Genomic DNA, 139,820 nt, shown 5'->3' on the forward strand with positions numbered 1-139,820 from the left:
GCCGGGCAAAGCGTCAGAATTGGCACATCTAATGTGGTGTGCCAATTCTGAGACTGCTGCTGGCTGGTATTTTTAGGCTGGGAAGGGCCCAATAACCAAGGACCTTTCCAGCCTGATAATATCAATCCGCAGCTGTCTGCTTTACCTTTGCTGGTTAACAAAAATTGGGGGACAACCCCCACATAGTTTGTTTTTTCATTTATTTACTTAATACAAGTACAAATACCACCAAAATGAAACAATAGGTGCTTATCTAAAAATAAATCTTTATTAAATATTGGAAAAATAATTAAAAAAAAATCCTACACAGTATAGCAATGGAGGACCACAAATCACCAACATGTGAGTATCAAATTTATAGAGACATAGTAGTCAAAGTGTATATATGTATATATATATATACTTATAACATGGTTGTCAACAAACAAAAAATCCAAATAATTGCATGCAAATGTTGCACAATATAAATGTTAACCTATATAGTTGACCAAGGGGAAATGTAAGTGTTTGTAGAGACTACTAAAAAGATAGCTTCATAGACTCAAAAGCCCAAGTGGATGCACATATACAGTGGGTATGGAAAGTATTCAGACCCTTTTAAATTTTTCACTCTGTTTCATTGCAGCCATTTGGTAAATTCTAAAAAGTTAATTTTTTTTCTCATTAATGTACACTCTGCACCCCATCTTGACTGAAAAAAAACAATTGTAGAAATTTTTGCAAATTTAATAAAAATAAAAAACTGAAATATCACAGTCATAAGTATTCAGACCCTTTGCTCAGTATTGAGTAGAAGCACCCTTTTGAGCTAGTACAGCCATGAGTCTTCTTGGGAATGATGCAAAAAGTTTTTCACACCTGGATTTGGGGATCCTCTGCCATTCTTCCTTGCAGATCCTCTCTAGTTCCGTCAGGTTGGATGGTGAACAGGTCTCTCCAGAGACGCTCAATAGGGTTTAGGTCAGGGCTCTGGCTGGGCCAGTCAAGAATGGTCACAGAGTTGTTCTGAAGCCACTACATTGTTATTTTAGCTGTGTGCTTAGGGACAGTGTCTTGTTGGAAGGTGAACCTTCAGCCAAGTCTGAGGTCCAGAGCACTCTGGAAGAGGTTTTCATCCAGGATATATCTGTACTTGGCTGCATTCATGTTTCCTTCAATTGCAACCAGTCGTCCTGTCCCTGCATCTGAAAAACACCCCCATAGCATGATGCTGCCACCACCATGTTTCACTGTTGGGATTGTATTGGGCAGGTGATGAGAAGTGCCTGGTTTTCTCCACACATACCGCTTAGAATTATCACCAAAAAGTTCTATCTTTTTTCTCATAGTCTGGGAGTCCTTCATGTGTTTTTGAGCAAACTCTATGCGGGCTTTCATATGTCTTGCATTGAGGAGAGGCTTCCATCGGGCAACTCTGCCATAAACGCCCGACTGGTGGAGGGCTGCAGTGATAGTTGACTTTGTGGAACTTTCTCCTATCTCCCTACTGCATCTCTGGAGCTCAGCCACAGTGATCTTTGGGTTCTTCTTTACCTCTCAACAAGGCTCTTCTCCCACGATTGCTCAGTTTGGCTGGATGGCCAGGTCTAGGAAGACTTCTGGTGGTCCCAAACTTCCTCCATTTAAGGATTATGGAGGCCACTGTGCTCTTAGGAACCTTGAGTACTGCAGAAATTCTTTTGTATCGTTGGCCAGATCTGTGCCTTGCCACAATTCTGTCTCTGAGCTCCTTGGGCAGTTCCTTTGAGCTCATGATTCTCACTTGGTCTGACATGCACTGTGAGCTGTGAGGTCTTATATAGACAGGTTTGTGCCTTTCCAAATCAAGTCCTATCAGTTTAATTAAACACAGCTGGACTCCAATGAAGGAGTAGAACCATCTCAAGGAGGATCACAAGGAAATGGACAGCATGTGACTTAAATATGAGTGTCTGAGCAAAGGGTCTGAATACTTATGACCATGTGATATTTCAGTTTTTCTTTTTAATAAATTTGCAAAAATTTATACATTTCTGTTTTTTTTTCAGTCAAGATGGGGTGCAGAGTGTACTTTAATGAAAAAAAAATGAACTTTTTAGAATTTACCAAATGGCTGCAATGGAACAAAGAGTGACAAATTTAAAGGGGTCTGAATACTTTCCGTACCCACTGTATAGTATATAATATTAAGCTCTATAAGGAATCTCCTATATATAATGAAGCATCCAAAATGGAGAAGTAGCTACAAAGCAACTTAAAAGTGCTTCTAACTAAATTAGATCATCAAAAAGTTAATTTATTTCAGTTCTTCAATTCAAAAAGTGAAACTAATATATTATATAGAGTCATTTCAAACAGAGTGATCTACAGTACAGACCAAAAGTTTGGACACACCTTGTCATTTAAAGATTTTTCTGTATTTTCATGACTCTGAAAATTGTACATTCACACTGAAGGCATCAAAACTATGAATTAACACATGTGGAATTATATACTTAACAAAAAAGTGTGAAACAACTGAAAATATGTCTTATATTCTAGGTTCTTCAAAGTAGCCACCTTTTGCTTTGATGACTGCTTTGCACACTCTTGGCATTCTCTTGATGAGCTTCAAGAGGTAGTCACTGGAAATGGTCTTCCAACAATCTTGAAGGAGTTCCCAGAGATGCTTAGCACTTGTTGGCCCTTTTGCCTTCACTCTGCGGTCCAGCTCACCCCAAACCATCTCGATTGGGTTCAGGTCTGGTGACTGTGGAGGCCAGGTCATCTGGCGTAGCACCCCATCACTCTCCTTCTTGGTCAAATAGCCCTTACACAGCCTGGAGGTGTGTTTGGAGTCATTGTCCTGTTGAAAAATAAATGATGGTCCAACTAAACGCAAACCGGATGGAATAGCATGCCGCTGCAAGATGCTGTGGTAGCCATGCTGGTTCAGTATGCCTTCAATTTTGAATACATCCCCAACAGTGTCACCAGCAAAGCACCCCCACACCATCATACCTCCCCCTCCATGCTTCGCGGTGGGAACCAGGCATGTAGAGTCCATCCGTTCACCTTTTCTGCGTCGCACAAAGACACGGTGGTTGGAACCAAAGATCTCAAATTTGGACTCATCAAACCAAAGCACAGATTTCCACTGGTCTAATGTCCATTCCTTCTGTTCTTTAGCCCTAACAAGTCTCTTCTGCTTGTTGCCTGTCCTTAGCAGTGGTTTCCTAGCAGCTATTTTACCATGAAGGCCTGCAGCACAAAGTCTCCTCTTAACAGTTGTTGAAGAGATGTGTCTGCTGCTAGAACTCTGTGTGGCATTGACCTGGTCTCTAATCTGAGCTGCTGTTAACCTGTGATTTCTGAGGATGGTGACTCGGATAAACTTATCCTCAGAAGCAGAGGTGACTCTTGGTCTTCTTTTCCTGGGGCGGTCCTCATGTGAGCCAGTTTCTTTGTAGCGCTTGATGGTTTTTGCAACTGCACTTGGGGACACTTTTAAAGTTTTCCCAATTTTTCGCACTGACTGACCTTCATTTCTTAAAGTAATGATGGCCACTCGTTTTTCTGTACTTAGAATTTGTATTATGGCAAGAAAAAAGCAGCTAACAGTCTATTCAGTATGACTAATAGCTGTGTATCCACCAGACTTCTGCACAACACAACTGATGGTCCCAACCCCATTTATAAGGCAAGAAATCCCACTTATTAAACCTGACAGGGCACACCTGTGAAGTGAAAACCATTTCCAGTGACTACCTCTTGAAGCTCATCAAGAGAATGCCAATAGTGTGCAATAAAGTCCTCAAAGCAAAAGGTGGCTACTTTGAAGAACCTAGAATATAAGACATATTTTCAGTTGTTTCACACTTTTTTGTTAAGTATATAATTCCACATGTGTTAATTGATAGTTTTGATGCCTTCAGTGTGAATGTACAATTTTCATAATCATGAAAATACAGAAAAATCTTTAAATGAGAAGGTGTGTCCAAACTTTTGGTCTGTACTGTATTTCAACTGTTTATTTCTGTTAATGTTAATGATTATGGCTTACAGCCAAAGAAAACACAAAAGTCATTATCTCAGTAAATTAGAATAATTAACAAAAAACACCTGCAAAGGCTTCCTACGCTTTTAAAAAAAAGTCCCTTTGTTTCAGTAGGCTCCACAATCATGGGGGAAGACTGCTGACTTGACAGATCTCCAGAAGGCAGTCTTTGACACACTCCACAAGGAGGGTAAGCCACAAAAGTGATGTAGCCAAGCATATTAAGTTGAGTGGAAGGAAAAGGTGTGGTAGAAAAAGGTGCACAAGCAAATGGGATAACCTCAGCCTTGAAAGGATTATTACGAAAAGGCCATTCAAAAATCTGGGGGAGATTCACAAGGAGTGGACTGCTGCTGGAGTCATTGCTTCAAGAACCAACACACACAGATGTATCCAGGACATGGGCTACAAGTGTCGCATTCCTTGTGTCAAGCCACTCATGACCAATAGACAATGCCAGAAGCGTCTTACCTGGGCCAAGGATAAAAAGACCTGGACTGATGCTCAGTGGTCCAAGGTGTTGTTTTCAGATGAAAGTAAATTTTGCATTTAATTTGGAAATCAAGGTCCCAGAGTCTGGAGGAAGAGTGGAGAGGCCACAATCCAAGCTGCTTGAGATCTAGTGTGAAGTTTCCACAATCAGTGATGGTTTGGGGAGCCATGTCACGTGCTGGTGTAGGTCCACTGTGTTGTATCAGGACTAAAGTCAGCGCAGCCATCTACCAGGAAATTTTAGAGCACTTCATGCTTCCCTCTGCTGACAAGCTTTTTGGAAATGGAAATTTCATTCTCCAGCAGGACTTGGCACCTGTCCACACTGCCAAAAGTACCAAAACCTGTTTAAAAAACAACAGTATCACTGTGCTTGATTGGCCAGCAAACTCACCTGACCTTAACCCCATAGAGAATCTATAGGGTATTGTCAAGAGGAAGATGAGAGACACCAGACCCAACAATGCAGACAAGCTGAAGGCTGCTATCAAAGCAACCTGGGCTTCCATAACACCTCAGCAGTGCCACAGGCTGATCGCCTCCATTCCACGCCGCATTGATGCAGTAATTGATGCAAAAGGAGCCCTGACCAAGTATTGGATGCATTTACTGAACATACATTTCAGTAGGCCAACATTTTGGATTTTAAAAACATTTTTCAAGCTGTGGTTATAAAGTATTCTAATCAACTGAGATAATGACTTGTGTGTTTTCATTGGCTGTAAGCCATAATCATCAACATTAACAGAAATAAACACTTGAAATAGATCACTCTGTCAGTAATGACTCTATATAATATATGAGTTTCACTTTTTGGATTGAAGAACTGAAATAAATTAAATTTTGATGATATTCTAATTTAGTGAGAAGCACTAGTACATGTCCAAGTGAATAGATGTGGGATGTGGTTCTAAGTGCCCCAACGCACGTTTTGCCATTGTTTCATCAGGGGTTTACTGAGACTGGAGATAACAGGTGGATATATATAGATAAGTATGTACAGTTGAAACCAGAAGTGTACATACACTATATAAAAAGACACATCTGCATGTTTTTCTCAATATCTGACAAAATCAGAATAAAACTTTCCCGGTTTAGGTCAATTAGGATTACCATAATTTTTAATATTTGCCAAATGCCAGAATAATGAGAGAGAATGTTTTAAGGCATTTTTATTACTTACTGCAAAGTCAAATGTTTACATACACTAAGATTACTATGCCTTTAAACAATTCTGGACTTCCCATATAATGATGTCATGTGTTTGGAAGTTTTTTTGGCAACATTTGAGTTACTTAGAGACACACCTGTGGATGTATTTTAATGCACACCTGAAACACACTGCTTTTGTGTATCATCATGGGAAAGTCTAAAGAAATCAGCCAAGATATCAGGAAGAGAATTGTGGAGTTGCACAAGTCTGGCTCATCCTTGGATACAATTTCAAGATACCTGAAGGTGCCTCGTTCATCTGTTTAAACAATTATAAACAAGTACAAACAAGATGGGAATGTCCAGCCATCATACCGCTCAGAAAGGAGACGGGTTCGGTGTCCCTGAGATGAACGTGCTTTGGTCCGACATGTGCATATCAACCCAAGGACAAAAGCAAAAGACCCTGTGAAGATGATGGGGGAAGCTGGTAAGATTGTGTCAATATCCACAGTGAAAGGCCACGCTGCCAGGAAGAAGCCATTACTCCAAAAGAAACATAAAAAAGCCAGATTAATGTTTGCAAATACACACAGAAACAAAGACCTTAATTTTTGGAAACATGTCCTTTGGCCTGATGAAACTAAAATTGAACTTTTTGGGCATAATGACCATCGTTACGTTTGGAGGAAAAAGGGAGAACCTTGGAAGTCTAAGAACACCATCCCAACTGTGAAACACGGGGGTGGCAGCATCATGTTGTAGAGTTGTTTTGCTGCAGGAGGGACTGGTGCATTTCACAAAATAGATGGCGTCATGAGAAAAGAAGATCATGTGGCAATACTGAAGCAACACCTCAATACATCAGCCAGGAAGATAAAGCTTGGGGGAAATGGGTCTTCCAAATGGACAATGACCTGAAGCATACTGCCAAAATGGTAAAGTGGCTTAAGGATAACAAAGTCAATGTTTTGGAGTGGCCATCACAGAGCCCTGATCTGAATCCTATTGAAAATTTATGGGCAAAGCTGAAAAGGTAGGTGCGAGCAAGGCGACCTACAAACCTGGATCAGTTACACCAGTTTTGTCAGGAGGAACGGGCCCAAATTCCGACCAACTATTGTGAGAAGCTTGTGGAAGGATATCCCAAACGTTTGACCCAAGTCATTCAGTTTAAGGGCAATGGTACCAAATACTAATGAAATGTACGTAAACTTTTGACTTTGCATTAAGTAATAAAATGCCTTAAAACATTCTTTGTCATTATTCTGGCATTTTACAAATATTAAAAATGATGGCAGTCCTAATTGACCTAAAACGGGAAAGGTTTATTCTGATTTCATGTCAGATATTGAGAAAAACATGCATATGTGTCTTTTTATATAGTGTATGTAAACTTCTGGTTTCAACTGTATTTAGTTTGGCCAATCAGCATCATCCTGAGAATGCCCTTTAATGATGTCATTTGACAATAACCAATTGTGTTCTCTGTATGATATGTGGCATTGCTATCTACCAGTAAAATAGTATATAGGAGATTCTCATTGCTATACTCTGTAGGATTGTTTTTTTAATTTTTACAATATTTAATAAAGATTTATTTTTAGTGGCGATAAGCACCTATTGTTTAATTTTGGTGACATTTATAGTTCTGGTGTTGCCTTTGGTGATGAGGTCTTTGGATTACTCATGCTCCAGATGTTGGTAGTCATTAATGCTAGTACAGTAAACTACAAACACAAGGCACTAATTATATATCTCACGGATATCTATTTATCCATCTACCTCATATTTAAACCATCTCCATCTTTGCACATTTTTAACACTTTACATGTAATCTCTTTTCCAGTACATGGTGCACTCAGACGACACACACGTACACACATATGGCACACGTGCAGAGATACCACCGATATTGGTTTTTCCAGTACTATAAAAATCAGGACATGTGTAGGAGGCCTAATGGAAGGTCTAGAAACAAGTTCAGTTTTGTAGAGACACGCATTGTTCATCCCATTGGATAAAAGTGTTTATGATACAAGTTAATATTTGCAGGCAATTGATAGCACGGGCACAACCCATGTACCAAATCCAAATCTATGGCTTACTAATACTTCAATGCATTAGTAATCTCATAGCACATCATGGGGCAGGGGCAAGGTGAAGTCACTATATATTGGGATGCTCTGTGTAAATAGAACAGCAATGTCATAGACTTTTTATGAAAAGAAAATCATGGTGTTCATTGTAGGATTCAGTCAGTTTTTGTATAAAAGCAAAATAAATTCTCATAGGATCAGCTGTGCTGGCTGATGGATCTTTACACACTACCTGTGCTTTGTTAAAATCTATGGACACCTTGGAGGGCATAAACTTAAATGCATGTATTTTTGCTTAAAAATATTTACATTTGGGCTACATTAAAAAATGTAAACTTTTTGGATTTAACAGTCTATTTGTTACTGCACATTGGTGACTCCAAAATAAATGAAAGGCTTTTTTATTGATGGTTTATCCTTAGGATAGACAATAAATACCTGATTGGTGGGGGTGCGACAGCTAATTACCGTCACTAGTTGCAAGTTCTCGAGTGATGCCGGAACACAGTAGCTCTGTCATTTCAATAGTGGCCACGACCGGATACTGCAGATCCAACCCCTATTCAATAGAATAGGGTTTGGATCTGCAGTCCCCAGCTGCAGCCAATATAGTTTTAAGGGAGTTGCTGTGTTCTGGCAGCATTCGAGGAATTCCGGTAACCGCTTATCGATGGGGATTCAGGGTGTATCCTATAGATGGAGCCATCAATAAAGTAATAGTGGCCAACCTTTTTAACTGTGATTTATGATCATCTCAGAGTTTTTCTACATGTGTTCTATAGAGAAAACGTATGTACACTTCTAAAAGTTTTGCATTAGACTATAAAGTTGCATGGCTTTAGACGTAAGAGAAGAAAAATTGGCAATGGAAATGCAGCAAACCATTGTGGATAAATCCAGATTCCAGCCTGAATAAGAATTACAAAGTGTGTCTAAACTCAAACTACGCATAGAAGACACTTATTCTGCTAAAATGTTCTTCATAAATACTTTCTTGTGTGCTGCGACATGTACCACAAGTACTAATTTATATTTACAGGTTTAAGAAAAACTCAACCACACAGTTAAATAAAAGTTGGCATTTATATTGTGGAAATAGGTTTATTGTTAAAAGCCTGAAAATAAGAAAACTCCTCATTGTCCTTTTAAAATCTTGAATAACTGAAAACAGCAGCAGACCTTGTAACACGAGCAGCTCCCGCAGGACGCCTCTTCATCGGATACTTTGGTTAAGGTATTGCACAAACATATTTGCGAGCTGTGAGAAGTTCTCATTGGGATGAAGTTTGGTGTAACTGATGAACTGCTGACGAAGCCTCCGCAGCTCTGACATATTTAGGGTACGTGGCAGCTGAATGTGGGAGCATTAAGGAAAATCCTGCAGAATATTACAACCTTAGAGGTATATCATGGAAAAAAAGCTACAGAGAAAAGGGAAAGTCCAACAAAGTCAAAGTTCTCTGGAAACCAAGGATGTGTAGACTAGGTCTGGTGTACTGAAAGTGGGAGCAGATGAATCACATACTGCCATCAATGGGTCAATGATAATTATTTGCAGCAAATGCTAAAAGACTAAAAGAAACCTGTCAGAATAGTTAACCTCTCCCCACTCAAATCATTTATGTGACTGTGTAGCTTAGAGTAAATTCTATCTTCAGTGAATACAGATTCTCCCATAAGAGAGATGGGAGTTGACAGATGGTGCTCATAAAGTTCTATGGAGAGGGGAGGGGGCTAGAGGTAGACACACATTCAGCTGCAAGTTCTCCTAAAACAACAGTTATATAGTGTAATGGTCGTTTCAGGAGAACTTGCAGCAACTACCATCTCCAATCCTAGAAATGGGAAAATCTGTCTTCACTGAATACAGATTTTACAGAATGACTGATCAGATCTGGAAGAGAAAGCAGCAGATTTCTCTTATAAGATATATTATGAAGTGTCTTATTTTCTTCTTTACTATTGATTTATGAAAGAAAATGTAAAACGACGGTTACTCTGGAACATAACCAAAAAGTGGTAGTCACACAAAAAGCACAACTGATTTATTTTGTAATATTGATCCCTTTTTTGTTTACATACCCATCAATGTAAAAATCTGTTATAACAATGCAGTTTGCACTTTGGACACTAGATGTCAGCAAAACCAGGGGAGGAGTCCTGAGGAGATAATTTGCATATTCCCACTGCATTTTGGGGTAAGTGAAGAGTCTCCGCGAGCTCAAAGAACACTGGATTTTGGCTGTTGGAGCTGAAAAGAGGACATCGGTAAACCAGGGGAGGAGTCCTGAGGAGATAATTTGCATATTCCCACTGCATTTTGGGGTAAGTGAAGAGTCTCCGCGAGCTCAAAGAACACTGGATTTTGGCTGTTGGAGCTGAAAAGAGGACATCGGTAAACCAGGGGAGGAGTCCTGAGGAGATAATTTGCATATTCCCACTGCATTTTGGGGTAAGTGAAGAGTCTCCGCGAGCTCAAAGAACACTGGATTTTGGCTGTTGGAGCTGAAAAGAGGACATCGGTAAACCAGGGGAGGAGTCCTGAGGAGATAATTTGCATATTCCCACTGCATTTTGGGGTAAGTGAAGAGTCTCCGCGAGCTCAAAGAACACTGGATTTTGGCTGTTGGAGCTGAAAAGAGGACATCTTTTTTTTTTTTAAGCTTTTTTCACTGTTTTCAGAACATTAACAATAAGAACATGGAAGAGTCCAGGAGCCATTTGGTGAGCTGCATATCCTGCTACATGTTCACAGACTTGCCAGTGGAAAAGCCAGACTTCATATGCCAGAAATGCAAGCTTGTGTCCCTGTTGGAGGAAAAGTTGCGAAATCTAGAAGAGAGGTTAACTACCTTGAAAATTATTAAGGAAGGTGAAGAGTTCTTAGACAGAGCAGAATTATCTCTTCATGATTCAGAAAGAGAAGAAATTCGAACTGCACCTGACGAAACAGAGGAATGGAAGCATGTGACCCACAGAAGCAGGAGGATCGAGAGGCAGTCAGCACCCATACTGCTCAGGAACCAGTACCAGGCTCTCACGCAGGAGAACCATGAAGAAATACAGCAAAATAAGACTTTGCCAGCAATGAATAACCTTGTAAGCCCTCAGAATCCTCCTGGATGGAGAAAGAAGAATGTTGTGAAGAAAAAACGGAGAGTGATGGTCATGGGGGATTCCCTGTTAAGAGGAACAGAGGCCGCTATCTGCAGACCAGACATAACCTCAAGAGAAATGTGCTGTCTTCCAGGAGCAAAAATTAAAGATGTGTCTGACAGGATATCAAGACTCTTCAGACCTACAGATCACTACCCATTCCTGCTAATACATGTGGGGACAAATGACACCGCAAGAAAGGACCTGGAAACCATCTGCAGTGACTTTGAAGACTTAGGCAAGAAAGTGAAAGAATTGGGAGCGCAGGTGGTCTTCTCATCCATCCTCCCAGTGGATGGCCATGGAACAATGAGGTGGAATAAGATTCTACAGGTGAACAACTGGCTACGTCGATGGTGCCGTCAACAAGGATTTGGATTTCTGGATCACGGAATGAATTACCTATACGATGGACTACTTGCTAGAGATGGGGTGCACCTTACGAAGACTGGAAAACATGTATTTGGAAGTCGCCTTGCTACACTCATCAGAAGAGCTTTAAACTAGAACAATGTGGGAAGGGAAGCAAAAGGCCAGAAAAAGCCATACAGCTGACAAATACTATTGAGATCTCTGCTACTGGAAGTGGAAAAGAAGAACAAAGACAAAAAAATCTAAATAATAAAAATATGGGAGGAAGAGAAACCAATCACAAACTAAAATGTTTTTATACAAATGCACAAAGCATGGGCAACAAACAAGGAGAATTGGAACTACTAATGCAGGAAAAGGAATATGATGTCATTGGAATCACTGAAACTTGGTGGGACGATACACATGATTGGAATAAAAGGCTAAAAGGATACAACTTATTTGCAAGAAACACACTTGATAAACGAGGAGGAGGTGTCGCATTGTATGTTAGAAAAGCATATATCTGCACAGAGATTGAAGCTTCAGAGACTGGGAGTTCTGTGGAAACTGTTTGGGTAAGAATACAAGGAGAGAACAACGGAAAGGACACCATTGTAGGCATTTACTACAGGCCACCTGGGCAAGCTGAAGATATGGATGAACTCTTTATGTATCAAATGACCAAGTTCTCCAAAAAATATGACATAGTGGTCATGGGAGATTTCAACTATCCAGACATTTGTTGGGAATCTCTCTCAAGTAAAACTAACAGGTCAAGCAAATTCTTATCCTCTCTTGCTGACAACTTTATCTTCCAAAAGGTAGGGGAGAAAACAAGGGGATCTGCTACTTTGGATCTAATCCTTATAAACAGGGAGGAAATGGTTGAGGAGGTAAAGGTGGCTGGGACCCTAGGAGGCAGCGATCATGCTATTATAGAATTTTGGATAACTAGAGGAGGAAGACATGTGAAGACTCAAACTTCAAGGTTAGATTTTAGAAAGGCAGATTTTAAGAGACTCAGAAAGAGAATAGGAGGGATCCAATGGCTGGATGTCCTTAAGGACAAAAATGTCCAGGAAGGATGGGAAATTTTTAAAAATGAGATTCTCAAAGCACAATCGTTAACAATCCCGAAAAGTAGGAAGAATGGGAAGCATTTAAGGAAACCAGGATGGATGAACACAGAACTTAAACACATGCTAAAAAGAAAGAAAGAAATGTTTATTAAATGGAAAGAGGGAGGCATATCTAAAGAAGATTATAATGCAGTCTGCAGATCCTGAGGGGAACGTATCAGGTTAGCTAAAGCTGACAATGAATTAAGGCTTGCAAGAGATGTCAAAAGCAATAAAAAAGGATTTTGGGGGTATGTCAAAAGTAAAAGAAAAGTCAAAGATGCTATAGGATTTTTACAGGATGAAAATGGAGAAATGGTAAGAGGATGTTGAGAAGGCCGAACTTTTTAATTCCTATTTTGCATCTGTTTTCTCTCAGAAAGAAAATGTAACATCAACTGATCTTCACTGTCCTTTTAAAGGAATAGAGGAATCCAAGTTATCAGTAAACAGAAAGATTGTGAGGGAATATTTAGCTAACATAAATGAGTTCAAGTCTCCAGGTCCAGATGAATTACACCCCAGAGTACTGAAGGAGATCGTAGAAGAAATTTTAGAACCACTCTCCATAATCTTTGAAAATTCTTGGAGAACAGGAGAAGTCCCAGAAGACTGGAGAAGAGCAAATGTTGTTCCTATCTTCAAAAAGGGGAAGAAGGTGGACCCAGGGAACTATAGGCCGGTGAGTCTGACTTCTATACCAGGAAAGATCTTTGAACAAATTATTAAACAACATGTATGTAAGTACATGGATAAGAATGAAGTGATTAACCAGAGTCAGCATGGGTTTGTAACTAACAAGTCATGTCAGACTAACTTAATTTCCTTCTATGACAGAATCACTGACTGGGTGGATCAGGGAAATGCTGTAGATATAGTATATCTTGACTTCAGCAAAGCATTTGACAAAGTATCTCACATCATCCTTATTGAAAAAATGACCAAGTATGCAATGGACCAGGCAACTGTTAGGTGGATTCATAACTGGCTTAGTGATCGGACTCAAAGGGTGGTTGTAAATGGCTTCACATCCAGCTGGATGAATGTCTCAAGTGGGGTACCACAGGGCTCCGTCCTGGGACCTGTATTGTTCAACATCTTTATCAATGATTTAGATGAAGGAATTGAGGGTAAACTGATTAAATTTGCTGATGACACAAAGCTAGGAGGGATAGCTAATACTAGAGAAGAGAGAGAGAGGATTCAAAAAGACCTAAATAAACTGGAGCAGTGGGCAGCAACCAACAGAATGGTTTTTAACAGGGAAAAATGCAAAGTACTACATCTGGGCAATAAAAATGAAAAAAGCATATACAGAATGGGAGGAATAGAGCTAAGCAACAGTACATGTGAAAAAGACTTAGGTATACTAATAGATCATAGACTGAACATGAGTCAACAGTGTGATGCAGCAGCAAAAAAGGCAAATACAATTCTGGGATGTATTAACAGAAGCATACAGTCTAGATCACGTGAAGTCATTATCGGTCTTTACTCCTCTTTGGTCAGACCTCATCTGGAATACTGTGTACAGTTTTGGGCACCACATTTTAAAAAAGACATCGACAAACTGGAGCAAGTTCAGAGAAGAGCGACCAGAATGGTGACTGGTCTGCAAACCATGTCCTATGAGGAACGGTTGCAGGATTTGGGAATGTTTAGCTTGCAAAAAAGAAGACTGAGAGGAGACTTAATAGCTGTCTACAAATATGTCAAGGGCTGTCACATTGTAGAAGGATCATCTTTATTCTCATTTGCACAAGGAAAGACTAGAAGCAATGGGATGAAACTAAATGGGAGGAGACACAGATTAGATATTAGAAAAAACTTTTTGACAGTTAGGGTGATTAATGAGTGGAACAGGCTGCCACGAGAGGTGGTGAGTTCCCCTTCAATGGACGTCTTCAAACAGAGGCTGGACAGACATCTGTCTGAGATGATCTAGTGAATCCTGCTTTGAGCAGGGGGTTGGACCAGATGACCCAGGAGGCCCCTTCCAACTCTACCATTCTATGATTCTATGAAAAAAGTTTATTTGCTAAAAAGGGAAAATACATCCTAGTTCACAGCCTATCAGTGGTAGGCGGAAAGTTCATGACAAACAACTGGTGAATGAGGCAAGATAGCAGACAACTGTGCACACATTAGAGGACGGTGTATAATATCATTGATAATCTACAGTTTAAAGCCTCCATATACATTGGAAAATGTCAGTGGCTGATACTTGTGTTTGCCCTCAAGGTAAACCGCTGCCAGGAGTATGGCAGGGGGTCTCATAGAAGAAACTCTGAGCTGAGAATTTCTATGTATGGGAAAATCAGAAAAGATTGCTATTGGCCAAACCATTGTTCTTCTGACAGCTATATAATTTGTATGATTTACTATAAAGTTGGGCTTTAAACTTTTTCTACTCAGGCCTTAGCAGTCAATCCATGATAATATCGGGGCCTGATCAGCAAACAAATACTACTGCGCAGACCCTGCGTTACCTTCAGCAGTGCCAACAAAATAGTGCCACACAGCACATATGATACCCTCAGCAGCATCAAATCCTACAGTGCAGCACATTACCCCCAAGAAGCCACAAATACCACGGTGCAGCACATCACCCCCAAGAAGCCACAAATCCCACAGTGCAGCACATCACCCCCAAGAAGCCACAGATACCACAGTGCAACACACCACCCCCAAGAAGCCACAAATACCACAGTGCAGCACATCACCCCCAAGAAGCCACAAACACCACAGTGCAGCACATCACTCCCAAGAAGCCACAAATCCCACAGTGCAACACATCACCCCCAAGAAGCCACAAATCCCACAGTGCAACACATCGCCCCCAAGAAGCCACAAATCCCACAGTCCAACACATCACCCCCAAGAAGCGACAAATGACACAGTGCAACACATCACCCCCAAGAAGCCACAAATACCACAGTGCAGCACATCACCCCCAAGAAGCCACAAACACCACAGTGCAGCACATCACCCCCAAGAAGCCACAAATCCCACAGTGCAACACATCACCCCAAGAAGCCACAAATGACACAGTGCAACACATCACCCCCAAGAAGCCACAAATGACACAGTGCAACACATCACCCCCAAGAAGCCACAAATACCACAGTGCAGCACATCACCCCCAAGAAGCTACAAACACCACAGTGTAGCACATCACCCCCAAGAAGCCACAAATACCACGGTGCAGCACATTACACCCAAGAAGCCACAAATACCACAGTGCAGCACATCACCCCCAAGAAGCCACAAACACCACGGTGCAGCACATCACCCCCAAAAAGCCACAAATCCCACGGTGCAGCACATCACCCCCAAGAAGCCACAAATCCCACAGTGCAGCACATCACCCCCAAGAAGCCACAAACACCACGGTGCAGCACATTACCCCCAAGAAGCCACAAATACCACGGTGCAGCACATCACCCCCAAGAAGCCACAAATCCCACGGTGCAGCACATCACCCCCAAGAAGCCACAAATACCACAGTGCAGCACATCACCCCCAAGAAGCCACAAATACCACGGTGCAGCACATCACCCCCCAAGAAGCCACAAATACCACGGTGCAGCACATCACCCCCAAGAAGCCACAAATACCACGGTGCGGCACATCACCCCCAAGAAGCCACAAATACCACGGTGCGGCACATCACCCCCAAGAAGCCACAAATACCACGGCGCGGCACATCACCCCCAAGAAGCCACAAATACCACAGTGCAGCAAATCACCCCCAAGAAGCCACAAATGACACAGTGCAGCACATCACCCCCAAGAAGCCACAAATCCCACAGTGCAACACATCACCCCCACGAAGCCACAAATACCACAGTGCAGCACATCACCCCCACGAAGCCACAAATACCACAGTGCAGCACATCACCCCCAAGAAGCCACAAATACCACGGTGCAGCACATCACCCCCAAGAAGCCACAAATACCACGGTGCGGCACATCACCCCCAAGAAGCCACAAATACCACGGTGCAGCACATCACTCCCAAGAAGCCACAAATACCACGGTGCGGCACATCACCCCCCCAAGAAGCCACAAATACCACGGTGCAGCACATCACCCCCAAGAAGCCACAAATACCACAGTGCAGCACATCACCCCCAAGAAGCCACAAATACCACGGTGCAGCACATCACCCCCAAGAAGCCACAAATACCACAGTGCAGCACATTACACCCAAGAAGCCACAAATACCACAGTGCAGCACATCACCCCCAATAAGCCACAAACACCACGGTGCAGCACATCACCCCCAAGAAGCCACAAATACCACGGTGCAACACATCACCCCCAAGAAGCCACAAACACCACGGTGCAGCACATCACACCCAAGAAGCCACAAATACCACACAGCAGTGCAAAATATCGCCCTAGCAAGGCCAAACACTTCCCCAGCAACTCAACAGAGTGGCATGAAATACCTCCCAAGCACCACAAAACAGCACAGTGGAGCAGAAATACCTCCTTAGCAATGCAGAACACACAATACATTACCCAGATATACCAAATACCACAGTGCTGCAAAAAATACCTCTCTGAAATCGCTAAACATACACCACAGCTTAGCACCACTTCTGCATAGTTCCCTAACAGCTGCATTGTCCTTCCCACATCTTCCTCACTGACATTTTCCCGTCTCTACTGACAGCTGCACTATTCCCTCCCCCACTGACAACAACGTTGTTCCTTTTCTGACCTGTCCTTTACAGACAGCTACATTATCCCCCTTCCCATCTTTCACCCACTGACAGCAGCATCGCCCTTTCTACCTCTCCCTCACTGCTAGCAAAACTGTCACTCTTCCCACCCATTCCCTATTAGCGGCAGAAATGTCCTCTCTTCCCAGCCCACCCCCACTTAGCAGCAGCATTGTCCTCCTTTCCCCCATCCTCCAGTAGCAGCTGCAGCTTTAGCATTCCATCTATCTATGCCTTCCCCTCTGCATGATAAAATAAACACTAGTTGGCACTGCTCTGTAGTATAACATTGAGCTGAGTGCTATGCGATAAAACATCGGAGAGCACTCGGCCATGTTATACGAGCGAGCGAGCCCTAAAATTGAGATCTGGTTCACATCATGATATCTTCCCTCTTCACCAGAGTGTTTTTAGCTCCAGAAACTGCAGTGTGAACCTTGCTACAGTATGTAAAAGTCGCATACAAGTATTTTTATAAAGGATATTTTCTCCGTGGCTCCTGGCACCATGATGATATCTCCTGGAACACTGGTTTTCTGGGCACTTAGAACAGCCTGGGAAAACACATAAAAAGGTTACAATAAAAACAATGTGTATAAGGCCTCGCTCACACTGGAGTATGACACGGCTGAGTGCTATCTGATAGCACTTCACCCAATGTTGCTCTATGTGGCAGCTCAGATCAGAGACTATTTTCTCATGCCAATTCGGCATGAAAAAACAATCGCAGCATGCTGCGACTGCATCTGAGAGTCGGATCGCACTCACCAATACAAGTTAATAGGTGCGTGTGAAACATCGGACTGCACTCGGATGTCACCTGAGCGCAGTGCGATTACCACAGATGCTGGCAATGGAGGAGATGTAGAAGATACTTTCTCCATCTCCTCTGCACATGTGCTGCGATTCTCTCGCGCGAGTGGATCGTAACACAGAGCACTGACACTCGGCTCACGCTCGGAGCAGAGTTTGAGCAGAGTGTCATTTGCATAATCGAGAGAACATACGCCGGCCTAAAGGTAAGACTTGTACGCTTTTTCTTCCCTTACAAAATACTTTACTTTTGCATTGAAGCATTTTAAGACCCACAAACCTTTACATTTTACCATTTTAGCATCAGGAGGGCTTTTTTTCATGAAGATCAATGTGTTTTGTGACAGGGGAAAAAGGTAGCATACTGAAGATTTTTCTGGTGTTTTTCTTTACTGACATTGCAATAAAAAAAAAATACATAAGTTTAAAAATAATCAGAAAATTTTGGAATATTCACACTGGCCACTAGGCCTAACACTAAACTCATCCTTCCTCAGATCATGTGGGTCTTGCTGCAGAATTCTCATCCGTATTGGCAGCAGATTAAAAAAAAAAGGATAAATTCTCTAGCGATTTCTCGGGTACCAGCAGGGTACCCTATGCCAGTCCCATCTCATCACTACAGCCTCTGCTTGGCAGCAGCTGTCACACTGGATGCAATGTGATGAAAAACAGTGTGTAACCAGAGTAATCACCAGCAAGGGAGTCATTTCCCCCCAATTCTCTACTAGTGTATTTCACTAGCAGCTTATCCCACAATAATTTCCACAGTATTGTGTTTTTATTATAAATATATAAGCCATCCTAGTCGTGTCTATGCGGAAAGTCTAGAAAAAAAAACGCAATAAATATGCTGGAGAAATTGACATTCTATAAAATGGCAAAAACAAATCAATTTTCATCATGAAAATAAAAGCAAAAGTTTGGATGAGATTACCAAAATTTTTATCCACTTTGCTAATATTGTATTCAACTGCAGACAATCAGAAAATCTGCAAATCATCCATAAGGTCTGAGCAAACGCTCATTCTGAAACAATTATCCTGAATTGTGATCCTCGTTTAAATGAAAAAGCATATAGTAAAACAAAGCCATTTTCATCTTTGTGCACATACTTTCAGTAGTAGACGTCACTTACAGTCACAACATCTTGTGTCACCTTGTCCAACTCATGCAGAAAATTTGTGGAGGACAAAGGTTGCTGTTTGGAAAAAGAAAAAAAAGACAATGGTTGGTATAATGGAAAATCCTGTACAAATAGTAATCGCTGAAACAAAAAAACAAAAACCCAACAGATGATGGTTTACAAATTAGATCATCTCTTCCCAACCATTCCCTATTATATATATATACAGTACAGACCAAAAGTTTGGACACACCTTCTCATTTAAAGATTTTTCTGTATTTTCAGGACTATGAAAATTGTACATTCACACTGAAGGCATCAAAACTATGAATTAACACATGTGGAATTATATACTTTACAAAAAAGTGTGAAACAACTGAAAATATGTCTTATATTCTAGGTTCTTCAAAGTAGCCACCTTTTGCTTTGATGACTGCTTTGCACAGTCTTGGCATTCTCTTGATGAGCTTCAAGAGGTAGTCACTGGAAATAGTTTTCACTTCATAGGTGTGCCCTGTCAGGTTTAATAAGGTTTAATCCGCATCATGGGCACAGCACATGCGGATTTCCATTGGGGAACATTGCTTCCCTTCTACCATGCGTTTTTCATGCGTTTCCGCGGCGTTTACGCAACTGCAAAAACGCCGCGGAAACGCATGAAATACGCATCGTGTGAACACAGCCTAAGCCTTTAGTTGCACTGTCTAGAAATTACAGTTAGATAGCACTGAATGTTGATGAATGGTTGAATGTTATTGATCCTGGATTTATATATGTCGGAGCAACTATCAAATGACTGCTGATCACCTACATGAAAGATAACCAGTGATGACCGGTATTTTATGCATATAAAACATCACCTTTCTAGGCAGCACACCCCTGCTTAACAGGACAATGTGCTGCAGAAAACGATGATTTTTAAGCCGGCTAAAAATCATTTTGCTTGTTCATTGATGATTAGTGGCCTGTTTAGATGGACTGAAAGTCAGGAACAAGTGTTCCTAGCAATGCTTGTTCCCCCTCATCAGCCCATCTAAAACCACGGTAAGGTAGGCAATTGTCAATTACGCACCGTTTGTGTAGATTGGTTAGGCGGAGGAGCTTTCCTGTGAAAAATTGCATTACTGATCTGATCCAGTGGCAGCACATCATCCTTATGAACAGTAAAGACAGGACTGTCCCAGCGATTTCGAGAATCTGGAGCCTCAAACCTCTGTACCAAAGCATCAAACCTGTCATAAGAGAGATAGAAATATGGCTTCACCATTTAAACTATGACATTCGTTATTGACAGTGTGACTGATATGACAACGCAGGGCACAAACTAACAAATCAGGTTTTCCAAACCGAAAAATGTCATAAAACATAAGATGTGACTGATGCTTTATATGTGGTAAACATTTTAACAGCAAATGACTCAACAAGACAAAATAAATGAAACAAATATACATTTGCGAAAGAATGATCTATTATACAAGACGCTAGAGGGTACTAAGAACAAGCATGCGGAATCCAAATAAAGATGCTGGGAAAAAAATTAAGCTGGTGCCTAATACAAAAGCCTCAATGAGCAGACAAAATCAATTCTTGCACAATGCTAGGCTATAGTACATTTAATGAGTTTTCCTGTCATTATTTGGGACTTTGCACTTATTGGAAGGACAGTCCCATAGGGTGAAGTTAATTACATTCATTTCTATCTGGAAGAGTTGGAAGAGTTAGAAATATAATCAATCCCGCATTAAGTGAATGCCTCTTTGACTACACACAACGTCTGGTTAGGCATTTTAAGACTTAAGCCCCCGTCACACTAAGCGAGATCGCTGCTGAGTCACAAGTTTTGTGACGCAACAGCGACCTCAGCAGCGATCTCGCTACGTTAGACACGTAGCAGCGACCAGGCCCCTGCTGTGAGATCGCTGGTCGTGTCGAAATGTCCTGGACCATTTTTTGATCGTTGAGGTCCCGCTGGGTAGCATGCATCGGTGTGTTTGACACCTTCGTTGGCGACTCAGAACTGAGACACATAGGCGTTGCATCATTATACAGGTCGCTACGGGTCGCCATATTGTTGCTGCGTCGCTGGGAAGATCTGACTGTTTGACATCTCACCAGCGACCACATAGCGACACAGCAACAATCCCTGACAGGTCGTATCGTTGGCGGGATCGCTGTAGCGTCGCTAAATCTGACGGTACCTTTATTTGGGCCAGAAAGTAAAATATTAAAAAATAATAGGCTATATGTTGCCAATTCGAAATCTATTTGTTAACAAAAAAAAATAACCCAAGGCTCGTAATAATATAAACCGCTGACTAGTTCTCTGATCATGGAGTGGATGCTGTGTTTTCAGCCTTTTGTACTCAGTGCTGTCTGTAATCAAGCAGTTACCACGATTGGATTATATATTAACAAGGGGCAAAAGAAAGATAATTGTTTTCAGAACAAACTGTTTTAAATTGAAAATGACTTAATATTCAGTATGTCTCAAACTAATCCCTAAACATCTGAAAATCTTTCTTCCTCATCTGCAATTCAAAGAGTTCCGTGTAGAAATAAAAGAAGTACAAGAATTCCAGCAGTCGTTGATGGCAGCTTTGAACTAACCAATTCGGAAATCTGTACAACCCCCCTGAGAGAGGCTTATGATACCAAGCATTCTAAACCCACTTCTAATGAATTATTCTCTGTTTGTCTTCAAGGCTAAATTAGGATTTTTTTTTTCTTCTATCAGTTTTGAAAAACGAACAGAGAAATCAGTGCAATGCAAAGAATGGAGAAAGCTTTGAGCGTATTTGCAGTCAAAGTCTACGCGGTAAAAGGCAATCTCATCCCTACAGAATATTAATATTGGTCCTTCTTTAGGGCTCTGTTCATACACAGCTTTTTTCACGCAAAATTCCAATCAAAATCCCTGTAAAAACTGCCCATAAAAATGCCTTCTATTACGCTTAATCAGAAATAGAAACATAGAGTGTAAGAGTAGGAAGGGACCTCCAGGGTCATCGTGTCCAACCCCCTGCTCAATGCAGGATTCACTAAACCATCTCAGACAGATGTCTGTCCAGCCTCTGGTTGAAGACTTCCATTGAAGGAGAACTCACCACATATCGTGGCAGCCTGTTCCACTCATTGATCACCCTCACTGTCAAAAAGTTTTTTAGAACACCTAATCTGTATCTTCTCCCCCTCAGTTTCATTCCATTGCTTCTCGTGTTTCCATGTGCAAATGAGAATAATGATGACCCCTCTACACTGTAACATCCTTCAGATATTTGTAGACAGCTATTAAGTCTCCTCTTAGACTTTTTTGGAAGCTAAACATTCCCAGATCCTCTAACCGTTCCTCGTAGGACATACTTTGCAGTCCGCTCACCATCCTGGTAGCTCTTCTCTAAACTTGTTCCAGTTTCTTCATGTCTTTTTTAAAATGAGATGCCCAGAACTGAGCACAGTATTCCAGATGAGGTCTGACCAAAGAGGAGTAGAGGGGGATAATTACTTCATGTGATCTAGACTTTATGCTTCTCTTAATACATCCCAGAATGGTGTTTGCCTTTTTTGCCGATGTATCACACTGTTGACTCATGTGCAGTCTGTGATCTATTAGTACACTCAAGTATTTTTCACACGTGCTGTTGCTTAGTTATATTCCTCCCACTCTGTAAGTGTTGCCTTCCATATTTTTTCTATCATTTCAATGCCATTTATTGCAGAGGCTTTTGCTTGGAAATTGTCGGGTCATCGCACGCACTGAATGCTGCTAATCTGCACACGCACTGGCAGCACTTCAAACTATAAATCCACGGCAGAAATCAGAGGGTTAGCCTAAGATTTTGCTGCAAATACACATTGGATTATTCAAATGCGTGAACATATCCTAAAAGGAATGTTTTTACCATATTATTGCTTGCAAGGTTGATCAAGGTTCCTACTAGTTTGATGATAGAACTGTGAAAATTGGTCATACAGCCAAGGCTTCAATTACTTACACTGCTTGTGTATACTGATCGTCCTGCTGTCTGTCCTGGTTCCAGCCAGAGCTTGTGTCAGGAGAGGTTAGACAATGAATCTGCAGTAACACAAGAGTAATACTCTCAAACAGTATTTCATTATCATCCTTCATAGTTCCAAGATTGGGTCCTTAGTAGTGATGAGCGAGCATGCTCGTTACTCAAGATTTACGAGCATGCTCGGGTGTTATGCTTGAGTTGGGCTGTGTGTATGTTCTGCGACTGTTTGACAGCTTTAATACATGTGAGGAATGCCTGTTTCTTAGGCATTCCTCACATGTATTAAAGCTGTCAAACAGTCGCAAATCATGCACACAGTGTGACTAAAACATAACACCCGAGCACACTGAAGATACTCGGTGAGCACCTGAGCATGCTCGCCGAAAGGGTAACAGAACATACTCACTCATCACTAGTACTTAGGTTATTTTCTGATGATCGTCTTATCATTTAAATCAGGTTTTTGTGTCACATGTATTTAAAAAAAATGTCAGTTTTTTACCCCATATCTCGATATTTAGGAATGAAAACCAAAAACAAAAATTAGCAATCCTGCAATTTTCACACTGCCCAATTTTGCTATTGTAGACTCATACTTCCTGTCTTTTCAGGAAGAGTTTTCAGCAAAGATCCTTAGCAGAGGCAGGATAAGGCTATGTTCACACGTTGCATTTTTGCTGCTTTTTTATGCAAATTTTAAGCTGCGTTTTACAGTACCAGCAAAATCAATGAGGTTTTAGAAATCTCATGGAAAACTGTGCTTTTTGCAAACTGCAGCATGTCACTTCTTTCAGCGTTTCACCGCAAGTGTCTGGTTTTGCTGCGTTTTTAGTGCAAAAACCTAAGGAAGTTGCATCATCTTTTTTTGGGTGGGGGGGGGGTGGCCAAATTATCAGCATGCACAAGAAACAATAAAAACTCAGCAAAACCTGCTTTTTGTAAGCAGCTTCTTTACTGCCAAGAGAGCAGGTTTTGCCTGCAGAAACAAATGCAGCAAAAACGCAACGTGTGATCATAGCTTTGCAACGACAGCCAACATCTTTATACATAGCTGATAACACAGGCTCAACAATCACAAGAGGCGATGTTGCAGCTAACCCTTCACAATGACCATTGCACAGATCATTAGATGCCACAATACAAAAGATAGGGTCAGGGTCTGTACTTGTGGCTAATGTATGTGTTGCTTCTTGAAACAGCAGTATAATGGCCCTAAAGGCCAGTGTAAAAACTGCAAGAACTCTATTTTTTATTTTATAATACAGATTGTGATACGGAAAATAAATAATAAATCTGAAAAAGAAAAAACCAAAAAAAACATTTAACATGAAAACCTGAATTAAGCAATAGGTAATTTTCTGGAGGTTGTTTCTAAAAGGAAAGCTAAGAGTATAAGACACTCCTAATTAGGACCGAAATCTATACAAAGCCAAGGTGACATCGCAGGATACAGGTAGATAGAAGCCACAGGTGATAATAGGAATACCCATTATATTCACACTGCAAGATCATCATCGCCAATCAACAGGTCAGTCCTTTCACACACCACCAGGTACAGGCTTGTAGTGCAGTTTTCCGCCCTAAGTTTTCATTCATTGTTACTTCAATGGAAGTTTTTCAGACTACTGTTTTAGAGCCAGATGAACTGCAGGCAATAAGAGAACTAAAGTATATATGACCATTTTATCATTAAACCAAACTAAATTATTCATAAAATTTTATATAAAATTATATTGCTTCTAACATATCAATTTGGAATTATGTTTTTTGCATGTAACAGTGAAAGCTTGAATATCAATGAAACAAAACCTCTACAAATAATGGAAGGTTTAACTGCTAAAGCCCTTAAAGGACTTGAACAGCTAGAAAAACTATTTTTAGAAATGTATATAACGTATACACTACCGTTCAAAAGTTTGGGGTCATTTAGAAATTTCATTATTTTTGAAAGAAAGCACATTTTTTTTCAATGAAGCTAACATTAAATGAATCAGAAATACACTCTATACATTGTTAATGTGGTAAATGACTATTCTAGCTGCAAACATTTTGTTTTATTGCAATATCTACATAGGTGCATAGAGGCCCATTTCCAACAACCACCACTCCAGTGTTTTAATGGTACATTGTATTTGCTAACTGTGTAAGAAGGCTAATGGATGTTTAGAAAACCCTAGAAAACCATTGCACAAGTATCTTAGCCCAGTTGAAAATGGTTTGGCTGATTTGAGAAGCTATAAAATTGACCTTCCTTTGAGCTAGTTGAGAATCTGGAGCATTACAATTGTTTCTACTATGAAACTCTCAAAATGGCCAGAAAAAGAGAACTTTTATGTGAAACTCGACAGTCTATTCTTGTTCTTAGAAATGAAGGCTATTCTATGCGAGAAATTGCCAAGAAACTGAAGATTTCATACAACGGTGTGTACTACTCCCTTCAGAGGAGAGCACAAACAGGCTCTAACCAAAGTAGGAAGAGAAGTGGGAGGCCCCGCTGCACAACTGAGCAACAAGACAAGTACATTATAGTCTCTAGTTTGAGAAATCGACGCCTCACAGCTCCTCAACTGGCAACTTCATTGAATAGTACACGCAAAACGCCAGTGTCAACGTCTACAGTGAAGAGGCGACTCCGGGATGCTGGCCTTCAGGGCAAAGTGGCAAAGAAAAAGCCTTATTTGAGACTGGCTAATAAAAGGAAAACATTAATATGGGCAAAAGAACACAGACATTGGACAGAGGAAGATTGGAAAAAAGTTTTATGGACAGACAAATCGAAGTTTGAGGTGTTTGGATCACACAGAACATCATTTATTTCTGATACGCAGAACAACTGAAGAGATGGTGGAAGAGTGCCTGACGCCATCTGTCAAGCATCGTGGAGGTAATGTGATGCTCTGGGGTTGCTTTGGTGCTGGTAAAGTGGGAGATTTGTACAAGGTAAATTGGATTTTGAATAAGGAAGGCTATCACTCCATTTTGCAACGCCATGCCATACCCTGTGGACAGCGCTTGATTGGAGCCAATTTCATCCTACAACAGGACAATGACCCAAAGCACACCTCCAATTTCTGCATGAACTATTTAGGGAAGAAGCAGGCAGCTGGTATTCTGTCTGTAATGGAGTGGCCAGCGCAGTCACCAGATCTCAACCCCATTGAGCTGTTGTGGGAGCAGCTTGACCGTATGGTACACAAAAAGTGCCCATCAAGCCAATCCAACTTGTGGGAGGGGCTTCAGGAAGCATGGGGGGAAATTTCTCAAAATTACTGAAGCAAATTAACAGCTAGAATGCCAAAGGTCTGCAATGCTGTAATTGCTGCAAAGGGAGCATTCTTTGACGAAAACAAAGTTTGAAGGAGAAAATTATTCTTTCTAATAAAAATCATTATTTCTAACCTTGTCAATGTCTGGACTATATTTTCTAATCATTTTGCAACTCATTTGATAAATAAAAGTATGAGTTTTTTTTCATGGAAAACACAAAATTGTCTGGGTGACCCCAAACTTCTGAACGGTAGTGTATATACTTTCATTACCAAAGCTCCACCTATGTCCTGCCATCAGTGCCGGCACTGGTTTTCGGAATCTTCACTTCGACTCCGGTTCGATGTGTATGAAGGAAGTTTACTGACTGGATAATTTCAATAGGTAAGTGAACCTTCTTTGTGGTCACAACTGATGCACAGACAGAAAAGGGTGTTGCCTTACCTATAGAAATTAGCCACTCAGCCAGCATTCATGACATGCCTGTATAGAAAACGCTCACCTTTGAAACACCCAAGTTTAAGAGATCCAGGACGAGCACTGGTTATGAAAGTACAGTATATGAATTAGTTGTTTGCTTTTCTATTTTATACATATCTTAAAGATTATGCTTTCTAGCTGGACAATGCCTTTAAGAAAATAGGCTCAGTAAATACGGAGAAAAGTCAGATTAACAATTCAATGTGTTATGGCCCATGATTCACAGACTGGCAAAATAGACATACAGTACAGACCAAAAGTTTGGACACACCTTCTCATTTAAAGAATTTTCTGTATTTTCTTGACTATGAAAATTGTACATTCACAATGAAGGCATCAAAACTATGAATTAACACATGTGGAATTATATACTTAACAAAAAAGTGTGAAACAACTGAAAATATGTCTTATATTCTAGGTTGTTCAAAGTAGCCACCTTTTGCTTTGATGACTGCTTTGCACACTCTTGGCATTCTCTTGATGAGCTTCAAGAGGTAGGTACGGAAATGGTCTTCCAACAATCTTGAAGGAGTTCCCAGAGATGCTTAGCACTTGTTGGCCCTTTTGCCTTCACTCTGCGGTCCAGCTCACCCCAAACCATCTTGATTGGGTTCAGGTCTGGTGACTGTGGAGGCCAGGTCATCTGGCGTAGCACCCCATCACTCCCCTTCTTGGTCAAATAGCCCTTACACAGCCTGGAGGTGTGTTTGGGGTCATTGTCCTGTTGAAAAATAAATGATGGTCCAACTAAACGCAAACCGGATGGAATAGCATGCCGCTGCAAGACGCTGTGGTAGCCATGCTGGTTCAGTATGCCTTTAATTTTGAATAAATCCCCAACAGTGTCACCAGCAAAGCACCCCCACACCATCACACCTCCTCCTCCATGCTTCACGGTGGGAACCAGGCATGTAGAGTCCATCCGTTCACCCTTTCTGCGTTGCACGAAGACACGGTGGTTGGAACCAAAGATCTCAAATTTGGACTCATCAGACCAAAGCACAGATTTCCACTGGTCTTATGTCCATTCCTTGTGTTCTTTAGCCCAAACAAGTCTCTTCTGCTTGTTGCCTGTCCTTAGCAGTGGTTTCCTAGCAGCTATTTTACCATGAAGGCCTGCTACACAAAGTCTCCTCTTAGCAGTTGTTGAAGAGATGTGTCTGCTGCTAGAACTCTGTGTGGCATTGACCTGGTCTCTAATCTGAGCTGCTGTTAACCTGCGATTTCTGAGGCTGGTGACTCGAATAAACTTATCCTCAGAAGCAGAGGTGAATCTTGGTCTTCCTTTCCTGGGGCGGTCCTCATGTGAGCCAGTTTCTTTGTAGCGCTTGATGGTTTTTGCAACTGCACTTGGGGACACTTTCAAAGTTTTCCCAATTTTTCGGACTGACTGACCTTCATTTCTTAAAGTAATGATGGCCACTCGTTTTTCTTTACTTAGCTGCTTTTTTCTTGCCATAATACAAATTCTAATAGTCTATTCAGTAGGACTATCAGCTGTGTATCCACCTGACTTCTGCACAACACAACTGATGGTCCCAACCCCATTTATAAGGCAAGAAATCCCACTTATTAAACCTGACAGGACACACCTGTGAAGTGAAAACCATTTCCGGTGACTACCTCTTGAAGCTCATCAAGAGAATGCCAAGAGTGTGCAAAGCAGTCATCAAAGCAAAAGGTGGCTACTTTGAAGAGCCTAGAATATAAGACATATTTTCAGTTGTTTCAAATTTTTTTGTTAAGTATATAATTCCACATGTGTTAATTTATAGTTTTGATGCCTTCAGTGTGAATGTATAATTTTCATAGTCATGAAAATACAGAAAAATCTTTAAATGAGAAGGTGTGTCCAAACTTTTGGTCTTTACTGTATGAGGCTGTCAAGTTCAGGCCAGGAGACCTGCGGCCAGTATGTGCATCATGGTCTGTACTGGTACCGTATACATGGGTGTATGAATCCAACCTTACAGCTTCAGATTTTCATGCTTTTGATGAGAGGGAGAACAGAAGACAGGAGACATCTGCACAGCACTACAGTACAGTATACCTATGTAAGAGCAGATATCCCACCAAAAGCATAATCATTGAACAGTTGAGTCCATATCCGAGGAAACTGCCTAGTGTGCCCTTTCGTGTTAATAAATGTGTTATGTTCCCTCGGTTATGAATACCGAGGCTATAATTGTGCACTATCCTTTTTGAATCACTCTGTATTCCGCTCATGCACAAGGAAACATTAGCAGTATGTCTTACCAGGCAGTGTGGGGTCTGGACATGTTTTATTAGACAAAACAGCTCATACCTATATCCTGCAAAAAGAGAAGAAGTCAGTATGACACAAATTACAAAGTGAAAAAAGATCACACATTTCTAACTTTTTTCCCCATCCCATTTTATCCTATTTTGTCTCATGCTGCAAACCTTGTGTCCCAGGAGATCAGCCATCCTTCCAAACCACACACCTCCACATCAGTATCTGGTTAGCGGAGGAATACAAAGCCATGGACACTAGGCAAAGCCAGGCAGCAATTGTAGACATTAGGAGAAAAGTTAATTTCTATGATCCCTGTAGGATTTCTACAAGACTTTTTTTTCCCTTCAGGAACATGCAGAAATACCTATAGACTAACATATAGTTGGCATACTGATAGTACTCGTTTCTAAATTTAGTGCTTCGTAAGTAAGAACATCAGAAAGTTATATATGATATAATTTGCTAAGAGGTTTGATATGAAGTGCTAAAAAGTCAGTTTACAAGCTAAAGCTATGCATACAAGTATAGAACGCATTTAAAGGGAAACTGTCACCTGCTTCACGCTGCCCTAACCACGGGCAGCATGAATAAGAGCGTGGCTACACGACTGTAGCTATGTATATTTTTCACTTAAGCACTCAAAAAGAAAATATAGTTAGAAGGGTTCTTCTCCCAGCGCTGCTAGAGGTGACTGACAGGTCAAATAACATTTCAGAATAAACTGTCCGATGTGAGCAAATTAGGATTAACACTATCTGACTTGTACCCTGCATTTCACTAGGTTTTCCCTTCTGCAGACTGTATCTCTAATTTGTAATTCACTCTGAGCTGGTGGGAGAAGACTAGCTAAATATTGTCTTCCCATACACAGCACACAGAGGTATTGCTGTGCTTCATTCATTTTTTTAGCACACAGAGAGAAGCAGCAGGAGTTATGGAGGAAATTATACTGCAATTCTGAGCTGTGTTCAAATGTGAATCAAGCACTGATGTTAGGTAAAAGAATTATTAGAAAGTTCAGCACAATCTTCCTGTGTCTTCCTCTACCTGTTTCCTCTCCCTGCCACTCTCTATCCAACCCTCCTCCATACAGTATAATTGGCTGTGTCACATGAAGACACAGTGAGCAGCCAGTCCGTCTTGTCTGGAGCGAGCAAGATTTGAGCTGTTTTCAGAATAAGTTCAGGAAACATGTGCAGGAGGAAAAAGTGGAAAAGAAAGCAGATTTCACTGATATATAGCATTACACAATTTCTAATATTTGCATGTGCTATTGATTTATGCAAAGGATTGTTGAAAGTACTATTCCGTTTTTAACAGAAGAGGACTGACTTATCAACATGTTCGAAACCAATGTTTATTTTCCCATGTGGGATATATCCATTTACTATATTAGTATGCTATCCTGCGATATAAGACCATGTTCACAATACATGAAATTTATGTTACGGATTCAGTCACATTTGCAATGAATTTGTAAAAAAAAATAATAATTCCATGTGTTATCTGCAGATTTTATCATTGATCTGACTGCAGTTTTCACCCGATGTCTTACAAAGTATTGATATGGTGAAATCCAAAGTGAAGATCCGCACAGGAATGAGCATGCTGCGAATTTGAAAAGCTGAATCATGCTCTTACTTTCATGTGGATTTTTTCTGCAAAGTGTCAATGGAGTTTTTAGAACCTCATTTACTTGACTTGTACTGTAAATTGCTGCACATTAAAACCTTACCATTTGTCAAGTGACGTAAAATGTGAATAAGGGATGAGAAGGACTTAGGTTTATTTGCACTCTGTGCACATAGGGGTGTAGCCTCCCTTTTCTTTGAGCTTGACATTACATTCATGTGGTTCCCCATGGCTGAGTGTCCACAAGCCAGGTCCTTCTTAGCCCTTACTCACATTAGGTCACTTGACATATGGTAAGGTTTTAATACTAGAGGTTAGGACCGTTACATGGTGGGATGGCCGTTATGTTATACAAATCAAAATTATGTTAACTAAGTACATTGTATTATTTTCATGCACTATTGCCATTTATTTACTGCAGGGTATTTACTTATTTTGTTTTAATCTTGGGTTTTATATACAGTTGAAACCAGAAGTTTACATACACTATATAAAAAGACACATATGCATGTTTTTCTCAATATCGGACATGAAATCAGAATATGTCTCTCTCGTTTTAGGTCAATTGGGATTATATAAATCAGCCAAGAGGAAACTCTTAAATTATAACTTTTATTAAAATCTCTAAAATTATTTTGTACCTCCAATGTAAACTACTCATACACCCCTATTGTAGTCAAAACATCGCAGCAAACCCCTCATATAGTGAAATAGAGAGGGCCAACAATACTGGTTCGGTCCTGATCGATGTATCTATATAACAATCTTTGTCATAGACACAGAACATGAAATCAGGACACATTGGATAACCTCTTATATACCATGCTGGAAAAATACAGCAGTATTAATCCAGTCCTGGTCCATATATAACTTAAAAACATATATTACAATATATTTAAACAGAGAAGATCGGTGTGGAGGACCCCCCCCCTTTTCTCTTTGCATTTCTGCATTTTTGAAGGCGGTAACAGCACTCTCTACCACAAAGTTGGACGCCCACCATTGTGAGGTCCGCTATATTATGTTTTTAAACCACACAGCACTTTATAGCACAGTCACTTTTTTTGTAGTGCTCCCCAAAATACGAGTCACACTCCCCTGATGAATCCTCTATGAGGAGGAAGAAATGCGTCGGGAGGCATTATTTTGTGGGGTATTAGATACACTTGGGTACTGCCCTTGTTAGGACGGGAGCAAATATCAGGGGCACCACAGGGTAGATTTTACTCTCCGTAAAACAAACTAACTGAATTGGAGAAAAAAACCAGCAGGATGTCCACAGACAAGAGAACGGGTGAGATCCACACATATTGTTAAAGATTTTTATATCACTTTGTTTAAGTTATATATGGACCAGGACTGGATTAATCCTGCTGTTTTTTTCCAACATGGTATATAAGAGGTTATCCATTATGTCCTGATTTCATGTTTTGTGTCTTGTACAAAGATTGTTATATAGATAGATCGATCAGGACCGAACCAGTATTGTTGGCCCTCTCTATTTCACTTTATGAGGGGTTTGTTGCAATGTTTTGACTACAATAGGGGTGTGTGAGTAGTTTATATTGGACATTAGAGGTACAAAATAATTTTAGAGATTTAATAAAAGTTATAATTTAAGAGTTTCCTCTTGGCTGATTTATATTGTTAATACTGAGGTTATTTGCTGCCGTAAATTTAAGCAGATTGTAGCTACATAATTGTTTCAATTAGGATTACCATCATTTTTAAAATTTTCCAAACGCCAGAATAATGAGAGCGAGAAATGTTTAAGGCATTTTATTACTTGCTGTAAAAAGTTCACATTCATTTCATTAGTATCTGGTACCATTGCCCTTAAACTTAATGACTTGGGTCATACGTTTGGGATATCCTTCCACAAGCTTCTCACAATAGTTGGTTGGAATTTGGGCCCATTCCTCCTGACAAAACTGGTGTAACTGATCTAGGTTTGTAGGTCGCCTTGCTCGCACCTGCCTTTTCAGCTTTGCCCATAAATTTTCAATAGGACTGAGATCAGGGCTTTGTGATGGCCACTCCAAAACATTGACTTTGTTATCCTTAAGCCACTTTGTTACCATTTTGGCAGTATATTTTGGGTCATTGTCCGTTTGGAAGACCCATTTCCACCCAAGCTTTAACTTCCTGGCTGATGTCTTGAGATGTTGCTTCATTATTGCCACATAATCTTCTTTTCTCATGATGCCATCTATTTTGTGAAGTGTACCAGTCCCTCCTGCAACAAAACAACCCCACAACATGATGCTGCCACCCCCGTGTTTCACAGTTGGGATGGTGTTCTTAGGCTTCCAAGCTTCTCCCTTTTTCCTCCAAACGTAACGATGGTCATTATGCCCAAAAAGTTCAATTTTAGTTTAATCAGACCAAGGACATGTCTCCAAAAATTAAGGTCTTTGTTCCTGTGTGCATTTGCAAACATTAATCTGGCTTTTTTTAGGTTTCTTTTGGAGTAATGGCTTCTTCATGGAAAAGTGGCCTTCAACCTATGTTGATATAGTACTCGTTTCACTGTGGTAATTGACACAATCTTACCAGATTCCGCCATCATCTTCACAAGGTCTTTAGCTTTTGTCCTTGAGTTGATATGCACATGTCAGACCAAAGCACGTTCATCTCTGGAACACAGAACCCGTCTCCTTCCTGAGCGGTATGATGGCTGGACATTCTCATCTTGTTTGTCCTTGGGTATAATTGTTTGTACAGATGAACGAGGCACCTTCAGGTATCTTGAAATTGTACCCAAGGATGAGTCAGACTTGTGCAAGTCCACAATTCCCTTCCTGATATCTTGGCTGATTTCTTTAGACTTTCCCATGATGCTACACAAAAAAGCAGTGTGTTTTGGGTGTGCATTAAAATACATCTACATGTGTGTCTCTAACCCAGATGTTGCCAAAAAAGAAGAAGCAGCTTCCAAATACATGGCATCATCATATGGGCAGTCCAGAATTGTTTAAAGGTATAGTACTCTTAATGTATATAAACTTTTGACTTTGCAGCAAGTAATAAAAATGCCTTAAAACATTCTCCCTCTCTCTCTCATTATTCTGGCATTTGGCAAATATTAAAAATGATGGTAATCCTAATTGACCTAAAAGGGGAAAGGTTTATTCTGATTTCATTTCACATTGAGAACAATATGCATATGTGTCTTTTTATATAGTGTATGTATACTTCTGTTTTCAACAGTATTTATATTTGTACAAGCATCATTTATCCAGCAAGGAAACCTGTCTGGTTGAGGTACGCTTACTGTGTAGCCTATGCAGGTACAGCACTACATGAAAAGACACTAACATGAATAGACACTATATGAATAGACTTACTTACTACATCCTGATACAAGAGCAATAATGGACAGAGGTAAAACAGGCAATATACCTTAGGAAAAACATAGCACACAGAGGCGGTATTCCCAGCACAGGTCAAGGGTTTGACTCAAAAACAAATGCAATCGACATGCCCCATTAGGTCATATGGACATTAGAGGAGCATCCCCCATTAAGACCCCCTTCTCAGTGAGATAGAGAATTGCTCTTGCAAAGTTCCCACACCGACTGTCCCAGGCTCTTCGTGCATTACATGCTTGGACATTTAGGCTAGTTCTGCTGGGATCAACTTCTGGCTTAGTAAAAAGGGCTGTCTTTGTGGCACATCCACTTATATATTGAGTGTTTTCACTATCCATATGCTTTATTAACTTTACCCAGTTCTCTGTGACTTTAGAACTTCCATCTTTGTATTTTCCTTCATGTTACTTGCAGGTCATTCTGTCTCATTATGTACACGCGTGAGACATTCTGTGACTGTGCGTCAGTTCAGCACTAGACACTATAATTACTTCAATGTCTTATAGGAATCAATCACAGAGGCAGCTAGTGGCTGCATACATAATAAATGGTTTGGAAATTAAGTTGCAGATTGTGATTAAGCAGGACACTTGTCAGCCTGCCCCGACACATTGTGTTCAATTTCCACCAGTCCTCATGGATCTTAGTGCTGGAAATTAGACTAGTCTTTACTAGTGATGAGCGATTATGTTCTGTTAACCTATTCGGCGAGCATGCTCGGGTGCTCGCCGAGTATTATGTTTCAGTCACTCCGTGCTCATGGTCTGCGACTGTTTGACAGCTTTAATACATGTGAGGAATGCCTAAGAAACAGGCATTCCTCACATGTATTAAAGCTGTCAAACAGTCGCAAATCATGCGCACGGAGTGACAAACATAACACTCGAGGACCCTGAAGATACCCGGAAAACACCGGTGCATGCTCGTAAATCTCGAGTAACGAGCATGCTCGCTCATCACTACTCTTTACCATTTCCTTGTACTATTAGGGACGCTACATATAAACAATCACTGCACTTGATATACTGTATTTTTATCCACACTGATAGGTAAATACAATATAAACTGGAAGCACACTGAACACACTCTCAATATACATTTGTAATCTCAAACATCTAACAGGCCGACCTCCACATCTGCTCCCCTATTCTGTGTAGGATAGACAGCTGTATCAGGATTACAGCCAACTATAGCAATCACAACCACATTACTGGTTTGCAGAAATCTCACAAACCTCCCCTGAGAATCATCATGTATGACAGAGCAGCACTTTAATTATTTAGCTCTTGGCTTCAGGCAGGAATGGGAAACCAATGGGCTATGTATGATTTATACTGACATGTCGGTAGATGTATTGTTTTGACCTCATAGCCATTTTATGTAATGTCACAGATTTTTAACTCAACATGCAGTTAACTCCAATGTCCCAATAACCCATTTTACACTTTCATAGGTCCAAAAGCTGAAATGGGCATTAATTGCTTGGGCCAGATGAGACTAGTCAGCACGTGATCGCACCGACAATATCAGGGAATCGTGACAGCGTGCACAATGCACACCATCAAGGATCAGAAGTCTGCAGTCACATAGAATGTAGACTTTGCTCTCAAATCTGGACAACCCTTTTAATTCCTTACCGCCGAAGCCTGTTTTCATCTTTCTGACAAAGTCCCATTTTCAAATATGACAAGTGTAATAACTTTGGAATACTTCTTCTAATACCAGTGATTGAGAATGTTTTACCATGACACATCGTACTTCTTGATAGTGATACATTTAGGTCGATAAAATTTGTATTTATTTATGAAAACGTCAGGAATCTGGCAAAAATGTAGAAAAATTATCAATTTCAGACTTTTACATTTTTTTGCCCTAACATAGTCATGCCACATAATAGTTAATGGGGCTGTTAGTACTCGGACTACCCCATCTCAATTGCTATATTGTCCATGTAAAATAAAAACAGCCTATACTCCCCTCCAGTGCAGAGTCTCCGGGGATCGCGTGACACTGTCATGCCACATGAGCCCTACAGCCAATCAGAAGCTGCCCCCTTACTTCCGTCGGATGAAACTAACACTCGGAAGAAGTGACAGCTGCTGCTGCTCTCCAGCTTTCTGCGAATGTCAGTTGCGCCTGAAAGAAGTGAGGGAGAAGCGGCATCTGATTGGCTGCAGGGCTCACGTGGCATTACAACATCACGTTAGCCCCCGTGCCGACACCGTGAGATAATATAGGCTTTTTTTTTAATTTTACATGGGGCAATACAGCAATTGAGATGGGGTTGTCCGAGTGGTGGACAAACCCTTTTAATCTATTTTTTCTTAGAATTTTAGAAGGGTTATAAGGCAATTTTCTTTTTTTTTCTACTCATTTTTTAGATGTCAGAAAATCACCCAAAAGTGAGAACATTTTAAAAACGGCACCCCTCAAGCTATTTAAAATAGCATTCAGAAAGTTTGTTAGACCCTCATGCGCTTCACAGGCATTAATGCAATACTGAATGAAAAAATGAAAACTAACATTCTTTCGACTAGAATGAAGCTTTAGCCTCCAAGATTTCATTGTCACAAGCTGTAATGAGAAAGAACGTACTAAAAAAGGTGTCAAGCCATTTCTACTGAATGCGCCGATAAACCATATGTGGTTAGAATCTACTGTTTGGGCTCACGGCAAGACACAAGAGGAAAAGTGCGCTGGGATTGTTTGTGGACGCCAAGTGGCTCCTGGAGAAGGCTTCGATAGAATTTTACCTAAGAAAACTGCCGTGAATACAGAATGGCAAGTGCGCCCACTCTCTTGGATGAAAAGCAACACCACATATGAATGGTCTCAGAATGCTTTAATGTTGGCATGACACCGGACTCATGGCTCACCTTTTCTTCTATGGACAATTATTCTTCCAGATGTCCCAAACAGTCTGAAGGGGGCTTCATCAGAGAAAATAACTTAACACCATCCCTCTGTAGTCCAATTCCTCTACTTCCTGCAGAAAGTCAGTCTGTGCTTGATGTTTTTCTTGGAGAGGAGTGGCTTTTTTACTGCCCTCCTAGACACCAAGCCAACCTCCAAAAGCCTTTGACTCAATGTGTATATACATGTACTGACATCTTCTGGCTGCCATTCCTGAGCAAGCTCTGCACTTGTGTTGAACCGCTCTCCCGTAGCGGAATCATCTTTGGGAGATGATGCCAGCATTTGCTGGACTTTTTTGGGAAACCTTAAGCCTTCTCCACAGCAATTGAACCACTCTCTTTGAATGGAATTTTATGATTAAGCAAATTTTCATAGCAATTCATCTGATCAATCTTCATAATCTAGAGTTAATGGGGTTGTCCACTTTTGGGGACAATTTTTTTTCTTACTTAAATGCAAGAAATTGGGTCTCATTAAAAATTTTGCACTGTTAGCCTCCTATTGCCACCGTATTACTTTGTCCATTGCTGGCTGCAGAATGAGGTAAAGGGGTTGGCCACATTATCTTTGTTCTAGCAGACGTGTTGCAGACATGATTTTGTGGCACTATTATATGGATGTTAAAGGTTATCCTCCTTACAAACTGCACAGGTCTCCTGTCCATATAATGACTACTGGTGGAGGAGGAGCATGTGACCAGACCTGTCCATCCATCTCCTCCAATAGAAAAGCAGCTTTGCCTTGTGAGGATTTCAATTGGAGGATGCTGGTGGACAGATCTGGTCAGAAGACCCTCCACCAGCAGCCATTTTATGGACAGGAGAGCTGTGCAGGTAAACTGCCACAAACGGTGCTAGCAGCAATCGCGGCATATTCTGTAAATATACCACAAGTACATATGGTGGGAATATCCCTTTAAATAACAAGAAAATCGCAATATTCAGCAGTAACAATACTAAGCAGCATAAAGAAGGCTTCATTACATCATGGAGTGTTTTAATATGCAATGGCACCTTTACCATGTTAGTATATAAAAAAAAAAAAAAAAAAACTAGTAAGAGACTGCTAAATATCATGTGAACTTCACTGACCATGACACAAACCGCAGATGTTCCTACACGGCATCAAGATGGGGTGGACATGACAGAATATCCAAAGACTTATGTAATTATTAGGACATTACATTATCTTCATAGCAAGTCACTAGAACAAAGGTCATTTCTACATACTTCAGACAGAAGGTTTTATGGTAATTGGTTATTTAATAAGCTGGATTCATTATCTACTCTCACCAGTCTTGAATATGTAGTCACCATCTGCTGTCTGTCATTAGCTTTGGCTTGTCTCCATTTACTGATAGCAAATGCTGCTTAGACCAGTTTATTGTTTAGACTACAAAATATGGAAATTCCATAGATTACCAGGAAAAAGGGTCTGCGATCACTACAACAGGGCACTCGATATACAATTTAAGATCATTTTTACCCTATAGCACATGTCAAACTCGAGCCCGCAGGGTGATTATTTTTGGTCAACGACATCGACATTGCACCCGCAAGGCACTTTCAACAGTTGAAAGGAATGATGGAGGAGGCAGCTGTCAGTTGACGCTCCCTCCGCCATCATTCTTCCTGTGCATCTGACATCTCAGCACAGAGGGAGCAATGATGTCATTATTTTGTGACGTCATTGTGACTATTTTGGACACACCTTCTCATTTAAAGATTTTTCTGTATTTTCATGACTTTGAAAATTGTACATTCACACTGAAGGCATCAAAACTATGAATTACCACATGTGGAATTATATACTTAACAAAAAAAAGTGTGAAACTGAAAATATGTCTTATATTCTAGGTTCTTCAAAGTAGCCACCTTTTGCTTTGATGACTGCTTTGCACACTCTTGGCAGTGGCCTGTGAGCCAGCACTTATCACGCCCTCTCCATTCTCCACCCAAACTCCTCCCTCCTCCATGCCTCCTTTTACTCTGATTACATGCACCCCACTGTGTTTGTTATGCAAATGTCGGGACTTTTCAGGTGTCCATGCCAGTATTCTAAAGCCCCCGTCTCACATAGCGAGATCGCTGCTGTGTCATGGTTTTGGTGACGCAACAGCGACCTCACCAGCGATGTCGCTATGTGTGACACTTTGCAGCGATCAGGCCCCTGCTGTGAGGTCGCTGATCGCTGCAAAGTGTCCTGGACCATTTTTTGGTCGTTGCCCTCCCGCTGGTCAGCACACATCGCTGTGTGTGACCAGCGGGAGCAGCGATCAGGCTGGTAACCATGATAAACATCGGGTTACTAGGGGCACACGCGCACCTAGTAACCCGTTGTTTATCATGGTTACGAACCTGCTAAAGTGAGCGGTAACCTCCCGCTCACCGTAGCAGAGTGGTAACCATGATAAACAACGGGTTACTAGGTGCGCGTGTGCCCTTAGTAACCCGATGTTTATCATGGTTACCAGCCTGCTCCTGCTTCAGCAGGCTGGTAACCAGGAGCAGGACATCGTGGAAAGATTCTTTCCACGATGTCGCTGCTCCCCTGATCGTTGGTGAGCCTGCCTGTTTGACAGCTCACCAGCGACCACATAGCGACGCAGCAACGATCCCTGACAGGTCGTATCGTTGTCGGGATCGTTGCAGCGTCGCTAAGTGTGACGGGGCCTTTAAGCAACAGCCTTTCACAGAGATTAGATTACATAACCCCTTTGCTTTTGAAATGCAGATCCCAGTACTTCAGTAGCAAACGTGTTGGCCCCTGCTCTACTGCTGAATTACACTTTCTGCCGAGCTTGCCTGAGGCAGACTAACTGTGTCTTCAGGAGGCATGCTCAGGCAGGCTGTCATTCAAACTTATCCTTAGCTCCTAACCATGAGCTTCAGTGTTTGGTTACAGGAGCAGATAATCGCTTAAACAACTTAAGGCCCCGTCACACTTAGCGACGCTGCAACGATCCCGACAACGATACGACCTGTCAGGGATCGTTGCAGCATCGCTATGTGGTCGCTGGTGAGCTGTCAAACAGGCAGGCTCACCAACGATCAGGGGAGCAGCGACATCGTGGAAAGAATCTTTCCACGATGTCCTGCTCCTGGTTACCAGCCTGCTGAAGCAGGAGCAGGCTGGTAACCATGATAAACATCGGGTTACTAGGGGCACACGCGCACCTAGTAACCCGCTGTTTATCATGGTTACCACTCTGCTACGGTGAGCGGTTACCGCTCACTTTAGCAGGCTCGTAACCATGATAAACAACAGGTTACTAGGTGCGCGTGTGCCCCTAGTAACCCAATGTTTACCATGGTTACCAGCCTGATCGCTGCTCCCACTGGTCACACACAGCGAAGTGTGCTGACCAGCGGGAGGGCAACGACCAAAAAATGGTCCAGGACACTTTGCAGCGATCAGCGACCTCACAGCAGGGGCCTGATCGTTGCAAAGTGTCACACATAGCGACATCGCTGGTGAGGTCGCTGTTGCGTCACCAAAACCTTGACACAGCAGCGATCTCGCTAGCGATCTCGCTATGTGAGACGGGGGCTTAAGCGAGATAGCTAGCGAGATCGCTGCTGAGTCACAAGTTTTGTGAGGCAACAGCGACCTCAGTAGCGATCTCGCTACGTTTGACACTTAGCAGCGACCAGGCCCCTGTTGTGAGATCGCTGGTCGTGTCGGAATGGTCTGGAAACTTCTTTGATCGTTGAGGCCCCGCTGGGTAGCATGCATCGGTGTGTTTGACACCTTACCAACGACCTTGTTGACGACTCAGACACAGAAACACATAGGCGTGCATCGTTATACAGATCGTTACGGGTCGCCGCATCGTTGCTGCGTCGTTGGGAAGATCTGACTGTTTGACATCTCACCAGCGACCACATAGCGACGCAGCAACGATCCCTGACAGGTCGTATCGTTGTCGGGATCGCTGTAGCGTCGCTTAGTGTGACGGGGCCTTAACAATGCGATTGTATCTCACGACCAGTAAACAACTTCAGACAAGTGTTTATATAGGACGAGAATGGTGAATTAAATGATTGAATAGCCATTGTTACATTAAACATGGTGCACAGTATTCATACAGATATTCTGAAGTGTACGCTTGTTTAACATTCAAATGAGTGATTCTATTTATATTGAATACATGTAAATACTTTTATGCCCAAAAATGACAAAAGTATTCTCGGAGTGATACCTTTAATGGCTAACCAGATACCACAATATAACTTTGTAATGTACATCACAATATTGAATATACAAATTCATGAAGTATTGTGCAAACAATTTCAATGATACTATAAATAGAATATTTAATCAAATTAACATAACAAAAAATTGGGGGGGGGGGGAGGGGGTTTAACTACGAACATGTACTCGTACCAATGCTACAACTGCTACTGAGCTATTGCCTTGGAACACAGTCAGCCCTATTTAGGACTTGAATTTCCATTCGGTGACGTCGCTGAACAAATGAACAACCTCCATTTACATTACAAAATTTTTGAAAATTGAGCAAGAATTTTTTCATTTGCCTAAACATGATAAATGAGCGTTTTTGGACTCATGGTTCAGTCGTCCTAACCACTCATTACATGATTATCATGAACAATGGGTCATTACCGTTAGAATCTGACAAATTATCAGCTAAGGTAAATGGGCATTAGGTCTGGTGACAAGAGAGAACCTCGCAGGTATCTGTACTGCATAGATACACATTCTGTGTGCTGCACAAATGAGAAGAGATTTGGGGACGATGTTTCATCTTTCTAGCGTCAACTGGTTTAATCACTCACAGGATTTTATTTGCTGAAGCAGTCTCAACTCTTTGGGACACATTTATTCAGACCGGCATTTTGGCGTCGCAATAAATTTATTAAAAGACCCATATCACATAATAAATTAGGGCGCATTTATAGACAGTCCTAAAGTCAGAAAATTAAATTTACACCTTCTATGCGCAGATGCAGATTGGTGCAAAAGCTTGAAAAATTTTCTGGTTTAAAGCTGAATAAATCTGTCTATAAGATTCTGCGACTCTACTCCCTGGTGCAACACACCTGCTCACCTTTTGGCAACCATTGTGCAAAAATTAAAAATTTTGATCAGTTTGCAACTTTTAGCAAGGTTTGTGCAATTGGCATTTTTTAAAGACTTTCACCTGACAATGTCTGTGGTATACACAAAACAGTGCCCCGTACTTTAATATACATACTTTAGAGACTTGTATCAATAAATACTCCTTAGCATTAATTTACAAAATATGACATAATGGACTCTATTGGAAACATGCTATCAAAATCCACACTTGTATATATTTAGTATATTACTGAATCTTAGGAATGTTATTCTGCATACTTAAGCGTGCTGCCGAAACACTGCTCTGCTGCACTGACTAATGCAAACAGCAGCGCTGATCTCTTGTAAGAATGCATGCACAGAGCAGGATATGGGCTAAATCGAAAGCCTATGAGCCTGCATACACAGTGGAGTAAGGGCTCAGAATTTCTCCGTGCCCAGATCTCACCAGTCTGCAGCACGTTTGGAAAAGAATGCCATGTCAGAAAATTACCTACTATTTAAATCGGGTATATTTTATTTTCTGTTCATATAACAATTTTTATTTAAAAACAAAAAATAGTAATATTGCAATTTTCACTTGTTATTAGGGCTATTTCAGACTCCAAATTTTCTGCCCTGTCAGGAAGAATTTCCTTATTAGTATAGGCAGCATCATAATGACAGGTAAGACCTCTATACACAACTGCTAGGATCCACCAATCAAAATAGGTGATGTCACAGCTGACCCTGTTCCTCTTCCCTTCACAATCACCTTTGCACACACTTATTAGATGCTTCTATACAGAAAACAGTCCAAGTATGTTCCTTGTTAATGTACATGTGCATTTCCTGAAACAACAGGAAGCATGGCCCAGATTCATCATTCTTGTGTAATACATTTTATTATTGTTGTCAGTTGCAGTTGTTGGAAAGTCATTCATACCAAAAATGCAACATATACCCCATCAATAGCAGCATATACCAAGTCACAACTGGTCAATATATAATATAAATTATATACACTGCTCAAAAAAATGAAGAGAACACTCAAATAACACATCCTAGATCTGAATGAATGAAATATTCTCATTGAATACTTTGTTCTGTACAAAGTTGAATGTGCTGACAACAAAAATCACACAAAAATCATAAATGGAAATCAAATTTATAAAACCAATGGAGGCCTGGATTTGGAGTCACCCCCAAAATTAAAGTGGAAAAACACACTACAGGCTGATCCAACTTTGATGTAATGTCCTTAAAACAAGTCAAAATGAGGCTCAGTATTGTGTGTGGCCTCCACGTGCCTGTATGACCTCCCTACAACGCCTGGGCATGCTCCTGATGAGGTTGCGGATGGTCTCCTGTGGGATCTCCTCCCAGACCTGGACTAAAGCATCCGCCAACTCCTGGACAGTCTGTGGTGCAAACGGATGGAGCAAGACATGATGTCCCAGATGTGCTCAATCGGATTCAGGTCTGGGGAACGGGCGGGCCAGTCCATAGCTTCAATGCCTTCATCTTGCAGGAACTGCTGACACACTCCAGCCACATGAGGTCTGGCATTGTCCTGCATTAGGAGGAACCCAGGGCCAACCGAACCAGCATATGGTCTCACAAGGGGTCTGAGGATCTCATCTCGGTACCTAATGGCAGTCAGGCTACCTCTGGCGAGCACATGGAGGGCTGTGTGGCCCTCCAAAGAAATGCCACCCCACACCATTACTGACCGACTGCCAAACCGGTCATGCTGAAGGATGTTGCAGGCAGCAGATCACTCTCCACGGTGTCTCCAGACTCTGTCACGTCTGTCACATGTGCTCAGTGTGAACCTGCTTTCATCTGTGAAGAGCACAGGGCGCCAGTGGCGACTTTGCTAATCCTGGTGTTCTGTGGCAAATGCCAAGCATCCTGCACGGTGATGGGCTGTGAGCACAACCCCCATCTGTGGACGTCGGGCCCTCATACCACCCTCATGGAGTCAGTTTCTAACCGTTTGTGCAGACACATGCACATTTGTGGCCTGCTGGAGGTCATTTTGCAGGGCTCTGGCAGTGCTCCTCCTGTTCCTCCCTGCACAAAGGCAGAGGTAGCGGTCCTGCTGCTGGTTTGTTGCCCACCTACGGCCCCCTCCACATCTCCTGGTGTACTGCCCTGTCTCCTGGTAGCGCCTCCAGCCTCTGGACACTACGCTGACAGACACAGCAAACCTTCTTGCCACAGCTAGCATTGATGTGCCATCCTGGATGAGCTGCACTACCTGAGCAACTTCTGTGGGTTGTAGAGTCTGTCTCATGCTACCACAAGTGTGAAAGCACAACAAACATTCAAAATTGACCAAAACATCAGCCAGAAAGCATTGGTACTGAGATGTTGTCTGTGGTCCCCACCTGCAGAACCACTCCTTTATTGAGTGTGTCTTGATAATTGCCAATAATTTCCATCTATTGACTATTCCATTTGCACAACAGCATGTGAAATTGATTGTCAATCAGTGTTGCTTCCTAAATGGACAGTTTGATTTCACAGAAGTTTGATTTACTTGGAGTTATATTCTGTTGTTTAAGTGTTCCTTTTATTTTTTTGAGCAGTGTATACAGTATATATATATATATGTATATATATATATATATATATATAAAATGAGTTTTATACTTATATACCGTACAGACCAAAAGTTTGGACACACCTCATTTAAAGATTTTTCTGTATTTTCATGACTTTGAAAATTGTACATTCACACTGAAGGCATCAAAACTATGAATTAACACATGTGGAATTATATGGTTAACAAAAAAAGTGTGAAACAACTGAAAATATGTCTTATATTCTAGATTCTTCAAAGTAGCCACCTTTTGCTTTGATGACTGCTTTGCACACTCTTGGCATTCTCTTGATGAGCTTCAAGAGGTAGTCACCGGAAATGGTTTTCACTTCACAGGTGTGCCCTGTCAGGTTTAATAAGTGGAATTTCTTGCCTTATAAATGGGGTTGGGACCATCAGTTGTGTTGTGCAGAAGTCAGGTGGATACACAGCTGATAGTCCTACTGAATAGACTGTTAGCTGCTTTTTTCTTGCCATAATACAAATTTTAAGTAAAGAAAAACGAGTCGCCATCATTACTTTAAGAAATGAAGGTCAGTCAGTCCGAAAAATTGGGCAAACTTTGAAAGTGTCCCCAAGTGCAGTTGCAAAAACCATCAAGCGCTACAAAGAAACTGGCTCACATGAGGACCGCCCCAGGAAAGGAAGACCAAGAGTCACCTCTGCTTCTGAGGATAAGTTTATCCGAGTCACCAGCCTCAGAAATCGCAGGTTAACAAAAGCTCTGATTAGAGACCAGGTCAATGCCACACAGAGTTCTAGCAGCAGAGACATCTCTACAACAACTGTTAAGAGGAGACTTTGTGCAGCAGGCCTTCATGGTAAAATAGCTGCTAGGAAACCACTGCTAAGGACAGGCAACAAGCAGCAGAGACTTGTTTGGCCTAAAGAACACAAAGAATGGACATTAGACCAGTGGAAATCTGTGCTTTGGTCTGATGAGTCCAAATTTGAGATCTTTGGTTCCAACCACCGTGTCTTTGTGCGACGCAGAAAAGGTGAACGGATGGACTCTACATGCCTGGTTCCCACCGTGAAGCATGGAGGAGGAGGTGTGATGGTGTGGGGGTGCTTTGTTGGTGACACTGTTGGGGATTTATTCAAAACTGAAGGCATACTGAACCAGCATGGCTACCACAGCATCTTCCAGCGGCATGCTATTCCATAAGATTTGCGTTTAGTTGGACCATCATTTATTTTTCAACAGGACAATGACCCCAAACACACCTCCAGGCTGTGTAAGGGCTATTTGACCAAGAAGGAGAGTGATGGGGTGCTACGCCAGAAGACCTGGCCTCCACAGTCACCAGACCTGAACCCAATCGAGATGGTTTGGGGTGAGCTGGACCGCAAAGTGAAGGCAAAAGGGCCAACAAGTGCTAAGCATCTCTGGTAACTCCTTCAAGATTGTTGGAAGACCATTTCCGGTGACTACTTCTTGAAGATCATCAAGAGAATGCCAAGATTGTGCAAAGCAGTCATCAAAGCAAAAGGTGGCTGCTTTGAAGAACCTAGAATATAAGACATATTTTCAGTTGTTTCAAACTTTTTTTGTTAACCATATAATTCCACGTGTTAATTCATAGTTTTGATGCCTTCAGTGTGAATGTACAATTTTCAAAGTCATGAAAATACAGAAAAATCATTAAATGAGAAGATGTGTCCAAACTTTCGGTCTGTACTGTGTATTGTGTATATATATATATATATATATATATATATATATATATATATATATATATATATATATTTTTTAACACTAGAAGTTCTTCTTGCTGAAACATTTTCCAGAGGGTACCTGATTTTGAATAGGATTTTATGAAATCTTATTTCACAGTGCAGATGAAAACAGTGCTGATTTGAGGAGACGCAACAATTTTTGGAAACTGGTTCGACTTTTGAAGCTAAGCTGCATCCAATATGAAAATGGCAGATACAACCTAACTTGCCATCTTTATTGGGGTTTTCCATAGCTTTAATTCTAGTGTATTAGGCTGTGTGCCCATGATGCGCTTTTTAAGCATTTCTGCAGCGGCAAAAATGCTGCAGAAACGCTTAAAAAAAGCATGGTAGAAGGTCTGCCATGGTCCCCAATGATAATCCACATGTGCTACGCACATGCTGCGGAAATTTCCGCTGCGGATTATCATTGCGAAAAAAAAAAGCAGCACTACCAATTATTTTGCAGAAGTGCTGCGTTTTCGACGACATTGACTTGCATTGAAATGCATGGATTACGCATCACTGCATATGTACAAGGGGATTCCACGCGTTTCAATGTGCGGATGGTACCTGGGTCTAGAGGACAGGAGATTCTCCTCCGGACCCGGATACCATAGAACCTGTGAAAAAAATATATATATTATATTTACCTTCTGATGGCCCCCGCTGTGCTTGTCTTCACTTGCCGGCAGATCGCGGTGGACTGAAGGACCTGTGCTGACGTCATAGTAATGTGACGGCAGGTCCTTCAGTGTACCGCGAGCTGCCGACAAGGGAGAACGGAGCGAAGCAAGACTCCGGGGGCCATCGGAAGGTAAGTATAGATTCATTTTTTTATTTTTAGCCATTCTTTAAGGTCACACTATATAAATCCATGCCGTTTGCATGGATTTATATAGTGTGACCAAGTTGTCAAGCACTTTCCAAGTGATGCTAAAATCGCTTGGAAAGCGCTTGTCAACCCGCATGCAGAAATGCATGTGAAGAATGCTTCACATCCGCATGTCCCTGGCAGGAAAAACACATGTACAATCCGCACGCGTTTTTTTCTGCCAGGGAGATGCAGAAACGCTCAGGAAAAAATCCTGAGCATTTCTGCATCGTGTGCACATAGCCTTAAAGAGGAATGCGGTGGTTTCCAGTCGCTGCCGCTAACAGAGGTTAAACCAGGCGGTAAGTATAAAAAAAAACTTCCATTTCATTGCAACGTGTTTCGGAGTAGAACCTACTCCTTCCTGAGGCATAACAGAAAAGAAAGCGCCTCCTCCTTTCGGAAGGAGGTGATGTTTAATACACATTATCATTTAACAACTTGTTCAAATTAAGAACATTTAATTGGATACAAAAATATGCATAAAAAACAAATACAAAAAAAAGAAATATGACCCATTGGCAGGAGGGACTGCTCAATGTGGAGGGATTCAAAAGGCCCCATAAATAGGTTAGCGTAACTGGATGCAAAAAGCGTCCCCATCGCATAGCCCCTCAACTGCAGATAAGTCACAAATATATTATGTTTCAAAATAAATTCAATACCCTGAGGAATGGATCTCATTCTTTTTTATAGCACGTTCATAGACGACCCATTTTTTATTTGGACTGGCAGTGAAGAAGAAGCCATATCATTTGTGGACAATCTGAATGAGAACCAATGGTGTCTCACTTTCACCTTTTTGTATTCACAAAAGAAAATATAATTTTTTTTACCTGGTCTTATTCAAAGACGAGATAGGCAATAGACTTACAACCACATATTTCACAAATGTTCATCTTAATAGCTACCTTGAATTCTCCAGTAGTCATTAACCCAAATGGATCAGAAATATATTCTATGGACAATACTGGCGTATTCATAAGATTTGCAAATCAGATAAAGACTTTATAAATGAGTCTAAATTACTCAAAAAAAGATTAATTGAAAAGGGATACCCAAAGAAAATCCTTACAGATGCATTTAATACTATGAAAAAAATTAAACACAAGTCATCCTATTCTATCTGATGTTCTTCCCAGGGCTGTGGAGTCGGAGTCCATTTTGGTGGAGTCGGACCGACTCCAACTCCTACAATATATAATTAATTGTGTTCAGTAGTTCGATGCAGTTTGTGGGGAATATTTTTTCATAAGAATTTGGGAAAGCTATGAGATGTCCTATAAATGTCTGTCCTATTCCTGACTTAAGAGTCTAGACTTAAACATGAGCCATGTATGAGGGAGTCGGAGTCGTGGAGTCGGTGTCATGGAAATTGAGGAGTCGGAGGTTTGGCTTACCAACTCCACAGCCCTGGTTCTTCCCACCACATTATTATATTCAGACGTAATATGAATTTACAGAATCATTTAGCCCCAAGTCGGATTGAGAATAATAATAAAAAAAAAAAACACAATTTCCCCCCAAAAAATGCAGTAATAAAATCTGCTCTCTTTCCAGATCTTAAAGGTTGTTACCGCCGCCGCAATTCAAAGTGTAAATGCAGCACTATCATCATACATGGCTGCTCAACCTTTCAATAAATGGCTACTAAAGAGACTTTCCAGATTCATCAAATTTTCAAATCCTTTGTTATATATCTATTGGAGTGTGACTGTAATCTTCAATACGTACGGAGAACAATACAATCCATTAGATGTAGAATTAGTAAGCATAAATACAATATCAATACTGCCATTAATAATCATAGCTTATCAAGACACTTTACATAGAGCACAAACCTAACTCTATGAATCTACGTCTGACCATAATAGAACAAATTTCCGAACACATACCCAATAGATTTCAGAAATTAATCAGGAATCATATTTGATATTTAAATAATCTACTCTTGTTCCAGAGGGATTAAATAAAACTGTTGAGAATACAAGGTAGCAAATTAATACGTTAAATTAATAAAATCAATATTACAATTAGGTCTACACACTATTGACTTATAGGGGTTTTCCCATGAACAAAAGTTAATTTTAATCTATAGTTCTTGGAATAATAATAAGTTCCACAATTGTATGTGATTAAATAAAATGTTCCTGTGCTGAGATAATCTTGTAAATGTGCCCCTGCTGTGTACTGTGTAATGGCTGTGTATAACTGTGCTGGAACATGGTCTGATCATACTACATCTCCTGGGCAGGGGAGGACGCAAAAGAGTATGCAGATATTACAACAGGGGATCACAGCTGATTCTTTCTTTGAAGTAAAACATGTCTAAAAACAGGCAGTGAAATGTTTTACCTCACAAAAAAGAATCAGCTGTGATCCCCTGCTGTCCTGTCTGTATACTATCTTGCTTCCTCCCCTGCCAGGAGCTGTGGTATGATCAGAGCATGTTCCTGCACGGTCAGGCACAGCCATTACACAGTACACAGCAGGAGCACATTTATAAGATTATCTCAGCACAGGAACATTTTATTTTAACACATCCAATTGTGGAACTTATTATTATTCCAAGATCTATTAATTAAAATCAACTTTCGTTTGTGGGAAAACCCCTTTAAAATTGCGACCCCTTGCCAATATGTATATTGTATGCTTGGGTGTATAATTATAGTTCTCATTCAGAGATATATATATTATACATACACTGTGTGCAGAATTATTAGGCAAGTTGTATTTTAGAGGATTATTTTTATTATTGATCAACAACTATGTTCTCAATCAACCCAAAAGACTCAAATATCCAAGCTTAATATTTTTGGAAGTTGGAGTGGGTTTTTTTTAGATTTGGCTATCTTAGGAGGATATCGGTTTGTGCAGGTAACTATTACTGTGCAGAATTATTACGCAACTTAATAAAAACCAGATATAATCCCATCTCACTTGTTTATTTTCCCCAGGTAAACCAATATCAGTGCACAAAATTTAGAAATAAACATTTCTGACATGCAAAAACAAGAAAAAATAGTGATCAATATAGCCACCTTTCTTTATGCTGACACTCAACAGCCTTCCATCCATAGATTCTGTCAGTTGCTTGATCTGTTTTCAATCAACATTGCGTGCAGCAGCCACCACAGCCTCCCAGACACTGTTCCGAGAGGTGTACTGCTTTCCCTCCCTGTAGATCTCACATTTTATGATGGACCACAGATCAGGTGAACAAGGGGGACATGTCATTATTTTTTCTTCTTTTAGACCTTTACTGGCCAGCCATGCTGTGGAGTAGTTGGATGCATGCGATGGAGCATTGTCCTGCATGAAAATCACGTTTTTCTTGAACGATACCGACTTCTTCCTGTACCACTGCAGTAGGTCTGGGAGTTGCCAGAAACCGGCAGTAGGTCTGGGAGTTGAGCTTCACTCCATCCTCAACCCGAAAAGGTCCCACAAGTTCATCTTTGATGATATCAGCCCATACCAGTACCCCACCTCCACTTTGCTGGCATCTGAGTCGGAGTGGAGCTCTCTGCCCTTTACTCATCCAGCCTCTGGCCCATCCATCTGGCCCATCAAGAGTCACTCTCATTTCATCAGTCCATGAAACCTTTGAAAAATCAGTCTTAAGATATTTCTTGTCCCATTCTTGACGTTTTATCTTATGTTTTTCATTTGAAAACTGCATTTTGTGTTTACTTGTGTTATCTTTGTCTAATATTAAATCTGTTTTGTGATCTGAAACATTTAAGTGTGACAAACATGCAAAAGAATAAGAAATCAGGAAGGGGGAAAACACTTTTTCACACTACTGTATGTGTATATGTACTTTTTATGTCTTTTTCAGGCATATTTTTGTATTCAATGAAATGTTCTTAATTAAAGCGAGTGGCTATGTGACAACGTGTGTTTTTAAACATCACCTCCAACCCCTTCATAAGGGAGAAGGCGCTTCCTTTTCTGTTATGCCTGAGGAAGGAGTAGGTTCCACTCAGAAATACGTTGCAATAAATTGGGAGTTTTTTTATACTTACAGCCTGGATTAACTGTTGTTAGCGGCAGCGCCTGGGAATCACAGCATTCCTCTTTCCTTCACTTGTTATGTCCGCCCTCTATTTGGTCTGAGTACAGCAGCCGGAGCAGCAGCCACAATTGGAACGTACATCCCTCCTTATGTAGTTGTGCCGCACACAACCTGTTAAGGTAAACGATCAACCCTCCAACTCAGCCTCACCAGCTGCCCACGGTGTTACACAAGGAGCGCCTCTTGTTTTGTCTCTCTATAGCTTTAATTCTAGGAACAGGTTAAAAACTGCAACTAGAACAAAATTGTTCATGCAACATTAATTATTATTATTAAAAATAGTTAACCTTAGAATAGGTTATAAATAACAGATTTGTGGAAGTCCAACTCCCGGTATCCCTGTAGATCAGCTGACTATAGGTACAAAAGAGCTCAACTGCAGATTCCATAGAGTTGTAATACTAGACACAGCCACCTACCACAAGTATGGTGCTGTGTGATAAACAGTGAAGGGGCCATTGCACTGCTTTCAGCCAGTAGTTTGCAGACCCCCAGTGACCTCATATCAACGGCTTATACTAAAGTACTGATACACATTAGATAGCAATTAGTGATGAGCTAGCACTAAAATGCTCAGGTCGAGCAAATGGTTATGCTCGGGTGCTCGAACCCAAGTAATGAGCCCAATGTAAGTCAATTGGAAACTCAAGCATTTTCCGGCGCCCCCACACCGAGGTCTGGAGGGGGCCTAAAAATTGGTCAAATCGATGGAAACAGAGCTCAAATTACATGGGAACAGCATGGGGAAGACCCCTGGAAGCATCTCTGACTCCCAGGTCACTGTTGTCAACAATGTAGTCAGAGTATTACGCCACTTTTATAGACTCACAATAAAGCATACAAAAAGGATTTTCCTGGAAAAAATGTTATGGAACATTCTTTCTAGGGTAATGACTTGTATATAAGGCAAAATAAATAAACAAAAATGCTCTTCCACACCTTGGTCTATGTTCACACGTTGCATTTTTTGATGAATTTTGCACTTTTGCATTGCTTTCAACAGTGAAAAATACATTGACCAGTAAATGTCATTTTAACATTTTACTACCTTATCTGGCCGTGTGGTGTGTGAGACATGATCAGACACATCCAGTTTCATTTATGAAGGAGGGACTGTGAAAGTCACAAAGCCTATTTTAACAGGACCAGCAGATGTCCCTCACTATTGTTAGAGGGCCATCAGCCAGCTATGCTTTGCATAGGCGTATATTACTACTGCAATATAACGTATCCATCTCAGGTGGTCAAATTTTCTTTTTCGCAGATATTCTATAAATTTGGAAATTTGGATGTCCAGCAGGCGACCCTCACAATGTATGGATGTCCAGCAGGCGGCCCTCACAATTTATAGAGTGCCAGCAGGCGGCCTCCACTATTTTTAGAGGGCCAGAAGGCATCTTGGGGACAGATGAGAAACTGCAAATGGACACATTAAATCAGGATTATTAATTTTTAAATTTGATTAATTTGATTAATTTTGAAGAATTTCTGTCAATTATGATACATTTTTGTCAACTTTGATTAATTTCAGAGTACAGATCACTGTAAAAATTATGAATCCGGTCAATGAGTGCATGGAAAAAAATCTATCAAGTTATGCACTGTGGAAGATACATATGTATGTGACCAGAATGAACACTCATTTCCAGCTGATGTTACCGAGCACCTATCCCTATTCTAAATGCAGCAAACAGCGGTATCAATACGGAACAGAATTTTTTTAAAATTTTTTTTTAGCAGCACGCAGTATAATACAATAATCCCTGACTAGATGGCTGTAAGACACTATCTTTACTGCTATAGCTCACCTGTACATGAATTACAGATGAGAGGTAATATTGTACAATAAAAAATAGATTTTAACCGGCCCTGCATCGTATTTTTGTCTCCCTCGCCTGTATTCCTTGGTTGTCCAAGGAACTGTGACCTCTGCTGCCAGCGTTTTCAGATGGGAATTTTTTTTAATAATTCCGCATCAAGGGCCTTCAGTTACTGCAACATTTTACTAGACCTCTCCGCCGCGGGAAGGGGAGAAAGTTCTCCTGTTGCTCAAAATGCTACAACGCGAGGGTCACGGGAAAGGAAGCGGAACAAAGTCAGCCATGTGTGTCAGACTGCCAACAGCCAAGACTTTCCATTTCTGAACAAGAGGACGACTGTCCATGCTCTCCTCCTCCTCGTTCTTCCTCTCCTCAGGCCATCCACGCAGAACAGATGGCATGAATGTTGTGTGGGTAGTATCGTCTGTAGTGCAGGAAACCACCTCCTGTTCCTCCTCATTATCACCCTATCCGCATTGAGATGAGATGAGGCAGGGCTGAGCAGAATTTCCCTGTATATAGTTCTTTGCTCCATATCATCGTGATCCACCTACAAAGCCTCCTCTTTAATTGTAAGCAGCGAGCGTTTCAGTAGGCAGAGAAGTAGGATGGTGACGCTAATTATGGCATCATCGCCGCTCCTCATCTTGGTCGAGTCCTCAAAGTTTTGGAGAACGGTACAGACAGACATCCATGCCCACTCATCAGCTCTTATGTGAGGAAGCTGACCGGAATACCGACAGGCATGTTGAAGTTGGTACTCAACAACTGCCCTCTGCTGCTCACAAATCCTTTCCAACGCATGCAACGTTGAGATCCAACGCATGGTGACACTGCACACCAGTCGGTGCTGAAGCACGGCAGTGGAAGCTGAAGGTGACTTTATGAAATGGGCACACACGCGGCATACTTTCACAAGCAGCTCAGGCAAATTCAAATAGGTTTTGAGAAACCGCTGAACCACTAAGTTGAGCATATGGGCCAGGCGTGGTACATGTGCGAGGTTGCAAAGTCTCAGAGCCGCCACCAGGTTCCGGCCATTGTCACACACAACTATGCCTAGCTGTAGGTTCAGCAGTGAGAGCCACAGATCTGCCTGCTCTGTTACAGCTTTCAACAACTCTGCAGCGGTGTGCGGTTTGTCACCTAAACATATTAGCTTCAGCACAGCCTGTTGACGCTTGGCCAAGGCAGTGCTTCTAGCTTCCGACTGATGTGGTCATTTCGGAGATGGAGGCTAAAGAGGAGGAGGTGCAGGAGCTGTAGAATGTTGGGGCAACCCTGATTGACCCAGGGATCGCAATCCTTGGCGTCGGGAGGACGTGTTCCATCCCAGGATCCGATTGGGTCCTGGCTTCCACAATATTAACCTAGTGAGCCATCAATGAGATGTACCGTCCCTGGCCACAAGCACTTGTCCATGTGTCTATGGTTAGGTTGACCTTCCCAGTAACTGCGTTGGTGAGGGCATGGGTAATGTTCTGGAACAAATGCTTGTGTAAGGCGGTGAAGGCACACCAGGAGAAATAGTGGTGGCTGGAGACTGAGTACTGCGGGATGGCCGCGGCCATCAGGTTGCGGAAAGCTTTCATCTCCAAGAGCCTAAAAGGCAACATTTCCAGTGCAAGCAGTCGAGAAATGTGTCAGTTTAGTATTGTGGACTGTGGGGCGTTGGCTGCGTATTTGCATTTGCATTCAAAGGACTCGGGTAGGGACAACTGAACGCTGCGCTGGGACAAGGACGTGGTTGCTGATGGTGGTAGTTGTAAGTGTGCAACGACAGGTACATGGTGGGACGCATTTTCGCCTGAGCCATGGACAGGGGATTGGCATGCATGCACAACAGCGGAATAGGCAATGGTGTCACCCGCAGACACTCTTTCTGGACCTTGGCGTTCGGCCCAACTAGTTGGATGCTTTGCTGTCATGTGCCTGAGCATGCTGGTGGTGGTCAGGCTGGTAGTTTTGCTGCCCCTGCTGACGCTGGCAAGATAGATGTTGCAAATGGCCTTTTTGGGGTTAACTTGAAAGTCTTTAAAAAAGAGCCAGACACGGGAAGACTTAACAGTTGGACTGGCAACTTCCCTCGTGTTGGTCTTCTGGGGAACACTTGTCCGCCTTGTGTCTGTGGCCACCCCACTGCTTGTTCCTGCCTATTGTGGTGCTACGGCTCCCTCCCCCTCTGCGCTGCTGTCCTCGCTGCCAGGTTGGGTCAGTGACTTCGTCGTCCACCACCTCGTCTTCCATGTACGCACCCTGGGCTGCCTCCTGACTTTCTGGCAATTGTGTCTCATCATCATCCACCTCTTGTGACAGTAATTACACTTTCCCACCGTCGCCTTCGTGTGACCGTGGCTGTTCAAATATTTGGGCATCGGTGCATGAAACCTCCTCATGTCCCGCTTCAAGCGGGCTGGGCGAGAAGCCCGAATCTATAAATGGAAAATGGAAAAGTGAACAGCTCTTCTGAGTGTCCAAGTGTGGGATCACTTGTCTCCGGGCACTCGGCATGGTGGGAGGGAGGAAGATCAGGGTGAGGAACATGTGGTCCAGACTCATGGCTACTGAGACTGGACCGTGTGGAAGACAGGGTGGTGGTGGTAATTGACTGGAAGCATTAATTGCTATCCAACCAAAAACCTTTTCAAACTGGTCTGGCTTCAAGAGTGATGTTCCGCAGACCCCTACAAAGAGGGACAGGAATGTAGGGCGACATGATGTGGGTGTTTGTTGTGCTTGTTAGCAGGCACAATTTCAGCTTGCCCACGGCCTCGGCCTCTGCGTGCACCATCACCATCGGGTCCACATCCCTGTCCCTTGCCACTCACTTTGCCCATTTTAAATGGAGTAGAATATTTGTCACGTTCCCAAAAATGTCAGGATTATTACCGCAGTAATATAGGATCACGTCTGCTGTTTGACAAGTTCCTCTGCTTCCACAATACAGCAATGCTATTAAAATCAACCAAATCCGGCTGTATGCTGCTAACAAGCAAATGGAGCAATAAAAATGGTGCATTATATTGCTTTTCAACAAAATTATCAGGATTAAGAGCAAAAAGATTTTTAGCCCTGATAGCTAGGGCTATGGATATGAGTAACAGCAGCAGAAAGAATGTACAATGGACCCTATTTTGTTGTATACGCTCTCCACAAACTTTGCCTGCCTAACTACTGCTATCACCAGGATTAATATGCATCAGAATCATATGTGAGGATAGTGGAGAGTAGTATGGCTCATATTATAGCACTATAGCCTAGTAACCTTTTCATCATGTTTATACGTCCCCTGAGGAATCTTGAGAATAGAAGAAAGGTGTCGGGACACATGAGAGGCATATTCTAAAGGGCTAGTGCAGGGCCTGTTATTGCAGTGGTAGCTGTGGACTGCCCTTGTCAGGGCGGGAGCAAAGTGTAACTAGGGCAGTGCAGTACCCCGTGAGGGTTTAATAGGGGCAGAACCATACGCCTTTTTGAACATGCTGCTGGGATCCTCTGGTCCGACTCCTGCTCCTTTTCAAAGGGGGATCCATGAGAACCTACTACTAACAACTCAACTCAACGATGGGTGAGGACGTTCCAATATACATATGTTTTTATTATGTCTAATTCACCATTGGGGTGATTTTTGGTGCATATTTATGACCTAACAGTCTATTATATTGCCTGACTTAAGGACATCTGTGGTGCACTGACTATTTAACAAATGCATTGCACGTGTTGTTTCTCAGTTGTGGTGTATACTATTTCTTAATGACATCACTATTTGTTACATTGATTGTCCACATTAGTTATTTTCTTCTTGACAGGTTTACCTTTAACACAAAGTCTATACTTATACACATTTATGTGGCGTCTTACACCTGTCATTATTTGCATACAGTGGTGCAATATTACATCCTTATGTGGCATCATACATGTTTTCTGGATGTTACTGCATGGCAATATTAACCGTACAGTTCTCTTCTTTTTTGCTTTTATCAAGATTTGCCTATTTATTAAGTGATTAGATTCAAAGTTATGTTTTAGCTACCCTTGCTGCTCTTACTGTTGTACAATAGGGTTACGAGACCATTGGTTATCTATCACCCTTGCTGATCTACTTCCACAATACAGTAATGCTATTAAAATCAACCAAATCTAGCTGTATGCTGCTAACAAGCAAATGGATCAGTAAAAATGGTGCATTATATTGCTTTTCAACAAAATTATCAGGAAATAAGAGCAAAAATATTTTATCCCTGATATCTATGGATATGAGTAACAGCAGCAGAAAGAACGTGCAAAGGACCCTATTCTGTTGTATACACTCTCCGCAAACTCTGCCTGCCTAACTCCTGCTATCACCAGGATTAATATGCATCACAATTAGTCCTTAGAAGGACTGTTAGTTTAGATTTATAATAGTGTGGAATACCTCACTAGAATAAATGCCAATTCTCTTCCTCAGTTAGCAGCACCTCTACCTACTCTGCCTGTCTGACGGGTAGACTGTGACGAGCATAGGGTCCCGGGTCTTATACAGACCCGATGACACTATGCGGCCAGCCAGTCACTGTAATGCCACAACCAACATTTCTGCGGCATTACAGTGTCTGGCAGACAATCCCTGCATGTTCATTCACTGTCTAAACATGCGGTGCGGGGACTCGAGCTCCCACTTGAGCATTCCAAAAATACTCACCGAGCATCTCGAGCAATGAGATGCTGGGGCGAGTATCAAATAGTGGTGAGCATGCTCGCTCATCACTAATAGCAATCATTCGGCTGACAGCTCCAATGACAGCTATCACCCCCATCTCCCATATACACAGGAGTGCTCAGTTTGGACAAGAGCTCCTGTGTTCTCTATGAGAAGTCTACTCCCACACTCCTCTGTCAGAGGGTCATCTCCCAGAGTACAGAGGCTTTTGGAAATATAACAGGTCAGATGCTTCACTCCCCTGACATTCTCTAGTCGTGGGAAGAGTCAGGAGGCCTCCATACACATTAGATTGTTGGCGAATCCCATCGATATAGGACTGATAATACATATTAGACCAAAATCGGTTTAAGTAGATGGGGAAAAGAACATTAACGTGTTTCACCGTGTCCAAACGTGATGTGTAGAATCCTAAGAAGAACCTCTCGCTCCTGCCAGCTCGCAGGTAATCATTCAAGAAAGAAACATTGTTTTGATGTAGGTTTTATCCATAAATGCAGATTTATTCCATCGTCATTTAACAATCACAACATAGCAGCCATTAATTCACTTCACTGGTGAGTTTCAACCATATTGGTTTTGGTCATATTGACCGAAATGTGTCAGTGAAGTGAAAGAATGGCTGCTATGTTGTGATTTTTAAATGAAAATGGAATAATAATAATCTTTATTTTTATATAGCGCTGACATATTCCGCAGCGCTTTACATACATTATCGTCGCTGTTCCCATCGGGGCTCACAATCTAGATTCCCTATCAGTATGTCTTTGGAGTGTGGGAGGAAACCGGAGAACCCGGAGGAAACCCACGCAAACACAGGGAGAACATACAAACTCCTTGCAGATGTTATCCTTGGTGGGATTTGAACCCAGGACCCCAGCGCTGCAAGGCTGCAGGGCTAACCACTGAGGAACCGTGCTGCCCACAAACTGCTTTTATGGATAAGACATTCAGCAAAAGCATTTGCCTTTATAAGACTAATGAGTTGGTGGATTTTAGGATAGACCATCAATTGTATAGTGTCAGGAATCCCTTTAAATCTGGTTTGTTTCTATGTATCATACAACTAATGTGCAACCTTATTAATAGAGAATTAATGCTTCTATAGTATAGTATACCCATAGGCGGATTATAATGAGGACAATCTGGGCTACCGACCGGTGCTCCGGGGGGCCCGTGGCCAGATTGCCCTCATTATAATATGTGTGGCGTCGGCGCCCATGCGGCACATACCGGCAGACAGTGGCGGGGGGGCCCCCGGATCGCTCCACCAGCAGCTGTGCAGGGCCGCTGCTTCTTCTTCGGCCGGGCCAGCACTGTACCTGTTAACTTCCTTGTGTGCTGGCCCGGCCGCGTCACAGCTAGGAGACACGGCCCTGTGCGCGGCCGTGTCTGCTAGTGTGACGTCACACATTGTGCGCCCTGCACTGCTGCACCGGAGAGGAGCTAGACGACAGGAGCCGGGGGATGGTGAGTGTGTGTGTGTGTCAGAGTGTGCAGGCAGATATCATTGTGTGATGTCTGTTTATATGCATTTTTGTGTTTCAAATGTGTTTATGCGTGTATGTATACGTCTGTATATGTTATTGTGTGTGCGTGACTGCGTGTGGCCTCCCGCTGTCTCTGGGGGGGCGCCGTGCGGTGTGTATAGATGGCTACATGCGGCCTCCCGCTGTCTCTGGGGGGGCGGCGTGTGCGGTCTTCCGCTGTATCTGGGGGGGCGCCGTGCGGCCTCCCGCTGTGTATAGATGGCTACGTGCGGCCTCCCGCTGTGTATAGATGGCTACGTGCGGCCTCCCGCTGTGTATAGATGGCTACGTGCGGCCTCCCGCTGTGTATAGATGGCTACGTGCGGCCTCCCGCTGTGTATAGATGGCTACGTGCGGCCTCCCGCTGTGTATAGATGGCTACGTGCGGCCTCCCGCTGTGTATAGATGGCTACGTGCGGCCTCCCACTGTGTATAGATGGCTACGTGCGGCCTCCCACTGTGTATAGATGGCTACGTGCGGCCTCCCACTGTGTATAGATGGCTACGTGCGGACTCCTGCTGTGTATAGATGGCTACATACGGCCTCCCGCTGTGTATAGATGGCTACGTGCGGCCTCCCGCTGTGTATAGATGGCTACATGCGGCCCCCTGTTGTGTATAGATGGCACCGTGCGGCCTCCCGCTGTGTATAGATGGCACCGTGCGGCCTCCCGCTGTGTATAGATGGCACCGTGCGGCCTCCCGCTGTGTATAGATGGCTATGTGCGGCCTCCTGCTGTGTATAGATGCTACGTGCGGCCCCCTGCTGTGTATAGATGGCTACGAGCGGCCTCCCGCTGTGTATAGATGGCTACGTGCGGCCTCCCGCTGTGTATAGATGGCTATGTGCAGCTTCCCTCTGTGTATAGATGGCACCATGCGGCCTCCCGCTGTGTATATGAGGATTATGGCAGCTCATATTTTATGTAGGGTCTCATACTGTATATAGGGGACGTCAGCATACTTAATTGTGCTCAATATTAAGTCATGCAATTAATGTAAAAAAAAAATTATCATCATCAATATTGTGCCAAATTAATTTCACATGAACTATCACATGATTTATCACAGGGGATCATGTGACATGTCACGTGATACATCAGGTGGGGGGAGGGGTGGCGTGCCTTCTAAACTGCCCGGAGCCCTTGCTACTCTTAATCCACCCCTCAGTATACCTGAACTCAAAACGAGCATTATATTTGCTTTATCTCTTTGGCTTATGCATTAGACATCTCACACATAGTCTTCCTTATTCTTGGGAAGCTTTGATGATCACTTGTCTTGATGACACGAGATAGTATGTTTTAAATAACTGTCATATGGCTATAGGTTAATGGGCCAGAGACATGACACCTAGCAAAATTCATTTTATTATTCCTTAAGCAAAAGACATTGGAAGAAGATAAGCAGTCACCTTTAATATAATTGAGAGAGTCCAGAACTACAACATCTTCTTTATTTAATTTCCTAAAATAGAAGAAAACAATAATATATTTTAGTACAGGAGTTTACAATTCTGCACAATCTAATCCACCCCAATCCCCAGACACAAAACCACCCACAAATTAGATTTGTTCAGTAGTACTCTGACCTCTGTTTAATGAAATGTAGAGAGTTAAGACATTAAAAAGGTATTGAATGATCTGCAACATTAAGAAGCGGCCAAGACATAAGAACATTTCCTGCCAGGTAAACAAAGATGTTCAATTATATTTATTGTATTTCTTTTCACTGTACAGGAAAAACCACACACGAATGACAGGCTTTAGCTCGAGGTTAAGGTGAACCTCTGATTCGAAGGTACACAGGTTTACAAATTAAATAAATGCATCATCTCCAACTTCTATATAAACCCACTGCAAGCACAAGCGACTTGTGCCTAGAGCATCTCATCAATAAGTCGATGGTTTTAGGCTAAGTGCCCACGATGCAGAAATGCTGCATACTTTTTACGCTTCTCCCTGGCAGGAAAAACGCATGTGGATTTTACATGCGTTTTTCCCGCCAGGTAGAAGCGTTTGTCAAGCGTTCTTCACATGCATTTCTGCATGCGGGTTATCATCCGCTTTTCCAAGCGATTTTAGCATCACTTGGAAAAGTGTTTGACAACTTGGTCACACTATATAAATCCATGCAACCGGCATGGATTTATATAGTGTGACCAAGTTAATAGTTAAAAAAGGAATAAAAATGGTAAAAAATAAACATTATACTCACCTTCCGATGGTCCCCGGTCTCCTTAGCAATGTCCCCCGGTCTCCTGTACGGCTCGCGATGGTGTAAAAGGACCTTTCATGATGTAATTTAGTCATGTGACAGGTCATGCGACGTCGGCCGTCGCGTGACCTGTCACATGACTAAATTACGTCATGGAAGGTCCTTTTAGACCATCGCGAGTCGCCAGGGAACCAGGACGCATCGCTAAGGAGACCGGGGACCATCGGAAGGTAAGTATAATGTTTATTTTTTTATTTTAAATTCTTTTTTTTTTACAGGTACTATGGTACACGGGTCTGGATGAGAGTCTCCTCTTCTCCAGACCCGGGTACCATCCGCACATTGAATCGCTTAATATCCGCATGTGCACAAGTAGTCGTGCGGATATTATGTATTTCAATGCAAGTCAATGGCGGCAATTACGCTGCGTGTCCGCAAAATTAATGGACATACTGCGGATTTTTCCGCAATGATAATCCGCAGAGGAAATTTCCGCAGCATGTGCACAGCACATGCGGATTATCATTGGGGACCATGGGGCATGTATTACCAAGCGTTTTCGCTGGAGAAATTCCGCGGCAAAAATGCTTGAAAAACGTATAGTGGGCACTCAGCCTTATAGTTCCCTAATTAGCAGAAGGGCACCACAGAGGATCATTGTAGGGTATAAGGTAACTGCACATAATCGACTCCTTTTAGAGAACTCAAGTAGCTGTAATTCAGCAGAAAAAGAAACTTCTCTTGAATAAATACTTGGGTTGCAGCGAACTGTGATTTCATGCCATTTGTAGACCAGAACAATGCAGGCTGCCCGGAGGTGTATCTGGTGGAAGGGGGCAGGCAGGGCATCTGCACCGAGCGCAGCCAACAGGGGGGAGCTGTCAGGCTGCCTAATGCGGCGGTCCGAAGTGTCTGCCCCAGCTGGTGTATTTTTCCGCCCCCCAGACTGGGAGTCGGCCGTTCTCTGACAAGCTGACAGCCTGCTTACAGTGAACAATTGTACTCGCATCTTTCAGATGGGAGTACAATTGAAGCACTGACCGCTGGAGCGACAGCAGCATGATCAGATCATGTGATCATGCTGCTGACGTCACTCGCCGATGCTGCATAGGCATGCATTGGTGGTAAGTGATCGGGTGGAGCTGAAGACACCGAAGATTCAGTGTAATAGGGGAGTGGGGGGGGGGCAGATTTAGTGTGCGCAGGGGAGAAATTCAGTGCTCTCGGGGGAGAAATATAATATGGGAAGAGGGGGTCGGGATGATTCGAGGACACAGTTTGGGGAGCAAGGAGGGAACAGGTGCAGACAATATGGGGAGCGGGAGAAATTTCAAGATACTGTATGAGGAACAAGTGAGGAGATGGGAGGCATGTATGAGGAAACAGTATGGGGGATGGGTGCAGATACAATATGGAGAGTGGGGGATGGGTGCAGACACAGTATGGTGAGTGGGGGGTGAGTAGGGACACAGTATGAGGAGCGAGGGGGGAATGTATAAGGGGGAGCTAGGTGCAGACAATACAGTGAGTGGGGGAATGGTGCAGACACAGAATGGGGAGGATGGGTGCGAACGCAGTATGGGGAGCTTGGGGGGGGGGGGAGATATGTGGACACAGTATGGGGAGCGAGTGGGGGGTATGGGTGTAGACAGGATGAGGAGTGAGGGTGACGGCATGTGTGCAAACACAATATGGGGAGCGAGGGTGATGGGATGTGTGCAGACACAGTATGGGGAGCAAGGGTGATGGGATGTGTGCAGACAAAGTATGGGGAGCGAGGGTGATGTAGTGATGTGTGAGGAGGAAGTATGGAGAGCAAGGGGGTAAATATTTGAGGAGACGGTAAGATTAGCTGGGGGAGGTGTGAGAGGAGACAGTATGAGAAGGGAGGGGAAAATGTGTGAGGAGACTATTGAGGGGAATAGTGTGAGAAGACAGTATGGGAAAGAAATGTTTAAGTGGGCACAGAATAGAGACCGAGTAGTGTGGAGGGGGGGGTAGCATGATGGGACAGTGTAAGGGCACAGCAGAAGGGGTGTGTGATGAGGGGGCACACTATAGAGACTGGGCCCTATAGGGGACACATGGTGTGAGAGGACAGTGTGAAGAGGGGGCCCAGTATGGAAAGGAGAGGGCAGTGTGGAGGGCATGTACTATAAGGGGGAAAGTGTGGGGGTCATATTTTGTGAAGGATAATTGTAATGGCCAATTATTTATTCAGGGGCTCAGGTAGGGAACATATTTTTATTCAGGAGCATTATAATTACACTGCTATTTTTAAGGGTATCATATGGGCATGTGCTGCAGAAGACCGGAGAAGATGGAAGTCTGCAGAGACTAGCTGTGGATGAGAAAAGTCATCATGGCATCTGGACAAGATGAAGAAAAGAAAGAGAACAATTCCAATCAGAGACAACGTCATGCATCACGGTCCTGGATGTAAACGTTTTTTGTGATACTGACCAATTCTCATATTTTTATTTATGTTAGGAGCATTAAAGGTGTTGTCCACGTTTGTGATGAGTCTACAGTCATTGTATGTGACTGCAGACTTCTGAATTCTCACAGTGAGCACTTCACGCAGTCAGGATTCTCTGGTACCAGTGATTTGTATACATGCAGTCACGTGCCGACTAGATATGCATGGCCTCACTCAATGAAAATGAATTGAGCGAGGCCGGACACGTCTAGTCAGAATGTGGCCTGAAATATACAAATCACATACTTGTGCTGACATGACTGTCCACTCTTGCCACCGGCAATGGAAAAAAGTGTGCAGTACATGCACTGTAAGAATTCAGAAACCTGCAGTCACATATAGTGACTGCAGACTGTCATCTCAAGCCTGGACAAGCCTTTTATAAAATGAAGCCCTGCAGCATGTCAATCCTAACAGCGTGTAATATACTCACTGTCAGGATTCAGCTCTGCTTGCAGGTTCCAGCAGTCATCACATGGCCACTTCACTCACATGCGATTTTTATGCTTATGGTCACGTGACAACAAGCTACTCTTTCTGTTTCTCTCAGTTTCTCACTGAACATTGAAAGAATCAGGAAGATCGCTCGTCGGCATGTGACTAAGTGTGCAAATTGCATATGTGCTTGGGAGGGAGTCAAACTGAATTCTTGCCCCAGGTATCAGAAAACCTAGATACACCTCTGAGGCTGCCATTCACAAACATGTTGGTAGACTGCAGGGAAGCTTAAGTGAATGATCATAAAGCACCCAATGGGTTTGTGGTCTATCCATAGAATAGATGATAGGGAACACATTCCAGATCACTGGGGCTTGGACAGCAGAGACATTCACCAATCCCAAAGCTCTTCATAGCCCCATCCGAAAGGAGCAGAGGTCAAGCAGGCACACCTCCAGCTTTCTCCATTCATTCTCTATGGGACTGCTGGAAATAGCTGAGGGGCACATGATAAACCTACACTCCATTAAGACGGTGCCCCTTCAGAGCCCCATTCTGGGGATTGGTCAAGGTCCAGCGATTGTTAAAATATCCGGTAGGGAACAACTTCAAAAATTGGTATAAACACTTTAAAGGGAATCTATCACCAGGTTTTTGCTACCTAATCTGAGATCAGTATAATGTAGAGACAGACACCCTAATCCCAGTGATGTGTCACTTACTGGGCTGCTTGCTGAAGTTTTGATAAACTCATTGTTTTGTCAGCAGGAGAACATCACTAGAGGATGAGTAAATCTGCTGTCAATGAAGTCCTCCATACTCATGAGCTCTGTATAACCTCCCAATTCAGAGAATCTGCAGCAGATAAAACAGTAACTTTATCAAAACTGCAGCAAGCAGCCCAGTAAGCATAGCTGTGGAGTCTGAGTCGTGGAGTCGGAGCCCATTTTGGTGGAGTCGGTATAAATATATATATACTCCGACTCCTAAAATATATAATAAATTGGGTACAGTAGTACAATGCAGTTTGTGGGGAATATTTTTTCATAAGAATTTGGGAAAGTTATGAAATGTCCTATAAATGTCTGTCCTATTCCTGATCTAAGGGTCTAGACTGAGATGAATCTGTGCTACAGTAAATTTATCCCTTAAACATGAGCCATGTATGAGGGAGTCGAGGAGTCGGTGTCATGAAAATTGAGAAGTCGGAGGTTTGGCTTACCGACTCCACAGCCCTGCCAGTAAGGGACACGTCGCTGGAATCAGGGTCTCTGCCCCTACGTGATGCTGCTCTCAGGTGGTGTAGCAAAAACCTTGTGGCAGATACCCTTTGAACTTGATTCAGATTTATATGGAAACCATGAAAAGCAAGAACAAGTTATGATCACCAAGTTGGTGATCCACAAGTTACGGTGGCTCAGTAGTTAGTTTTGTCATCCTTTGCTTTCAACTTAAACAAGGATAAAATTTGTATGGCGTTTGTATGCTCCTCTTGTGTCTTTGTGGGTTTCCTCCCAGACTCCCAAAAAAAAACATACTAAAGGGTTAATTTGGAATTTAGATTGCGAGTTGCACTGTAGACAGGGAACAGTGGGGGTAATGCCAATCAGTGTAAAGTGCTGTATAAATCAAAATAATGAGAAATTATTTTTAACCTTTCAACTTCTGCCCTTAAAGCTCCACGTAGATCTTTCTCTTTTCTGGAATCTGTAATAGAAAGATTTCCTCTCGTTATTAAACTATTACTAGTTTTACACATAAAAAAATGATGTTTTCAATGCAATGTCACTGTAATATCTGAAGGAACAAGCCTGATGTAAATCCCATGGGGGCTTTCCATTTTATTATGGAAAGTACAATTACACCACTGCTACACAATGAATATGTCCTGGGAGCAGCAATTAGCAATGTACAGACCAAGCTTTTCACCGGCATTAATAACATTTCACACTCACCAGATCTCCTAGCAACTCTAGCTACCCGATGTCCGCCCTGACACCCATATAGCTGCAAAGACTCCGTCTATGGGGTACACTGTATCCAAAAACAGAAAGACTGAAGCACTGGTCTCTTAGTTAAAGAATCTGTCAGCAGGTTTTTGCTGCCCCATCTGAGAGCAGCATGATGTGGGGCAGAGACACCGATTCCAGCAGTGTGTTACTTAGTGGGATGCCTGCTAGAGCCGTGATAAAATACCTGATTTATCTGCTACAGATCTAGCAGTTCTCTGAATGCTGAGCTCAGTATAACCCCGCCCCCATGACTGACAACTTTCTGTGTACACTGTGCATAGGCAGAAAACGGCCAATCAGTTCTGGCAGTGGGGTTATACAGAGCTCATGCATATGGGGGACTACATTGGCAGCAGGTTTACTAGTCCTCTAGTGATAAATTCCCTGCTGAAAAATCAGTTATTTTATCAAAACTACAGCAAGCAGCTGTAAGTGATACAATCACTGTAATCAGGGTCTCTGTCACCTAATTTGACAGCAGGGGCAGATAAAGGGAATCTATATAAACAATAATGAGCAAGTGACAAGTTAGAGTCCCCTGCGGCTGCATGTTTCACGGTTGTTAGAGGCCACAAAACATGTGGGGATTGCCTGACAAACACTGTCAAATATCTGCATGTTTTGTGGCTGATTAACAGTCACGGAACATGCGGCCGTGGGGACTCAAACATGTCACTTGAGCACCCGCGAAACTGTGTATACCCAAGCACCCTAGTCAAACTCGAATAACGAGCACTTACGCTCATCAGTAATACATATATTTGGCTACCTCTTTACTGAAATTAATAAGTGGTAGGCCCAAAAAGACCACATTAAATCTCTCAACAGGTTTGTGCTTCCCAATCTAAATGCAGCATGATGTGGAGGCAGAGAGTCTGATTCCAGCGTTTACAGGGCTGAGTGGTGCAGTCTTATAATATCACTGATTTATCTGCTGCAGCTCTGCTGGTCTTCTCAATGATGAAATCTGTCTCTGTCCCACCCACACCATTTATTGCCAGCTTTCTGCCTACAATATATATATATATATATATATATATATATATATATATATATATATATATATATATATATATATATATATATATATATATATATATTTACAGTACAGACCAAAAGTTTGGACACACCTTCTCATTTAAAGATTTTTCTGTATTTTCATGACTATGAAAATTGTACATACACACTGAAGGCATCAAAACTATGAATTAACACATGTGGAATTATATACTTAACAAAAAAGTGTGAAACAACTGATAATATGTCTTAAATTCTAGGTTCTTCAAAGTAGCCACCTTTTGCTTTGATGACTGCTTTGCACACTCTTGGCATTCTCTTGATGAGCTTCACGAGGTAGTCACCGGAAATGGTTTTCACTTCACAGGTGTGCCCTGTCAGGTTTAATAAGTGGGATTTCTTGCCTTATAAATGGGGTTGGGACCATCAGTTGTGTTGTGCAGAAGTCAGGTGGATACACAGCTGATAGTCCTACTGAATAGACTGTTAGAATTTGTATTATGGCAAGAAAAAAGCAGCTAAGTAAAGAAAAATGAGTGGCCATCATTACTTTAAGAAATGAAGGTCAGTGCGAAAAAATGGGCAAACTTTGAAAGTGTCCCCAAGTGCAGTTTCAAAAACCGTCAAGCGCTACAAAGAAACTGGCTCACATGAGGACCGCCCCAGGAAAGGAAGACCAAGAGTCACCTCTGCTTCTGAGGATAAGTTTATCCGAGTCACCAGCCCCAGAAATCGCAGGTTAACAGCAGCTCAGATTAGAGACCAGGTCAATGCCACAAAGAGTTCTAGTAGTAGACACATCTCTTCAACAACTGTTAAGAGGAGACTTTGTGCAGCAGGCCTTCATGGTAAAATAGCTGCTAGGAAACCACTGCTAAGGACAGGCAGCAAGCAGAAGAGACTTGTTTGGGCTAAAGAACACAAGGAATGGACATTAGACCAGTGGAAATCTGTGCTTTGGTTTGATGAGTCCAAATTTGAGATCTTTGGCTCCAACCACCGTGTCTTTGTGCGACGCAGAAAAGGTGAACGGATGGATTCTACATGCCTGGTTCCCACCGTGAAGCATGGAGGAGGAGGTGTGATGGTGTGGGGGTGCTTTGCTGGTGACACTGTTGGGGATTTATTCAAAATTGAAGGCATACTGACCCAGCATGGCTACCACAGCATCTTGCAGCGGCATGCTATTCCATCCGGTTTGCGTTTAGTTGGCCCATCATTTATTTTTCAACAGGACAATGACCCCAAACACACCTCCAGGCTGTGTAAGGGCTATTTGACCAAGAAGGAGAATGATGGGGTGCGACGCCTGATGACCTGGCCTCCACAATCACCAGACCTGAACCCAATCGAGATGGTTTGGGGTGAGCTGGACCGCAGAGTGAAGGCAAAAGGGCCAACAAGTGCTAAGCATCTCTGGGAATTCCTTCAAGATTGTTGGAAGACCATTTCCGGTGACTACCTCTTGAAGTTCATCAAGAGAATGACAAGAGTGTGCAAAGCAGTCATCAAAGCAAAAGGTGGCTACTTTGAAGAACCTAGAATATAAGACATATTTTCAGTTTTTTCACACTTTTTTGTTAAGTATATAATTCCACATGTGTTAATTCATAGTTTTGATGCATTCAGTGTAAATGTACAATTTTCATAGTCATGAAAATACAGAAAAATCTTTAAATGAGAAGGTGTGTCCAAACTTTTGGTATGTACTGTGTATATATATATATACATACATATACACACACACACACACAGGTGCTTCTCACTAAATTAGAATATAATCAAAAAGTTAATTTATTTTAGTTCTTCAATACAAAAAGTGAAACTCATATTATATATAGTCATTACAAACAGAGTGATCTATTTCAAGTGTTTATTTCTGTTAATCATTATGGCTTACAGCCAATGAAAACACAAAAGTCATTATCTCAGTAAATTACAACAATTAACAAAAAACACCTGCAAAGGCTTCCTAAGCGTTTAAAAAGGTCCCATAGTTTGTTTCAGTAGGCTCCACAATCATGGGGAAGACTGCTGACTTGACAGATGTCCAGAAGGCAGTCAGTGACACACTCCACAAGGTCCCAGAGTTCCAATTTTCATTTGGAAATCAAGGTCCCAGAGTCTGGAGGAAGAGTGGAGAGGCCACAATCCAAGCTGCTTGAGGTCTAGTGTGAAGTTTCCACAATCAGTGATGGTTTGGGGAGACATGTCATCTGCTGGTGTAGGTCCACTGTGTTTTATCAAGACCAAAGTCAGCGCAGCCATCTACCAGGAAATTTTAGAGCACTTCATGCTTCCCTCTGTCGACAAGCTTTTTGGAGATGGAAATTTCATTCTCCAGCAGGACTTGGCACCTGTCCACACTGCCTAAAGTACCAATACCTGGTTTAAAACCAACAGTATCACTGTGCTTGATTGGCCAGCAAACTAACCTGAGAGAATCTATGGGGTATTGTCAAGAGGAAGATGAGAGACACCAGACCCAACAATGCAGACGAGCTGAAGGCTGCTATCAAAGCAACCTGGGCTTCCATAACACCTCAGCAGTGCCACAGGCTGATCGCCTCCATGCCACGCCGCATTGATGCAGTAATTGATGCAAAAGGACCAAGTATTGAGGGCATTTACTGAACATGCATCTCAGTAGGCCAACATTTCGGATTTTAAAAACATTTTTCAAGCTGTTGTTATAAAGTATTCTAATTTACTGAGATAATGACTTTTGTGTTCTCATTGGCTGTAAGCCATAATCCTCAACATTAACAGAAATAAACACTTGAAATAGATCACTCTGTTTGTAATCACTCCTTTATAATATGAGTTTCACATTTTGTAATGAAGAACTGAAATAAATTAACTTTTGGATGATATGCTAATTTAGTGAGATGCACCTGTATAGTTGGAAAGCTACCAAGCCATATAGAGGTTAGACAGAGTTCATAAATATCAATAACTACATAGCACTAGCTCATTACTGAGAAGACTAGCAGAGCTGCAGCAGATAAAACACTGACTTATCAAAACTACAAGAAACAGAGTAACTAGCCCACTGTTAGAAATAGGGTTTCTGCTCCTTCTTCATGCCGCTCTCAGACGCGGCAGCATAAACTTGATGTTAGATTCTCTTTCCTCTTGCTTTCAATGACATGCTAAATTATAGCGCCACATAAGGTGGCCAGAAAATGTTTTAGTAAAAATAAAGTATATGCCAATCTGAAAATCACAATCCCCATCTCTAAACAAGCCAAAATAATAGAACAGTGAATGACATGGGAACATTGTTAAAATATTGAATGGTGTAAGGCAGACTTATATTGGATGCCCCCTTGGAGAGTTTATTAACCTGTTTAGTACTTTGCTATGGATCTCCATTCTTAGAATTAGCAGCAAGAGGTAAGTCAATTACCTGAATGAAATTTAAATACAAATGCTCTATAATTTACACCAGAAAGTACAATATCTCATCTATTATATAACTTTTATTGTGCTGAGTTTTATTGCTGTGCACTACACGAGGGCTCTGATCAATCCACAATATTTCAGAAATGGCCCCAAGATTTCCCAGTGCAACAGAGCTTTAAGGGAAACTATACTTTCAAGTAACTTTTCAGAATAAATTGTCAAACCATTGCAAGCCATGTATTTTGCATTGTGTACAAGGTTCCCCATTGCAGATACTCTCTCTAACTTGCAATTGACTCTGAGATGGTGGTTGCAGGCTAGCTATTAATATGACTCCTATACACTTTTCAGCAAAGACATCCCTTAGATAGCACATAGACAGAAGCAACAAAGGCATTGTCGAAATTACCCAGAAATACCAAGCAGTGTAGCTGTAAATCCAGCCAATACTTGCTAGAAGACGGCAGCAATATGTTTCCATGCTTGTGTCTGCCTCTTTCTTCTCCCATTACCAAAGAATTCAATATTCTATGTAATCTGACACCTCACTATGCTTGCTTGTGTTAAAGGGAATGTGTCACCCCCCTGGCGATATCAGACCTCTACTATGGGCATACAGGGTATAAAAAAGTAAATCTATAGATACCTTTATGGCCCATAGTAGAGGTTTGATTGCAGAGAAAAGCACTTTAATTAATTCTTTTTTCCACAGGATTGGCGTCCGGGCTCCCCGCCTATGTGCTTATTATTCCCCTAAATCGCTGCCTCTGCTTAATTATCATATTCCCCCCTCCCCTGCACGTCGCAGGACCCTGTGACATGCATTGTGCTCCCCGACTTCCGTGCATGCGCAAAGCGCTGCTCACATAGAGTGCGCTTTGCTTCATCCCGGCCCAAAATCTTTGTGCACTGCGCCGCATGGTTCTATTGCGCCAGCAAGTGACAGTGACACCCCCCCCCCCCGCCCCCTGCGCCTGCGCAATAGAACCCTGCGGCGCAGAGAACGGAGAGATGGGGCCGGGAAGCAAAGCGCACTCTATGTGAGCGGCACTTTGCACATGCCCGGGAAGTCAGGGAGCACAGTGCAGGGCCCTGCGACGTGCAGGGGAGGGGGGGGGGATATGATAATTAACCAGAGAGGCGGGGATTTAGGGGAATAATAAGCAGATAGGCGGGGATTGCTTAGCGTCCCCCGGACAACAAGCCTGTGGAAAATAGAATTGATTAAAGCTCTTTTCTTTGCAATCAAACCTCTACTATGGCCATACAGGTAAGTATAGATTTACTTTTCTATACCCTGTATGGCCATAGTAAAGGTCTGATATCGCCCGGGGGGGGGTGACAGATTTCCTTTAAGGAAGCAAAGGGGGTAGGGGGAAAGTGTCTCATAACTGGAGAAAGAAGCAGATTTCTCTGATAACATATTACAAAGTTTCTTATACTTGCCTCTACTATTGATTTTTGCTAAATTTGGTAAAAGTATATTTCCATTTTAGAACCCAACTCATCTAATAAATCTGAGTCCCTGGTGACATCATGGCCAGCACCATAAACGAATGAGTGGAGCGGTGAACCTGAACTGACTTGACAGCGCTATTCCTAAAATATATCTGGATCTGCCATTGGGGAGCAGAACTTGTACAGAATCCTGCCTCCAGCGAGAGAACAAAGACAACATCACAAAGAAATACAAGCTTCAGTCCTGTATCCAAAATGATAGCCTTTATTGTATTGAAGTAATTCTGTATTGGCAGATAATGGGGTCTGCAGGCTTATATAGAAAAGCACATGGCATGTAATAAGCATCTAGTGCAGTCTGTATTAGTCTGGCCCCTGGACACTGGGAAACAAAGCAGCAGAAAGATTGAGTGATTATTTACATGCACACATCTATATTAGGTCAGAGTGTTTAACCCCTTAAAAGGACAGAGTCATTTTTATTTTTTTGCACTTTGATTTTTTTTCTTCCTCTTGTTTCAAAAGCAGTAACTTTATTTTCTCGCTGACAAAGACACGAGGGCTTGGTTTTTTTTGTGGGACTAGTTCTACTTTTGAATGACACCACCCATTTTATCATACTGTTTGCTGTAAAATGGGGGGGGGGGGGGGTAATGATGTGAAATTGCGGGAGAAAAAAATGCAATTGTCACGTAGTGACTAGAGACTGTTGGCACCTACCCAATCCCTCGAACTATGGGAGCCCTAGTCTATGATTTACTGACTGTGGTGAACAACAATTACTAAAATTTAGCTTTTATTATGACATTAAAAATATATCTTTATCATCCACCGTGCTTGTAATCAGTCTATCTACTCTAATCCTTATAACAGGGACAGAGCAGATACTAACACCATTAAAAATTATCATCAAATAGTGCAGAACCTGGTATAAATCCTCTCAGTGACCGAGCCGCATCGTGGCCGGAATGATTAGCCTTTATGCTGCGTAACAAACAAAGCAGTATAGTTCTCAGGAGACATTGTAAAAACCTCCTGAAACGCGTTGCGGTAGAATAACTAAGGCAGTTTAGCTGTAGGTGGATACTAAGTGTTATGAACTGCTACAAGCACTAAGGAAAGATAGGAAAACTGTCCCTACAATAGGACTAAGCTGATTCCCTACGATGCAGCGGGGGACCTGTTCCTTGTGAACAGACCCGCCTCAGTCCTCGGCTAGTCTGAACGCAGACCTATAGATATAAGGGAGGGGTCCCTACAAGAACTAAGGACTGGGATATAGTTGGACACCTCCTAGCAGAAATTGTAGCAGAGCAAAGACAAAAACAAAAGTACTAGTGGTCCAAAGACCAAGCAAACTACAGAGTTAGGTACAAGGCACCTGGCTAGCTTAAGAGTAAATGTAACACTGAAGTCCAGCAAGGCCAGAAGGGCGGACCTGGATTATATAGGCAGAAAGTCATGTGACCAACAAAATAGAAAAAGAACTAACAGGAGGGTTCTAACAGCACTCCCTCTTCTATGAGGATCCTCCGGATCCTCCAGGCCCAGGTCTATCAGGAAACCTCCTGTGAAACGCTCCGACAAGTCTAGGAGCAGAGACATCATCCGCCTTTACCCAGGAGTTATCCTCGGGACCGAAACCTTTCCAGGCGACGAGATACTGCAATCTCCCTCTATGCCATCTAGAATTAAGAATGCGAGAAATTTCATATTCACCGTCTTCCACCACCGGAGGATCAGAGACAGTGGCGTCCCTATCCGAAACCTCAGCTTTTTTCAATAAGGAAACATGAAACACCGGATTAATCTTCCAGGAGGTGGGAACCTCCAACCTAACAGCAGATTGGTTAACTACCTGAAGTACCTTAAACGGCCCTACAAATTTAGGGCCCAATTTCTTAGAAGGAATCCTCAACCGCAGATTCTTAGAGGACAACCAAACCATGTCACTAACCGTTAACAAAACCTCTTGACGTTTCCTGTCAAAGTACCTCTTAGATTTTTCGTTAGCCCCTTGAAGGTTACAACGTACATCAGTCCAAACTCTCTCCAAATCACCAGAAAAATTCTCCTCCTCCGGCACAGCCGATACCAATTTGGAGAATGACCCAAACGACGGATGTCTCCCAGTACAACAAAAAAAAGAAGAACACCCAGCAGAAGAGGATGTATGGTTGTTAAGAGCAAATTCAGCAAGTGGCAGAAACTCAGACCACCCCTCTTGATTGTCAGCCACAAAACAACGCAAAAACTGTTCAACATCCTGGTTCTTTCTTTCTGTCTGTCCATTAGACTCAGGATGATATCCAGATGAAAATGACAAATGAACTCCCAACCTGTCACAAAAGGCACGCCAAAAACTATCGGAAACAATGTCGGTAGGAACGCCATGGAGTCTGACAATTTCCTTAACAAAAGCCTTAGCGAGTGTCTTAGCGCAGGGCAGTTTGATGAAAGGAACCAAGTGACACATCTTGCTAAAACGGTCCACGACCACCCAGATGACAGTGAAACCCTCAGAGTCAGTAATAAAATCCATAGCAAGATGCATCCAAGGTGCACTAGGAACCTCCAGAGGGCAAAGCAACCCCGCAGCAGGAGCATGTGAAGACTTAGATCTAGCACACACAGTACATTGACGCACCCACTTAATGACTTCCTTCTGCCACCCAGGCCACCAAAGACTGCGACCTACAAGTCTGTTAGTCTCAGAAATTCCTGGATGACCTGCCAACCGAGACTCATGACACTCCACAAACAAATCTCTCCTAAAGTTCCTAGGCACAAACAACCTCCCATGGGGAGTATTAGACGGGGATCCTCCTGGGCTTTCAGAATCCCATCTTCCGAAACGGAGTCCAATGCTGCTATCACAACACCTTCCTGTAAAATGCTCTCCTCCTCCTCGGTACCAACCATGGGAGAAAAGCTGCGAGATAAAGCATCAGCTTTAACATTCTTGTTACCCGGGATGTAAGTAACAGAAAAATTAAACAGCGGAAAAAAAAGTGCCCACCTAGCCTGACGGGCATTCAAGCGCTTGGCAGCATCAAGATAGATCAGATTCTTATGATCAGTGAAAACCTGAATGGGAAATTTAGCACCTTCCAAGAGATGACGCCAATGTTCAAATGCGAGTTTGATAGCCAGCAATTCCCGATTACCAACATCGTAATTAAGTTCGGTCTCAGAAAATTTTTTTGAAAAAAAAGCACAGGGATGTACTCCATCCTTGTTTTCCTGAGACAAAACAGCCCCGACCCCCACCGAAGAAGCATCAACCTCTACCAAAAAAGGCTTGGTCTCATCAGGCTGCATAAGGATGGGGGCAGAACTGAACCTCTCCTTGAGATACACAAAAGCTTCAATGGCCTCAGTAGTCCACTGAACCGTATTCGCACCTTTCCTGGTGAGATCGGTCAGCGGCTTAACAATTATAGAAAAATTCTTAATGAATTTTCTGCAATAATTGGCGAAACCCAAAAATCTCTGTATCGATTTCAAACCAATAGGCCTAGGCCATTCCTGCACCGCCTGAACCTTCACCGGGTCCATCTCAAAGCCCTCGCTGGAGATAATGTAGCCCAAAAAACTAATTCTCTGCACAGCGAACTCACATTTCTCCAGCTTAGCAAAAAGCGAATTGTCACTTAACAACTGCAATACCTCACGTATGCTCTGCCAATGAGACTCCAGATCCGGCGAATAAATCAAAATGTCATCCAAATACACCACCACATTCTTACCAATCAAAGGTCTTAGGATGTCATTAATAAGGTTCTGAAAAAACGCTGGTGCATTGATAAGACCAAAAGGCATAACCAGATTCTCAAAATGACCCACCGGAGTGTTAAAAGCAGTTTTCCATTCATCACCTTCCTTCATACGTAACAAATTGTATGCTCCCCGGAGATCAATTTTAGAGAACCACTTGACCCCACTAACTGGTTGAACAAGTCAGAAATTAATGGCAGTGGGTAGGAATTGCGTACGGTAATTTTATTAATTTCGCGAAAGTCCAGACATGGACGTAAACCGCCGTCCTTTTTTTTTACAAAAAAAAATCCAACAGCCACAGGTGACTTAGAAGGTCTAATGTGACCGGCGGCCAAGCTTGTCTGTATGTATTCCTCCAAGGCCTTTCTCTCAGGGATAGTCAGATTAAATAAGAGAATCTTGGGAAAAGTAGCTCCAGGAACAAACTCAATGGTGCAATCATAGTCCCTATGAGGAGGCAAAACTTGCGACTCCTCCTCAGAAAAAACCTTCCAAAAATCCTGAATAGGTACAGGTAATTCCCCTCTTTCCACAGCAGCAATGCGACCGTTACAACATTTATCATGACACTTAGGACTCCAATACTTAATTTCATGGGTAGACCAGTCCAGTACAGGATTGTGCAATTTTAACCAAGGTAACCCCAAAACCACTGGAGAAGGCAAATTATTTAATACCGCCAAATCCAAATTCTCTTGGTGAATACCATTAATGGTGAGGGGAAATTCAAAAACCTTGTGAGTAATACATTTCAAGGGAGAGCCATCAACAGCAACCACAGAAATAGGAGATGCCAAAAGTTTGGATTCTAATTTAAATTTTTCCAAAAATCCCTTATCAATCACATTGAGTGTAGAACCACAATCCACAAATACCCGAAATTCAATCAACTCCTCCTGGAATGAGGTGCTTCCAGAAAGAAATACTCCTTTTGAGTTTAAACAAGCTATACGGGCGTAACTGACCTCTTTTTTTTTTCTTTGTTCAAACGAAGCACACAGCTCTTAATAAAGATTTACCGCAATAAAAGCATAATCCCTTAGCAAACCTGCGGTCTTTTTCCTGAGAGTGGGGTGACATCGCCCCAATCTCCATCGGTTCTCCACCTTCCGAGCAGACCCTCTGAAAACTAGGAGCTGCCATAGCAGTAGATTTCTCTTCATTAATCCTAGCACGCAGTCTCCTGTCCACACGTATAGCTAATTGCATTGCCTCCTGCAAGGTTCCAGGTTTTGGGAAGGCAATCAGCAGATCCTTAACCCTTTCACCTAGACCAGCAAGAAACAGACATTTTAATGCTGAGTCATTCCATTCCACTTCGGCCGACCATCTTCTGAAGTATGTACAATAGTTTTCCACATCACCTGATCCCTGCTTCAAACGTCTTAATTCCGTTTCAGCAGATGAGACTCGATCAGGATCATCATACAACAACCCCATAGCAGAAAAAAAATCTTCCACAGATCTAAAACACGGATCATTAGGTTGTAGAGAAAAGGCCCATCCCTGTGGTTCTTTGCGCAAAAGTGACATTATAAACCCAATGCGCTGTGATTCATTCCCCGAGGATCTGGGTCTTAAATGAAAATATAATAAACAAGCGTTTTTAAAGGAAAAAAAATCTTGCTGTTTACCATAAAAAAAAATCTGGCAGTCCTACCTTCGGTTCGACAAAATGCGCTCCAGGACAGCTACTCACGTGTTGCTGGAGCTCGGCCAGCTCCAAAGACAGTCCCTGCAGGCGTTGAGCCAACTCCTGAACCGACACCATGCTGATATCTGGATTACTTTCCTTAGAGTGTTTTATTTTTGGCTGGACTTACTGTTATGAACTGCTACAAGCAGACTGCTACAAGCACTAAGGAAAGATAGGAAATCTGTCCCTACAATAGGATTAAGCTGATTCCCTACGATGCAGCGGGGACCTGTTCCTTGTGAACAGACCCGCCTAAGTCCTCGGCTAGTCTGAACGCAGACCTATAGATATAAGGGAGGGGTCCCTACAAGAACTAAGGACAGGGATATAGTTGGACACCTCCTAGCAGAAATTGTAGCAGAGCAAAGACAAACAAACAAAAAGTACTAGTGGTCCAAAGACCAAGCAAACTACAGAGTTAGGTACAAGGCACCTGGCTAGCTTAAGAGTAAATGTAACACTGAAGTCCAGCAAGGCCAGAAGGGCGGAGCTGGATTATATAGACAGAAAGTCAAGTGACCAACAAAATAGAAAAAGAACTAACAGGAGGGTTCTAACACTAAGATCATGTCAGCTTGTAAACAGCCGTAGACTGAGTATAATGAGCTCGGTCACTGAGAGGGGGGATTATATATGCTCTCTATAATTCATCCATCCGTTTGTGTGCTGTCTGATAAGTGTGAACAGAGTCATATTCTCTAGCAACATTTTTCCATGGTATTTAATTCCTTGCTCCTGTGTCTTTTTGTCTTTTTTTTGTTTTTGTTTTCTTATTTCTATTTTTAAGTGTTCAAAGCCTTCTATTTCATTGTTTTATGGCCTCTGTGTTTATCTTACAGAGCATTGCCTGCTCTGGCCTTGTGCTAATTGGTTAATTACTCAGTATGACCAACTGGTGCTGGAGCTTGTAGCAGACATTTCATTTCATATATATTCAGCTCTGGCTAGGGATAGCACGCGTGCAATAGATTTTAAGTGCAATAGTTAAAAGTGCAGTTATACAATGGCAGTTGGACAGGGCAGGAGACAGGTAAGGTGCATAAGATATTCATACAAACATGCTTCTCGGTCAGTCATACTGCATTATGCATTAGTCTTATCAATCTGCTTTTTATTTGTTTACACTGCAGCTTCCTCACAACTCACCCGCCTTTAACACATTCTGTGCACTCTCTCTATATTCACCCCTCCCTTCTCCCCTCTCCCATGTATAACTCTGAGGCTCTACTGACATTTCTCACCCACTACCTCCATACAGCACTCAAAACGTTCATACAAAACATTGCACCACCTGCTCTTTCTCTTTTTTCTCCTTTTACTTGTCGCAGGCGACATCTCCCCCAACCCTGGGCCCCCCTCCACTAGCATACATTACTCTCCTCCAGCAGCATATAGAAACCCTGCTAATCTTATTAACGTTCAGTGAATGCCCTCTCCTATCGCTTTCCATTGTGCTCTCTACATTCACGATCTTTTCCTCTCTAATTCCCTTAACCTTCTGGCTATCAGAGAAACCTGGATTCATCAGCCAGACACCACCGCTGCTGCTGCTCTCTCGTTTGGTGGGCTGAAATTTTCACACACCGCCATACCTGGCAACAGACAGGGTGGAGATGTTGGTTTGCTCCTTTCCTCACAATGTGCCTTCCAGGTCATCCCCCCGGTTCCCGCACTCATGTTTCCTTCCTTTGAAGTGCACACCATCAGACTCTTTAAACCCTTTTCCCTGCGAGTTGAGGTCGTGTATCGCCCTCCAGGCTCCTCCCACCAGTTCTTGGATCACTTTGCCACCTGGCTTCCTCACTTTCAATCCTGTGACATCCCCACCCTCATCATGGGCGACTTTAACATCCCTATCGATGATCCCCTCTCACAATCTGCCTCTCATCTACTTTCTCTAACCTCTTCATTCCGTCTCTCACAGTTTACTAATTCTCCTACCCATGAAGACGGGAATACTCTGGACCTGTTTTTTTCCAGTCTCTGCTCGCTGGATGACTTTACCAACTCTCCTCTCCCGCTCTCGGACCACAACCTTCTTTCCTTCTCTGTCAAGAATTGTCTCCTCACCCGGGACACCCCCACTTACCACACTTATAGGAATACACGTACCATTAATACTCAGCAGCTTATGGACAATCTCCACTCATCTTTAGCCCCCATCTCCTCCTTCTCCTGTCCAGACTTAGCATTGTCACACTACAATACTACAGTGAAGAGTGCCCTAGATGAAGCAGCACCTTCTACATGCAGAAAGACCCAACACAGACAACGGCAGCCCTGGCACACGATGCAAACACGTTTTCTTCAACGTTGCTCAAGGTGTGCTGAGCGTAAGTGGAGAAAATCACTTTTAGCAGAGGATTTCATCCACTATAAATTCATGCTCAAAACCTATAACTCTGCCCTTCATCTGGCCAAACAATCCTAGTTCATCAGCCTCATCACTTCAATGTCCAAAAATCCAAAACGACTTTTCGAAACCTTAAACTCCCTCCTGAAACCTCAAGCACAGGCCCCCATCACCAACCTCTGCAGTGAGGATCTGGCCACTTATTTCCTTGAAAAAATCAACCACATCCATTAGGACATCTCAGCCCAATCTCCTCAGCGCCTGGATCCCTTTCCCTGCCGCACTTCAAGCTCACTTGACATCTTTGAGCCTGTTACAGAAGAAGAAGTTACCCAGCTCCTCGCTTCTTCTCGGCCTACAACTGGCAACAGTGACCCCATTCCTTCACATCTCCTGCAGTCTCTCTCACCGGTGGTCACCGTTCACCTGACTAAAATATTTAACCTCTCTCTTTCTTCAGGTATCTTTCCCTCCTCATTTAAACATGCCATCATAACCCCTTTACTGAAAAAACCATCCCTGGACCAAAACTGCACTGCTAACTACAGACCTGTCTCTAATCTTCCTTTCATCTCTAAACTCCTGGAACGCTTGGTCCACTCTCGTCTAATCCGCTATCTCTCAGATAACTCTCTCCTCGACCCTATACAATCTGGTTTCCACTCTTTACACTCCACTGAAACTGCCCTCACTAAAGTCTTTAATGATCTACTAACAGCTAAATCTAATGGTCACTGCTCCCTGCTAATTCTCCTGGATCTCTCTGCAGCATTTGACACTGTGGATCACCAGCTCCTCCTCACTATGCTCCGCTCTATTGGCCTCAAGGAAACCGTTCTCTCCTGGTTCTCCTCCTACCTCTCTGACCGCTCCTTCACTGTATCTTTTGCTGGCTCCTCTTCCTCTCCTCGTCCCCTTACTATCGGAGTTCCGCAGGGCTCAGTCCTAGGCCCCCTTCTCTTCTCTCTATACACTGCCCCTATTGGACAAACTATCAGCAGATTTGGGTTCCAGTATCATCTCTATGCTGACGACACCCAATTATACACTTCTTCCCCTGGCATCACACCTACCCTAATACAAAATACCAAGGATTGTTTGTCTGCTGTCTCTAACATCATGTCCTCCCTCTATCTTAAACTGAATCTCTCCAAAACTGAACTTCTTGTGTTTCCCCCCTCTACTAACCTAACTCTACCTAACATCGAAATTACCTTGGAGGGTTCAACCATAACTCCCAAGCAGCACGCCCGCTGCCTTGGGGTCATATTCGACACTAACCTTTCCTTTACTCCCTATATCCGATCACTCACTCGCTCTTGTCACCTGCATCTTAAAAACATCTCCAGAATCCGATCTTTTCTCACCTTTGAAACTGCTAAAACTCTGACTGTCGCTCTTATTCACTCTCGTCTGGACTACTGCAACTCTCTTCTGATCGGTCTCCCTCTTACCAAAATTTCCCCTCTCCAATCCGTTCTGAAAGCGGCAGCCAGGGTCGTATTTCTGTCCAGCCGCTTCACCGATGCCTCCACCTTGTGCCAGTCATTACACTGGTTACCCATTCGCTACAGGATCAAATATAAACTCAATGCTCTCACCCACAAAGCTCTCCACAGTTCTACACCACCTTATATCTCCTCTCCCATCTCAGTCTATCGTCCTACACGTGCCCTCCGTTCCACAAACGACCTAAGACTAACATCCTCCATAATCCGAACCTCACACCTCCGTCTCCAAGACTTCTCCCGTGCTGCGCCAGTTCTCTGGAATGCTCTACCCCAGACGATCCGATTGACGCCTAGCCCCCATGTCTTCAAGCGCGCTTTAAAAACCCATCTCTTTAAACAGGCCTACCACCTCAAATACCAAGTTAACTAACTTTCCCCTGTTCCCTCCTAAATACTATTCAGAATCTGCTCCCTACTGTTTATCTGTATCTACACCCTCCATGTACACGATAACTGCACTCGATACTTTATTATTGCACTTAAACATTCTGGCTGATGACCGGATCATGCAGCTATATATGAAAATCCCTATTTACTATAATTGCCAGACCAGAAAAAACAAGCACTTTTCACCTATTGTGTCCCCCCTTTTCCTTGTAGATTGTAAGCTTGCGAGCAGGGACCTCACTCCTGATGCAACTGTTTAAACTGTCTCACCTTGTATTGAATCTATTGTCTGTACATGTCCCCACTTAATTGTAAAGTGCTGCGGAATATGTTGGCGCTATATAAATAAAAATTATTATTATTATTATAGAAGTGAAGCGTCACCTCATGCACTGTGGTATAATAAAACCTACTGTTGGATATGAGCTATGATATAAGTGGTATAGTGCAGTGACTATGAACCTAGGTGATGGCTCAGTAACATAAAATCTCATATTGTTAGTATCTGCTCTGTCCCTATTATAAGGATTAGAGTAGATAGACTGTTTACAAGCACGGTGGATGATAAAAATATATTTTTAATGTCATAATAAAAGTTACATTTTAGTAATTGTTGTTCACCACAGTCAGTAAATCCTAATAATTAGTGAACATTATTATCTTGAGTTTTTCTAGATCTATCCCTGTCCCCCGAATTACTTCTGAAGGTGGAGACGCCAGGGTCACGTAACTCGCTATGCTCCTATCTTAACCCTTATCTCTTACCTCGCCTACCCAGGGAAGAGTGAGGCCGAAGCGTATAGCGTACACTAACCAGACAAACAAGGGAAGACAGACAGTGAAAAATGAAAACTACAATCATACAAAATATACTCACCAAACAACAGAGTGGAATATAGGGGAGGTATAGGAAGATGAAACCAAATAGGAGAGGATGAGGATGAACACACAAACAAACTCCAAGCAGAAATCTCCAGAACAACTCTCCAACCGCCAACTCCAAACACCGAACTGCACCTCCAACTCCTAACCAGGCAAGAACTATAAATTCCAGTGCCAGTGGCGATCACATATACCAGAGGGGAGTGACAAACACTGAACAGCTGAGGCAATCCAGGATGGAAAGCTCCAGATCATCAACTGAACTGATTAACCCTTACAATGAAAGAGCAAGGAAAAACCTGCACTGTTTAACAAGATGGTGAAGCAATTCTAATCAGTGCGGGAGTTCGTGAAACCAAATGCTGCAATCTTCTGGTCACCCTCTGTTGCGGTATGCCCATGACAGCAATTCCAGTTTTAGGTTTTTTAGCGCTCATTCTGCAGTAAAAATGACATTATTTATTTGTTTTAGAAGTGGTGAAATTCGTAAAAAAAAAAAAACTAGCATTTTTCAAAAATTGTAGCATTTTTATTTTTCAGTCAATGTAGCTGTGTGAGATCTTTTTTTTCACAGTGACCTTTTGTTTTAATTGATACTATTTTGGGGTAGAATCAACGCTTTCATTGCTTCTTAAGGCATTTTTTGTGAAGTTGCGGCAATCAAAACCCAGCAATTCTGGTTTTTACATTTTTTTCTCTTTACAGTTTTTACAGATTGGGGTAATTAATTTTAGATTTTGATAAATTGGACTTTTAGGAACACAATGCCAAACATTTATATTTCTTTACTGTTAACTGGGCAAAAGGGGATGATTTTTTTTTTTCTTTCAGATTTTAAACATTTTTAAAAACCTTTCTTTACTTTTTACCTTGCTAGTCTTCTTAGGGGACTTGATCCTACAATCATTTTATCGCTTGCGCAATATATACTGCAGTATTGCTGTGTATAGGAGAAATCATAGTCTTTTATGATGCCCAACACAGGCTGGACATCACAGAAGTGATCACATGACAGGCATGGGGGCATTCAGCTGGCCCCCAGCTGTCATAGCAACACATCGGTTCCCTGCTATCTCATTGCAGGGAAGCTATTGGCTGCCTGAGCGTTAGCTTGCAGCACTTAACTGCCACTGTAAGCAAATGACAGCAGCATATAAGTGGTTAACAGCAGCGATCTGCAGACTGCTGTGATTAAAACCATTCTTACCGAGCACTGCACCCAACTGCCTGTGGTGGTTTTAATCAAAGAAAGATACTATCTAGACATATAAATATAGGCCATCAGCCCAGGAGAGGAATCACATTAGATTAGGTGCTGGGCACACATGAATTGTTCAATTTATGCACTTAGTATCTTCGTTTTTTCCTATTTTCTAGAGCAGTAATGCAAATTCAATTTCACATATTTCATGTTTACTTGCTATAGCGTTACAGAGTGCAACTTTATTTGTTAGTTGTCTACACAGGCAGACTGGGCTTCAGATACATTATGCATTGAATGATCTCAAATAGATCTGCCACTGTTTCATGGCAGCACGAGTCTTGTACCATATACTACCAAGAACGATGATCTTTTGTGCAGCACAAGAAATCATTTCCCGAAAAATTAGCATTTTGCTCTTTCATTGAATGCTCACCAACTTGTTTAGGCTGCAAAATTATTTTGTAACCAGCGTTCCTATCTTGCAGTGTAAATGAACCATTACTACCTGGAAGTCATGTACAGTAAGACTGGGTTTTCATAGGATGTTTTTTTTTTTTTTTATCATGATTGTAAATCGTCTTTTTGGGTGCTTGTTAAAGGGGTTGTCCTGTCTAAATCGATAAGTCTGCAGTCACTCTGTGCGACTGCAGACTTATGAACAGGGCTGTGGAGTCGGTAAGCCAAACCTCCGACTCTGACTCCTCAACTTCCATGACACCGACTCCGACTCCCTCATACACGGCTCATGTTTAAGTGATAAAATTACTGTAGCACAGATTCATCTCAGCTTAAAGTCTGTACCCTTAGATCAGGAATAGGACAGACATTTATAGGACATTTCATAACTTTCCCAAATTTTTATGAAAAAAGATTCCCCACAATCTGCATTGAACTACTGTACCCAATTTATTATATATTTTAGGAGTCGGAGTCGGTCCATTTTATACAGACTCCACCAAAATGGGCTCCGACTCCACAGCCCTGCTTATGAATCACCCAGGGTACGGGGATTCGCTGGTTTCAGACCCTGGACCGGCAGGTATGTATGCATTATACATACTCCCAGCCAGTGGGATAGGAAAAATTTCGAAATATGTTTGGTCAAAAATACAAAGCTGACAAAAAAAAGCACATTTGAAAACCATTGGAAGTTGCAATAAAAATGCATCTGGTTTTTTCTCCGAGCAATCAGTTAAGAGACCACATGCTGCAAAAGGAAGGTGAAGGGGGTTACTTCAACTGGCTGTACCTCAGCCTGGATCACAATCTTGGTCTTGCTTTAAAGCCAAGAGTATAAGCGTCAGCTGCAATTTAGACTGATATTGCACCCTTAGGACATGCGCATGGAGTCTTTTTGGGAGTTTTTAGATAAGAAACTCCAAACTTTTGCATTTTTGAGGATTTGGAGAGTTTCCGCTCCAAAACGCCTAAAAAAAAATCTCAGTATGCAGACAGCCTTACTAATTACTAATCTAGTCAAAAGTGAGAGCTGTAAGCAACTGCACTTTGCTGCATCGCAGGTTGGCTCATTCACAGTCTTGTTTTTCTTGTTCATTCACATATATAGAAGCTCTAGTTGAGATCTAGTCAGATAGTCATTAGTAGCAAGGATATGTCTTACACATCATTGGCTACTGATATGTCTTCCTGCATAGAAATATGAGATAAGTCCTTGGCAGAGAAAAGGTTTAATCCATCCAAAGCAAGCCCTCACAGCATAAGAGAATAGCTACACAAGATCATGAAAATAAACATGGCAAACCCATCAAAAACCAATAGCCAAGGCAATGCATTCTAATGCAATACAATGTGGTTGTAAAATTAAGTAGATCCTTTGGATGGGAAAATATTGAAGGTAACTAATCAGATTTTTGTAAATCCCATTAGTTAAGAAGATCTGATAATGGTTATTGATCCAGAAAACAGCCATTTGGATAGGTAACTGTATTGCATTGTGTGCTATAGTTAGCAATGTCCAGTTGTCTGGATTCACCCTGATTGTCAGACACAATTGTAATATATATATATTGATATCTACGTACATAAACAGCTAAATATTTACCTATCAAAAAGGGTTCAAGGATAACACAATAATGCTAGTTGAGCACCAGTAGTATGCATAAATCCTGCTCACCTGCATACACAGAATTCCTATCTACTCCAAGGACATGGTCCCCAACAATATAGACTTTTTTTCCCTTCTGCTCCAAGTGTTCCTTCAGCTCTAATGCTCTACGACTTTTTCCGCTGCAAGGGAATCCGCACATCACAACAAGTGGCATTGCTGGAACCAGCCTGCTGGAATAAACACATCAAGCTATCAGAGCACAGACGATACACGACAGTCGGGCTCTTTGTGCATCACTTTTTGGCCAAATAGGTGAGGTGTATAAATGATATATATCGTAAATGTGAACTTTTTTTAGATACACTTTTTATGATACCAATAAACAGGTCAGTTAAATATTATTAGGGCTTATTCACATGCTCTGAAATTGCTGCAGATTCTCCAGCTGGATTTTTGCCCAAAAAATCTGTAGCAGGGGATTAGATTTGAGTAGCGATGCAGACTTTTAAATCAGTCAAATGTCAATTTATGTTACAGAATGGTTACAGATGCCCCCAATAGAGTACTTTAGGCAGTCATAATGAACAATTGTTGTGGATTTTTCTGAAAATTAACTGTTATCTGCAGCAATATCCAAAAGTTCAGAAGCAACTAAAATATATTAAAAGTTTATATATGAAAGAAAACACACAACAGAAAGGCAGTATACTCAGCATTTTGACATCCCCATTGTAAAGCTAGCCTGGTTACCCCACTGGTCTCTGTACCTGAAATAATCAAATACTACCAGGACGGAAGCCAGGGAGTATCCACGGTAACATCGTTAGCTTCATTGTCGTTAATGGCTCCATTGGCATGCCCATCAGAACCCTGTTTTTCATGTATTTCAATAGAAACCCTCATGTGGTACTTAACTGTATAAGGGTGAACCTAGACTTAGGATATGTGCATACGGCATCTTTTTTTCAGGAGGATTCTGCCGGGAATCTGCCTGAAAAAGCGCCGCAAAAGTGTCCCATAAAATGAACATAATGCAAAGCAATGTCAAAATGACATTTCTGTGCGCATGCTCTGTCAAAATGACATTTCTGTGAGCATGCTCTGTCTTTTGTCACTTCTTTAATGGCTTTAAGACGCAGAACCCTTAAGAGGTTAAAAGAGGTGACCTGCCTTTCTTTGGCCAGCGTCAGCTAAGAAGTCGCTCGCTCTCTATTCTTGAAAGTATAAAGTAAAAGACGCTGCTGGTGAAGCGCTCACAAAGACATCATCCTCTTCCCTCAAACGTCCCTTATGTATTATAGAATATGGTACAAGTAAACTCAGAATTTTAAGAAATACTTCATACTACAATTGGACAGAATTGTTCAGCTAATAAAGGTTGTAGATTATAGTGATTGGTTGCAGCAGTCGTGTTGGGACATTACTGCCGCAGCAAGAAGTACAGACAAGCGGAGGATTGGATACACCACTTTGAGCTGCTTTAAAGGAGTATTCTAGTGGGAAGAAATTATCACAAAATAAGTGATAACTCACAGATTGGTGGGGGGGGTCTGATGACTGGCCACCCGCACCCTTTTATTCCTGTGAGAATGGAGCAGCAGTAAGCACACATGACCGCCGCTCCATTCATTACCTATGGGACTGTGGGAGAAAACAGAGTGGAATAAAGTGCTGGTCAAACATATGCACCTCCACTCCATTTAATACTATTGTTTTTGACTGCTCTGAAGACTAAGCAATTATCCCCGATCCTTTATATACAGAATAATTTTTGACTTTGGGATAACCCTTTACATTAGCATAACTGCTTCCAGAGTGCCCATAGACTTTAAATGTCCAGGTGGTCTGCGTTCCCCACTGTAGTGACATTCTAAACTGTTACTGCATATTGGGGCAGCTGCGAGAGTCTGCAGTCAGCTGTGAGACACAGCCGGACTCTCCACAGAGAAGGCAGAGAGGGTGGGTGCAGTCTCTGCCTTCCTGATAGCTGTGTATACAGTATAGGAAGTGGTGTCAGTGCCTCCTCCTTCAGCCCTGGTTATAGGGGAAATCATTAAAGCTACGTTCCCACGATGAGCTTTTTGGTGAGTTGCAGATTTTCTGCACCCATTATGTAAGATAGAAGGGTACTTGCATTTTTTCAAAAATATGCAGTCAAAAACTCAATGAGTGAACCTAGCCTAACAAGTAATGAAAATGTTGACGTGTCTGCCAGGGGTCTTTTATAAGGGTACTAACAATTCAGACAGAACCCGCCATGCAATATGGTCTCAGGAACCTCGTCGCCAAAAGAACCAATCAAGATCCACTTTACATTTCTCCAGTTCAGTTTACAAAAGAAAGCTGAATTCTGATTGGTTGTGATGGACAATAGTAACTAAGTGCAGGTAGAAAGTGAATTCATTGGTTACTGGAGGAGACAGGCCTATATATAGGGAGTAGAAGCCGTAGAGCAGATGTGGGGCTGACGTGTGCGAGCAGTTATGTCAGAGACCGCTGGACATACCGGGCGGACACGGGCACACCATGTCGCACACCCCGCAGCGCACCCGTTATATCAGTCGCAGCTGTAGAACACAGCGGTAAGATCAGTAATCACCTCCACAAAGCGCCCGGCAGAATCACAGGAGCGCGACCATGGGCGGCGCCATGTTCAATTCCCGGCAAGCACCTGCTTCCGGTCACGTGGCCAGAAGTGAGCCGTCGCCCTTAGCAACAATTAATGTCGGGATTTGTGATGTGAAATGTGGGAATAGACGCACATAACATGGTGGAATATACAATGGCGGGGTTCTCTGGACCTGTGGGGCGAGGAGCAGTGATAGGACAAGTGTGGCGCCTGGTGGATGGGCTTTTACTCTGCTAAACCAACCCACCATGAAATGTATCATGGGATAGCTGCAGAAGCTGAGCGCGGGGCTAGTACAGGGGCTTGCAGGGATTGCCTGTGTAGACCACTCTGTCTTCTTATGGGATATTAGGAGCGGTCCCCTTATAATGGCGGTTTACCACATGATCAGTGACACATTTCACAGTGGGTGTGGAAAATGAGCAGAAATGCACAGACGCCATGATAGGAGATAGAAGTAGGGCTGTTTAAGCAGGACAGTGTGTTAAGAGAAGCATTCTGGTAAAAAAACAAACAAAGGGGGTGTCCAGTCTAAAACTAGAAGTCTGCAGTCACTCTATGCGCCTGCAGACATGTGAATTGTCACATCGCGCACACTGCACTGTGAGGATTCTAGGGTGTCAGCGCCAGCAACGGTCTAGTCAGATTCTAGCCAGTAGTATACATGGCGCATTCTAGACAGTCTAGTCGGAATGTGGCCAGGAATATGCGTGTCGCATTCTAGACGGTCTAGTCGGAATGTGGCCAGGAGTATGCGTGTCGCATTCTAGACGGTCTAGTCGGAATGTGGCCAGGAGTATGCGTGTCGCATTCTAGACGGTCTAGTCGGAATGTGGCCAGGAGTATGCGTGTCGCATTCTAGACGGTCTAGTCGGAATGTGGCCAGGAGTATGCGTGTCGCATTCTAGACGGTCTAGTCGGAATGTGGCCAGGAGTATGCGTGTCGCATTCTAGACGGTCTAGTCGGAATGTGGCCAGGAGTATGCGTGTCGCATTCTAGACGGTCTAGTCGGAATGTGGCCAGGAGTATGCGTGTCGCATTCTAGACGGTCTAGTCGGAATGTGGCCAGGAGTATGCGTGTCGCATTCTAGACGGTCTAGTCGGAATGTGGCCAGGAGTATGCGTGTCGCATTCTAGACGGTCTAGTCGGAATGTGGCCAGGAGTATGCGTGTCGCATTCTAGACGGTCTAGTCGGAATGTGGCCAGGATTATGCAGTATGCATGTTGCATACTTGTAGTTACATGACCCCCGTTCCCAGCTCTGACACTCGAGAATCCTCGCAATGCGCACAATGTGAGGATTCACAAGTCTTCAGTCACATAGAGTGACTGCAGAATTGTCGTTTTAGATCGGGCAACCCCTTTAAGGCTGGGACTACATGGTGACATGTCGTGTAACAGCAATTCTCAGAAAAGTCGCAACAAAAACATCTGAGCAACTTGTCTGCAACTCTCTGTTGCGTGACTATTTTAGAGCTCTGATTTTGACAAGTTGCAGGCGAGTTGCATATCACTTGCGACTGGTATTGATGTCTATGGAAAGCGTGTCTCGTGTAATTTGGAAACATTTCTGACTTTTTGGTCCCTATTCATCAAGACCGGCATTGTTCACACCGGTCTTGATGAGGAGATATGCTGGAGTCAGACACTCCTGATTCATAGAGTAGCAATGGATAAATGGTGTACACCTCTGTGGGCGCCTCACCACAAATCCTATTAACTAATTAACAAAGCAGCACACTGTAACGCTAAGTATGCGAGCATAAAATATATGAAATTTGAATAGCATTACTGCTCTAGAAAAATAGAAAATTTCATGTTCGCATACTTAGCGTTGCAGTGTGCTGCTTTGTTTGTTAATTGTATATGGAGGTAGCTGCTCCTAGTAAGCACCTGTTCACACCTATTTCTTATTTTGGAAGTGCCGGCCAGTTTCTGTTTCATCACAAATCCTACTCCAGTCCCTGCTGGAGTAAGATTGGTAGCGTAGTGAATGCCACTACTCATCATGAGTTTGATTAGTGGTGGTCACTTTGCCCCCGTCCTGCTCTGCTCCACCAGCTATGTCAGAGCTAGATGGAAATGACATGAGAAAGTGAAAAGTCAGAAAATTTTAGCGCAGCTTTGAGTTGTGCCAAAATGTTTACGTGTTTTCAAAACATGCCAGAATTTTGTTTTTCATGACCAACATGGAAATTTAAAGCACCACACCAGTGTTTATTTTTTTTATTGCACCGCTTGAGTGCCCCCTGTCTGATTTTCACCTTAATGCATTTTCATTGGTTTTCACCGCCGCTCCCATCGGTCTCTGGCGAAAAGTGACCTGCCTGCAGCTCCAGTGTTTAATGGAGCTGCACTTAGGTCACTTTTCAATACAAGTCTATGAGAGCCTCGTTCTTGAGAGCGTGTGACTTAGCTTCTGACTTCAAACAAGTCAGAAACTACTGTCATAAGATGGCATTACGGGACCGGAGTATGTGCCCGGGGACAGGGGGCTTACATTTAAAGCGCTGAAAAAAACCCACTGGAGTGGTGCTTTAACAAACTTACAAGCTATTACTTTGTTTCATGGGGCATATCTATAGGAATGCTGGATGGTGTAGTAGTGAAGCACGTTTCACAGCAGACATGAAAATGAAGCAGACAGCACAGATGTAATCATAGGATACATAAATAGGGTTGTTTACATGCAACATGAGCTTTTGGTGAGTGTTTGATGTTGCAGATTTTCTGCACCCATTAAGTAAAATAGGTTTCTTGTATTTTTTTTTCAAAGATACGCAGCATAAAATAAAATCACTGTAAACTCATTGCAGAAACGTAGCCTTAAGTAAATTACCGTATTTTTCGGACTATAATTATTATTTATTATTATAGCGCCATTTATTCCATAGCACTTTACATGTGAAGAAGGGGTATACGTACAAGAACAATTACAATAATCTTGAACACAATGTGACGGCAACTGGTACAGGAGGAGCGAGGACCCTGCCTGTGAGGGCTCACAGTCTACAAGGGATGGGTGAGGATACAGTAGGTGAGGGTAGAGCTGGTCGTGCAGCGGTATTGGTGGAGTGGTGGTTACTGCAGGTTGTAGGCTTGTCGGAAGAGGTGGGTCTTCAGGCTCTTTTTGAAGGTTTCCACGGTCGACGAGAGTCTGATGTGTTGGGGTAGAGAGTTCCAGAGTAGGGGGGAAGCACGGGAGAAATCTTGTATGCGATTGTGGGAGGAGGAGATTAGAGGGAAGTAGAGAAGGAGATCTTGTGAGGATCGGAGGTTGCGTGCAGGTATATAGCGAGAGACTAGGTCAGAGATATATGGAGGAGACCGGTTGTGAATGGCTTTGTATGTCATGGTTAGGGTTTTGAACTGGAGTCTCTGGGCAATGGGGAGCCAGTGAAGAGATTAACAGAGAGGAGAGGCCGGGGAATAGCGGGGGAGCAGGTGGATTAGTCGGGCAGCAGAGTTTAGGATGGATTGGAGGGGTGCGAGAGTGTTGGAAGGGAGGCAACAGAGCAGGAGGTTGCAGTAGTCAAGGCAGTAGATGATGAGGGAGTGCACTAGTGTTTTTGCAGATTCATGGTTGAGGAGTGTGCGGATCCGGGAGATATTTTTGAGTTGGAGTCGGCAGGAAGTGGAAAGGGCTTGGATATGTGGTTTGAAGGAGAGTTCAGAGTCCAGGGTTACCCCAAGGCAGCGAGCCTGAGGGACTGGGGAGAGTGGACAGCCATTGCCTATGATGGATAGGTCAGTTGGGGGGGTTGAATGAGATGGCGGAAAGATGATGAATTCTGTTTTGTCCATGTTAAGTTTTAGAAATCTAGCAGAGAAGAAGGATGAAATAGCAGACAGACATTGTGGGATTTTGGTTAGTAAGGAGGTGATATTGGGTCCAGAGAGGTAGATCTGTGTGTCATCAGCATAGAGGTGATAATGAAAGCCATGAGACTCTATGAGCTGTCCCAGGCCTAAGGTGTAGATGGAGAAGAGCAGGGGTCCTAGAACTGAACCTTGGGGGACACCGACAGATAGGGGGCGAGATGAGGAGGTGGTCTGTGAGTGAGAGACACTGAATGTCCTGTCTGGTAGGTATGAGGAGATCCAGGATAGGGCCAAGTCTGTGATGCCGAGAGATGAGAGAGTTAGTAGTAAGAGGGAATAGTCCACTGTGTCGAAGGCAGATGACAGGTCTAGGAAGAGGAGGACAGAGTAGTGTCGCTTAGATTTGGCGGATAGTAGGTCGTTGGTGACTTTAGTCAGTGCAGTTTCAGTAGAATGGTGCGGTCGGAAACCAGATTGTAGGCGGTCGAAGAGGGAGCAGGAGGAGAGGTGGGAGGACAGCTCAGAATGGACATGTTGTTCCAATAGTTTTGAGGCATAGGGGAGAAGTGATATGGGGCGATAGCTAGAGATTGAGGCATGTTTGAAGCATGAGGGGAAGACACCAGTTGTTAGTGACAGGTTGAAGAGGTGGGCTTGGGGTGGGATGAAGATAGTGGTAAGGTTTGGGATGAGGTGGGACGGGATTGGGTCAAGTTTACAGGTGGTGAGGTGTGATTTGGAGAGTAAAGAGGAAAGTTGATCTTCCGTAATGGTGGAGAATGTGGTTTTGGAGGAGGAGGGTTGAGTAGGTGTGGTGAGGGGCTTTAGGCTAAAGCTTTGTCTGATGGTGTCAATCTTCTGTTTGAAGAATGAGGCAAAGTCTTCGGCTGAAATAAGAGGAGAGGGAGGAGGCACTGGGGGACGGAGTAGAGAATTGAAGGTGTTGAATAGTTGTTTGGGGTTGTGAGACAGGGAGGATATGAGAGATGAGAAGTATGTTTGTTTTGCTGCAGTGAGTGTGGACTTGAAGGTAGTGAGGGACTGTTTGAATGCGATGAAGTGCTCATTGGAGTGGGACCTTTTCCATCTACGCTCAGCAACCCTGGAGGCCCGTCGCAGTTCTTTAGTTAGGCTGATGTGCCAGGGTTGTCTGTTGATTGTGCGAGCTTTGGTATGTGTGAGAGGGACGACTGAATCGAGAGCTGCTGCTGTTGTGGTGTTGTATAAAGTGGCAGCAACATCTGCATCATGTAAGGAACTAATGTCTGTAAGAGGGAGAAGGGATTCAGAGAGTGAGCGTAGGTCAAGGTGTTTGAGATTTCTGCGAGGGTATGCAAGTTTGTGGAGTGGGGATTGTTGCCCTGGAGAGGAGAGGGTAGAGAATATAAGTAGGTTGTGGTCAGAGAGAGGGAGAGGTGAGTTAGAGAGGTTAGAGAACAGAGGCGGGTGAAGATGAGGTCCAGTGTGTGGCCGTCTTTGTGGGTGGGTGTGGAAGACAACTGGGTAAGACCGAAGGAGGAAGTGAGGGATAGAAGCTTAGAGGCAGCTGAGAGGGAAGTGTCAATGGGGATGTTAAAGTCGCCCATGAAGATAGTGGGGATGTCAACGGAGAGGAAATGAAGTAGCCAAGTGGTGAAGTGGTCAAAGAAAGTGGTGGCTGATCCTGGGGGGCGGTAGATGACAGCCAGTTGGAGGTTGGAGGGGGAGTAGATGCGCACGCAGTGCACTTCAAAAGAGGGGAGAGTAATTGAGGGTGGCAGTGGGATATGGGTGAAGGAGCAGTTATCTGAGAGGAGGAAACCTATTCCTCCACCGTGCTTGCTGGTGGGATGGGGGTATGGGAGAGGTGGAATCTGCCGTACGAAAGTGCAGCAGGAGAGGTCGTGTCAGAGGGGGTAAGCCAGGTTTCAGTGATGCCGAGGAAGGAAAGCTTGTTAGTGATGAAGAGATCGTGAATGTAGGAAAGTTTGTTGCAGACAGAGCGAGCGTTCCATAGAGCTCCTGTTAGGGGGACTGGGGAAGTGGGGGCTGGGCGGATGGGTATAATGTTAGAACGGTTACTAGAGTTTGGGATAGATCGTGGGTAGGAGGTGGAAGTGATTGTAGTGATGTGGTGAGCAGGGCCGGGATGTGGAGAGATGTCGCCGGCAGTGAGGAGGAGCAGAGAAAGCGTTAGTAGGTGGGAGCAGTAGAGGGCATGAGGTGGCTGTCTGTGTTTGGATTCAAAGGATTGTATGTTGAGGAACAGCTCTGAGGAGGAGGTGAGATGGGTGGTGAGAATGGAGGGAGAGATGAAGAGTTCATTACTGTAGCGTCGGCGTCCCTGCCTCCTGCTAGGCAGGGACGCTGTTCCCCTCACCTCTCCGCTCCGTGCCCGGCGTCCTCCTCCCGCTCTGCTGGCAGCGCGCGCTGCGTCCCGGCCACTGTGCTTAGGGCGCGCGCGCTCCCCCTCTCTTAAAGGGGCCGCGTGCGCCGTCCTAAGGAGTCCCCCGCCAATGGCCGGAGGACCTCACCATATATAAGGCACCTCCTCCAAAATGGAGGTGCCCGAGCAATGTTGTTGCATAGTCTATCACTCTGCTTCAGCCCTCAGGTCCCGTTACCAGTTACCTGCCAGATTCCTGCTTGATACCTGCCTGATTCTTGTCTATCTACTTGCATTCCTGCGGTCCGCCAGTCTGTCTATGGATCTGATTGCCCGCTCACCTGGGAGCGCTCATCTGCTACCTGCCTGCTAGCCTACCTGGAGGCTCTGCCGTCACGTGCTGTGGCCACCTGCCTGCCCAGAGACTCTTACCCGCTCATCTGGGAGCGTCCGCCTGCTACCTGCCTGCTAGCCTACCTGGAGGCTCTGCCGTCACGTGCTGTGACCACCTGCCTGTCCAGAGACTCTTACCCGCTCACCTGGGAGCGTCCGCCTGCTACCCGCCTGCTAGCCTATCTGGAGGCTTCGCCGTCACTTGCCGTGACCACCCGCCTGTCAAGAGACTGTTCCCGTCACTTGCCATGACCTCCTGCCCTTCTACCCAGAGACTGTCCCTGTCACTTGCCGTGACCTCCTGCCCTTCTACCCAGAGACTGTCCCCGTCACTTGCCGTGACTACCTGCCCGCCTACCCTGGGAGCCACCCGCTTCCTTACAAGGACTGCCCCTTTGTATCGTAGCTCAGAGGTTCCACCTCCCAGACCCGTTACAATTACTAGGTGTAGGGATTAGGGGTGGTTGGAAAAGGTGAAGGATTAAGGGGGTGAGAGTGAAAACAAACACTGTTTACTGTGACTTAGTATCCAGTTACCTTCAGGTTCAATTCAGGATTAACTTATGTTTCTCACACTTCAGCTGATGGACACAGACTCCTGGCCCACAATATATTTGTAACAGAATGCATTCAGCTGTGAAGCAGAGGAGAGTGGTCTGTGCTCATCTTGATCAGCTGATTAAGGCTGAACCAGATGCTGGATACTATAAGACACACCGGACCATAAGAAGCAACTAGGATTTAGAGGAGGAAAATAGAAAAAAAAAATGTAAGACAAAAATGTGGTCAAGATGTCCTGTTAAGGGGTAGGTGGCTGCTGCCTCCTGTGCCCTGCTCATCCCCCGCTTCGCTCCCCCAGCCCCCGCACCCCCCACTTTCCTCCAAAATTTTGGAGGAAAAAAAGTGCGTCTTATAGTCCAAGAAATACAGTAGGTTTCTTGTGCTTTTTTGTTGCGTTTTAGAGTGCTTTTTATTATATGTGTTTTTATCAAATTTTTTGGGCTGAGTATTTTTGTCTCTTTTTGGTGTGCTTTGTCTGACACTTCCTGGTATTTGCCTTTGCCAAACCGTTATTGATACAGTCGTGCAGATTACATGCACTTTTTACCTGCTGATTTTCCGTATTTAATGCAAGTCTAATCTGCACATAAAACTCAGTGTACCCTCAAAAGCTACATATTTGAAACATGCACCACAGGTCAGTTTACTCTGAGTAAAAACGAAGCCCAGTGGGCAGGAAATTTCTATAAATCCCATCCACTTTGCTGGAACTGTAAGGCCATGCGCACATCGTTGCGTATTTGGTCAGTATTGTACATCAGTATTTGTAAGCCAAAACCAGGAGTGGGTGAAAAATTCAGAAGTGGTGCACAGGTTTCCTCTAATTGTTCCACTCCTGGTTTTGGCTTATAAATACTGAAGTAAAAAACTCACCAAATGCTCAACGTGTGCATGTGGCCTTAGACACTGTTTTTGATGCAGCGATAATATGCAGCATCAAAAACATCACGGATGACAATTCGCCCCGCACATGTGCACATAGATGACATAAGGTGTGCCACGTGTGTGACATGTACCAGAATAGAAATGACAGAGTTTTATGTGTTAAAGATGTGCAAAGATAATAGATAGATATCCGTGAGATATATAATGCGTGCCTTGCATGTGTAGTTTACTGTACATGTATTAACCTAATAAATAAATGAAAAAAACGACATGGGGTCGCCCCCATTTTTGGTAACCAGCAAAGGTAAAGCAGACAGCTATGAGCTGATAGTATCAGGCTGGGAAGGTCCATGGTTATTGGGCCCTTCCCAGCTTAAAAATACCAGCACGCAGCTGCCCGAGAAGTGGCGCATCACATTAGATGCACCAATTGTTGCGCTTCACATTCGCTCGTCCCGATTTCCCTGGTGCGGTGGCAATCGGGGTAATAGTAGTTGGGGTTTATATCAGTTGTGAATTGTCCAAAAACACAGCTGGCATCAAGCCCTGGTGTTAGTAATGGAGAGGTGTCTATCATTAATCAAAACAATACCATTTTAAAAAACGCACCCCTCAAATACTTCAAAACTGCTGTCAGGAATTTTTTTTTAACCCTTCAGGTGCTACACAGGAATTCATGCAAAGTGGAGTGAAAAAAAAACATAAATTTAAATGTTACCTAACATGTTACTTTAGCTCCAATTTTTTCACTTTTGCAAGGGATAGCATACCAAAATGGACCCCAAAATTTGTTACCCAGTTTCTTCTGAGTGCACTAATACCCCATATGTGGACTGAAACCTCTGTTTGGACAAACGGCAGGGCTCGGAACGAAAGGAGCACTATTTGATTTTTGTAACACAAATTTGGCTGAAATAAATTGTGGCCACCCAGTAGCATTTCCACGGCCCCTAATGCACCAAAACAGCAGAAATCCCCCACAAGTGACCCCATTTTGAAAACTACACCCCTCAGGGAATTTATATAGGGGTGTACTGAGCATTTTTAACCTACAGGTGATTCACAAAACTTTATATTGAGTTTAGATGTGAGAACAAAAAATATATTTTTTCCACTAAAATACTGTTTTAGCACCAAAGTTATTTACACTAGGGGTAATGGGAGAATTTGAACCCCACAATTTGTTATGCAATTTCTCCCAAATGTGGCAGTACCCCATATGTGGTTGTACACTACTTTTTGAGTACACGGCCGGGGTCGGATGGGAAGGAGCGCTACTTGGCTTTTAGAATGGAGATTCTGTTTGAATAGATTGTGACCTCCATTAGCTGAGCCCCTGAGGTGCCAGATCAGCAGAAACATCCCTAGTTGACCCTATATAGGAAAGTCCACTGCTTAAGAAATTCATTTAGAGGTGTAGTGAGTATTTTGAATACACAGGTGCCTCACAGAATTTTATAACGTGGAAATATGACATTTTGGTGGTAAAAATGTACCGTCATTTTTTGATTAGCTGCAAATTTGTCAGTTACAAAAGGGTTAATAAGTTAAACTGGACCCCAACATGTATTGCACAATTTTTCCTGAACGCCTATATGTCATCAGAAATTACTGTTAGGCCACACGTCAGGGCTGAGAAGGAAGGAGCGCTATTTGACTTTTAGAGCACAGATTTTGGTAGAATAGTTTGCGGGTGACATTTGCAGAGCCCCTAAGGTGCCAGAACAGCAGAAAAAAACCCAAAAGTGACCCCATTGTAGAAATTGTACCTCTGAATGAATTCCTCTATGGCTGCAGTGACTACTTTGTAACATCCACGCCAGGCTTTATTCTGGTTAATTGCAAATCTGCCAGTTTAGTGCCCATACATTGTGATCCTATACATTGTGCCCAGCTTGTTCTTCTGGGGACACGCACCCTGTAAATTGTTAATAGTGCTCTCCCTGCTACAGTAATGCCAAGCATGTTACTGTGGTTTGGGCACAGGGGGGATCAGAAGGAGGGGACATTTGGATTTTTGAGCGCAGAATTAATTGGATTTTTTGTGAGGGGGAGGGAGCCATGTCTTTGTTCTACCAGTAACATGGGAACCCCCTATAGTTCCAGTGACCGATGACGGACCTGAGTGGGGGCTTGTTTTGTGTGGGATAAACTAGGGTTTTTGTTAGTAAAATTTTAGGTTACATTTTCGATCGCTTCCAGAATAAGGGTGGATCACATTCTTGTCTTCTACGCCGAGCATCGGGGTTTCCGAGTAAATCCCATAAAAATGTGATTCAGACGAAATCCCCGACAGAACCTAAACTGAGGCAGATGGAGACACTTTGGAGTCCGTTTGGCGTCTGCTCCGGTGGTATTATAAGGTGCCCCAGCGAGGTAGTCGTGGGCGAGCTGTAGCCCCCTCTCGCTCTGGCACCCTACAGACAATTCATGTCCTCCCTCTGATGTGTGGCTGTGTACGTGGGGCTCTCCACTTACTTCAAACCATCCGATCGCGGCTGTCTCCAGGCATTTCTCTTCTGGGACCAGGGCAGCAATAAATTCAGAGGACACGAGGTTCTTAACCATAACTTGGACTTTACTTGGGGAAGAGGAATATGTACAGTATTTACAGGCAGATATAATGGATAAGGCCCGACAGGTTATTATCTCCCTCACATGCGCTGGCAACATCTTCAGCCCTGGTTCCCTCTTTAAGTGAAGCATCTCTGTGACTCTAATCTCTAGCCCAAGAGACTCTTCTGCAATACCAACAGTGTTCCGGATCCAATATCTCCCCCATGTCTTAGCCTGGAGTCCTATTTATCTTCCTCTGCAGACTAGAAGTGCCCCGGGTCCTCAATACCTGTGTTGAGTTTCTCCGGCCGGCTAACAGGACTCTTGCGTAGGGAGACTTTTACACTGGTGATCCCACTGTCTGAGGGTATGGAGCTCCCGTCTACCCTAGCAGCCACCATATAGTCAGGCTGCCCGTACGGTTCACTGTCCTAACTTTTACTACTCATCACTTCCTGCTTCTGGAAACTAAGCAGGGATTTTCCTAATGTGCCCACCCTCTGTGAGCTGCCATCACACAGCATTAACCCCATCACTGTCTGAAACACTGCTAGCAGACTCAACCTGACATCTGTACCCAGGACAGTGGCATCTTGTGGCTGGTTACAGGTACTGCAGCCCACAAGGAATTATGCCAGAAACAAGCTCTATAACACTCAAGGCTTGATCGGGGCACTAAGTTCCCCCTCTACTGACTGGACCACTGAAGCTAACCCCTTAGCTTGGCCTACCAACAGTTCAGAGAGGTTTAACTACGGGAACACTTTCTTTAACTACTTCAGTGCTAAAGGAAGGCTACGTCCTTCCCCACTATTATAGTATCCATCTTTTTAGGCGTGCACAGATCTGTCGTCGTCTACACTTATGCGTTAAAAAGACGCCTAAAATGATGGGACACTGCCGTAAAAGAGACCAGATGGAGTCCATGTGCCTCATAAGTGAGTGGTTCTGTCATGGTTTTGCCTGAATCGTGGTTTTGGGAAATTTACTCGGAAACCCCGAAGTAAGCGCTCAGCAGAGAGCACAGGGTAAATGTGAACCTTATTCCAATTTTTGGGAGGTAGACTGAACATATAGACAGCAGTACAATAATAGTTCTTATTTTTATTTTTGTGCAGTTCACCGTGTGGCATAAGTGATTAGAAGAATTTATTCTTCGGGTCGGTGTGCTACTTCGATACTAGATTTATGTGTTTTTTTGCTGTGATCACACAGTAAAAATGCTTTTTTATACAAAGTATTTTTTTTCATCGCTTTATTCTGATAGCTGTAACTTTTTTATTTTTTGGCGAACAGATCTGTGTGAGGGCTTATTTTTTGTGGAACGAGTTGCAGATTTTTTTGGCACCATTTTGGTGTACATAATAATTTTTGATCGCATGTTATTCAGATTTTTCAGACAGAGAATGAACCAGCAATTCAGTTTTTATTTATTTTTTTGTCATGTACAGCTGACACCCCTGGGAATTTTGGCCACCGGCGCTGTACTTTTATTCCCGATCGCCAAACAGCAATGAGGGAATAAGGCCTCTTAACGACCGCCATTTTTATGCGTATCGGCAGTCGTTTAATGGGTTAAATAAACACTCCCCCGACATATTCCATGGTTCACCAATTTTTAAAAAATAAAATAAAAAATCCCACGCAGGTCTGACTTAATCCCGCACTTCCCACGACATTCCCCGAATCTGGCTCACGCTGCTTTCAGACGGTGACGTCACCGCTCATCAGAGTCGCTAGGTCACGCTGCGATACGTGAGACCCGGCGATTGTGAAGAGCAGTAACGTTACTGACTTCACAGTCACCGGGTCTCGCGTAGCGCACACGTATACATGGATGGCACACGTATACATGGATGGCACACGAATGACGCACACGTACACATAGACTCGGATAACACCGTTCCTGATTTTTCCGGTACCAGAAACATCAGGACATGTGAAGGGGCCTTAGGCCCCCTTCATGTGTCAGTGTTTCAGGTACGTGTGGCATCTGTTTTTTTCACTAATGCCACACATACCCACTATAACCTACGGTGCTGCACACATATCCGTATGTTTGCACGGACCATGTATCCATGCAAGCCACAGGGAGACGTCCATTTTTTACCAGCAGCAATGATGACAAGGGCCAATACAAGTCTATGGGTCAGTGGAAAACACAGCAGACAGATGGCATCCGTGTGTCATCGGTGTGCCATCCATGTGCTGTACGTGTTTAATATTGCAAAGAATAGGAGAAGCTCTGGAATTGATTTTTCTTAAGCCATACCGAAAAAACAACGGATGGCACACTGATTCAAAACACTGACGACACCGGTACCGTTTTTTACCGGTACCAGTATTATACGGATGTGTGAAGGGGGCCTTAGGTAAATTACCTGCAGATTTTCCACATCTAATCCAAGTCTATGGGGAAAACCTGCGTAAAAAACTCAGCGAACCCGAAAGATCAGTTTACACTGAAAAAAAAAATACAGTGCTCATGAGATTTCTAAAAATCCCATGCAGTTTGCTGAAACTATAAGATGCTGAGTTTTGAAAGCAGAGGGTTCAGGTGACATTATGGCCAGCTTAGCTTGAGTTCAGATGGCAGAAATTTTCTTTCCTGTGATATCCATAAACCGAGAAAATGTCTTCCTCCTGCAGAAGTGTCTAAATGCTCCCAGACACAATAAACCCACTGATTCTGGTAGGACTGACCAACAGACATCCATATAGCTTTTCGCTGAACAGTCATCTTGGCTTGCTCCCGGACCAGTGTAAGAGCTGTCTGCCATTACATGCACTATTCTGGTCCTTAGGCTGCGGTCACACGAGCATATGTTCTCGTGCGAGAGAATCGGGCCGATTATGCAAATGACACTCGGCTCAAACGCTGTCAGAGTTTGAGCAGAGTCTCAGTGCTCTGTGCTCCGATTCTTTCGCATGAGAGAATCTCGGCACAGGTGCAGAGGTGACAGAGAAAGTAATTTCTCCATTGCTGGTGTCCGTGGTAATCGGACTGCATTCGGATGACATCCGAGTGCAGTCTGATGTTTCACACACCCATAGACTTATATGGGTATGCGTGATCCGATTCTTGAATGCACTCACAGCAGCATGCTGTGATTGTGCCGAATCGACATGAGAAAATATTTGCAGATCTGCACTGCCCCATAGTATAACATTGAGCCGAGTGCAATCTGATTTTTAATTGGATTGCACTTGTCTGATTTATACACTCGTGTGAGCAAGCCCTTAAACCAAGTACAGGTGCTCGGTGCATCACGGGGGAACGGGGCAATCATTTACATATACCTTCCATCCTGCTTGTTTTCCCTCAATCTCTACCCTTCCTTTGATTGATAGCTCTGACTTAATAGTGCGAGAGAAGGGTTTAAATTGGCATGCACTCTGTCTAAAGGCGAGGTGCAAATGCAATGAGCTTGGTTTTTCCTAGATACACTGTAAAGTTAATTCATCGCACTCTCAAGATTCTGATGATGCAAAGTTTAATTTCTTTATACAACAAAACCAAGGAAATATATCAAACCAATGGTGAGTGGCGACAATAGATAGAGACGTTTCGGCCTGAAACTGGCCTTATTCAATTCAGTCGCTACTGTAAGAGAAGGACAGGTATATAAATACAAGGTGATACTGACAAGTGATAAATTCAATAAATGGAATTCCAGGATGTTTAGAGAGAAGAAGAAATGCTAAAAGGGGGAGGGGGAGGGAAGAGGGGGAAAAAACAAGACAACCAACACCGCACACAGCGCATGCGCCTCAGGGGCTGCATTGTTTAACACGTTCCCATGGTAACCATCGCAACGTCACTGCACAGCCACACCACATCCGGCGGCCCGCCCCTTCCGGTCCGGCGGCCGCTCAGACTTTAAGAAGGGCCCTCCTCCCCACACACACTACGGCCTCCCATAAGCAAGGCGCTATTAGCGCCGCTATACTCATGCGCCGTTCTAATGTCCACAGCGCCCCGCAACCAGCTGAAAACCGGCATCTACTACTTTTAAGGTAACATTCTACACTGTGTTCCAAATTATTATGAAAATAATATTTTCTCAGATTTTCCCAAATTACCTATATGAATTGCCGTCATTGTAATTTTCCAGTCAAATAACTATTAGAGTACAATTGAAAGGTTTTTGTACAAACTGCCTATGATAACAGGATATTTTTTAAAAAATAAAAAACTCAAACTGCACTCAAAATGCATGTTCCAAATTATTATGCACAGCAGAGTTTTCAACCTTTTCATTTTAATAAAGAACAAAAAAATGGTCATTTTTGAAATTATAAGCATTAGCAGGTTATTGCAGACTGAAATCGAACAGTTTTCAACTCAAAACTTTATTCTAGCTGATGTTACATTGGCACATAGGACCCCTTGTTCGAAAGGAGCTTCTGAACGCTCTCGTCCATTGAATTTGTCAGGTTTTGGATGGTTTCTGCTTCACTTGTTTTGCATGAGGACAGAATACCCTCCCAGAGCTGTTGCTTAGATGTGAGCTGCCTCCCGCCATCATAGACACTCCTTTTGATGATGCTCCAGAGGTTCTCAATGGGGTAGAGGTCAGGGGAGCATGGGTGCCACACCATAAGTTTGTCCCCTTTTATTCCCATAGCAGCCAGAGATGCAGATGTGTTATGTGCAGCATGAGACGGGGCATTATCATGTGCGTACCATGCTGGAACGCACAGAGAGGCCGGGAATGAGGAATTGGCGGCATAGGACCGCCAGTATCACAGGTTTACCTGCCTTACATCGGGACACAGGGGGAGGAGCTTCCTCTACGCGCCGGGTCTGATCGCCTACATAATGCCCTGCACAGAAGACATCCTAAGGTAGGACCAAACCTTTGTGATATACACTTGGATGAGTTAAATTCCTTCCGCTCCGCATCTGCAGAGCCCGGCGCTGTTCCAGTCCCAGTAAGTCTCTGGCATTGGGGTCCTTTCCAGGATGAATTGTATACTACCATATTTCCTTCTCCCTCTTTCTTATGGAGACAAGGATCCTGCACCAAGGACTAAAATTAACCGCAAATGTGCTATATGTGATAAAAAAAACTTTTGTCATCAAACAAGAGACCACTATGCCAGAAATCTACAGAGAAGATCATCAGGGATGAGCAACCATCCCTAATAGAGGAAATTAAGGTCATAGTTCACCAGGAAGTTCAATCCTCCATGGCCTCAGTCTCCCTTCCCACCTCCAGGGCTAAGAAAAGGAAGATTTTCCAAGAAGAGGTCAGAGATTCGGATTCTCAGGATGAAATGTCCTTACTAGAGATGAGCGGTGTTCGAATCGAACTGTTCGCCAATCTCAAATTCGAGCTGTTTTGGGCGGTGTTCGAGCCGTTCGATGAACCCGAACGATTTGAAAAAAATCCGGCTGTTCGAGGTTATGTTCGATAAGTGTTCGTGCACCCAAATCGTAACTGGATTTTTTCACAGTAATGCTGATGTTACTGTAAAAGTCAGAAGGCCGGTAAAACCTAGGATTTACCGGTCAATCAGGACATTTACCGAGGCCGTCGGTAAAAGCTCAAAATGAAAAGTAAAATTGGACTTTTACCTGTGAAGTCTTGGTAAATGTTAACATTTACCGTAGAGCGTGGTAAAAGTCAGAAATATCAGGTGTGAAGATGGAACATCTGACTTTAACCAAGCGCAGTTGGTAAATGTGCACATTTACCACGGCTTCTTGGTAAATGTAGCTGAGAAGGGTGTAAGCACAGTTGGTAAATGTGCACATTAAAATGTAGCTGAGAAGGGTGTAAGCGCAGTTGGTAAATGTGCACATTTACCACGGCTTCTTGGTAAATGTAGCTGAGAAGGGTGTAATAAAAAGTGTAAGCCACCGCGGGAAAGGTGTCTGATTAGGCAGATACGGCGAGGAAATGGAGAACACAGTGGGAAAGGTGTCTGATTAGGCAGATACGGCGAAGAAATGGAGGACACAGTGTTCAAAGTTTTTATAAATGTAATAAGAGTAAATGGGGAAAATATGATAATAACAATGAACAAAATCTGCTACCCTGTAAGGTATCTGCTACCATGTAACGTATGTACGTTCTATATATACAGATGTCAATCCTGACTATCCTTAACGTATGTACGTTCTATATATACAGATGTCAATCCTGACTATCCTATGATTATTGTTCCGATCATACAAAAAGTGCCCACTTCCCGCTAACATACAACCACTAACCCCACACTAAAATATGCAAAAAAGAACGTCCTATGAATCTTAGGGTATCAGTGTTCCGCAGCACCCTCTCACAAAAAGTTACAAGAAGTACACACGCTGCCGGTGTAGTAGTGTATAAATTGTCCTGTACTTAGCTTCCTGTAGAGCGCAGAGTCCAAAGTCTTTCCAAGGGCCCCCTGCAAGGTGGACGCTAACACCGCTCACACGATTTACCGTTGCCGCGCCAATGTGGTAGAACCAGAAGATATGGAGATAAGCTCTGAGCCGGAGTTGCTGGGTGCCATGAACGGTCTGTTCCACCCGAGCACCGTAGTCTCTGATCAGGGGGAATCGGAAGACAGCGCATTCCGAGAAAAGGCTGGAAGGAAACAGCGCAACAGCCCTGTCTGGGCTCAGTCTAGTCAGCACAGCACCAGTCCTCTCACTCTCCCTAAAATAGCTCCTGCCTCAAGTCCTAGTTTCCTGGGGTTCTCTTCTTAGATTGCTGCCCAATCACTGCCTGAAGAAAATCACTAACTCATCAATGGCAGTGTTAGACCAGTAGATGGTGCTGTTGTACAGTCTTTCACACAATGCTGAGTAACCCTATTACAAAAGAACATGGGATTCTTGCCAAGTAGTGTGGGTAAATGGGCGTACTTCCTGTTTATGTCCTCATGCTGGACGACTGCCTGAGTGTTTTGCTAGCTGCACATACTGCTCAAAGCTGCATAGCCGACTGCCTGTCAAAGCTGCACAGGCACTAGCTGATTGTCAGATCATGAGTGAGGAAATGAAAGATCGTTTTTCGGAGCTCTTGAATGAAGTGGTGGAGAAAAAGCGAGATAATAATTTTTATCTCACGGACGATAAATACGAGAATATATTGAAAGAAGTGAAGGAGGCTAAGGTGGCGGTACCTAAACAGAGTATTCACTACAGGCGTTTGAAGAGGTATGACATCATGACCGTCGGAAGTGATGAAAAGTTAATTGCACCAATCTCGTGTGAAAAAGACAACATGTTGCATTACGTTCGGTGTGCAGAACTCTTTAGTGTCATTCAAAATGCGCACATCAGTACCGGCCACGGAGGGCGGACCGGGATCCTAAAGGAGGTGAACCGTAAGTTCAAAAATGTCACAACGGAGTCATTAGTTATTTATCTGCGACTCTGCCAGCCATGCCAGAAAAAAACAGAAGATTACCAAAAAAGGCCTTGTTGTGAAACCCATCCTACACAGTGAAATGAGTTCTCGTGCTCAAGTCGATCTCATTGACATGCAATCCAATTGTGATAATGATTTCAAGTTCATATTCGTCTATCAAGACCACGTCACTAAATGTGTTCTTCTACGTGCTTTATGCACTAAAAGAGCAGAAGAGGTTGCGTACCACCTCCTTGACATTTCTTCCACTTTTGGTGCCCCGTGTATTCTGCATTCTGATAATGGGAGAGAATTTTGTAACAAGGTCATACAGAGTTTGTGCGCGATGTGGCCTGATATGAAAATAGTGCATGGTAAACCAAGACACAGCCAGTCCCAAGGCTCCGTGGAAAGAGCAAATCAAGACATTGAAAAAATGTTGTCAACGTGGGTGGAAACAAATAAGACACCCAAGTGGTCTGAGGGCCTTCGCTTTGTACAAGCAATGAAAAATAGAACATACCATGAAGGAATAAAATGTTCGCCCTATGAAGCTATGTTCGTAGTACCAATGCAGATGGGTCTAGCTACCTCCAAAATTCCTAGTGATGGGATCAGAAATTTCTCTTCAGAAGAAGATCTTGAAAAAATGTTTGTTGGTTTGCAAGAGGAACCTAGTGATCCGACATCACCAACAGAAGCCGAAGGGTCAGATGAATCTAACTTTCATCACACGTCAGCACCGACAGCAGCAGAAGCTTCGGATGAATCCAGCTGTCATCAGCTGTTCACAATGGAAGGAGAAGCTTTGGACTTATCCCACTGTCCGCACACCTTAACAGCATATGAAACTCCACCAATTTTGCCATCCAAGAATAATGAAGACCTAAAAGAAAAAAGTGTTGAGTCAAAGCCTTCTAAGAAAGATGGAGAACTTCATGATGATCAGCAACCTGACGTTTTGATTTCGCATACAATCAATAGAAGAATTGGTGCGGTCAGAAGAGTTCTAAAAGCTGCAAGAGAAGGACTTGAAACACAGGCCAAGAAAATGTTGAAATGTTCCAGTCAAAAATTACCCGAACCTAACATTGGACAGAACATCAGAATCAGAATTCCAGACGTCGACCGTTCAAAAATGGACCCTAAGTCGATCATTGCGATTATTATAAAAAAAAGAAGATGACTTCTACCAAGTGGGGACTACCGCTGGGATCCTAAATGCAGTAGGAACTCCCCGCCCACTAGGGTCATCCCGCCCTCTGGCCGGACCCCCCTTCTCCGCCACTTAAAGATCACTACTTACCGGAGGCTACCAGAGCCTTCCCAGGTCTCGTCGGCCGGCCGCATCCTCCTTCTTCCGGGTCACATGACTGCATACGTCACCACGAAAGTGACAGGTGCATAAGTCATGTGACACGAGTTGTGTCACATGACTTACGCATGCGTCACTTGCGTGGTGACGTATGCAGTCATGTGACCCGGAAGGAGAACAGCGGACGACGAGACCTGGGAAACCTCCGGTAAGTAGCAATTTAGCTTTATACCTGTCTGCCCTGCACACTCGCACCATCCATGCCTTCCGATGATGCATGAAACATGCATTATCGGAAGGCACGGATATATCCGACAGATATCGGGATTATCCGTATCCGTACAGCCCGTTATACGCTCGGATAACGGGTCTGGACGGATCTATCCGCTTATTCCTAGTCACAATTACAGAATTACAAAGTTTTGAAGTTGCGTTATTCTTGTATTTGCGGTAATTTGTCATTTTTGAGAAGTATTTTCCTACATAAATGTTTTCTATTTGCATTTTCCTATTTGCATTCAGAATTACATAGTTTTGAAGTTGCGTTATTCTTGTATTTGCGGTAATTTGTCATTTTTGAGAAGTATTTTCCTACATAAATGTTTTCTATTTGCATTTTCCTATTTGTATTTGTTCATTTGCATTTTGAAGAATAAAAATATTTCTAACGATTAAGGCCTTCATCAGAGTCGGAAATTGCGTTTAGTTAACTTTTACCACCATCATCTGCTGGTAAGAGTCAGAATTCTGTGGCTCAAAGTTACTTTTACCAACACATGCTGGTAAATGTAAAGATTTACCAATTCGCCCAGGTAAAAGTCCAAAATCGTTCGTTTATATGGAATACATCTGACTTTTACCAACGCTGTTGAGAAATGTTAAGATTTACCAAGACTTCACCGGTAAAAGTCCAATTTTACTTTTCATTTTGAGCTTTTACCGACAGCCTCGGTAAATGTCCAGATTGACCGGTAAATCCTAGGTTTTACCGGCCTTCTGACTTTTACAGTAACACTGATAATCAGTGTTAATACACAGTTTGCGTGTACAGCGGGGCGGGGGGAGGGGCATGGGATGGATCTCTGCAGAAGTAATGAAGATCTCCATTTTTTTTTTCTCTTTCCCGCATTTACAGTGGGGAGGTGCAGTCTGTCAGCCTATCAGCAGCGCACACACGGAGCGAAGTGCTTTTTTTCACACAAGCAAGGGCATGTGTCAATGGCTGTGTATGTCACATGTCCTTGCCCTATAAGACCCAGCCATTTTCCCCGTTGCCACCATTTTCTCACTGCTGCTGCTGTTAGCGCTATATTGTGTAACTGAATTGCAAGCGAATTTTCTCTTAAATAGACAGAAAGGTTTAGGGAGTAGGGACTAGTTTGTAATTGCAGCCCTTTTGAGGGCTAGGTTACAGCAGTTCCTAGCACTTTTAGCAGGCAGGTCTGTGCTCTTAAATCGACAGATAGGTTGGGAGTAGTGACTAGTTGTAATTGCAGCCCTTTTGAGGGCTAGGTTACATCAGTTCCTATCACTTTTTGCCAGGCAGGCCTGTTTTAGTGCTGTGCAAGTGTTTTTCACAGCATTTGGCTAAATCTAGCTAAGCAACTCCTTTTGGGCCTCTTGCAGTGTGTGTTAGTCAGTGGAGTAGCCTATCTGTGTTGCAAGCTCCACCACCTGTGTATGTAATACAAATTTTTTTTCTGCACCTAGCCAAGTAAAACCTTTTGGGCCTGTAGCAGTGTATGGTGCTCAATCTATTAGGCCATCTATACCAAGATCCACCAGCTTTGAAATTAATAATAATTTTTAGCTGCATCTTGCCTGTAAAATAATTTTGGGCATATTAGCAGTGTGTGGTACTCATTCTATTAGGCCATCTATACTAAGCTCCACCAGCTTTCAAATTACTAATAATTTTTAGCTGCATCTTGCCTGTAAAATAATTTTGGGCATATTAGCAGTGTGTGGTACTCATTCTATTATGCCATCTATACTAAGCTCCACCAGCTTTCAAATTACTAATAATTTTTAGCTGCATCTTGCCTGGAAAATAATTTTGGGCATAGTAGCAGTGTGTGGTACTCATTGTATTAGGCCATCTATACCAAGCTCCACCAGCTTTGAAATTAATCATAATTTTTAGCTGCATCTTGCCTGGAAAATAATTTTGGGCATATTAGCAGTGTGTGGTACTCATTCTATTAGGCCATCTATGCTAAGCTCCACCAGTTTTCAAATTACTAATAATTTTTATCTGCATCTTGCCTGTAAAATAATTTTGGGCATAGTAGCAGTGTGTGGTACTCATTGTATTAGGCCATCTATATCAAGCTCCACCAGTTTTGAAATTAATAATAATTTTTAGCTGCATCTTGCCTGGAAAATAATTTTGGGCATAGTAGTAGTGTGTGGTACTCATTGTATTAGGCCATCTATACCAAGCTCCACCAGCTTTGAAATTAATAATAATTTTTAGCTGCATCTTGCCTGGAAAATAATTTGGGGCATATTAGCAGTGTGTGGTACTCATTCTATTAGGCCATCTATACTAATCTCCACCAGCTTTCAAATTACTAATAATTTTTAGCTGCATCTTGCCTGGAAAATAATTTTGGGCATAGTAGCAGTGTGTGGTACTCATTGTATTAGACCGCTGTCGTCGCTGCATTCTGAGTCTTCTATCCTTTGGATTACGATATCGGAGAGAGAGTGAGACACAGGACAGGATGTGTCAAACAAGCTCTAAACTTTATTACAAAGCATGGGTTTTATATCCACCCTGAAGGCAGGAAACGGATTTACCATATATGGTTTGATTATATAATTTTAGCACACAAAGACTAACTTCTATTCTCGTGCTTGTGTTGAAACATTCAATCGGACACATTGAATTAGACACATTAAATCAGATACATTCTGATGACTGGCAAGGACGCATTATTGATTCAAGAAGGAACATTCATAGCTGGTGTTTTTCTTTTGACCTAAAGTAACTTTCAGACTTATATAGCATAGATGGGGCCTTTGAACTTAAGGGGCCTCATCTTCTGCTATAACACCATCTATACCAAGCTCCACCAGCATTGAAATTAATAATAATTTTTAGCTGCATCTTGCCTGGAAAATAATTTTGGGCATATTAGCAGTGTGTGGTACTCATTCTATTAGGCCATCTATACTAAGCTCCACCAGCTTTCAAATTACTAATAATTTTTATCTGCATCTTGCCTGGAAAATAATTTTGGGCATAGTAGCAGTGTGTGGTACTCATTGTATTAGGCCATCTATACCAAGCTCCACCAGCTTTGAAATTAATAATAATTTTTAGCTGCATCTAGCCCGGAAAATAATTTTTCTTCCCAATAGTGGTAGCAATAGAAATATGGGGCGCGTGCCTGGCTAACAAAAATATACGCTTCATAACAAAAAACACCAGCCTAGCGCACTGCATTAATAAGATGGCATCATCGTCTCTCCCAGTGCTAGGCCTACTACGCCGGCTAGCATTCCTGTGCCTAAAACACAATGTATGGGTCCGCGCTAGCCACGATGCTGAGGGGTCTAAAGCTGCTGCTAACGCTTTATCACAATTCAATTGGCAGATTTTCACAGAGCTCCTCCCCAACGCCCACCCATCGGACAACAGTTGCCCACCTTCCCTATGGGATCTAGTGGCGAATAGTTGATGCCATTAATCAGAGCGTCTTTTGCCCCGTCGACGTGGCAAGCATACGGTAAGGCATGGGAAGAGTGGACATGACTAGTAGCAGGCAGACGGGTTGACCAATGTGAACAAGCCAGATTACAAGTCACCATAGAATTTCTCCACCAGCTAATGATGAGTTGCATATCAGGGGCGTCAGCGCAGCGGTGTCTGACCGGAGTAGCATTTCACTTCCAACTACTGAATTGGCGAGATGTGACAAAGAGATTCATCATCAGACAATCCATAAAAGGGTGGAAAAGGGGTCAGCCAAGTCAGGAGTGTAGACGTCCCGTGTCACTAAAACTGATTTCTCACATCATATCCCTAACACCATTAACATGACACTCACAATTTGAAGCAACACTACTGTCTACTGTATTTGCGATCGCCTTCTTCGGGGCGCTATGCATAAGCGAATTAGTCCCTCAATCCAAAATTACCACCAGTGGAGGCTTATTACACCAGGACTTAGTCATAGCCAATAATGCAATACGTCTACGCATACGCCAATCGTAAACGGTTCCAGCGGGCAGGGGCACTTGGGTACTTCTACAACCCACAAACAGTACACTGAGTCGGGTAACAATAGTAAAAACACATATAACCATCAGATCACAAAGTAATTTCTTCCTATCACACATTGATGGAATGCCATTATCAAGATACCAGTTCCAAGCTATATTTAATAAATGCATAACATCGGCAGGGAACCACCCCAAAGATTATGGGACACACTCATTCCGCATAGGAACGGCCACGGAAGCAGCAAGAGCAGGACTGTCAGAAACGGAAGTTCAGAGGATAGGGAGATGGCGATCCACGTGTTTGGCGAGATACATAAGACCGGACTTGTTATCCTAGCGTGGTTTGTTTCTTTTACAGGTGACGCTAAGTCAACAGTGTGGGTGATAGGACACTCGTATATATATTGGGCAGAAAAAAGGGTGAAAGTCTGCCCAGGCGGGAGGAAATTAGAGTTTCATAACACATATTTCAACTGGAGAGGTATTAGAGGCCTGCTATGGCCTCAGGTACTAATGGAGGTAATCAAGGTAGGGAGAGAGGCAAGAGGTCCGGTCATCTTAGTTATACAGGCCGGGGGAAACGACCTAGGTCATCACAAGAGCGCATAACTAATGGCAATAATGAAACTAGACACTGAGCGCTTCAGAGAATTTTTCACAAAACTAACTATAGTATGGTCAGAGATTGTGCCGATAGCGGTATGGCAAGGTGCGCGAGACATCACGGCCATCGAACGGACAAGGCGGGTAATAAATATTCGGATGGCAAAATTTAGAAGAGACAGAGGCGGTGTAGTGATACAACACCGACAACTGGAAGGAGATAAAGCAGGCCTCATACTGCCCGACGGTGTTCACTTAATGGATATTGGACTGGACATATTCCTGTCAGGACTCCAGGACGGAGTGGAACAAGCGTTAAGTGTGATAGATGGGGGTCAGAGTCCTGCATACGAGTACGCAGGATCCTCCGTGGCCTGGAAATAGAAAGGACATGTTGGAGAGTTACACTTGTTGTCCAACTTGCCGGTGTGGAGACCCAGGGCATGCTGCAACAAGCTGAATTATTTTAGAAATAAAATGCCTTTCTAATGGAATGAGTATAAAGAGTTAATAAAGCTGTGACCGATCCTCACCCATCCAGTTGTAAGAGTTACATTATTGTATTGTCAAGGAAAGGGGGCGGTAGGGGGGCTAAGCGTCTGAATTTGGTTGGGGGTCCCCACAGTCTGCCTAGGCTAGATGCATTTAAAAATCCTTATTAGATACACAGGCAGTGCAGCTTGCTTCGCAGCTGGGCTACTACGCCCAAAGTATTGCCTAGGCTAGACACAGTTAAAAATTCTACGCTGACTAGCAGACACTGAAGCTTTGGAGCAGACCTCTGAGTAAACAGCTCTTCGGACTCAACCATCTGTGTTACCCCAAGCCATAGTGTATGTAGTTTCTTACAGTTTGCTGGGACCTTTTTTGCCTATTTAATCCGGCTCCGCCCTCCTGGCCTTGCTGGACTTCATTGTAATTACTACTCTTGAGCTAGCTTGGTGCTCTGTTACCTTTCTCTGTTAGTTTTGCTAGGTCTTCTGACCTCTATGTTCTATGTTGTGTGTTTGTCTTTTACTGCTACAATTTCTGCTAGGAGGTGTCCAACTTTATCCCAGTCCCTAGTTCTTGTAGGTATCCCTCCCTTGCATCTATAGGTCTTCGTACAGACTAGCTGAGGACTTTAGCGGGTGTGATCGCAGGATCAGGTTCCCCGTTACATTGTAGGGATCCAGTTTAGTTCTATTGTAGGGACAGATCTCCTGTCTTTCCTTAGTGCTTGTAGCAGATCATAACAGTAAGTCCAGCCCAAAAAAAAAAAAAAAATTTCTCTAAGGAAAGACTTCCAGTTTCCATCATGGTCTCGGTTCAAGATTTGGCTCAACGCTTGCAGGGACTCTCTCTGGAGGTGGCCGAGCTCCAACAACACGTGAGTAGCTGTTCTGGAGCACATTTTGTGGAGCCAAAGGTACGTCTGCCTGATCTATTTTTTGGTGAACAACAAGATTTTTTTTCTTTTAAAAATGCTTGTTTATTGTATTTTCGTTTAAGACCCAGATCCTCTGGTGATGAATCACAGCGCATAGGGTTCATAATGTCACTTTTGCGCAAAGATCCTCAGGGATGGGCCTTTTCTCTCCAACCTAGTGATCCGTGCTTTAGATCAGTGGATAGTTTTTTTTCTGCTTTGGGTTTGTTGTACGATGATCCTGATCGGGTCTCATCTGCTGAGTCTGAATTGAGACATCTGAGGCAGGGATCAGGTAATGTGGAAAAATATTGTTCTCACTTCCGTCGGTGGTCTGCCCAGGTGGGGTGGAACGATTCAGCTTTGAAAAGTTTGTTTCTTGCAGGGCTAGGTGAAAGGGTTAAGGATTTGCTGATTGCTTATTCCACACCTGGAAACTTGCAGGAGGCAATGCAATTAGCTATACGGGTGGACAGGAGACTGTCTGCAAGGGTTAATGAGAGTAAATCCTCTGCCATGTCAGCTCCGAGTCTTGAGAGGGTCTGTGCTGACAAAGGAGAGCCGATGGAGATTGGGGCGATGGCACCCCGCTCTCAGGAAAAAGACCGCAGGCTTTCTGGAGGTTTGTGCTTCTATTGCGGAAATTCTGGTCATTTCATTAAGAACTGTGTGCTTCGTATGAACAAAGAAAAAAAAATGGTCATTCATGCACGTATAGCCTGTTTAAATACTAAGGGAGTATTCCTATCTGCTACTACCGCTGCTCAGGAAGAATTAATTGAATTTCGGGTATTTGTGGATTGTGGTTCTACTCTGAATGTGATTGATGGGGGATTCTTGGAAAAACTTAAATTAAAACCTAAACCTTTGTCATCCCCTATTGCTTTGGTTTCTGTTGATGGCTCTCCCTTGAAGAGTGTTACTCACAAGGTCTATGAATTTCCCCTCACTATTAATGGTATTCATCAAGAGAATTTGGATTTGGTAGTATTAAATAATTTGCCTTCTCCAGTAATTTTGGGGTTGCCCTGGTTAAAATTGCACAATCCTGTACTGGATTGGTCTACCAATGAAATTAAGTCCTGGAGCCCTAAATGTTATGACAAGTGTTGTAACGGACTTATTTCTGCGGTGGAAAAAGGGGAATTACCTGTACCTATTCAGGATTTTTGGAGAGTTTTTTCTGAGGAGGAGTCACAAATTTTACCTCCCCATAGAGACTATGATTGTACCATTGAATTTGTCCCTGGAGCGACTCTTCCTAAAAGTCGTTTATTTAATCTTACTATTCCTGAGAGAAAGGCTTTGGAGGAATACATACAGACAAGCTTGGCCGCCAGTCACATTAGGCCTTCCAAGTCTCCTGTGGCCGTTGGATTTTTTTTTGTAAAAAAAAAAAGATGGCGGTTTACGTCCTTGTCTGGAATTTCGTGAGATTAATAAAATTACTGTACGCAATCCTTACCCACTGCCATTGATTCCTGATTTGTTTAACCAGTTAGTGGGGGCCAAGTGGTTCTCTAAAATTGATCTCAAGGGGGCATACAATTTGTTGCGCATGAAGGAGGGTGATGAATGGAAGACTGCTTTTAACACTCCTGTGGGTCATTTTGAGAATCTGGTTATGCCTTTTGGTCTTACCAATGCTCCAGCATTTTTTCAGAATCTTATTAATGACATCCTTAGACCTTTGATCGGCAAAAATGTGGTTGTGTATTTGGATGACATTCTGATTTATTCGCCTGATCTGGAGTCTCATTGGCTGAGCGTACGTGAGGGTTTACAGTTATTAATGGACAATTCGCTTTTTGCTAAACTAAAGAAATGTGAGTTCGCTGTACAGAGAATTAGTTTTTTGGGTTACATTATCTCCAGTGAAGGTTTTGAGATGGACCCGGTTAAAGTTCAAGCTGTGCAGGAATGGCCTAGGCCTATTGGTTTGAAATCGATACAGAGGTTTTTGGGTTTCGCCAATTATTACAGAAAATTCATAAAAAAAATTTCTATTATTGTCAAACCGCTGACCGATCTCACCAGGAAAGGTGCTAATGCGGTTCAGTGGACTTCTGAGGCCATTGAAGCTTTTGTGTTTCTAAAGGAGAGGTTCACCTCTGCTCCCATCCTTATGCAGCCTGATGTGACTAAGCCGTTTTTGGTTGAGGTTGATGCTTCTTCTGTGGGGGTCGGTGCGGTGTTGTCTCAGGAAAGCAAGGATGGAGTACATCCCTGTGCCTTTTTTTCAAAAAATTTTTCTGAGACTGAACTTAATTACGATATTGGTAATCGGGAATTGCTGGCTATTAAACTCGCATTTGAACACTGGCGTCATCTCTTGGAAGGTGCTGAATTTCCCATTCAGGTTTTCACTGATCATAAAAATCTGATCTATCTTGATGCTGCCAAGCGCTTGAATGCCCGTCAGGCTAGGTGGGCACTTTTTTTCTCGCGGTTTAATTTTTCCGTTACTTACATCCCGGGTACCAAGAATGTTAAAGCGGATGCTTTGTCTCGCAGCTTTTCTCCCATGGTCGGTGCTGAGGAGGAGGAGGAGGAGAGCATTTTACAAGAAGGTGTTGTGATTGCTGCTTTGGACTCCGTTTTGGAGGATGAGATTCTTAAAGCTCAGGAGAATGCCCCATCTAACACTCCCCATGGGAGGTTGTTTGTGCCTAGTACCTTTAGGAGAGATTTGTTTGTTGAGTGTCATGAGTCTCGGTTGGCAGGTCATCCGGGAATTTCTGAGACCAAGAGACTTGTGGGTCGCAGTTTTTGGTGGCCTGGATGGCAGAAGGAAGTCATTAAGTGGGTGCATCAATGTACTGTGTGTGCTAGATCTAAGTCTTCGCATGCTCCAGCTGCGGGGTTGCTTTGCCCTCTGGAGGTTCCTAGTGCACCTTGGACACATCTGGCTATGGACTTTATTACTGACCTTCCCCCCTCTGAAGGTTTCACGGTCATCTGGGTGGTCGTGGACCGTTTTAGCAAGATGTGTCACTTGGTTCCCTTCATCAAACTGCCTTGCGCTAAGACACTCGCTAAGGCCTTTGTCAAGGAAATTGTCAGACTACATGGCGTTCCTACTGACATTGTTTCTGATAGGGGACCTCAATTCGTGGCTTGTTTTTGGCGTGCCTTTTGTGACACGTTGGGAGTTCATTTGTCGTTTTCATCCGGATATCATCCTGAGTCTAATGGCCAGACAGAAAGAAAGAACCAGGATGTTGAGCAGTTCTTGCGTTGCTTTGTGGCAGACAATCAAGAGGGGTGGTCTGAGTTTCTGCCTCTTGCTGAATTTGCTCTTAACAACCATACATCCTCTTCTGCTGGGTGTTCGCCTTTTTTTGTTGTTCTGGGAGACATCCGTCTTTTGGGTCATTCTCCAAATTGGTATCGGCTGTGCCTGAGGAGGAGAGTTTTTCCGGTGATTTGGAGAGAGTTTGGACGGATGTGCGTGATAATCTTCAGGAGGCTAACAAAAAATCTAAGAGGTACTTTGATAGGAAACGGCAAGAGGTTTCGTTTGCTATTGGTGACATGGTTTGGTTGACCTCTAGGAATCTGCGATTGAGGATTCCTTCTAAAAAATTGGGTCCCAAGTTTGTAGGGCCCTTTAAGGTGCTTCAGATAGTTAACCAATCTGCTGTTAGGTTGGAGGTTCCTACCTCCTGGAAGATTAATCCGGTGTTTCATGTTTCTCTGTTGAAAAGAGCTGATGTGTCGGTTGGTGACGCATCTGCCACTGTTCCTCCGGTGGTGGAGGACGGGGAATATGAAATTTCCCGCATCCTAAATTCTAGACGGTATAGAGGGAGTTTGCAGTATCTCGTCGCTTGGAAGGGTTTCGGACCCGAGGATAACTCATGGGTGAGGGCGGATGATGTTTCTGCTTCCAGACTTGTCAGAGCATTTCACAGGAGGTTTCCTGATAAGCCCGGGCCTAGGGGATCCGGAGGATCCTCTTAGAAGAGGGGGTACTGTTAGAACTCTCCTGTTGTTTTTTTTCTTGTTTGCTGGTCACATGACCTTTTTTACCTATTTAATCCGGCTCCGCCCTCCTGGCCTTGCTGGACTTCATTGTAATTACTACTCTTGAGCTAGCTTGGTGCTCTGTTACCTTTCTCTGTTAGTTTTGCTAGGTCTTCTGACCTCTATGTTCTATGTTGTGTGTTTGTCTTTTACTGCTACAATTTCTGCTAGGAGGTGTCCAACTTTATCCCAGTCCCTAGTTCTTGTAGGGATCCCTCCCTTGCATCTATAGGTCTTCGTACAGACTAGCTGAGGACTTTAGCGGGTCTGATCGCAGGATCAGGTTCCCCGTTACATCGTAGGGATCCAGTTTAGTTCTATTGTAGGGACAGATCTTCTGTCTTTCCTTAGTGCTTGTAGCAGATCATAACATTGACGATGCCAACGTCACGTAAAACACAGCAAGGGGACTCCAAAAAGAGTCTCCATTTTTTCCAAAAATTGTGGCACAGACACCACTTAAGTGGCATCAATTGCCCCAGAGTTGCTTAAAACGGTTGGTGAGGTGATTTTACCAAATTCTCAAGCTTTTAGTCTCCCCAGGATGACACAGGGTTAGAAAAGTCCTCGCGGATCCATGATTTGTTCATCTTTATGAACGTGAGTCTGTCTACATTCTCAGTGGACAGCCGCGTGCGCTTATCTGTCAGCACACCACCAGCAGCGCTGAATACACATTCAGAGACAACGCTGGCTGCAGGGCATAACAAGATCTCCATGGCGTGAGTGGTGAGCTCCGGACATTTTTCCAGATTAGAATCCCAAAATGAGCAAGGGTCCAGTGACACAGTCATGGCCTCGATGTTCACTTGGAGATACTCCTGTACCATCCTCTCTTGGCGTTGACTATGTGTCAGACTTCTTGTCTCCTGTGGCCTTGCAAAGGATGGTCTAAAAAAGTGGTGAAACGATTCCACAAAATTGCTGTTACCAGCAGATACTGTGTTACTGTTATGGTTTGAGTGATGAAGACTCGACAGTCCCACGGTTTTCAAGTTAGAACTGTGAGTTTCACTATGTGCACCACTGGTGTTTTGTGGAAAAGCACATGTAAGATTCTGCAACAGCCTCTGCTGATACTCCTGCATGCGTGAATCCCTTTCTATGGCAGGAATTATTTCAGCAAATTTACTTTTGTACCGGGGATCTAAGAGTGTGGCGACTCAGTAGTCGGGATTACTTCGAATTCTGACAATCCAAGGGTCATGTTGCAGGTAGTTGCGCATCCAGGAGGACCAAGTCCTTGTTGTGTTGGTAGCGAGGTAAGAATCATGCTTCCTTCCTCTGCCCTCTCCGCCCAACCTCACACAACAGAAATGTGATCAAGGTCTCCCTCATCTGATGAGTCTTACATGCCCATCGCCAGTTCGTCCTCCACTTCTTCCTCGGCTCCTGCACCTTCCTCAACAGTTTGGCTGCTACCATGCGCCCTGGTTAATCCCTCTCCCTCACCCTCCCATTTCTGCCGCCTTGGTGCTGCCGACCGTCTGGACCTTGGAGATGTTATCCCTTCCGCATACGACTCCTCCTCTACTTCCTCCACCTCCTCTTGTCCCACCCCCTGACTCTGAATTCTGTTTAACTTGTGCTCCAGCATGTAAATCACCGGAATAGTCATGCTGATAATGGCATCGTCAGCACTAAACATCTTCGTCGCCATTTCAAAACTGTGCAGAAGGGTGTGTGGCACCCCTGAGGGTTCAGTCACCACAGAGGTACTACATCTCACCCAGAAGTGTGGTATCTCACCCTCAGGTAAGGAAGGAGTATGGCTCGGGACCCTAACACCTGCATCCAACACATACCCGTAGTGGGGGTAGGGCGAGATTGCTCCTAAGGGAGAGCACAGTCCCAGGTCCCTAGCTGGTGGGAAGGTCCTATGTAGTGGGTGTGGGTGGAGAAAGCAGCTTAGGGGAGCACATGACAGGGAGAGTATGAATATGAAGCCATCTTAGAAAGAGCAAGCCAGTCAGAGGAGGAGAAGTGACAGGAGCAGAGGCTCTGCATGAGCTCTGCTCCGGAGGTGGGCCTAGCCTGGGAGACCCAGGACTGAAGGAGAGAAGAGAGGAGTGGGAGCAGGAAGGCTCCAGGAACCGAAGGGACCCTAGGGGTACGGGCCATGCAGAAGGCCACCCATACGCCCGCTGCTACCAGGAGGTAGAGGGGTCAGGCCAGATAAGGGGAACCGGTCCCTCAACTAGCGGAGAAACAGCAAGGCTCAACTAGAAACCGGAGGCTGCAGCATTTCATGTACTGCAGGCCAAAGTCCACACCAGTCTCACTAAGAAGGTAGCCACATAGGACCCAGGGGACGGAACACACGTCGCCCGCCAAGGCCCGAGGATACCGGAAAGAAGTGTCACTGGGTGTGAGGTGCAGGGAGAAGGCCAGAGAAAGGACACACAAAAGGAGGTCCTGCTAAGTACTCCGGAGCTATCTGGGGGTGGACTGAGCCCCTCACTGAGTACTCACAGCATGAAGGGGGAGATTGCTCTGGTACCTGTAATCTGGACTGCAACAACTGTGAGTAAAGATCTTGGGACTGCATCACACGGACTATGTGTTCATTACTGACTCCCTGCACTACAACCACCATCATCCACCCACACTGCCCTGAAGCTACACTCTTCCTGTGGGGAGTAATAATACCATTGCTGCAAAACCACCAGCTTCAGAGGACTGTTCCGCAGCGGCGGCCCCTTTGGCCACACTGCACAGGTGGCGTAGTCGGACATTATAAAACCCATCTATACCAATTACCCTTGGATTGACCGCCCTGGGTCACGGACCGGGTCACCGCCACAGTGACTACAACCCCCAGCGTCTACCAGCCCGGCTCCGGGTACCCCACAGCCCGGCTCCGGGTACCCCACAGCCCAGGGGGCGCGTCAACTTCATAGGTCCCTGATCTGAGACTACTCCTGCAGCGTGATTTGCCCCACCTCTGGATCTCGTTGGCCCAGGCTATACGTCAGAACGTATTGCACCAGTGCTGCCACAGTCGCTGCAACATGTGCAGAGTTGAATTCCACCATGTCGGCACATCGCATTTCAGCCAGTGAACTGGCAGGCCCAACGACTTCTGTAGAGATGTAAGTCGTTGAGCTGCGGGATGCGAACGGTGGAAGTGAGCACACAGCGACCGTGCCCTCTGCAGAAGGCCATCTAGTCCGGGATAGTGGGCTAAAAATTGCTGGACAACCAGGTTCAACATGTGAGCTATACAAGGCACGTGTGTGACATTGCCCCGGCGAAGGGCCGCACCCAGGTTTGCAGCATTGTCGCACACAGCCTTCCCTGGTTGCAGGTCCAGTGGAGACAACCATTCATGAAACTGGGTCTCCAGAGCTGACCACAACTCCTCAGCTGTGTGACTCACATTTCCCAGACATTTCAAAGTAAACACCGCCTGATGCCGTTGAGCCCTGCTGCCAGCATAGTAAGGAGGTGTGCAGTATTCCTTCTGCGCAGTTAGAAAGCGGGTGGCATTACCAGACAGGCTTTGGGTGCAGGTGGAGGACCGAGAGGAGGTTGAGGAGGCAGAAGCAGTGGAGGAACTTCTAGATAAAGAGGATTGATGTACAACTCATGGGGACGGCAAGACTTGGACAGTAGCCCCTTGTCCTGCTGTCACCATAGTTACCCAGTGCCCAGTCAGCGACATGTAACGCCCCTGTCCATGCCTACTCGTCCAAGTGTCTGTGGTGAAATGCACCCTGTCACACACAGTTTCTCAAAGCGGTGATGTTGTGTGCGACATGCTGGTGTAGCGCAGGCACACCTTTCTTTGAGAAGTAGTGCCGACTGGGCATCTGGTACTGGGGAACTGCGACGGACATAAGGTCTTCGAAAATCCTCTGTGTACACCAGGCGGAAAGGCAGCATTTCTGTAGCCAACAGCTTGCAGATGGTGAAATTCAACCTCTTAGCTTTGTCATGGCTAGGAGGAAATGGTCTTTTACTTGTCCACATCTGAGGGACCGAGGGCTGGCTGTTGTGCTTAGATGGGGTTGAGTAGGGTGTCCCCGGCAAACTGCCGGTCTGTGAGGAAGATGCAGGCGGAAAAGTTAGGTTGCCTTGATCCAAAGGTGGTACTCTCGATGTCGGAGAGCGCTCAACACCAGCTGGTGTTTCCACTGCCAAATGAAATAATGACCTGCCAATCACACTGGCTGTTGCGGGTAAAGAGGTGGCAGGTCTGCTGTCCCCCCAGTCACAGAGGATGAAGAGGCCGCGGATGCACAAGATGGGGCAGACGGTGGTTGGCTCGGCCCGCTAGGCCGCATTGTAGCACAGTGAGCTTCCCACTGCAACTTATGCTTCATATCCATGTGACGGTTCATGCATGAAGTACTCAAACTATGGATTTTTTGGCCTCTACTTAGCTTTTGGTGACAAATATTACAGATAACACGAGTTGGGTCATCCTTATCGATCTGAAAAAATGCCCAGGTTATGCAAGGCTTAGAGCCCATGCGACCTGAAAAGCCACTACGACTTGTGGTCAGAGGCAGAGTTGTGGTTGAGGATGAAGTTGTTGACGTGCTTCCAGTACTCCGTCTCTGTCCAGGAAGGCGCAACCTAACCTTGTCGTCAATAGCATCTGTGACGCCCAGCTGCGCTTGGTATCACAGATCCTAGAAGAGTGCATTGATGGAATCCTCCACAAGAGGCCCCCATAAACATTCACACATCTCCACCTTCCACCTCAGACCAGCAGAGGGAGCCCGTTAGGGATATAAATAGGGAAGGTGGAGCTAGGCAGTTCAGTTCTTCTGAAGAGTTCCTGCAGTAGAGAAGCCTAAAAGAGGTCAGTCTGCAGTGGAGCTCAGTCTAGTCTAGAGAACTCAGTTAATAGTTCAGCAGTGGAGCACGAGGCTCCTGCTAGCTAGATTCAGGGAGCCCAGTTAAAGCTTAAGGTGTGCCGGCGCCATAAGATCGGTGAAGCGCGGCAAGCTGCCATTAGTGTGTATAGCCTAGTGAGGGCCCGAGTAGGCCGAAGGCGAGTGGAGAGTTAGTACATAGGGGGCAGAGGAGCTTAACCAGCTCACCCCGAAACATTTACCGGACACCGGATCCGAGCTTACCGGGATCTCTATGACCCAGTAAGGCATAACCGGAATCCCTGGAGAACTACAAGTCCCAGGATCGCTAAGGTGCTGATACGTAACAGAGCCAGGAGACGCTTAGGCCCCGCATACTGGGAGCGTGAACTCCAAGACAAGGCCCTACCACAAGGTCAGCCAGCGCAGGACAGAGACAAAGTTAGGCCTAGCTCCAGGCAGGTCAGAAACTTACTACGCAGAGGCAAGAAACAGGAGGCCCTACACCCGCTCATTGGGGAGGATCCTGATATGCACCCTTCACCCTACAGTGCTCCGGGATGTGCCTGAATTTCCACCAGTAAAAGGTACTGAAGTGACTACCGTGTCCGTTCCCGTTCTTGCACTGACCCAACTGGGTCTCGCCTGTCCTGCATTCCCCCTGCATATGCTTTTCTGAGGCCTAGCTCCACCTGTGGGGAGCTATACCATCGAGCTGCCTTATCACCGGCCTCAGTGGACTGCTGCAGCGCTGGTGCTTCTCACCAGATACCACAGGTGGCGTCACGAACTCTTATAAAATTAACAATTATCCACCCTTTTAAAGAGTGACCCCAGGGTACGGGCCCGGGAGCCGACCACCCCGACATCCCCAAGGCCAGGCAAAGGCCCGGGTACCGAGTCATCCCCATCCCCTGGGCTAGTCACATCCTCCTCCACCTCCTCTGCTGACCTCATCGACTGGCTGACTGTGGGTTGACAGTAAGTAGGATCTCCAACATCGTCATCATCACCCTGTGTGTTCTCACACCCGTCGTCCTCAGAGCCAACCACTTCCTGCCCTGACCGAAAAGTCAAGTTGTCGCTCCAATCAGGTATTTGAGTCTCATCATCGTCTTCATCATTGTCTCCACCAACAGGAGTTACAGTTTGGGAACGAGGGTCTACATTATGCTCAGAACCTTCTTCATCTGGTCCTGGATCCGACTCATAAAGATTCTGGGCATCAGTGCAGATCATTTCCTCGTCTGGATTAACAGAAGCTCTGGAGCAGACCTCCGTTTCCCAGGCTATAGTATGAGTAAACAGCTGTGCAGACTCAACCATCTGTGTTACCCCATACTCAGACGGGCAGCTGGAGACTTGGGAGCTGTGAGGAAGCAAGTGCGATTGGGGTGACACCTCTGAGGACTGGAGTATTTGTGATGTTGAAGTTGAGGTGGAGGAGAGCCCACTTGAAGGAGCACTTGATATTCGTTGAAGCACCTGCTGTTTTTGTGTCTCATCTGGAATTTGTAGCGATGGGCGTGTCCGTAAGAAAGGGATCGTATCACATTGTCCACGAAAAGAAGTAGACATCTTAGTTTGACTGGAAGATGGTCTTTCTTCTGCAGATGTTACTCCCCCCCCCCACCGCGGGGGGGCTCGACCCACCAGCGGACAGGCACCAGTATTGGGAGAGGGGGGCTGGCCGTCAGGGTCCACCACGGCTCTGGCACAAACCCGGCGACACGGAGGTCGCACGGGCAGGAACGGACTGGCCGTGTCGGCTTCGCACTCCAGCATAGTCCCTCTGCCCGCTCGCGCCCGTAACCTCAAAGGGATGCGCAAGCGGCTTTTCTTCCCAGGGCTCTTCCCCGCCCAGCAGGAACGTGGGGGAGCTCACATCGGCCTTCCACTGTACTCCCTTACCTCCCTCGCCCTCTTTCCTTCTTCCGTTCTCCATCTAACCCCTCGGCTCTGTGGTGTCCGCTCTCCCTTCAGCTCTCTCCTTCTCACAGGTGGACTACCGCGTGTATTCACACTGTGGCGAATGTTTTGGGCCCAGGCATAAGAAGTTGTCGAGGTAATGGATAATATGTGCCCCCTTAGAAACGTCCATTACAACCCATTCGAGGAAGCAACTAAACGCCTCAAATAGTGAGCAGGATCTGGAGCAAACAGCGATCTATATAGTATGCTCCTTCCCAGAAGCAGCCCAATAGGTGGACACTATTCGGAGGCACAGGTAGTAAGTAACCGGAACGCCGCATCAATGTTTGTTTTGGCCATTAGGGTGACCCTTCCCAGCTTCTTGATCCGCCTGATTGCCTTGTCAAAGGATGTACAGTATATACTACTGTACTTGGTTCCGCGTCGATGTTGTCGTTTACGGACCTGCCCCTTGGATATGACAAATGGTGGATTAGTCCGAATGTATTGAGTTCGACGAACAGTTCGGCGAACATACGGGTGTTCGACGAACCGAACTCGAACACTATGGGGGTGGCTCAACACTAGTCCTTACTAGAAAACGTCATAGAGGAAGGTGAAGTAAGCCCTGCAGAAGAAAGCCAAGCCAAGAAAGTAAGAAATATTACTTTTCCTCAGAATATATGGAGGAACTCCTTACAGCGGTAAGAAGAACCATGGAGGTAGAAGACGAAAAAACGTCCAGAACTGTCCAGGGGGAAATGTTTGGTGGTCTCCGGTCCAAAAAGAAAATGTTCTTTCCCGTACATAAGAATATCTAGGACCTGATCCTAGAGGAATGGGAATCCCCGGAGAAACGACTAAACTTACCAGTGGAACTTAAAGACAGATTCCCGGTGGATGAAGAGACCTCCAGGTGTTGGACTGAAGTACCAAAGGTTGATATCCAGGTAGCCAGAGTCGCTAAGAAAACAACGCTACCATTTGAAGACTCTTCACAGCTGAATGATCTTCTAGAGCGTAAAATGGACAGTCTCCTTAAAAAATCTTGGGAGACGTCTGCAGCCCTGATAAAAGCAAATTTAGTTTTATGGCGTGTGCCACTTTCTATGTCCAGATGGCTTAACCAGCTTGAGGAATATCTTAGTATGGATACTCATAGAGAGGATATACTAGCATCTCTACCCATCCTCCAAAAGGCCACGGATTTCCTGGCTGATGCATCGGCAGAATCTGTGAGGGTCGCAGCCAGGTCATCAGTCCTGTCCAATTCCACAAGATGTGCACTTTGGCTAAAGTCCTGGAGTGGAGATGTAACATCAAAAATAAAACTCTGCTCTATTCCCTTTAAGGGGGAATGTATGTTCGGGTCTGCACTTGACGATCTTCTGGAAAAAGCGACGGACAAGAAAAAATCTCTACCAGAACCCAGAAATTATAGGAAGAAACCCTTTCGTCCTCCTCAGGATCAAAACCTACAATATAAGGGGAAGGGGAAGTCTGGTCGGTGGAGCTATGCCAAAGGAGGGAAAGGCAGGAATATTTTTTTCTCCCAAGAGCAACGACAACACAAGCCTTGACGCCAAAATAGTAGGAGGCCATATTTCAAATTTCCTTCCTCAGTGGCAGAAAATTTGCTCCAACCCGTGGATCTTAAAATCAGTCCAGAACGAAGTAAAGATCGAATTTGCCTCCTATCCTCCAAGACGAATAAGAATGACACATCTGTCCTCACCAAATCTACGAGCCGCTCTGATGTCCGGTCTGAGGGACCTGCGATCCTCGAGGGTGATTTTCCCAGTTCCAGAATCAGAAAAGAACAGGGGTCATTATTCCCGTCTCTTCCTTTTTTTAAAAAAAAAACAAGTGGCTCATACAGAATCATAATAAATCTAAAGCCTCTGAATCAATACATTGTCCACAGAAAATTCAAGATGGACTCAATTAGGTCAACAGTCCCCTTAATAGGACAAGGATTCATGATGGCTACCTTCGATCTACAAGACGCGTACTATCACGTCCCTATCCATCCAAGATACCAAAAATTCTTAAGATTCGCAGTAGTCCAGGGAAAACAGATACTACACTATCAGTTCAATGTCTTGCCATTTGGAATAACATCAGCACCGCAAATCTTCATGAAAATGATAACATTATGGTGGAAGTCGTAGCCTCCATCAGGGGATAAAATATATGCATCATCCCGTACCACGGCGACTTTCGCTTGTAAGTCTTTCAGCATCATCTCTGTTGGAAGACCAGCAGAAAACGATCCAGATCCTAACCTCTCTGGGATGGTTGGTAAATCACCAAAAATCAAACCTTATCCCCTCTACAAAGAAAGAATTCCTAGGTGTCCTACTAGACTCGTACAAACAAATATCTTTCTTACCAGAACAAAAGCAGATTCTATTAAAGGGGCTGTACGCTACTTTATATTAACCCCCCCCCCCCCCAATGCATGCCCCCAGGGCCCCTAAGACTTTTTGTAAATACCTTTGTTGCAGATAATGCCTGTGAGCGGCGCTATCACTGGCCGCTCACTGGCATCATGTGACCCCCGGCTGCAGTCGGCTCTGACATCCGCTGATGTCACGACAAGTGCTGGCAGCAGCGGGGAGTCTTTGTCTTCCACGTTCCAGATGGATGCCAGGCTGTGGCGGGGTTACCCCTCTGCGTCACATCCGGCATCCACTGCGCACTCTGCCTCCCCCCATTTATTGGCAATGCTGAGTGTAACCCCGCCCACAACCCAGCAGCCACCGCGGGGACCCCAGCGTTGAGTCACGCCTCACTTGTCGTGACATCAGCGCGGGGTCGCGTGATGCCTGTGAGCGGCCACCAATAGCGCTGCTCACAGGCATTATCAGCAAAATAAGGTATTTACAAAAGTCTTAGGGGCCCCGGGAGATACATTGGGGGGGTAATATAAAGTAGTATACAACTTCTTTAAGATCCAGGATAGCTGTTCTACGATCATGGGGGAAGGTATCCCTAAGATTCGCAATGTCTGCCCTCGGCTCCATGACAGCCTGCATACAATCAATAGCTTGGACACCAGAGTTCAGCAGACATATATCCTTGCACACTGAGACGGATCCCCAGAATCCCTAGACGAGAAGATGCTGATGCCAGCTCATGTAAAGACATCTCTAGCTTGGTGGCTCAGACCGGAGAACCTAAAGATGGGAGTTTCTTGGATCCAGGACCCTCTAGTGATGGTAACTGTGGACGCCAGCAAAAGAGGTTGGGAAGCTAAGGTTTCCCAGACTTCCTTTCAGGGGCTCTGGAGAACAGAAATCAGCTAGCAATCCTCCAACTTCAGAGAACTAAAAGCAGTGGAGGAAGAACTCAAAGCATCATCATCAATGATCATAGGAACTCATGTGAAAGTCTACTCAGACATTATAACTACAGTTGCCCACCTTTGCCATCCGGAAAGTACAAAGTGCGAAAACTTGAAAGGCATCTCGGCGAGAATATTCTTCCCGGTAGAAGAACACCTTCTCTCTCTATCCGCTCTGCATATAAAAGGCTTATTCAACATCCAGGCCGATTTTCTGAGCAGGAAAGACATTCAGCCGGGAGAGTGGGAACTAAACCTCGACATCTTTCAGATGCTGGTCAGACGGTGGAGGCTTCCAGAAGTAGATCTCTTTGCAAATCGCCAGAACTCCAAAGTGGATCAGTACTTCTCCCTGAATCCAGACAATGCCGGCCTAGGAGTAGATGCTCTCACCCATACCTGGAGGACCGAACTGGCCTATGTCTTTCCTCCCATTCCGGTTCTCCCCAAGACATTGCAAAAGATAAGAACCGAGAAGGTAAAAGTTATCCTGATTGCGCCATTGTGGCCGAAGAGGAACTGGTTCGGCACACTAAACAACCTAGACGTAGAAGGTCCCCTGATCCTACCAGCAATCAGAAAACTTCTCTACCAGGGTCCAATACTCCATCCGGATCCTGGGAGTCTACGTCTAGCAGCCTGGCTTCTGAGTTCACGATCCTGAGGGCAAAAGGCTTCTCATCCAAACCCTACAAAAAAGTAGGAAACGGGTGACCAATTCCATGTACTGCAAAATGTGGAAAACCTTTTTGACATGGTGCAAGCCAAATACCCCCGACCTCCATCATCCTGATGTGGCTCAGATTTTAGACTTCCTGCAGGAAGGCCTAGAAAAGGGTCTTAGACCTAGTACACTCAATGTACATGTCGCAGCCCTAAGTTCGTACTTTTACCAGAGCCTGGCTGAACATCGGTGGATAAAAAGATTTATGACGGCAGCTACCCGCCTTCGGCCTAAACTAATCAATCATGTTCCCACATGGGACCTTAATATCGTCTTTAAAGGTCTAACTTTGCCACCGTTTGAACCAATGTCTTCTATAAGTATGAACCTGTTGTCTTGGAAAACAGCCTTTCTGATAGCAGTCACTACGGCCAGAAGAGTGGGAGAGATCCAAGCCATCTCAATAAACAAACCACACTTAAAAATCCTGGATGACAGAATTAACCTTCAGCTGGACCCTTCTTTTCTACCAAAGGTAGTATCAGAATTCCACAGGTCCCAAAAAATAGTTCTACCTTCTTTCTGTCAGAATCCTGAAAATAAAAAAGAGGAAGAGTTCCATTCCTTGGACGTAAGACGTATCGTCCTTCACTACCTCCAAGAAACAAAAACATGGAGGAAGGATCAGAACTTATTTATTCAGCTGTATGGTCAGAATAGAGGCAAGAAAATCTCTAAGTGTACCATTGCAAATTGGATCAAGAAAACAATTGTAAAAGTGTATCAAATCCAAGATCTACTCCTCCAGCAAAACTTACGGCACACTCTACTAGAGCAATATCCGTCTCCTGGGCAGAGAAAGCTAGCACTTCCATCGAAAAAATCTGCAGAGCAGCTACCTGGTCCTTGGTCCATACCTTCACTAAACATTATAAGCTGAACCTAATGGCCGCTAAAGACTTAGTATTTGGAAGAAAAGTTCTCCAGGCTATTGTCCTTCCCTAGAGTTAATCTTTGGTATTCCTCATCTGATGCTGTCATGGGAGGTTATTTGAGAAAATAGAATTAGACTTACCAGTAATTCGGTTTCTAATAACTCACCACGACAGCACGGGTTATTCCCTCCCTGGTCTATGGCCTAAAACTACTTTAATTTGAATATTAATAAATATAATTTGAAGCACCATACTTGTGTGGTCGTTTATAAAAACACTGGAGGGAGGATGAGGGAGAGGCTATTTGACCTCTTTGTGTTTCCTGTCCCTGTTAGGGTGGGGTGACATCCTCCTGTGGTGCTGTCGTGGTGGGTTATTAGAAACCGAATTACCGGTAAGTCTAATTCTATTTTTAGAGGAGCATTGCCTGAAACATTGTGAAAAAAAGTTTTTTATTCCGGAACCTTTTGATCGGACAGGCCTAGTTTGGAGATAATTCCATCAGGTACTGCTTCAAAGAAGTGACATGCACTTGTCTTTTTCCACCAGGCATTTTCAAAACATGAAGCTGAAAAGAACCCAAAAAAACATTGAACCTATGAACAGCAAAGAGAATAAACAATAGAATAAATAGGAAGGGTCTTTCAAGTATTTTAAGTGATTTATTTAGGTAGTTCTTGGACAACCTTAAAAAAACTCCTGAAGAAACTCAGTGCACATACAAGTGCAGAAGGCTGTTTATGTTGTTACTGAATATATACAGATTGCAGTGTCCTCTTGTGACACTACTTATGTCATTTAAGTAAAAAAAAATCTTTGCTAAGTGCTATCTGCTACCTCATGCTTTGATCATAGTGGCTTTTCAACTATATTATTGTAATATCTTTCAATTACTTGTCCTTGACCTTCCCAGTAAGGCATCAGTAAACACCAAACTTTTACAAGACTGAAAATATTATTTTCCTCAAACCATTCATTTCAAACCACAGAACCCTATAATGTAATAAAGATGCTTAAGATGAAACCCTGCAGCACTTTTATCTTAATGTTAAGACAACCTACACAGGTGAATTATTCCTTGTTCCTTATTATGTAAAATTTGTACTCATTGGCTATTAGACATGAACATAATTTGTAATTTTACAATACATATTTATGTTATTATATTTTTTTTGAAAAGGCCAGAAAACCCCAGGCCTTAAATATTGATAATTTTTTTTATAATTTTTTTCCAAGGTAACAACCCCTTTATCATCCAATGTTTTGAAAACTAAATTTTTGTAGTTTACAGCCATATTTTAAGCTACACTGATGTTGCTGTTTCACCTATTGTCCAAGAGTCCAGCAACTCCACTTCCAGGTTGTGTGTAAGGGAGCTTTCAGTGTCAACATGAGAACCGTACTCTGTGTATGAAGGGGACTGGCTGGCTAGCTCATTTCAATAGCCTCTGTCCCCACCCCAATGCTAAATATGATTGCAAATTTCCATTGCGGATATTTTTCACAGCATGTGCATTAGATTTCTTAAAATCTCTTACATAGGTTTGCTACTGTAAAATGCAAAGGATTTTCAAAACCCATAGACATGTCCTTTTTTCACGCACCACGGATGAAATGTGTGCCACACACGTGCACACTGATGACATCCGGCGCCTGAGAAAAAGCAGTACAGTTATCGCTGTTCCCAGGTGCGGAATTAAACTCATCATTGTTGCCCAGTCTCCCGGCGATCAGAGAGACCAGGCAACGCTGATGGTAGTTGGAGTCAACACCCGCTGTGTGTGTATGTCATGTATAAATAAATGAAAACAGCGTGCGGTCCCCAGTAATTTTTTCTAACCAGCTAAGGGAAAGTCAACAGTTGGGGGCTCATGTTAATATTCTGTTTTTTTTTTTTATTTAACATATGATATACACACACAGCAGGTGCTGACTCCAACTCCCATCAGTGTCGCCTGGTCTCGCTGATCGCAGGGAGACCAGGCGACAATGATGACAGTTGTAGTTAGCGCTATACACAGACGGCGGCTGCAGACTAACAACTGTCATCAGACTCGTCTGGACTTGCTGATTGCAGGGAGACCAGGCACCAATGATGACCGTAGTATTCAGCATCTGGCGCCTGGGAACAGCGCTAAATGTACGGCTTTTTCCAGGCACCTGTACATGTAACACTGATGCGACACATGGATGCCACACCGATGTTGCACACGGACACACAAACACAGATAGCACTAGTACTGTTTTTTCCAGTACTGGAAATATCAGGACGTGTGAAGGAGTACTAAGTACTGTTACCAAGTGTTATTGGGTGCATGGGGGATGTGGAGACAGATGAATAGGAGGGACCAGAGGAATTTTAGAAAATTTAGAAAGAGGGAACAGGAAAGAAAAGTTAGATTAGTGAAGTGAGGTGATAGGCCTGCCTAAAGAGATATGTTTTTAAAGCACGCTTAAAAATGTGGGGGCTAGGTATTAATCGGATTGTCAAGGGTAGTGCATCCCGGAAAACTGACGTAGCACGAGAGAAGTCTTGGAGACTAAGGTGGGAGGTTTAGATTATGGAGGTTGTAAGCTGGATACTGCGCACTACTCAGGTGTGAACAGCACCCTATACAAGCCTTTTTCTGTGCAATTTTAATACTAAGCAATCACCCCCTCCATGAAATGGTAGGTTGTGAGTGATTGTCACATCAGTATTTTGCACCTCTGTTGCCACCATCTTTATTATATGGGTTTGCTGCATCCTGAGTGCATTAGTTCTGAGATCTGGCAGGTAAATACTCTTGCCTTTTTTGCTGTGTTTTTTTATTTTATTTTATTTTTTATGGAGGATGTTAGTCTTAGATCAGTTGCAGAATGAAGAGCACAAATAGGGTGATAGGGATGAGGGGGGAGATATAGGATAGGCAGAACTGTGGAAAGCTTTGTGAGTTAGAGATAAGTTTGTATTGTATTCTGAAGCTAATGGGTAACCAGTGCAATGACTGGCACAAGGTGGAGGCATCGGTGGTCATAAATGTGACCCTAGCTGCTGCATTCAGGATTGGAGAGGAAAAAGCTTGGTAAGAGGGAGACCGATCAGAGAGTTGCAGTAGTCCAGACAAGAATGAATAAGCGCACAGTAAGAGTTTTATCAGTTTCAAAGGTGAGAAAAGGTCGGATTCTGGAGATGTTTTAAGATGCAGGTAACATGAGCTAGTGAGCGATTGGGTATAGGGAGTAAGGCCACGGCCCCACTATCAGTATTTGGTCAGTATTCAGTCAGTATTTTTTCTCAGGAATGGGAGCCAAAACCAGGAGTGGGTGATAAATTCAGAATTGGTGACTTGTTTCTATTATACCTTTTTTCTGATTGTTCCTCACCTGGTTTTGGCTCCCACTCCTGAGAAAAAATACTAACCGAATACTGACCAAATAGTGGGGCCGTGGCCTAAAGGAAAGTTCTGTGTCAAATATGACCCCAAAACAGCGAGCATGCTGCTTGTGAGTTATTGTTGAATCACCCAAGGCAATAGTAATATCAGATATAGGTAGGTTAGTAGAGGGAGGAAACACGAGAAGTTCAATTTTGGAGACATTCGGTTTCAGATAGAGGGAGGACTAGATGTTTAGACAGCAGACAGATAATCCCTGCACTATATACTGTATACTATGCCATGTTCTGTACATATATAATGATTTGTAGCCCCCTTTAGTCACTGTCAGAGGAGGCTGTGCTCTATCACTTTCTGAAGACTCAAAGTTTCCAATTTATTTCATTTGCCATATCGTGCATGCACCCTGTTATACTGACTACAGATGCATTAGGTGTATGTCTCCAGTATGGCTTCCCCAAACAGAAACCGTGCCTGGTACAATGTCTCAGATTATGCTGCTTGTAGGCTTTTCCTTTCAAAAATGACAGAATCAGTTATTGGGCCATAGAACGTATTGTATTCATAGCTTTTGTATTATTAATACATGGTGGATAGTTATAACAGTAGAAATATATTATATAAATAAAAGTGCTTTTTTCTTCAAAGCTGATAATGTAAATAGAAAAGAAATCCAGCTTTGTTCTTTTACCAGCGCTGTCTCCTGCTGCTTGACTGATTTCTCCTTCGCCTGAAGTCACACAACATAGAGACTGTTAATTAAGCAAGAGGATGCAGTGCTGGGCGGGGAATAGAGCTGGAGTGACAGAGGCTTCAGATCTACAGCCTCATGTAAAGGTATTGCTGGACATGACTTTGAAAGAGCTACATATGCATATACTGTATATAGTTTGCTTTGTGAAGGTGCTGGAAGGTTCCCTCTAAAATCTGAGTGGAAAAAAAAAACAGATGGTGAAAAAGAAGAGAAGCTAAGGTGAGTCACAGTACGCTTCTTTCAAAAGTAAGTTTCAGGAGCTATTTAAAAACTAGCAAACATCAGAGGGAAGTGTTAATGTAGCATCTGTTTTTTTATTTTTTAAGATTCGACCTTAAAAGTGTCAGAGAGAAACAGGAAGCAATATTTTCTTTTTCATTTTTTTAAAATTGAAAAATATATTATAATGCATTAGTAAAGTATTTCGTCGTTACAATTTTTTCTTATGTTCTATTATCCTGTAAAATACTGTTAATGCTGGTTTATCCTGTCCTGGATTATTGAGACGCTATTTATGATCAACCACAAATCATAGAAATCAAAACATACAGAGGATCTTTAACCAGATGATGTTCCTTTTTTTATAAAATATAAATAGCCACCATTAAAACAATTCTCTAAATATACTGCTTAGTAATAAAAATAATTGCAAAAATCAATGCAAAAAAGTATTGTAAAATAGTGTACTTGATCTCAGACTTGCTGCCTGCTTCATTCCTCCAGGAACTCTAGTGTCATAGGCCTAAATCCACGAGGGGCGGGAATGACTTTGGCTGCTTCAGCTTATTCAAGTAGTAAGTCGCCTATTTGTATAATAGGCGTGTTCATCAAAATGATTTTTGTAGTCTTTTTTTATACTTTTTGTTTTACTCATTTTTAGAGGATTATTTGTTTTTTTTTGTGCGGACTAACTATTTTTAAATTAAAGCAAGGACCACCACTTGGTAATAACTGCTTTTAAACCACTAAGTCCAAAGGTGTATGGCACATCAAAATAATAAAGCTAAAACAAAGATGTTATCAATCCATTTATGAAAAATTAATGACCATTTAGTCTGACACTATAGAAAGAAGAAATTGATAGTAATTTACTAGAAAAATGAAATAAATGTACAGATGATATTGCTGAGACTGTATTTGGTAGGACATTAATGTATAGTATTATTGTAAAGACCCGGGATCTTCCGTGGGCATAATACTACTCAGACAACACAGGGTGAGGGTAAAACAGTGTGGCAATACTTTATTGAACCACCAAAAGGACAATATACATATAGAATAGTCCCAGCAAATACCCAAGATGGTGCAAAATTACACACTCACCCTTCCGCTGGCCCGCCGGGAATAGAACAGCTGCGACCTTGGGACTTCCTGGGCAAACTACCTCAACCTGTGGCCCCCCCACTTTCGGTGGGCCCCCACAGAGAAGAGGTAGCGGCAAGCTTAGGAAGCTGACAGTCCTTCGAGGTACAAGTCCAGGAGACCCGTGGGTACCACCCTGACTTCTCCGAGAGTTTCCATGGGGCCAGATGACTGGCTGGTCCCAATCTGGCTTCTCCGAACGTCTCTATGGGTTCTAGGTGACCGGAGGGTCCCACCTGGCAGCCCCAAACAACATATCCATGGCGCCAGGTGAACTTATTGTCCCAACCTGGTTTCTCCAAATGTATCCATGTGTTCTCTGATGGTCAATGGAGCAGATCTGTATCCTTCCAGTCAGGGCCGTGTACCCTTAGGCTGGAATCCTGTAGAATCCAAATCTGCCTCTCTGCAGGGAGCTATGCTACCAAACTACTGTCCTGAAGAGTCGCTCTGATCTTTGATTCTTTTTGATTCTCCTTGCAGCACGATAGAAAACCTTTTTTATATTTACATCTGTGTAAGGTCATCATTCACAGGTCAGGGGGAAAGGTGCAGGGCTTAGGTCTCATTGTTTGAGCTTTTAATCAATTTTCATAGTTGCTATCCCCCTGCTCTTGTAAATCAACAACTAACTGGCTTAGTACAATATACAATTAGCATAGTAACAAACATCATTGTTCACAGACCAAGAGAAGTCAACATTCAGGGTTATACAAATACAAGTCTGTCCTTCTTGACCAGGCAAAGAAAAGGAACACACATTCAAAAGTCAACACAAACACAATAGTGTATTTCTCCTTGGCTAACAAATCTAGATGTCTGGCTAATTAAGATTAGAAGCTGTGTTCTCACAATTATTATTCCTGTTTTTTTGCTTACTGTGGGTGTCTAATATGTTAATACCTTTGCAACTGGCACTGTGGAGACTAATCTGCACTATATAACCTAGATACTGTTTCTGTTAAAGGGAACCTGTCACCAGAAAAAAACGCTATTAACCTGTAGATGTGGGGTTAATTTGCAGGTTAATAGGGTTACTAACCTGCCCGGCGCAAACACTGAGCCGAACGCTGCAGAGAGACAATTAACTTTATTCCCCCCCGTGAGAGTTCGGGTTTCAGTCGCAGTGTCGGTGCCGACGCGGATTCAGTCACTGGTCTGAGAATACAGAGCAGTGGGTTGTAACCGCACCCTGCCCTGACTGACACTGGCTATGCATTGGGGCCTGCTGTCAGTCAATGCCAGGGCACGGTTACAGCCGCCGCTCTGTATTCTCAGAACAGTGACTGAACCCTCGCCACCGCCCCCATGACTGAAACCTGTACACTGCCAGGAGGAATAAAGTTAATTTTCTCCCCGCAGCGTTCGGCTAAGTGCAGGCACTTGGCATGTTAGTAACACTATTAACCTGCAGATTAATCCCTTATATGCAGGTTAATAGCGTTTTTTCTGGTGGTAGGTTCCCTTTAATGGAAACTACTATTGATGGGTATATGTATGGCAACATTTTGAATCTGTCAGTTGGATCAACCCTCCCAATAAGTCTATATGGGTATGCATGTCATAGAAAATTTTATAAAATGATACCTTAAAATCTGCAATCTGATTTCTGATTCCAGAGAAATCAAAATTTTTCTTAATATGTAAATGAGCTGTTGAGATCTATGGGCCGGACACAGATTTTTCCAAGAATCTTCCCCCAGAGCTTATTTGAAATGAAATGGTTTCTTTCCAGGGTGAGACATGTAATGACTGACAGTCTGCTTTCTTGATCTACACGTCTCACAACTGGTAGCACCCCTTTATTTTTAAAGTAAGCTCTGGAGGCAGATTTTTAGTGTGATCAGTGTCCGACCCATAGATGTTAACAACTACCGGTAAGTTACACATTAAGAAAAACATAGATTTTTCTGGAATGAGACATCAGATCGCAGATATCAAGGGTATTATATTACTCAACTTTCTATGACCTGCATGCCCATATATACGACTTAGGAGGGTTGATCCTACTGACAGATTCCGTTTAAAGACACCTCAAGGATTAATGCTAATATATGGACACTACTATGTGGTAGCATCTCTCTGTGTATTTCAATGTCTTTGAGGCTATTGCATTGATAATGATTTACATGAACACATATAATGGTGATGCTGTGTGATTGAAACTAATGTATATACACCTTTGAATGAACATTGTGTTTTATTTCACATTACTGTTGCTTTATTCAAGTAATGCTAATTCATAATTTTACAGCCACTATTCTGTGGATACTAAGAAAGCCCTACTATATGAGCATAGCAGTTTGATTACTATTATATAACACTGACATTTGGTTGACGTTACAATGTTGCCATTACCATGGATGTTTTCACTGTGCTGGCACTACTCTTTAACTTCTACTAATACTTGCCTTTTCAAAGGGAGAATTTAAAGAAGATAGGCATCTAAAGGGTACATTTTCTCCTTGTGGAGAGTGATATGCCAGGTCTGGCACGCCAGTATGAGGAGACTTAAATGCCTTGTATGCTCCTCTGGGAAATTAAATATGAAAATTGTCTCTTCCACAAATGTTGAATACTGGCCATAATGAAGGAACACTCTGCTATGTTTTAACTGTCTTATTTGGAGTATTCTAGGTTTACATAAAGTTAATAGCAGTGGCGTAACTTAAACCTCGTGGACCCCAATACAAACTATCCAATAGGGTCCCTGACTCTCATCGGTCTGTAATAGTATTGGTCTTCTAATATCTGCCAGAGAGACAATTTGGCCCCCTTAGGATCTAAGGCACCTGCACCTATTATAGTCATGCTAATGGTTAATATACTTGAAGGGAACCTGTCACCAGCTTTTCCCATTTAATCTAGGGCCGGCACCTGTATGCCCTCATATACAGCATTCTATAATGCTGTATATAAGTCCCCAATGTGCTCTGCATAACACAAAAAATAGCTTTTATTATATTCACCTATGGTGCGGTCCCATGGGCAGCGCTGGTCTTGATCCGACGCCTTCTCTCTTCTTTTCGCCGCCCCATTCTTGCTTTGTATGGATGACGTGTCCTATGTTATCCACACACTGTGCTCCATCACTCTCCTGCGCATGCGTACTTCTCTCTGCCCTGCAAAGGGCAGAGCAAAGTAGTGTAGTGCACATGCATCGGCGCACTTTGGCCTTTACCCACGCATGCGCATTGTAGTACTTTGCTGTGCCCTCAACAGGGCAGAAAGACGTGCGCCTGCACAGGAGTGCCATGGTGGACACTGTGTGAATGATGTAGAACGCATCAACCACACAAAGCAGAGGCGGAGGACGCCGATCACAAAAAGAGAGGAGGCGCCAGATGAAGACCAGCGATGCCCATTGGACCAGACCGCGCCATAAATGAGTATAGTATGATATTCTATGGAGCAGTGCACATGCCGGATTTTTTCCTTGGACTGAGTGTTCCGTGGAAAAATTGGAGACATGTCCGATTTTGATCAGAGTGTCGGAACAAAATCCACAATGCAAGTCTATGGATCCTTGAAAAAAATCATGGAGTGACAGAATGGAGAAAGTGGAGAAACTTTTTTCTTTCATTCTGATCAAAGTCTGACCAGAGTAATCAGACCATTTTTCTCGGATGTGACCCTACCCTATTAGTAAATGTACTATCTATCTATCTATCTATCTCTTAATCCATGTGCCTCCCTTATTCCCCACTTGTTACATTTATTCTCTCACTACCACATAGTATTGGCTTCATCACTGTTATATCACTGATCCGCATAAAGAGTGAGGACAGAGCAGAGAAGCCACTGACCATGTCACTCCACCAATGAAGATGAACCAACAATTCAATCAGATGAAAATGTAATGTGTATACAAAACCATTCACTACTTTTATTTGATATATATTACAAATACACTTATTTTGACATTCTCTATTTTTGAATAATAAGTTTTGTAATACTATACAATCCCTCTAAAGGGAAACTGTTCATATACTCAAGTAAATCTTACAAAGACACGTCAAGCCATACCTTTATCTAGACAGTCCGTTCCTCTGTTACAGAGCAGTCAGTGTTTGAATTAATATGCAAATGAGACTGAAGTGCTTTTCTCATATGACAGCACTTCCCAAGCCTCTGCTCTAATCCCTGCCGATGGTTGTCTTCTGCTTGACTAACTGCTTCTTTGCTGTGTGACTTCAAGCAAAGGAACAGATGTCAAGC

The 139,820-nt window shown here is 43.4% G+C and overlaps 1 protein-coding gene across 3 annotated transcripts; it reads right to left on the bottom strand.

Moving 5' to 3' along the window:
• Positions 1-8,822: 8,822 nt before the first annotated feature.
• On the bottom strand, positions 8,823-88,980 carry KTI12 (KTI12 chromatin associated homolog). Of its 3 annotated transcripts, none has more exons than XM_073650773.1 (10): positions 88,889-88,980; positions 86,356-86,516; positions 66,172-66,223; positions 60,797-60,849; positions 29,072-29,127; positions 23,048-23,127; positions 20,128-20,287; positions 19,068-19,130; positions 17,600-17,670; positions 8,823-9,113 (listed from the first exon to the last, which is right to left on the bottom strand). In XM_073650773.1, exons 2-10 carry the CDS (start codon positions 86,501-86,503, stop codon positions 8,972-8,974), a joined length of 825 nt encoding a protein of 274 aa, XP_073506874.1. In that variant the 5' UTR covers positions 86,504-86,516; positions 88,889-88,980; the 3' UTR covers positions 8,823-8,971. The 3 variants fall into 3 exon arrangements, with proteins under 3 accessions (XP_073506874.1, XP_073506873.1, XP_073506875.1); XM_073650772.1 differs by having other exon boundaries at positions 86,356-86,519; positions 88,889-88,976; XM_073650774.1 differs by having other exon boundaries at positions 86,356-86,519; positions 88,796-88,929.
• Positions 88,981-139,820: the final 50,840 nt, after the last annotated feature.

This window comes from Phyllobates terribilis, unplaced genomic scaffold (assembly GCF_046119375.1).
Source record: "Phyllobates terribilis strain yellow unplaced genomic scaffold, ASM4611937v1 Scaffold_11__3_contigs__length_659146591, whole genome shotgun sequence".
NCBI lineage: Eukaryota > Metazoa > Chordata > Amphibia > Anura > Dendrobatidae > Phyllobates > Phyllobates terribilis.

Excerpts from the sequence above, each read along its gene's own strand:
- KTI12 (XM_073650773.1), bottom strand. The coding sequence starts at position 86,503 with ATGCCACTTGTTGTGATGTGCGGATTCCCTTGCAGCGGAAAAAGTCGT. Across the intron at positions 66,224-86,355 it reads TAGGAATTCTGTGTATGCAG|ATTCCAGAAAAGAGAAAGAT; the intron begins GTGAGCAGGATT and ends TTTCTATTACAG. Across the intron at positions 60,850-66,171 it reads TTAAGGGCAGAAGTTGAAAG|GAAATTAAATAAAGAAGATG; the intron begins GTTAAAAATAAT and ends CTTCTATTTTAG.